Source organism: Podarcis pityusensis, assembly GCF_964106645.2.
Source record: "Podarcis pityusensis genome assembly, chromosome: 8".
Lineage (NCBI taxonomy): Eukaryota > Metazoa > Chordata > Lepidosauria > Squamata > Lacertidae > Podarcis > Podarcis pityusensis.
This window is the reverse complement of record NC_138033.1, coordinates 3,062,595-3,205,996: the sequence shown is the minus strand read 5'-3', so window position 1 is coordinate 3,205,996 and position 143,402 is coordinate 3,062,595. Positions and strand designations below refer to the sequence as shown.

At 49.0% G+C, this 143,402-nt stretch overlaps 1 protein-coding gene across 1 annotated transcript; it reads left to right on the top strand.

The window, feature by feature from the left end:
* The first annotated feature begins 63,641 nt into the window (after positions 1-63,641).
* Positions 63,642-142,547, top strand: LOC308484155 (leucine-rich repeat and fibronectin type III domain-containing protein 1-like protein). Its single transcript, XM_081018817.1, has 6 exons — positions 63,642-64,992; positions 97,770-99,183; positions 118,204-118,814; positions 132,682-132,803; positions 140,944-141,105; positions 142,222-142,547. Exons 2-4 carry the CDS (start codon positions 97,793-97,795, stop codon positions 132,747-132,749), a joined length of 2,070 nt encoding a protein of 689 aa, XP_080874943.1. The 5' UTR covers positions 63,642-64,992; positions 97,770-97,792; the 3' UTR covers positions 132,750-132,803; positions 140,944-141,105; positions 142,222-142,547.
* The last annotated feature ends 855 nt before the right edge of the window (positions 142,548-143,402 follow it).

The following is a 143,402-nucleotide window of genomic DNA, read 5'->3' as shown; positions in this document are numbered from 1 at the left end:
CAGATTAGGCTAAGGGATAGAAAAAGATTAATTATAAAGATTATTATGGATTACAATTGGTAATAAGGTTAAGAAGTATGTAGTGAAAGAAGATACTGATGTTATAAATATGAAATTGGGAACTGCTACATATGTGATATGATGAAATCCAGATTGGAGGGTGTCGAGGATGTCTTTTAGCAATGCAACTACACCAGGGAATACGAAGGAAAAATTCTTCTTTTATTTTGTGTGGTTTTATTGGTGTTAAGTTTTTACGTTGTGTCAAATGTAATGTTTTTCTTTTGCGTTTTTGTCTGTGTGTTATAAGAGAAAACCAATAATATTTTTTTTTTTGGGGGGGGAAAGGAAATAGCATCCGGGCGGAATTTGCGAATATCAGCAAAAATGTCCTGGAAAACCGGCTGTGTGGCAACTCATGTCAGAAGTGCTGATTTTTTTTGGAGGAATTTCCTTAAAAATAGTTTTAAAACTTATTAAAGCAACCCCCCCCCCCAACAGCTCATCAACTTTTGTGTCCGGTTTTTTTGCTCTTCAAAATGTGCCCCTGGTGTTCAAAGCCCCAATCCATACCCTCCAACATTCCTCAGATGGAAACAGGGACATTTCTTACTCCCTCCACAACTGACCCTCCTCCTCAACCCAATATTTTTTGGTTTCTACCTCCTGCAGAGACATCACCTTGCCAACACAGGTCCGTATAGTTCAAGCTATGGTTTTCCCAGTAGTGATGTATGGAAGTGAGAGCTGGACCATAAAGAAGGCTGATCGCCGAAGAATGGATGCTTTTGAATTCTGCTGCTGGAGGAGAGACTTGAGAGTCCCATGAACTGCAAGAAGATCAAACCTCTCCATTCTGAAGGAAATCAGCCCTGAGTGCTCCCTGGAAGGACAGATCCTGAAGCTGAGGCTCCAAGACTTTGGCCACCTCATGAGAAGAGAAGACTCCCTGGAAAAGACCCTGATGTTGGGAAAGATGGAGAGTGCAAGGAGAAGGGGACGACAGAAGACGAGATGGTGGGACAGTGTTCTCGAAGCTACCAGCATGAGTTTGACCAAACTGGGGGAGGCAGTGGAAGACAGGAGTGCCTGGCGTGCTCTGGTCCAGGGGGTCACGAAGAGGTGGACACGACTAAATGACTAAACAACAACAACAACCTCCTGCAGAGCATTTCCAATCAGAAGAAGTGCCGCCAGTGGCATAGCATTGCTTGGTGGTTCCTGGGGCACACGTGCACCCTTGCACTGGGCAGTGGGGCTGCCAGCCTCGGCTTCACTGCCAATGCCACTGGAGCGATCCTACCCTCACTGGAGCAAAGTGGGGCCACACTGAGCCGCCTGCCCGCCTGCCCATGCCAGGACAAGCCCACCCGGCTGACACAGCCCTTGGTAGGCGGAGAGGGGCACCAGGTCAGGCTGGGCTGGTTTGCACCCCCTCAAAAATTGTGTGCCCAGGACCACAGCCCCCCTGGCATGCCCCACGCTGTGCCCTTCAGTGCCAACACCACTACATTAACAGAACAAAGCACACATGCCCTCCATTGCTGTGAGAAAAACCCTGAATCCCGATTTTATTTTATTCTTTGGTAGATTTACTGTTATGTACTGAGTTGAATAGGGACGTGGGTGGCGCTGTGGGTTAAACCACAGAGCCTAGGACTTGCCGATCAGAAGGTCGGCGGTTCGAATCCCCGCGACAGGGTGAGCTCCCGTTGCTCGGTCCCAGCTCCTGCCAACCTAGCAGTTCAAAAGCACATCAAAGTGCAAGTAGATAAATAGGTACCGCTCCAGCGGGAAGGTAAACAGAGTTTCCATGCGCTGCTCTGGTTTGCCAGAAGCGGCTTAGTCATGCTGACCACATGACCTGTACGCCGGCTCCCTTGGCCAATAAAGCGAGATGAGCGCCGCAACCCCAGAGTCGGTCACGACTGGACCTAATGGCCAGGGGTCCTTTTACCTTTACTGAGTTGAATGGGATCCAAAATGCAGCAGTCAAATTGGTCCTAGAGCAATAGGATTCAGAATGCAGCAGTCTGATTGGTCTGCAGGAGCCACCCAATCCAACTCCGGGTGGAAGTGAATCTGCAACCTGATTGGCCTACAGGAGAATCCCAGAATTAGCCAATCACGTGGGGCCCATTGTATAAATAATGTATATAAAGCAGACATTTTTGGGGAACTTCTATTCCTCCTCACCACTATGAGCTGAATAAAGAGCATGGAATCCACTCTCGACTCCGAGTATATTTCATTTACAAAAAGTCACACCAATAAATTTTAGAAAAGGGCAAGATGAGCTGCAAAATGCACAAAGCATTTTTTAAAGGCAGCAGCCTCTCCTCCTCGTCGCCCGCTCTTTCACGCAGCGAGCCCCACATTGGGTGAAAGATTCCTAAATTGCTGAGGTTTCAACCAGTTGACTCTCATCCTCCTCTCCAGCTCTACAATTCTATGATTCTATATCTTGCCCAAGGGCTTTGCAGCCGACTCGGCGTTAGAACCCTGCTCTCCCAGGTCCCAGTCCGACGCTCTAACTGCTGTGCCACACTGCCTCTCCTAACTAGCTCTCTGGCGAATGCAAAAGGCATGTCATTTAACCTCCCTAGTAAGAACACCGCATCTGCCTCTCCTCTCTCCGCTGCGGCTCATGCAGATGGGCTGGGCCATTTTGTGGCTTCCAGGGGCCGGGCAGACAGGCGTCAATCAAAGTCATGCTGTCGACAAACGAGGGGGCTGGAGGGACTGTTTTATGCTCGGGTTTCATGGGCCATCAACCCTTCATCCTGACTGTCAGGGAGGGCCTGGCGAAGGGTGGCAATGGCAATAGATTATTAGCGGGCTTGACGTTTATCTGTTGGGAGAGGGATCATAGTTGCAAACGCTGTCGCTTTGCAGCTCTTAGAGGATATTGGTGCGGACAGATCCTTCGCAATGCGCTGTGTTCTGCCCTTGAGGTTAGCCCAGTGGTTCTTGCAGGGTGTGGCGCATGCCTCCCTGATGTGGCCGGAGCGGATGGCAACTGTGGCAGGAAGATTCGAGGACAGCCAATATCATATTTTGGGAAGGATCTGTGCAGCTGCATTGCGTAATAATAATAATAATTTATACCCTGCCCAACTGGCTGGGTTTCCCCAGCTACTCTGTGCGGCTCCCAACAGAATATTAAAAACACGATAAAACATCAAACATTAACAGCCGTCAACAGGTTTTCCATGCCCATTGAGTCAATCACCCATCTCCTACTACCCTTCTGAGAAAAACCCCAGCCCACCCTCCCACTATATATATAAGGATCTGGTGACTTCTGTTTCAGTGTATCTGAAGAAGTGTGCTTGCACACAAAAGCTTAAACCCAGAACAAACTTAGTTGGTCTCTAAGGTGCTACTGGACAATTTAAATTTTTATTTATTTATTTATCTCATCACACGTTAAAACCTTCCCTAAACAGGGCTGCCTTCAGATGTCTTCTAAACGTCAAGTAGTTGTTTATCTCTTTGCCATCTGGTGGGAGGGTGTTCCACAGGGTGGGCGCCACCACCGAGAAGGCCCTCTGCCTGGTTCCCTGTAACCTCACTTCTCGCAGTGAGGGAACCACCAGAAGGCCCTCGGAGCTGGACCTCAGTGTCCGGGCAGAACGATGGGGGGTGGAGACGCTCCTTCAGGTATACTGGACCGAGGCCTTTTAGGGCTTTCAAGGTCAGCACCAACACTTTGAATTGTGCTCGGAAATGTACTGGGAGCCAGTGTAGGTCTTTCAAGACTGGTGTTATGTGGTCTTGGCGGCCGCTTCCAGTTCCCAGTCTAGCTGCCGCATTCTGGATTAATTGCAGTTTCCGGGTCACCTTCAAAGGTAGCCCCATGTAGAGCGCATTGCAGTAGTCCAAGCGGGAAATAACCAGAGCATGCACCACTGGCGAGGCAGTCTACAGGCAGGGAAGGTCTCATCCTGCATACCAAATGGAGCTGGTGGACAGCTGCCCTAGACACAGAACTGACCTGCGCCTCCATGTACAGCTTTCTGGATGTCCCATGATCACATTAGAAAGCAGCCGTGTTCTATGTCAGAGAACCATAGAGTCATCTAGTCCAACCTGCCGCAATGCAGGAATCTCAGCTAAGGCATCCACGACAAGAATGATTAAAAAAAACTATTGCTTGCTGCCCAAGATTAATGTTACTGAACATTTTCGATGATGCCATTTGTAATGTACTAACCTTGGATCCTAGAACAATAGGCAAGTAGGATCCTGGAATGCAACAACCGATTGGCTTGCAGTAGAAGACCAATCAGGCTCCAGGAAGACGTTAATCAGCCTATTAGGCTGGTAGGATCCTAGAATGCAACAACTGATTGGCCTGCAGGAAAAGACCAATCAGGCTCCAGGAGGGAAGCAGAATCAGCCAATCAGATGGGACTCATTGTGTAAATAATGTATATAAAAGCCTGAGGTTTGGGGCAATTCAATCACTGTTTTACAAGCTGCGATAAAGAGCATGAAATCACTACAGAACTCTGAGTATATTTCACCATTGTAGATACAGTCATACCTCGGGTTACAGACGCTTCAGGTTGTGTTTCTTCCGGTTACGGACCCGCCAAAACCTGGAAGTACCGGAACGGGTTACATCCGGGTTTCGGCAGCCGCACATGAGCAGAAATGCCGAATCGTAATCTGCGCATGCACAGATGTGCAGCTGCAGGTTGCGAACATGCATCCCTCACGGATCACGTACGCCCTGTATATCATCGAAAGAACTGGTCTTATATATGATACTCGCAGCTTGAATAGTTAAATCTGGTGTGGCTCAAGCAAGTTTTTATTCGGGAAGTGTGGCCCAGAAAAACAGGTTGAGAACCACTGGGCTAGATCTTGAGCTGAGAGAGGTTCCCTGCCGTCTATGATCCAAATGGTGAAAACCCCCAGGGCTTCCCCTGTATAATGGATTCTGGGTGCAAAGTGAGGAGTCAGCCAGACAGCCAGACAAGCCTCCTCTCCCAGACTGACAGATATGTCTCAAGCCGTTTTCAGTGCCTGGAGCTGGAAATCCATTTGATAAGTTGGGAGCGTCGAGCTAAATAATTCAGCCGTTTCCCCTGCGTTTAAATGGCAGCCGGGAGACAGGCTGTCTCCTTGCCCCTGCCTAATGGTAGGGCCGGGTCTGTCATAGCCCACTCACCCACACCGTACGAGGCTCGCCCGCTGCGAAGAAAGGTTGCAGCATTTGGGACTTTTCCGTTTAGCAGAAAGGCGGGCGAGAGGGGACGCGATAGAAGATGCTCAAATGGCATGGGAAAGTGGATGGGGAAGGGTTTCTCTCCCGCTCTTGTGACATTAGAACTCGCCCGAGAAAAGAAAGGGCTTCTTTGTGTGGCGCAGGTTTATCATAGAGTTGTAGAGTCAGAAGGGGTCCCCACAGGTCATCTAGTCCAACCCCCTGCAATCCAGGAATCTCACATCCATCAGGTCCCACTTGCAGCTGGGTGGCCACTGTGAGAACAGTATGCTGGACTAGGTGGGACCCCTTTGGCCTGATCCAGCCAGGCTCTTCTGCTGTTATGGAACCTCCAGCTGCAGGAGCAGTCTATCTAGACCCCTAGATCCTATGAGGCATTTGGCCACTGTGAGAGCAGGAAACTGGACTAGACGGGCTGTGGGCCTGAGGCTCCTCTGATAGGCATATCCTCCAAATGAAACGCATTATGTGCTTCCCGTTAGCCTTCCACTTCCCTGGGGATGTTGTTGTGAGGGCGTGGTGGGTCTCTGCTCAATGCCAGCGCGCTTAGGATGCCCTCGTTGCCCCTTCTATTGGCAGTAAAGGTAAAGAGACCCCTGACCATTAGGTCCAGTTGCAGACGACTCTGGGGTTGCGGCGCTCATCTCGCTTTACTGGCCGAGGGAGCCGGCGTACAGCTTCTTGGTCATGTGGCGAGCATGACTAAGCCGCTTCTGGCGAACCAGAGCAGCGCACGGAAACGCCGTTCACTTTCCCGCCGGAGCGGTAACCTATTTATCTACTTGCACTTTGATGTGCTTTTGAACTGCTAGGTTGGCAGGAGCAGGGACTGAGCAACGGGAGCTCACCCTGTCGTGGGGATTCGAACCGCCGACCTTCTGCTCGGCAAGCCCTAGGCTCAGTGGTTTAACCCACAGTGCCACCCCGTGTCCCACAGTGCCAACCCATTTATTTGAAAAGGAAGAGAAAAAGAGGAACCTTTTTCCTACCTGTCGTGCCCCCAGCCAGGTATGCTGTACCTGCTCCCTACCTACCACTTCATGTTTGAGTCTAAATTATTCTGCTCCCAGGCATACAGAGTGGGGTGGGGGGGCAGCTTTTAGGGCCGGTGGCAGGCAGGTGAAGAGAAGCTGCAGGCAGAGGAGAGAGAGAGCTGGGATTTCTCTCCCCTGCTAACTAGGAGCGGGCCTGGAGGCTTCCAGAGCCCTGTTAGCGGAACAGACGCAGAGCCCTGTGGCGTCTGAAATGTGGCGTTTCACAAATGTGTCGTGGCAGGAGGCAGAAAGCCCATGCCACAGTGAATCTCTTCGTCTTTCCGGGTCACGTAACGTCTCAGCTAACCTGGAGCCCTCAGATATTTATTTGGGACTACAACTCCCGTCAGCCGCAGCCAGGACAAATGGGAGTTGTAGTCCAAAAATAGCCGCAGGGCAACAATTGTTCTCTGCCCATGGACTGTCTGGCCAGAGTGGTGCATGCTCTGGTTATCTCCCGCTTGGACTACTGCAATGCGCTCTACGTGGGGCTTCCTTTGAAGGTGACCCGGAAATTAATCCAGAATGCGGCAGCTAGACTGGTGACTGGGAGTGGCTGCTGAGACCACATAACACCGGTCTTGAAAGACCTGCATTGGCTCCCAGTACGTTTCTGAGCACAATTCAAGGTGTTGGTGCTGACCTTGAAAGCCCTAAACGGCCTCAAAGGCCCAATAGACCTGAAGGAGCATCTCCATCCCCATTGTTCAGTCCAGACACTGAGGTCCAGCTCCGAGGGCCTTCTGGTGGTTCCCTCGCTGCGAGAAGCCAAGTTACAGGGAACCAGGCAGAGGGACTTCGCGGTGGTGGCTCCCGCCCTGTGGAATGCCCTGCCACCAGATGTCAAGGCAATAAACAACTATTTTACTTTTAAAAAACAACTGAAGGTGGCCCTGTTTAGGGAAGTTTTTAATGCCTGACGCTGTATTGTTTTTAATATTCGGTTGGAAGCTGCCTAGAGTGGCTGGGGAAACCCAGCCAGATGGGTGGGGTATAAATTATTATTATTATTATTATTATTATTATTATTATTATTATTAGTATTATTTGTCCTTTTTTCTGCTTCCAGAGAAAAACTTCCATCTTCCGCAGCCCCATTCCATGACCTCGCCTCTCCCCTCAGTTTTCCCAGGCTCTCTTCCCTCCTGTAAAGGGATGAAGACGCAGTGATGAGATTAGAGCATCAGCCGGCGAGTGTTTTATTTCGTGCAAGAGAGCCGCCTGCGCTCTCTCTTGGCTCCCGTGAACTGTGCTGCTGTGCAAGCCCCACAAAGTGATTTCCCCAGGGACCATCACCTCCCCCCCCAGCCCCGAGCCGAGCGCGTGGGCTCGGATGATGACCCACTGTCAAGTCTCATCAGGTCTCCGGCGGAACGGCTCTCCGCGGCTGTGGCGCGTGGAGGATGCCAGGCGCGCAGGCAGGTCCTCCTTGACCCGTCAGGCGGCTCTCTGAGGGTCTCTGTGGGAGAAGGTCTTTGCAACAGAACAAATCTGGTGGTATTTCGGATGGGGGGCGGGGGGGTGGGGGTGAAGAGAAGCAGGGAATTGAGGGCTCCCCTGGAAGGAAAGCGGCGGAGACAGGAGAAGGTTGCAAAGGAAGCGTTGATAGGTAGGCAACCTAAGGCCCGGGGGCTGGATCCGGCCCAATCGCCTTCTAAATCCGGCTCCCGGACAGTCCGGGAATCAGCGTGTTTTTCCATGAGTAGAATGTGTCCTTTTATTTAAATGCATCTCTGGGTTATTTGTGGGGCATAGGAATTCATTCATATATTTTTTCCGGCCCCCGACAAGGTCTGAGGGACAGTGGACCGGCCCCCTGCTGAAAAAGTTTGCTGACCCCTGGTTCAGGCCGTGGCAGATTTGTTCTTTCAAACGCTGCACTTATTGTGGCATTTTTTTTTAAGAACACAGAATCATAGAATTGGGAGGGACCACCAGGGTCATCTAGTCCAACCCGCTGCAATGCAAGAATCTTTCACTCGACTCTGGATTCGAACCCACAACCTTGAGATTAAGAGTGTTGTGCTCCCTAAGGCGCCACGAGCAGAGCCTGACTGCTGTTGGTGCACCTAATGCAGCAGTGGCCAAATGCCCCAGTGGACCTAAGAATCCAGATAGACTGCCTCTGGACCTGGGGGTTCCATAAGAAGAGCGTGCAGGTTCATGCCAATGACCTACCTAGTCCAGCATCCTGTTCTTGCAGTGGCCAACAAATGCCTGTGGGAAACCAGCAAACAGGATTCAAGCACAAGAGAAATGCTCTGCCCTCCTTTAGCTATATCCTGATAAATTTCACTAAGTGAATCATTGTTGAAGTCTGTTTTTATCTCTTTTTTAAAATGAATATTTTCATACCATTTGATGTAAACTGCTTAGTCCCCCCCCCCCAAGTTAAGCAGTATATAAATCTTCCTATGTAAAATAGGCACTGAGCGGCAAAGCAGAGTATAAACCCTACTGACACAGTTATCCATTATTCTATCCAAAAATGGACCAAAGCTAAAATTAAGCCCCAAGAGCTGCCAACGTTTTTTACCAGCTCCACTCACATGTCTTTAACTGCCTGCAGGTGTGTTATTGTATTTTTAATATTTCGTTGGAAGCTGCCCAGAGTGGCTGGGGAAACCCACCCAGATGGGTGGGGTATGTATGTATGTATGTATGTATAAATAAATAAATAAATATTATTCCCTAACCTGGTGCTGTCCAAATGTTTTGGACTACAGTTCCCGAGTTTTGGACTACAGTTCCCGAGTTTTGGACTACAGTAGGGCAGATGAGCAAGGTGATGTCTCTGCTTTTTAAAAAAGCAGAGACATCACCTTGCCAACAAAGGTCCGTATAGTTAAAGCCATGGTTTTCCCGGTAGTGATGTATGGAAGTGAGAGCTGGACCATAAAGAAGGCTGATCGCCGAAGAATGGATGCTTTTGAATTCTGGTGCTGGAGGAGACCCTTGAGAGTCCCATGGACTGCAAGAAGATCAAACCTCTCCATTCGGAAGGAAATCAGCCCGGAGTGCTCACGGGAAGGACAGATCCTGAAGCTGAGGCTCCAAGACTTTGGCCACCTCATGAGAAGAGAAGACTCCCTGGAAAAGACCCTGATGCTGGGAAAGATGGAGGGCACAAGGAGAAGGGGAAGACAGTGGACGAGATGGTGGGACAGTGTTCTCGAAGCTACCAGCATGAGTTTGACCAAGCTGCGGGAGGCAGTGGAAGACAGGAGTGCCTGGCGTGCTCTGGTCCAGGGGGTCACAAAGAGGCGGACACCACTAAACGACTAAGCAACAAGGGCAGATGAGAGTTGTCATCCAAACTGCTGGGTCAACAAAGCGTATTCTTTCCCTTCAAAGAATTCTGGGCACTGTAGTTTCCTAAGGGCTGCTGGGAACTCTGCGAGGGGTGAACTACAGTTCCCAGAAGTCATTGAGGGGAGGGGATATGTTTTGAATGTGCTTGATAGGTATAGTGTCTAATCAACCAACGTCTTCACTGGGTGATACAATGTTTACTCCCCACATTATGAAAAGCTTTGCCTCCTGAATTCTGAACAACTAGATGTGGAGCCAAGAAAAAACCAGGCTATTGCTGGATCCAAAAATGGGGAGACAGAGAGGAACCCACTCAGCCGAAAGATATGAAGAGGATACAGGCAAGAATTTGTTCCAATCGCTTCTAAGTTTCTCGGGTGCTAGCACATATAAAACACAAGAATCCTGGAAGCTGTGGTTTGCTAAGGGTGCTGGGAATTTTCGCTCCACTAGGGGTGAACTACAGTTCCCTGCTTGTAAATGTGCTCTAAATGTATGGCATGGCACCCATGCATGCGTTTGTGGTGTAGTATTTTAATTAACTGTTTGTTTGTTTGTTTGTTTGTTTGTTTGTTGTTTCTATTACATTTTATTGTAATTCATATTTGGTGTTAGCCACCCTGAGCCTGACCCTGTCCCAGGAGGGCGGGGTATAAATAAAAATTTATTTATTATTTATAGTATGATTTACAAGCCGAATAAGCACTTGGGGCTTCTGATGTCAGGAAAGAAGTGAAAAAGAGAATGGGTTGGGAGGAGGGAGCAGGCAGTGTGGACAGAATAAATACAGCAATGCCCTCCCACCCAATTTTTAAAAAATGCCTCCTGGTCTATCAAGCAAGCGGAACCTGCGCCGTGATGCAGCAGAACCAATTAGCAGCAGGGCAAAGAACAGAAGGAGGAATTTATTCACACTCCAGGCAATTAACCTACAATTAACCTTCGGGATTCATTGCAGCAGGATGTTCTGCGATGGCCATTGCATCAGCTGCTCTCTTCCTTTTAAAAGGAAAAGAAAGAATTTGACAAATTCAAGGAGTGGAGTGGAGTCCTCAGGGCTGTCTTACGCATATGCGGCGCCGGGGTGCAAAGATCCGCCCAGCGTGCCCCCCCTGAGAGCCCGGTGCCCGGGTGCCCTGCACCCCTAGTGCCTATGGTTAAGACGGCCTTGGACATTCTTCCGCATTCAATTCACTTGGGCTGAGGCCTCAGAGTCCTGCACAGGATGATGCCCACAATAACTAGCTGTGCACCACTGCCAACTACAACTCCCATGAGCCTCGGCCATAAGATGCTGGAAGGGATGGGAGTTGTAATCCAAAATATCTAGAGAGCACCAGGTTGGGGGGGGGCTGGGTTTGGGCTTGGGCATCCTTCCAGTGGCAAGGAGTTCCACACGTGTGGAACTGAAGCTTGAGTGCATATCGTATATGTTTTCAACAGGCTGTCTAGCCACAAGTCCTCCTGTCTGATGTGGTGCGTTTTTTCGCTGGGAGATTCAAGATGGATGAAAGAAGTCCTTCATGCAGTCCATAGTTAAACTGTGGAACTCCCTGCCACATTGGCCAGGCTCTTCTTAGGTTCTCTTATGTTCTTATAGAACCTGCAGCTCCAGAGGCAGTCTATCCAGGTCCCTACCTTTGTAGGGCCACTGTGAGAAGAGCATGTTGCGCTAGATGGGCCATTGGCCTGATCCAGCCAGCTCTCCTTATGCCCTTAAGGGCTTCCAAAGGTGCAAATAATAATAATAATAATAATAATAATAATAATAATAATAATAATTATTCCCCAGCCACTCTGGGCGGCTTCCAACAAAGATTAAAAATACATTAAATTGTCACACATTGAAAGCTTCCCTGAACAGAGCTGCCTTCAGATGTCTTCTAATTGTCAGGTAGTTGTTTATCTCTTTGACATTTGAAGGGAAGGCATTCCACAGGGTGGGTGCCACTACCGAGAAGGCCCTCTGCCTGGTTCCCTGTAACTTGGCTTCTCGCACCTTTAAAGGTGGCACAGTGACAGCGTCCCTTCAAGCAGGATTTTGGGCGGAGGTGGGGTGGTGCGTACACACCATTCATTTAAAGCACTTTCCTCCTTCTTTTTGTTTAGGGTGCTGGGAATCGTAGCACCCTAATCATAGGTGAGGAATAAACTACAGCTCCCAGGATTGTGATTTGCTCGGTGGGAGGAAAATGCGCTTGAAATGCACACCGTCCAACATTTATCCCATGGAAATAGGGACATCCTATTCAACAACAACAACAATCATCATCATCATTTAATTATTTATATCCTGCCCAACTAACTGGGTTGCCACTTGGGCAGCTTCCAACATATATAATAGGGTTGCCATATTTCAAAAAGTGAAAATCTGGACAAAAAAATTGTTGAGCTTTTTTGGCCCAAGTTGTTGAGCTGCTTTTCGGCGTGGGGTGGGGGGTGACAGCACCAGCACCCGCCTCCTTCCTCCCTTCTGTGGGATGTGAAACACAAGAGCAGTCAAGTACAACCTTCCTAGAGGGAACATGTTTACACATGGGGAGGAATGTTCGTCCAGCCAGCAGGTAAACTTCCTGTTTCCTTCTGGGCTGGGACAGACTTCCTCTGCATGGGACTAGAGGTGGGCGTGGCCTCACCTGTGCAGGTAACGACAAAAGCACAGGGCAGGGCAGCCATCTCTCTCTCTTTGACTACATGCATCGAAGAAGCAACATCTGCTTAGCCAAAGATGCTCTCCAGCCAAGAGAGGACAGAGGGACTGTCTCCTTACGAAATAGTTTCCAGGTGTATGTTACTTTTCTAAGCAAAGTCTGCCTTCTGGGATCCAATTGTGAACAGAATGTGAGTGAGTAAACTCTTTTTATACTTTTATAGAAGACTGTGTCGTGTCTTATCTTTTACGAGGGAATAAGGGGGAAATACCAGAACAGTTATTATAGAGGCTTTAGTGAGCCTGAGCAAATGCATCCGCTGTGAGTTTAAAAAGGGGGAATGCTACTCTGCTAAAATTGTGAACTTGTTTAACACAAGCTGGAAAGGCTGTAATCAAACAATATATCCTCTCCTGCATCCCTGAACATTCCCACACTTACCCTCTCCTCATCCTTGCAGGGAGGAATCACCCTGAAAATGAAGATATCTGCAGTTGTTGGGCTTTATTCTCATCATCTGGAGTTTGGTCTGGCGTGCACAGCGCTGATTTAATTGATATTGCACAAGGCTGACCTGCCTGATGGATCCGTGCGCTCGAGCTCTTTCCCTTTCCCTCCTCCTCTGCCCCCCCCCACTTCCAAAGGAATCTGCACGTCTGCCAAGAACGCAGCTCCCTGGCTGATCTCTCTGTGAGCTCCCTGGATTTTCTAGGAAGACAACAAAGGCCTAAGACAAAGGCCTAGTAGGGGAGGGAGCAGGTTGGGGGGGGCACATCTGGCAGCTCTGCTGTTCATTGTGGGGCTCCCCAAGCAGGTGGCGATGAATTATCCATGAGCGTCTGAGACGCCAGGAGCGATTCAGCTTCCTAGAAGGGGGGGAGAGGCTGAAACGCCCCCCCTTCCTGGTTCTTCCTTTGGGGGTGCAGCAATTTCATCCTGACCCCCTCTTCCCAAACACGTCCCCACGGAGCCTCAATTTAAAGGCCTTCCCTGCCTCCTATAGATCTCCCCACCCCCACCCCATTCTTACCAAACCCCCTTTGGGCAGGATTAATTTATGCCACTGTCTCATTAACATCTAATTAATCATCCATTAGCCGCCCCCGTGGCTGCAGCGGCGGCACCGGTAAATTAATCTTACAGGCTGTACGCCGGAGCCCTGATTAAACTGTGCAGGGTGCGGGAAGGTCACCCGATCAGCAAAACTGACATGCCAGGCTGCCGGAGAGAGTCGCAGAAATGTCGAACAGTGGAGGTGGAAGGGGACCCCCAGGGTCATCTAGTCCAGCCCGCGGGAAGTGGGGAGGGATGGACATCTTGGAGACGGGAGAGGAAGGTCGAATCCGCACCGCACCAGAATGAAATCGCATTTAAAGCACACGACTCCCCCAAAGAATCTTGGGAACTGTAGTTTCCCCGACAGCGCTATAATTCCCAGCACCCACAGCAAACTAGAGTTTCCATGAGTCTCCGAGCGAAGCTGTGTGCTTTAAAATGTGATTTGGATCTGATGTAAAGGTACTATGTGGACCAGCCCAAACAGGCATGAGTGGCACATAGGAACCTCAGTAGAAGGATCAGGGCCACGGGGAACCATTTACTCCAGCACATTAGCCTCTCGAAGTAACCAAGGAGTTGTCTCTTCTGGAAAGCTGCCAAGCAAGACTTGAGTACAACAGCAGCTGTCTCCCCAGCAACTGAGATTGGCAGGTATCCTGCCTCCAAAAATGAATGGAGCGTGTGAGCGCACAGCACTCTGTCCAGACGCTTTTCCATTTGACTTGATATTGACATAGGATTGGTGAGAGGAGGGTCAGTCTGGATGATATCCAGGGGTCCCTACCAAGCCTGTGATCTTGTATCTGAGGTTTAGAATCTAGTACAGTCATACCTTGGATCCCGAACGCCCTGGAAACCCAGAAGGGATTGTTCCGGTTTGCGGACATTCTTTTGGAACTCGAACATTGGGCGGGGCTTCCACGGCTTCTGATTGGCTGCAGGAGGCTGGATAAGATCAGAGGGCAACGGAAGGGTAAGAGGGGAAAGGTGGGAGTTTGGCATCCTTCCTGTTGTGGGAGGGGCGAAGATTCAGACTGACCAACTATCATCAATGTGAGCAGGCGAGAAGCCGTGCTCTGGATGTGCTTTGTTGAAAATAAACGTACATACAGAACACTAAAATACAATAACCTATTAAACATTAAAAGCTTCCCTAAACAGGGCTGCCTTCAGATGTCTTCTAAAAGTCTGGTAATTGTTTTTCTCTTTGACATCTGGTGGGAGGGCATTCCACAGGGCGGGCGCCACCACCGAGAAGGCCCTCTGCCTGGTTCCCTGTAACATGGCTTCTCGCAGGGAGGGAGCTGCCAGAAGGCCCTTGGCGGTGGACCTCAGTGTCCGGGCAGAATGATGGAGGTGGAGATGCTCCTTCAGGTATACTGGGCCTTTGAGGCCGTTTAGGGCTTTAAAGGTCAGCACCAACACTTTGAATTGTGCTTGGAAATGTACTGGGAGCCAATGTAGGTCTTCCAAGAATGGTGTTATATGGTCTCGGCAGCTGCTTCCAGTCACCAGTCTAGCTGCCGCATTCTGGATTAGTTATACCTGGCAGCTGGCTGGGGGAAAGGCCCACCCATTTGTTCTATAGCACAGAGCAAATTATTTTGTCATGCTAAATTGTGGTACTTAACTAGCCAGCCAAAAGCATGACCTAGACCAGGCACCCCCAAACTCGGCCCTCCAGATGTTTTGGGAGTACAAGCCCCATCATCCCTTGCTAACAGGACCAGTGGTCAGGGATGATGGGAATTGTAGTCCCAAAACATATGGAGGCTGAGTTTGGGGATGCTTGACCTAGACAAAGAGACTGCCTTGGCAAGCTTGCTTTGATATCTTCTAATCCCCTCTCTCCCCAAACCAATATACAGGATCCTGAGAACTGGAAGGGGATCAGGGCATCATCCAGACTGACCCCCCACTCCAACTAACTCACAAAAATACAGTGGTACTTCGGGTTACAGACGCTTCAGGTTACAGACACTTCAGGTTACAGACTCCGCTAACCCAGAAATATTACCTCGGGTTAAGAACTTTGCTTCAGGATGAGAACAGAAATCGCGTAGCGGCAGCAGGTGGCCCCATTAGCTAAAGTGGTGTCTCAGGTTAAGAACAGTTTCAGGTTAAGAACAGACCTCCAGAACGAATTAAGTTCTTAACCCCAGGTACCACTGTATGCTTGTATGGTTCTTTTAATGAAGGGACCACAAACCCATTTTACAGGTGGGGTAAAGGGAAGCCAAGCCTTTGTTAAAAGCACCCTCCAAGCATTCCTATTTAGAGGCGTGTTTCTGGTCCTTTCCCCTGGAAAGCCACCTTCCCTGTATTTGCCCTTTTGAAGATACCTTATTAGAATTCCATCTGCGTCCCACCCTGGCCCTGTCAGCCTTCAGGGTCCAGCTCTCACACACAGTGATATCTCTCAGCAGGAAGCGGAACACATCCTGTCTTTGATGCACGTGTGTGTCAAGATGCACGCATGAGCACTGAGGCAGCGCCGTGCAATGCTCACAGCCTGTCTTTTCGGTGCCTGTCTCTCCTGAACTGCGGCTTTTTGTTGTTGTTATGTTTTTAGCCAAAAGGACAATGGCCCTTCCTGGCATTTGAGCCATCGATGGAGGAGAGATGCTTTTGCCCCTGGTAATAGTGGAGGACTCACAAATCCATCCTTGGTGTGAGAAAAAGGACATATCCAGCATCTCCCTATTTTATTTTATTTATTACATTTGTGGGTTAAACCACGGAGCCTTGGCCTTGCCGATCGGAAGGTCGGCGGTTCTAATCCCTGCGACGGAGTGAGCTCCCGTTGCTCGGTCCCTGCTCCTGCCAACCTAGCAGTTCGAAAGTACGTCAAAGTGCAAGTAGATAAATAGGTACCGCTCTGGCGGGAAGGTAAACGGCGTTTCCGTGCACTGCTCTGGTTCGCCAGAAGCGGCTTAGTCCTGCTGGCCACATGACCCGGAAGCAGTACGCCGGCTCCCTCGGTCAGTAAAGCGAGATGAGCGCTGCAACCCCAGAGTCGGTCACGTCTGTGTACCAAGTTTTCCTCCAAGGAGTTTGAGGTGGTGCACGTGGTTCTGCTCCTCCCCACAACAACCCTGCGAGGTAGGGCTGAGAGACAGGGACCGGCTCCCAAGCTCACCCGGCGAGCTTCGTGGCTGAGTGGGAATTTGAACCCAAGCCTCTCCTGAGTCCTAGCCCTCATTTCATGCCCACAATAGCCCTGCGAGGGAGGCTAAGCTGAGAGACGGCGACTGGACCCCAGCACTTCTTTAGGGGGTAGTTTCCGCTACATGCCGCTTCAAGCACGCTGAAGTCACCCACGAAACTCTGCCACGCTTCCCTTGCTCTGTCTTGCCTCAGCCGCCTTGCAGTCTGCGGTTAATTAGAAGAACCCGGCGTGTCAGTGGAAGGGTGCAGAGATCGGAAAAGCTGACATGCCTTGCGGGAAGCGTAAATGAGATCCCCAAAGATGTCGCTGACAAATTTCCAGATGTCACTCACGCTCTCTTCTGTCCTCACTGCCTGCCCGTGTCAACCTCACTTGCTTTCCTTCTTCCCATCATGCTGAGCTGCCCAGGGGGTGCTGGGAGTTGTAGTTCCAAAGATCCAGAGGGCACCAGGTTGGAGGCGGCTGGCCGGAAACCTGAGGTCTCACACAAGGCCCCCTGCCCCTCCCCAGCAAAGCAGGCTGTGGTGCTTGTTGAAGGGGGAGGAAAAGGCACTCTGCACATGCTCTGGGTTACTCTGTTGTGGCTATATACCGTATTTTTTGCTCTATAAGACTCACTTTTGCCCTCCTAAAAAGTAAGGGGAAATGTGTGTGCGTCTTATGGAGCGAATGCAGGCTGCGCAGCTATCCCAGAAGCCAGAACAGCAAGAGGGATTGCTGCTTTCACTGCGCAGCGATCCCTCTTGCTGTTCTGGCTTCTGAGATTCAGAATATTTTTTTTCTTGTTTTCCTCCTCCAAAAACTAGGTGCGTCTTGTGGTCTGGTGCGTCTTATAGAGCGGAAAATACGGTATATATTGCTCTGCAGCACCCCCTACTGCTGGTTGGGGAAGTTTATTTTATTTCATAAAATTTGCATTCCACTAGGTTGTAAAAAAACAACAATCCAACCCTCATACAGATCAAATGAGAAAATTATCGGTAAGAAAAGTGAACAACAATAAGTTAAGACATACAGACAGCTAAAATAACAGTAGACTAAAAGCAGATTAAAACTCACATCAACCTTTGAAGCATCTGGGTGGGCTTGTCTAAACAAAGATTATTATTATTCTTTTTTGCAGGGGCTGAAAAGGGGACAGTGAAGGCTTGACATCAAGAGGCAGGGAGTTCCAAAGTGCATGTGCTGCCGCCACACTAAGTGATGGAGTTCTTACAAATACAGAACGGGGATTATGGGCGATCTCGGCGTAAGGCGATCTGGGAGGTCAACCATTCCCAAGTTCTTAAGGGGTTCATATACTAATGCGCTGTGGGTTAAACCACAGAGCCTAGGACTTGCCGATCAGAAGGCGGGCGGTTCGAATCCCCGCGACGGGGTGAGCTCCCGTTGCTCGGTCCCTGCTCCTGCCCACTTAGCAGTTCGAAAGCACACCAGTGCAAGTAGATAAATAGGTACCGCTCTGGTGGGAAGGTAAACGGCGTTTCCGTGCGCTGCTCTGGTTCGCCAGAAGCTGCTTAGTCATGCTGGCCACATGACCCGGAAGCTGTACGCCAGCTCCCTCGGCCAATAAAGCGAGATGAGCGCCGCAACCCCAGAGTCGGCCACGACTGGACCTAATGGTTGGGGTCCCTTTACCTTTACCTTTAAAATCAGATTAAAACTCACAAACTCACATCAACTTTTGAAGCAATATATATATATATATTGCAGCGGCTGAAAAGGGGACAGTGAAGGCTTGACATCAAGAGGCAGGGAGTTCCAAAGTGCACGTGCTGCCGCCACACTAAGTGATTGAGTTCTTACAAAAGCAGAACGGGGATTATGGGCAATCTCGGCGTAAGGCGATTTGGGAGGCCAACCATTCCCAAGTTCTTAAGGGGTTCATTAAAGCTCTGGTTTTCCCAATAGTGATGTATGGAAGTGAGAGCTGGACCATCAAGAAGGCTGATCGCCGAAGAATGGATGCTTTTGAATTCTGGTGCTGGAGGAGACTCTTGAGAGTCCCATGGACTGCAAGAAGATCAGACCTCTCCATTCTGAAGGAAATCAGCCCCGAGTGCTCACTGGAAGGACAGATCCTGAAGCTGAGGCTCCAAGACTTTGGCCACCTCATGAGAAGAGAAGACTCCCTGGAAAAGAACCTGATGTTGGAAAAAATGGAGGGCACAAGGAGAAGGGGACGGAGGAGGACAAGATGGTTGGATAGTGTTCTCGAAGCTACCAGCATGAGTTTGACCAAACTGCGGGAGGCAGTGGAAGACAGGAGTGCCTGGCGTGCTCTGGTCCAGGGGGTCACGAAGAGGCGGACACGACTAAACGACTAAACAACAACATCCTATTAGTAATGCATTGATTGATCTTGGGTCTGGGTGACCTTGGACCAGCCGCCATCTCTCAGCCTGGCTTACCTCACAGGGATGTTGTGAGGATGAAATGGGGAGGAGCAGAACCACACACACACCACCCGGAGAGCCTCGGAAGATCAAAACCTATTAATCCCAAACAGCTTCCGGACGCAACGATGCTCTGTGGACCAAATCAGAGCTGCCTCCAGCCCCTTCCTCCTCCTGCCTTCACCCCCAGCCTGGCTCTGCCAATTCTGACTCATACTTGACCTTCCGGCTAGCTCATTAAAGGAAAAACTAAATGAACCTGGCACCCTTCCAGGCTGCCAGCTGTTTGCGGCCGAGCACCAAGGTCTCCTCTTCCTGTTCAGCCTGCTGGAACATCTGCAAATACACAGGGGTGGCAGACCCTTGGCATCAGCAGCTCCCCACACCCCCACTGCCCATGCAAGGAGCACCGCTACGAATCCTGCAGCCCGGAGGCAAGGGGAGCTGGCAGAAAGCCACTGTCGGGTTTGCTGCAACTGCCTGCCTTGCACTCACTTCTCTTGACAGGTGTGAACTCTGGTTCCCTCCCGCCCCCTTCTTCAATGCACCAACGTGGGTCGTCGAGCCAGCCAGCTGCACAGCGTGGCTGAGCCAGCTGGTAGCTCTTCCGACTCATGTCGTGCCTACATGCCCGGGGCGTAGCCCCAGAACCTCTTTGCGGCACTAGGGCGAGCGGAGGGAAACAGGAGTGGGGAGAAGAGAGGGGGCGAGGCCGCTGGCGCATGGAAAAAAGGGCTGGTCCCTGCGCCATCAAATATAGGCCTCTGCAGGGCTGGGGTGAGGGGTTGGCACTGCCAAGCGTGCCCAGGTAGGAGATCTGGCCCACTGCAAATTCATAGAATCATAGAATTGTAGAAAAACCACGCCAAGGATCATCTCAACCTGCAATGCAGGAATCTCAGCTAAAGCATCAATTCCTGGAGCCTTTTGCTAATGAAAGGCTATAAGGTCGGCGCTTCGAATCCCTGCGATGGGGTGAGCTCCCGTTGCTCGGTCCCTGCTCCTGCCAACCTAGCAGTTCAAAAGCACACCATTGCAAGTAGATAAATAGGTACCGCTCCGGCAGGAAGGTAAACGGCGTTTCCGTGCGCTGCTCTGGTTCGCCAGAAGCGGCTTAGTCATGCTGGCCACATGACCCGGAAGCTGTACGCCGGCTACCTCAGCCAGTAAAGTGAGATGAGCACCGCAACCCCAGAGTCGTCCGCGACTGGACTTAACAGTCAGGGGTCCTTTTACCTTTACTACTACTACTAATTTACTATTTATACCCCGCCCATCTGGCTGGGTTTCCCCAGACACTCTGGGCAACTCCCAACAGAATATTAAAAACACAATAAACATCAAACATTACAAATTTCCCTAAACAGGGCTGCTTTCAGATGTTTTATAAAAGCCAAGTAGTTATTTACAGTGGTTCCTTGGTTTACGAACTTAATCCGTTTCGGAAGTCTGTTCTTAAACCAAAACGGTTCGTAAACCGAGGCGCACTTTCCCTAATGAGGCCTCCCGTCGCTGGTGCCCTTCCACTGTTTGGCTTCCATTCTTAGACTGAGGTAAAGTTCTCAAATCCAGACACTACTTCCGGTTTTGCAGAGTTCGTAAACCGAATTGTTCGTAAACAGGACTGTTCTTAACCCGAGGTACCACTGTATTTCCTTAACATCTGATGGGAGGGCGTTCCCCAGGGCTGAACGATGGGGGTGGAGATGCTCCTTCAGGTATACTGGGCTGAGGCTGTTTTGGGCTTTAAAGGTCAGCACCAACACTTTGAATTGTGCTTGGAAACATCCTGGGAGCCAATATAGTGGTACCTCGGGTTAAGAACTTAATTCGTTCTGGACCTGAAACTGTTCTTAAACAGTTTCTCAAAAGGAAAACTTTCCATACCTGTGGAAACCTTTCTTACCCACGTGTAAGAAAAAGCGTTCAGCGACTCAGCCCCAAACTCTAGGGGCAAACCTGCACTTAGCAGTTGTGCTTTCATGCCTTGTTGCAACTCTATGTTCACCTTGACGCATACACTCTTGTTCCATGAAGCTTCTGAGACAGCAACCTCGTGCTCAGTCTCCTGTTCACCTAGGAAATCTTCAAACTCCTGTGAAACAAAAACCTGCTTTTCATCAGTGAAAAGACATTCAACATTAGCATCATGAACAAATTTCGCCTTATCACAAAATTCTCTGAACTTTGTTAAGGTTTGCTGCAGTCCCTGCAACATATATACCCAAACATACTGAGAAAAACAATCAAGCATTATCAGGTAGTACTTTCTGGACCAGTGTTATATGGTCTCAGTGGCCACCCCCAGTCACCAGTCCAGCTGCCGCATTCTGGATTATTTGCAGTTTCCGGGTCAACTTCAAAGCTATGGATTGCTATTAGCCAGGATGGGCTATTCTCTGCCTCTACGGTTGGAGACAGCAATTCTTCTGAATACCAGTTGCTCTCGCACTCAGGTCCTGCTTGTGGGTTTCCTGTGGGTTTCTGATTGACCACTGTGAGAACAGGATGCCGGACAAAATGGGCCATTGGCCTGATCCAGCAGCCTCTTCTTATATTCTTAATGAAACACTGGGAAAACCTCACAGAACAGCTAACAGAACCGAATGATGTCTGGACAACCGAGCATAAATCTGTGGGATGTGAAACCCAAGAGCAGTCAAGTACAACCTTCCTAGAGGGAACATGTTTACACATGGGGAGGAATGTTTGTCCAGCCAGCAGGTAAACTTCCTGTTTCCTTCTGGGCTGGGACAGACTTCCTCTGTATGGGACTAGAGGTGGGCGTGGCCTCACCTCTGCAGGTAACGACAAAAGCACAGGGCAGTGCAGCCATCGCCCTCTTTTTGACTACATGCATCGAAGGAGCAACATCTGCTTAGCCAAAGATGCTCTCCAGCCAAGAGAGGACAAAGGGACTGTCTCCTTATGAAATAGTTTCCAGGTGTATGTTACTTTTCTAAGCTAAGTCTGCCATCTGGGATCTTATTGTGAACAGAATGTGAGTAAACTCTTTTAATACTTTTATAGAAGACTGTGTCATGTCTTATCTTTTATGAGGGAATAAGGGGGAAATACCAGAACAGTTGTTATAGAGACTTTAGTGAGCCTGAGCAAACGCATCTGCTGTGAGTTTAAAAAGGGGGAATGTTACTCTGCTAAATTGTGAACTTGTTAACACAAGTTGGAAAGGCTATAATCAGACAATATATCCTCTCCTGCAACCCTGAACATTCCCACAGGAAGGGACCCTGAGGATCATCTAGTCCAGGGGTCTGCAACCTTTAAGACAAAAAGAGCCACTTGGACCCGTTTCCGAAGAAAAAAAACTGGGAGCCGCAAAACTCGTCATTATAAAAATAACTTTTTTGTCACTTTTTTATTATTTCTTTGTTTGACCCCTCAGAATTACTCCTCCTCATAGAAATAAACGTTAAATTAACAAGTTACCTTTTTGTGTGTGTGTTCTTCACTCCCCTTCAAAACAGTGACCAGCGTACATGCTCCCTTTCAATATAGCGGACGGGCGGGAAGGTGACGTCGGGACGGTGCGTGACTAACGCACGCACCGCCCCCATGCGACGTCACAGCCAGTACAGCGCCCGCCACAGTGGGGAGTGTCGGGGCGCACAATGCGCCTCCTCCCCTCGCTAGTATCCGCCCCGGAGCCGCGGCAAAAGTGTAAAAGAGCCACATGCGGCTCCGGAGCCACGGGTTGCAGACCCCTGATCTAGTCCAACCCGCTGCAATACAGGAATTTGAAGCTGCCTCATACTGTGGGAATGTTGAGGATAGTAGGAGAGGCTATATTGATTAAATATTATCCTTCCTCACTCACGCTAGTGAGCTGGTCGCAGAGTACATTCCCCTGTATATTGCAGGAAGCTAGTTGATGGATTCGTTAGAACCATTTGAGTTAAGCAAATGTTACTCTGCTAAATTGTGAACTTGTTAAGTTGGAAAGACTATAATCAGACAATATCTCCTCTCTTGCATCCCTGAATGTTCCCACAAAATCCACGACTAATTCAGTATTCTTTGTTCAATGACATGCTGCACTTTGCTCCCAAAAAGAAACTATGGAACTCACTGCCACAGGAGGCAGGAATGGCCGCAAAGCTATAACGGTTTTAAAAGAGGATTGCACCAATTCACGGAGGGGGAGACGACTACCAGCCATGATGGCTCTGCTTTCTGCCTCCACAATCTGGAAACCAGAGGAGGGGAGAGTTGCTCTTGTGCTCGTATCCCGCTTGCCAGTTTCCTACAGGTATTTGGGTGTCCAGAGGCAGCACTGCTTCTGAATCCCCGTTGCTGGAAATGGCAGGAGGGGGGAGAGAGCTGATTGTAGGTTTCCCATGACGGGCACCCAGTTGGCCACTGCGAGAACAGGTTACTGGACTACATTGGGCATTGGCCTGACTCAGTAGGTTCTTCTTATGATCTCAAGCATTGCAGGACCCGGGGTGGAGGTGATCTGCTCAGGGTGTCATCACAGAGGCGGGTGACATTTGGTGCACTGCCTGCCCACGACTGCTGCTTACCCCGAGCTGTCGAGGGAAGCAGGTTAGTTGTGCCGCTTTGCCAGTGGCCTCCCCTCTTCGTTTTGACAGCCCTGTGCCCGCGGGGTGCTGTGGGAGGCAGGCAGGGAGATGACGGGAAGGGGACTGGCGAGCAAGCAAGCCAAGGGTGCAGGGAAGGAGAGAAACAGAAACTCCCTCGAATCAGGACCCAAACCCTGCAACCCCCTCAAAAAGCTCAACAACCTACCGATGAAAGAAGAATGGCGGATGAAGTTGATGGACTACGCAGAATTGGATAAATTAACTGGAAGGGTTCAAAACCTGCGGGACCAGAGATTCTTAGAAGGCTGGAGTAAATATATGAACTATTTGAAAAGTAATAGTAATGAACAGATTATGTTACTAGGACCGCAAGACTATGAGGAGAATTATTAGTTGATAATAATTAAGAGTAATAGATGTATTAAGAAATGCAGAATAAGTGATAAAGTACAGAAAATCATCAGAGGTGTTGACGGAAGTCTAAAACAATGTGTAAGATAAGAAGTTATGCTATGTGATGGTTGGAAATGATATGTTAAACACACACACACACACATAAAAGCTCAACAAATTTGGCCCACCCTACCCTAAAAAAACAACTCAACAGCTCAACAACTCCAGGCAATGACAATGGGTAGATCACAGCCAGTACAGTTAAAGCTCTGGTTTTCCCAGTAGTGATGTATGGAAGTGAGAGCTGGACCATCAAGAAGGCTGATCACCGAAGAATGGATGCTTTTGAATTCTGGTGCTGGAGGAGACTCTTGAGAGTCCCATGGACTGCAAGAAGATCAAACCTCTCCATTCTGAAGGAAATCAGCCCTGAGTGCTCACTGGAAGGACAGATCCTGAAGCTGAGGCTCCAAGACTTTGGCCACCTCAGGAGAAGAGAAGACTCCCTGGAAAAGACCCTGATGTTGGGAAAGATGGAGGGCACAAGGAGAAGGGGACGACAGAGGACGAGATGGTTGGACAGTGTTCTCGAAGCTACCAGCATGAGTTTGACCCAACTGCAGGAGGCAGTGGAAGACAGGAGTGCCTGGCGTGCTCTGGTCCAGGGGGTCACGAAGAGTCAGACAGGACTAAACGACTAAACAACAACAAGTAGTTTGCAGTCTCTTTGGAGTCCAACGAGACTTCCATGTGTGTGTGTGTGTGGGGGGGTGACAAGAAATTTTCCGCACCGGGTGCCACCTGGCCTTCCTACTCCACTGTGCAGAACAGCCCATAGAACAGTGTGATGTGTGAATGATCCATGCTGCAAGTTTATCCCTGGAAGAAAAACAACAGCTCTGAAGGGGCCTATAGAACTCTTGATCTAGAGTAACTCAGACGTGGATTTGTAGCTGTGCTTACAGCTCTGGCAACTCATTAGGTCAGGGACTCCACTTCCCTGCCCACCTCCCCAGATTTGCACCTTGGTCTGATTAGTGGGGGCCCTGGGGTGTTTTTTTAAGGAGAAAGTGAAGTGTATCTCGCAAACCTAAAGTCTGCCCCCTCTACTTAGTGGAAGCAGTGGGAGGACTTGCCAGTGGAGCTGATGGAGATTAATGACTTCTTCTCTGGTTTCCTTACTCTAATGCTGCTGATTTGCAGACTTTGAATTAAATGGGGTTTAAAACTGAAACATATGAATATTGATGTTTCGGGTTGGTTTTTATTTATTTTTCGCCTATTGCTTGCTTAGTGATTTGGGGGAGAGTGTAATTGTATTTGTTTCCCACCATGCTATGCATTTTTGTGTTTTTATATTGCAAACCGTCCTGGGATCCTCGGAGGTCTAGAAATGTAATTAATAATAATGATAACTGGATCAACTATGGAAAGGTTTGTTAGCCAGCTGCGGATGTTATGTGCAGTGAAGGAATCTTTTCCTTTTGTTTAGGGGAATTCCAATGGCAACATTTGCTAGAGGGCTGACGTGGATTTCAAATACCTGCCTTAAGTTCGATATGTTTTGTTTTGTGCCCGTGTTATTTATTTTCTTACTTTGTAAAAAATTATACACCGCTTGATCGCAACAAATCAACAAGCCCTCAGAACGGTTTACGAAAAGGATAAAGGGATGAAACCATCCATATGGAAAAATTATACCCAAAGTTTAAAGACTTTTGAAAAGTTAAAATAACAATGAGCAAAAAACAGACTAGAATTTGCACCAACTTTATAAACATTGGGGGGCAGGGCAGTAATGTTTTTAGTAAAGGGACCCCTGACCATTAGGTCCAGTTGTGGCCGACTCTGGGGTTGCGGCGCTCATCTCGCTTTATTGGCCAAGGGAGCCGGCGTACAGCTTTCGGGTCATGTGGCCAGGATGACTAAGCCGCTCCTGGCGAACCAGAGCAGCACACGGAAACGTCGTTTACCTTCCCGCTGGAGCAGTACCTATTTATCTACTTGCACTTTGATGTGCTTTCGAACTGCTAGGTTGGCAGGAGCAGGGACTGAGCAACGGGAGCTCACCCCGTCACTGGGATTCAAACCGCTGACCTTCTGATTGGCAAGTCCTAGGCTCTGTGGTTTAACCCACAGCGCCACCCGTGTCCCGTAGTGTTTTTAGCAGGTGCCAAAAACAGTATAGTGAAGGCCCTTGCCTGATATCAAGAGGCAAGGAGTTCCAAAGTTTAGGCACTACCACACTCAACGATAGATTTTTCACAAATGCGGGACGGGAATTATGTGGCACCTGTAACTGTGCCAGAGGGGAAGGCAGGTCAATTGATCCCAGGCTGTTATGGGCTTCATATACTAATAGTGACACCTTGAACTTGTCCCGGTCCTTGATATATTTGCTGTGCTACTTTGTGTTAGGTTTCTGTTATGCCACTGTGCAGTTCTTGGAGTCACAAGACTAAGCTGGACGTCTGGAGTTTGCTACATGTACAGCCAGGGTCTATTTGGTCATGCAAGAAGCAAACAACAGTAAGCTTAAGTTCTTGTGAAGCTGAACTGAATGCACTGTCTTATTCACTTGTGGATTGTGAATGGTTGTTACAATTGTGTAAAGACATGAAAATTCCTGTTAAGTGTCCAATCCAGGTTTATCAGGACAACAAAGCATGTTTGGCTTTGCTGACTTCTGAAGGATGTAAGCAAAGCATGAAGCACTTGCAACTGAAGCTGCAGCATGCTAGAGAATGTGTTCAGAAAGGACTCGTAACGGTATCCTACATGCCAGGTAATTTCTGAAATTCCTGCTGATTTATTGTCCAAGGTTGTTCCAAGGGATCAACACTGTACCTATGTACAGAAACTGGGTTTGTACTGACACACTGCCCAGTGGTGTTCACAGAAAGGGCGAGGATGTTAGCTTTCTGTTATGCCACTGCACAGTTCTTGGAGTCACAAGACTCTGTTGACATTCCAGGCTGTTGGAAGTCTCACGGCAGACGGATGTTGAAGTTACTGGTTTCCTGTTTCTGTGTCTTGTTGTTTTCTGTCTCTCACAGAGAGCAGATGCATATTCTTTTCTGTCTTGTGTAGTTAGAAATAAAGCAACGTAGCACATATTTCTGGCTCCTTCTGCTGCTGTCTGAGTACTCTGCGCAATGGAGAGTGTGCCTGAAGTCTCATTCAAAGGCTTATGTGCTGGTCCCGAGGGTTAACTGTGTGGCAAGGTCCGAGTCCAGTCCGAGGTCGAGGGTGCGGTATGGAGGCTGTCCGTCAAGGCTGAAGCGGGGTCCAAGGCAGGGAGTCAGGTGAGGTCAGGAACTCTGGCAGAAGAGCAGGACAGGGTGCAGGCAGGAACAGGCTACCAACTATGTTGCTCCTGCAACCTGGGAATGGGGCTGACTGGCTTTTATCTGCCCCGAGGCACAGGGCGGCCCCGGTCCTCAGGTGACTCGCCTCTCCTGGCACTCCTCCTGCGGGAACTTAGTTCGCTCCGTCTCTCTGCCCTGAGCCTCTGCAGCTCAGGAGAGGCTGGAGGGTTACTGGACCCAGAGGCAACCTCACCTTCCCCTGATGGGGCTGAGAGTGGAGCACCTGCAGGCAATGGGTCCTCCATCACCTCTGGAGCCAGAGTGGATTCAGCTGGTGTCTGCTACTGAGGATCTGGCACAGGTGAGGACCCTTCAGGTTCAAGCCCCAGCCCCGGCTCAGCTGGTCCTGGAGGCAGGGACTCCTGTGCAGGCTGGGATTCCTCAGGTTCAGCCTCTGAATCCGATTCCCGGGCCATCACAGCTTAGGTCGTTAACCACTGTCGGAGGAGTAGCCATTACAGCTCGGTCGTACGGAGGCTCCGACACTTTGAGCATAATTTGGGAAAGCTGCATAGAAATAAGCTTGATGATGACGGGCAGCAGAGGGAATAATTTTCTGTTTTTGTTTTTAGGGGGCCAGGTCTGAAGACTGCTGTCGTCCGATGACTCCCCACTTGATGCCAGACTTTGAAGGGGTACGAGGAAACCCAAACTCTGGGGCAGAACTTTCTCTCCTCCAACATGACCTGTGCGCAGGTAGGGCAAAGTTCAGTGTCGCACCGTTACAAACCTTACGCCTGTGCAAGCTTTCCCACTTGGCCAATGGAGCGACACCCCCTCCACCCAAATCCAGGGCTGGGGGTTCTCCCAAACCCTTGAGAACCAATTTCTTTTTTGGGGTGTGTGCAAGGCATCTCCCGACAGCATGCACCACGCGAATCTTGCACATGGATTTCGCACCCGGAGAGAAAGGGCGAGAGGAAGCCTCTCTTATTAAGAAAGGGCCCGTTTCTCTCCCAAGCCCATTTTAATAATGGATGGAACTGTCAGTTCCGAAGTGGCTCTGCGTGGGATTGGCTGTCCTTTGAAATGCCTTTTGCTGTTTCCTCTCCTCAGATGCCCAGATGCGCGGGGACTCGGGTCGCCCCTCTCAAGAGCTGCACGTAGGCAGTGCCATTTAGAGAGACGTTCCAGAGAGGGGCACCTGTCAGATCATGTTCCCGGCCCCACACTGCGCTCACATGCAGACATATTTTGCATTAATTGAGAGCGATGGCTCATGCGATGGCACCAAGAACGCTGAGGATGCAGCGCTCCTCGGACCGCAGCCCTTCTCGCTGGCAGCCCAGGCCGCTGAGGTGCCCCTGCTTTGGGCATCAAGGTGGGCACGCTGTCCCGTTCTATTTTTGTGCCTTGGGGGAGGATCCTTTGTTAAAAGAGTATGGCAGTTGTGGATGGATGATGCCCCGGGTCCTGTAGCCAAGGAGGCTTAGAATTTAACAAGTCTCTTTGTAAGATAGCGACAGGGCCAGATCAAGACCCCAATCACTTAAAAGATTTCAGTGCCTCCATATAGAAGACCTAATTCGAATTTTTAACAATGAGAAGCTGTAAAATAAAACTGTACTTTTCAGAATGAAACAAAACCTACAGCAAAATGATGTTTACTTTGGTATGCTTCTACTTTACATTTGCAACTTTTTCTCTTCCTTTTTCTGGCTGCAAAGCCTTTGATCAGATCCTCAAAAAACCAATCTTACGCCACACATCTGCTTCTATACTTAGTAGAGTTAAGGCATCCTGCCTGCCTTGTTGCCTCGTTGTTCTGTTGGATTTTTAATAGACTTCAGCTGAGAAAAGGAACGCTCAGCTGAGCAATCTGTGACCATGAGTGTTAAAAATCTGACAATGGAAAATTTCTGTCTTGCCCCCTTTCCTTGGTGTGTGAGCTTATTTTGCTTAACAGTTAATCTAGCCCCGGACAATGACCTCAACTGAGGACATCCCCTCAAAATGAGCTCCAGTTGAGGGGGGTCTTTGCATTTCTCATGCACAACATCTCTTAAAACTTCCCGGACGCCAGCCCCTTTCTCTGTACTGGTTGATAAAACCGGGTCCCTAAAATGGTAGAGGGCTTTGGCGCGCATGCACACGCAAGCCGCCTTCCTGCGGGCAAAAAACATGAATAAGCGCAAACTCTACATTGCTTCCCCTCCTCCGCAAAGGTTAGAACCCCAGAAGGCAGAGAAAAAGAGCACACCAAGGTATTATTATACTTTAAAACCTCATTATTATTTCAAAAGAGCCTCATGATTTTTTAACCAGACCCCCGTCTCCTGGCAGCCGAGTGCGTAACATTTGCGCATGGGGGAGAACTTTGGCACGTGTGGGGAGGGAGGGGAGGTTGCTGTGGGGATAGGAAGGAAACGATGGAATCGGAAAAATCCTGGGTGTCAAGCAGTTTTTTAGGAGAGGAAGGTAGCTCGGCAATAGAGCATCTTCTGCTTTGAATGTAGAAGGCTCCAGGTTCAAATCCTGAGGGAGAGACAAACATACCCCATCTATAATAATAATAATAATAATAATAATAATAATAATAATTTATTATTTATACCCCACTCATCTGGCTGGGTCCCCCCAGCCACTCTGGGCGGCTTCCAACAAAACACTAAAATACAATAATCTATTAAACATTAAAAGCTTCCCTAAACTGGGCTGCCTTCAGATGTCTTCTAAAAGTTTGGTAGTTATTTTTCTCTTTGACATCTGGTAGGAGGGCGTTCCAGAGGGCAGGCGCCACCACCGAGAAGGCCCTCTGCCTGGTTCCCTGTAACCTCACTTCTCACAGGGAGGGAACCGCCAGAAGGTCCTCGGAAGTGGACCTCGGTGTCTGGGCAGAACGATGGGGCTGGAGACGCTCCTTCAGGTATACTGGACCGAGGCCGTTTAAGGCTATAAAGGTCAGCACCAACACTTTGAATTGTGCTCGGAAACATACTGGGAGCCAGTGTAGGTCTTTCAAGACCGGTGTTATGTGGTCTCGGCGGCCGCCCCCAGTCCCCAGTCTAGCTGCCGCATTCTGGATTAGTTGTAGTTTCCAGGTCACCTTCAAAGGTAGCCCCACGTAGAGCGCATTGCAGTAGTCCAAGTGGGAGATAACTAGAGCATGCACCACTCTGGCCAGACAGTCTGCAGGCAGGTAGGGTCTCATCCTGCGTACCAGATAGAGCTGATAAACAGCTGCCCTGAACACAGAATTGACCTGCGCCTGCATGGACAGCTGTGAGTCCAGGATGACTCCCAGGCTGCGCACCATCTATAACCCTGGAGGGCACTGCCGGCTGGTGCAGACAACATTGAGGTAGATGGTCCAGTGGTCTGCATAAGCCAGCTTCCTTTTCTTCCCAGGTTAATATTTTTGGGGAAAGGGAGAAATCGCGCCAAAAGCTGGGCTGCCCGTCCCTGCAAACACACGCATAAATAGGAAAGGGTGTCGCTGAGGACACCCAGGGATGGAAGGCTCAGGAAAACACGGGAGAGGTGGGTGAAGCTCATTTCGGAAGAGCCCCAGGTCTTCCGCAGAGACGCTAGACATGAACGGAGGTGGCAGGTTGGAAAGAATTTCAGGGGTCAGGCTCAAGTGAGAGAGTCTCCTGCAGTTCTCTCTTGTGGGTGCTGCAAGAAAACCCCTAAAGAGATTTAAAAAAACAAAATCAAAACTTTTCTAGGGCAAAGCAAAGTCCTCCCAGTCTCTCTGGACTGAAGCATCGTGCGCTGGCTTTAGAGCTAAACAGAGCTCTTCATCAGATGGGTTTGCAGAGTTCTGTGTAGCCCTCAAGCCAGCAGATTGTACTTCTGATTCCCACCCCCCTTATTTTGTATTATTTATTTACAGTGGTACCTCGGGTTACAGATGCTTCAGGTTACAGACCCCGCTAACCCAGAAATAATAATAACAATAACAATAACAACAATAATAAATTTTATTTATACCCCGCCCTCCCCGGCCAGATCCGGGCTCAGGGCGGCTAACACCAGTAAAATTACAGTAAAAACATAATAGGAAAAAACCCCAATTTAAAATACAGGTTAAAATGTAATTTAAAATGCAGCCTCATTTAAAAAGTAGCCCATAGATCAAAACCATAAGGGGAGGGAAACATAAGGGTCAGACCGAGCCCAAACCAAAGGCCAGGCAGAACAGCTCTGTCTTGCAGGCCCTGCAGAAAGATGTCAAGTCCCGCAGGGCCCTAGTCTCTTGGTACAGAGCATTCCACCAAGTCGGGGCCAGTGCTGAAAAGGCCCTGGCCCTAGTTGAGACCAGCCTAACCACCTTGCGACCTGGGACCTCCAAAATGTTGTCATTTGTGGACCTTAAGGTCCTCCGCAGGGCATACCAGGAGAGGCAGTCCATTGGTACATAGGTCCTAGTACCTCGGGTTAAGAACTTTGCTTCAGGATGAGAACAGAAATAGCGCGGTGGCAGCAGGAGGTCCCATTAACTAAAGAACAGTTTCAGGTTAAGAACGGACCTCCGGAACAAATTAAGTTCTTAACCTGAGGTACCACTGTATTGCATTTATATCCCCCTTTCCCCCCTCAAGGAGCTCAAGGTGGCATATACATGGTTCGACTCTGTCTCGTTTAATCCCACAACAACCCTATGAGCTAGGTTAGGCTAAGAGATGCCAAGTGACTTGACCAAGGTCACCCGGTGAGTTTAATGGCTGATCTGAATGCTGGTCTCCTGGGTCCTAGTCTGACCGATTGAACTGCTACACCACACTGGTTCTCTAAACATCATATTATGGAGGTTGTTGGTTTTTTTTTTAAAAAAAATACTATTTGGATTTAGGTACATTTTTAAACATAATTGACATGGACTTTGTCTAGCGGAATAAACTTGTGGAAGGTGGGTTTGCAAAACAGTCTTTCACCACAGCGAGTCCTGAGAGCTTCCCGCCTCCCAAAATGAGGGCAAAAATGTTAAAATACCCAGGAAGCGTGATTTCCCTGGAAATGTGTGAGGGCACGGACTCTGAGTTTTGCAATGCAAGATTCTAGGTGAAGTCAGGAATTCAAAGCTTCTGCTGGATGGGGCCCCAAGGTTACAGAATCATAGAATTGTAGAGTTGGGAGGGAACCCAAGTGGTCATCTAGTCCAACCCCCATCCAGTCTGGCCAACCAGATGCCTAGAACTCGGACCTGGGTGCAGCTGTCCATAGCTAGTAGCAATTGACTGTCTTGTCCTGCATTAACATCCCTTGCCCTCTTTAAAGCATTCCAAGCTGTTGGCCTTAACTGCCTCTTGTGCCAGGGAGTTCCACAGTTTAACTGTGCGCTGTGTGAAGAAGCAACTCCCTTTAAATCCTCCTATACTGAGAGCCAGCGTGGTGTAGTGGTTAAGAGCGGTAGACTCGTAATCTGGGGAACCGGGTTCGCGTCTCCGCTCCTCCACATGCAGCTGCTGGGTGACCTTGGGCTACTCACACTTCTCTGAAGTCTCTCAGCCCCACTCACCTCACAGAGTGTTTGTTGTGGAGGAGGAAGGGAAAGGAGAATGTTAGCCGCTTTGAGACTCCTTCGGGTAGTGATAAAGCGGGATATCAAATCCAAACTCTTCTTCTTCTTCTATACTGGGAGCACGTCAAAGTGCAAGTAGATAAATAGGTACCGCTCTGGCGGGAAGGTAAACGGCGTTTCCGTGCGCTGCTCTGGTTCACCAGAAGCGGCTTTGTCATGCTGGCCACATGACCCGGAAGCTGTACGCCGGCTCCCTCGACCAATAAAGCGAGATGAGCGCCGCAACCCCAGAGTCGGCCACAACTGGACCTAATGGTCAGAGGTCCCTTTATACTGGACACTGGGTCAAAAAACACCCTGGTGTTTCCTTAGGCTCCTTAACCTTTTGCTCCTCCAGAGATGCCTGTCGCTGTTTTAATTTACTGTTCGGTTGCATGCTCTATTTGTTTTACTCCGGCTGCCTGATAATCTGGTATTGAAAGGCAGGATAAAAAGGTTTTAAATAGATAAATAAATTTAAACGGCTGGCAGCCACAACAGCAGCCCAGGGGTTGGGGAGCGAAGTGGCTGCCTCTCTCATTTTGCCGTTCTGGGTGCATCCGTCTGGCACCTTCCAGACAAATTTAACCAGCAGTATCATAGGGAGCTGGGGTGGGGGGCTGCTTCTGTTTCACTGATCTTGCCCTTCCCGCAGCAAAACGGCTGCCCCCTTCCTTCTCCACCCTCACCACAAGCCTGCGAGGGAGATCAGGCCAAGTGACGTAGAATCGTAGACTTATTGCGTTATGTGCCTTTGGAATGGAGACAGTCTCTGGAGCGATGCTTCGCTGTGGCACATCAGCAACTGAACATCTGGCTGGCCACTGTGAAAAGAGGGTGCTGGACTAGGTTGGGCTTTGGCCTGATCCAGCAACAAGACTTTTCTTATGGAACCTCCAGCTCCAGAGGCAGTCTATCTAGATTCATAGGTGTAGTTGGCCACTTTGAGAACAGGATGCTGGACAAGGTGGCCCCCTGGCCTGATCCAGCAGCCTCTTCTTTTTCTCTTAGCAGAGAGCCTGCTTTATCATCCCTGTTGTTGTTGTTGTTTAGTCGTTTAGTCGTGTCCTCCTCTTCGTGACCCCCTGGACCAGAGCACGCCAGGCACTCCTGTCTTCCACTGCCTCCCGCAGTTTGGTCAAACTCATGCTGGTAGCTTCGAGAACACCGTCCAACCATCTCGTCCTCCGTCGTCCCCTTCTCCTTGTGCCCTCCATCTTTCCCAACATCAGGGTCTTTTCCAGGGAGTCGTCTCTTCTCATGAGGTGGCCAAAGTCTTGGAGCCTCAGCTTTAGGATCTGTCCTTCCAGTGAGCACTCAGGGCTGATTTCCTTCAGAATGGAGAGGTTTGATCTTCTTGCAGTCCATGGGACTCTCAAGAGTCTCCTCCAGCACCAGAATTCAAAAGCATCCCTTCTTCGGCGATCAGCCTTCTTTATGGCCCAGCTCTCACTTCCATACATCATTACTGGGAAAACCATATCTTGAACTATACGGACCTTTTATGGAGCCCAAGAAAGTAAAATCTCTCACTGCCTCCATTTCTTCCCCTTCTATTTGCCAGGAGGTGATGGGCCCAGTGGCCATGATCTTTGTTTTTTTGATGTTGAGCTTCAGACCATAATTTGCGCTCTCGTCTTTCACTCTCATTGAAAGGTTCTTTAATTCCTCCTCACTTTCTGCCGTCAAGATTGTGTCATCTGCATATCTGAGGTTGTTGATATTTCTTCCGGCGATCTTAATTCCGGCTTGGGATTCATCCAGCCCAGCCTTTTGCATGATGAATTCTGCATATAAGTTAAATAAGCAGGGGGACAATATACAGCCTGGCCGTACTCCTTTCCCAATTTTGAACCAATCAGTTGCTCCATATCCAGTTCTAACTGTAGCTCCTTGTCCCACATAGAGATTTCTCAGGAGACAGATGAGGTGATCAGGCACTCCCGTTTCTTTGGGGAAGCCTCTGCAAGCACTGCAGTTTCCTCACTGTGCTGGTAGAGCAGGGGTCAGCAAACTTTTTCAGCAGGGGGCCGGTCCACTGTCCCTCAGACCTTGGAGGGGGGCTGGACTATATTTTTTTTGGGGGGGGGGGAATGAACGAATTCCTATGCCCCACAAATAACCCAGAGATGCATTTTAAATAAAAGCACACATTCTACTCATGTAAAAACACGCTGATTCCAGGACCATCCGCCGGCCGGATTTAGAAAGCGATTGGGCCGGATCTGGCCCCCGTGGGTTAGGTTGCCTACCCATGTGGTAGACTCTCACCCTTGTAATAAACGAAAATCTGCCCTTATTCCCTTATGGGGCACACAAGAGCCCTTATAGAGTCCTTTGTAGGTTCTCCATCGGTTGGAGAAAAGAAAAAGGGCAACCAGAGAATATTGAGAAGCAAAGCAGCTAGTAAGCCTGTTCTTTATTGAAGTGTTGCAACAGGGTGCTCCCCTCTCACGCAGGAAAGGAGGAGGACCCAGAACCTCAGTGTGCCCGCCCTTATATAGACATTTTAAATTGCCCGCTTTGGAGTCCAAGACCACTCCCAGAAACATCATACCTACATCACAGAAAGGGTGGTCTACAGCAGAAATCTGAGTGCATTGTTTACCTCCTGTCTGGCAGGTTACCTGTTAATGCTTACTTGACTGGATACCCTGAGGAGCCTGGCTAGTCTTTTGTAATGATAAGTACTTAGTTCCTGAGCCAGGTCACAGGCTCACCCTATTCATACACAGATATACCCTTAAGACAGGATTTGTGAAGGAAAAGACAATGGGGAGGCTTTTCCATTTTCCTTCGACTTTGCAGAGAAAACATTTGGTCAGCTTGGGAGCCAAAATGGCCTCATGGCTGTTCTCCTGTGCTGCTTCAGACATGTGGCTTATATATATATTTATGCATGTGATTGCTTGGTACATTTATGAACATTTATTATATATATAAGACCTTATTTTTTTTATATCACCCTGCAAGTGCATTGAGGGCAGTGGGTCTGGGGAATGGGTATATGACTGGCTGGTTTGCCCTTCACTCTTCCATCCTCCGATTCTGTTCTTGTTTGTTTTGTTTTACTTTGAAATACTTTTACGCTTCTTCTCTGGGCAAAGCCAAAAAACCTCTGGAGCGCCCTGCAAAGAAATGGCCTCTTGCTATCACGGTCTGCTGTGCTGAGGTTTTGTGGTTGGGGAAGAACGCCCTCCCTGCGAAGCGGGTGGAAGACCTGTGGCCAGTAGCATCGCTGCTGAATTTCCAGGGAAGTGAGGCTCTTTCTGCTGGAGGAAAACATCTCTGGGATTTCAGAGAATGCAATTCCCCCCCAGAGGCCTTCTAAGACCATAAGACGAGTCTTCTGGATCAGGATGATAGCCTGTCTCGTCCAGCATCCTTCTGACAGTGGCCAACCAGGTGGGAAACCCAAAAGCAGGATCCGCACTCGAGCCCTCTGCTCCCTCCTGCAGTTCCCAGCAAGTGGAGTTCAGAAGCATGGCTGCTTCCAACTGCGAAGGCAGAGCCTAGCCAACATGGCTGGTAGCCAAGATTTCTTGGGGCCTCTCCTGGCTGCTCTTTGGCACGCAGACGGGCCCTGTAGCCCCTCACGCTGCTGCTGTTGTGTGCGTTGAGAAAATAACAAATAAGCGGGATGAGTAGTTTTAATTAATCTCGCATCCCTGTAGCTCTCGGCTCTAGTGAGCGATAATTGGCTGCGGCAGAATAATTTCTGGGCTGATTTAATTCTGGCCTGCCAACCGCACACTCTTCCAGCCAGGGCTGGCTCCAGGGTTGAGCTGGCTGCCATCTGGTGTAGCTGCCATCTTCGTTTTCCCAGAATTCAATGGCCCAGGAGTTTTGTCATCCTGCGGCATTGTGGGTAGACCGCATGGAGGTTGCTTTGCCTTTCCGTCGGCCAACTTGTGTCACGTGGTTTGTTTCTTTTTACCCACAATGCAGCAGTTTTCCCAGAATGCAGTGCCCCAGCAGTTCCTTCATCCCATGGCATTGTGGGTAGAAGACACAGTGCCTGATTTGCCTTCCTATTGGCCACCTTGTGTCACATGGCTTCTTTCTTTTTACCCACAATGCCTCGGGGCAGTTTCCCCTAGAATGCAATGCCCCAGCAGTTCCTTCATCCCATGGCATTGTGGGTAGAAGACACAGTGCCTGATTTGCCTTCCTATTGGCCACCTTGTGTCACATGGCTTCTTTCTTTTTACCCACAATGCCTCGGGGCAGTTTTCCCTAGAATGCAATGCCCCAGCAGTTCCTTCATCCCATGGCATTGTGGGTAGAAGACACAGTGCCTGATTTGCCTTTCTATTGGCCAACTTGTGTCACATGGTTTGTTTCTTTTCACCCACAATGCAGCAGTTTTCCCAGAATGCAGTGCCCCAGCAGTTCCTTCATCCCATGGCATTGTGGGTAGAAGACGCACTGCATGATTTGCCTTTCTATTGGCCACATTGTGTCACACGGCTTTGTTTCTTTTTACCCACAATGCCTCAGGGCAGCACTTTCCCCAGAATGCAATGCCCCAGCAGTTCCTTCATCCCATGGCATTGTGGGTAGAAGACACACTGCCCGCTTTGCCTTTCTATTGGCCACCTTGTGTCACATGGCTTCTTTCTTTTTACCCACAATGCCTCGGGGCAGCAGTTTCCCCAGAAGTTGCCTTTCGGTTGGCCATCATGCCTATGTGGTTTGTTTGTTTCTTTTCCCACAATGCCGCAGGGCAAGAGAACTGCCAGCTGGAGATGATGGGAATTGTAGTCCAAAACATCTACTTTAGATAATAAGTGCCCCAGGTTTTCCTTTGCCATCGCTGATGTGTCCAAAAGCAGCTTCCAAAATGGAACTTGTGGAAATCCTAAGTATCTGAATGTTGGAAGACTCAGAACAGACAAAAGGAAGTCTGAATAGTGCAAGATTCCAGGAGTTCCAGGCACTTACCTATGTACCCTCCAACATTTCTCTCATGAGAATAGGGGCAACCTTTTCAACAATAATAATTTTATTATTTATGCCCCAGCCACCCTGGGCAGCTTCCCAGCATATATAAAAACGTAATAAAACATTACGCATTAGCAAACTTCCCTATACAGGGCTGCCTTCAGATGTCTTGTAAAGGTTGCATAGTGACTTATTTCCTTGGCTCGCATAACTCCATACCCTCCAACATTTCTCGGATGAAAATAGGGACGTCTTAAGGGAAAGCGGGACATCCCAGAATCAAGTAAAAAACCGGGACGGCTTCTGTAAATCCAAGACTGTCCCTGGAAAATAGGGACACTTGCAGGGTTTGTACCTAGGGTTCAGTTTCCTTGAAATGGGGGCCAGTGGAGACTTTGGGGTCTTTATAATATAGGGTATATTTATGGGTTTTAGGGACACGGGTGGCGATGTGGGTTAAACCACAGAGCCTAGGACTTGCCAATCAGAAGGTCGGCGGTTCGAATCCCCACGACGGGGTGAGCTCCCGTTGCTCGGTCCCTGCTCCTGTCCAGCTAGCAGTTCGAAAGCTCGTCAAAGTGCAAGTAGATAAATAGGTACCGCTCTGACAGAAAGGTAAACGGCGTTTCCGTGCACTGCTCTGGTTCGCCAGAAGCGGCTTAGTCCTGCTGGCCACATGACCCAGAAGCTGTACGCCGGCTCCCTCGGCCAATAAAGCAAGATAAGCGCTGCAACCCCAGAGTCGGCCACGACTGGACCTAATTGTCAGGGGTCCCTTTACCTTTACCTATGGGTTTTTAGGGGAGGAGTCGTACCTCTGGTGGAGGCCACATTGTGCTCCTTTTGTGGTAGTTTGTCCACCTTTGCCCCCCCCTCACCTGTGTCTCCTGTCCCCATGAGACAAGCAGCCACATCCCAGGAAGGGCTTCAATTGGCCGGCTAAACCAGGTGAGGGAGCCAATGGGTTTCAAACCCTCAATGTGTTAGGGACCTCCTGAGTGCAAAGAGAGGCACCAGCAGAATGAGCAGATGAGACCAAGAGGGGTCTAACGGTCAAGAAGGTGGTTTCTGCATGTGCTGTAGAGGGAAGGGGGGGAGCAGATAGGGCTCATCTAGGAGATGCTGGACTAGATGTGCCTTTGGCCTGATGCAGTAGCCAGGCTCTTCTTAAGTTATTATGAGTGGGACTGTTCAGGGAGGCAGGAGAGGATATACTGTTTAATAATATCCTTCCTAACTTGCATTTTGTTGTTGTTGTTTAGTCGTGTCCGCCTCTTCGTGACCCCCTGGACCAGAGCACGCCAGGCCCTCCTGTCTTCCACTGCCTCCCAGAGTTTGGTCAAACTCATGCTGGTAGCTTCGAGAACACTGTCCCACCATCTCGTCCTCTGTCGTCCCCTTCTCCTTGTGCCCTCCATCTTTCCCAACATCAGGGTCTTTTCCAGGGAGTCTTCTCTTCTCATGAGGTGGAGCCTCAGCTTCAGGATCTGTCCCTCCAGTGAGCACTCAGGGCTGATTTCCTTCCGAATGGAGAGGTTTGATCTTCTTGCAGTCCATGGGACTCTCAAGAGTCTCCTCCAGCACCAGAATTCAAAAGAATCCATTTTTCGGCGATCAGCCTTCTTTATGGTCCAGCTCTCACTTCCATCCATCACTACTGGGAAAACCATAGCTTTAACTATACAGACCTTTGTCGGCAAGGTGATGTCTCTGCTTTTTAAGATGCTGTCTAGGTTTGTCATTTGCTTTTCTCCCAAGAAGCAGGCGTCTTTTGATTTCGTGGCTGCTGTCACCATCTGCAGTGATCATTGAGCCCAAGAAAGTAAAATCTCTCACTGCCTCCATTTCTTCCCCTTCTATTTGCCAGGAGGTGATGGGCTTCAGACCATATTTTGCACTCTCCTCTTTCACCCGCATTAAAAGGTTCTTTAATTAGCAAAGTGCATTCCCCTTTTAAACACACAGCGGTTAGCTTGCTGCAAGCTTGTTTAAGCTTCTCAATATTAGGATTCCTGGTAATCCCTTTGTCTCCCTTCATCTCCCCCTTAAAAGGAGTAGACACAACACAATCTTGTGTAAAGTATTATAAAAGACGTTTACTCACACATTCAGTTCACAGTTGGATCCCTGAAGGCAGACTTAGTTACAGAAGTATATACATGTGGAATCTATCCCAATATGGAGATAGTCCCTTAGCATCTCTGGCTAAAAAGAGCTGTTGCTCTTTTTCTGTTGACAAATTAAATTGTCAGTGGTGGTGGGTTTGTTTGTATGCATGAGTTGTTGTGGACTATGTTGTAAATAAAGTAAAAAAAATTACCGTATTTTTCGCTCTATAACACGCACCCGACCATAACACGCACGTAGTTTTTAGAGGAAGAAAATCCGTAGGCATGCCACCCGTAGGCATTCCTTCCATAACACGCACAGACATTTCCCCTTACTTTCTAGGAGGAAAAAAGTGAGTGTTATGGTGCAAAAAATACGGTATTTATTTATTTATTTTTTAAAAAGAGAGAGAACAGGTTGTTGGACTAGATAGGCCTTTGGCCTGATCCAGCGGACAGGCTCTCCTTCAGTTCTCACGAAAGTGCACGACTCTGATGGCCTGGGGACTCCCTGGAGCCAGTCATGGGACTCATTCTGCTCTGTGATTAATAGACTCTTTTACTCTGTTGCATAGCCTGGTTTCGTCTCCCCACAGCGACTCCCCCCGCAGCCCCCGCGTTGGGGTAAGCTGCCGTTAATGAGGCTGCCTGTTCTTTGCGACTTGACAAGCCCCAGTCTGGCTGGCTCTGTCGCGAGCTGGACGTCGCGGGAGGTGCAGAATTCAATCTATATGCAAATGTGTGTGCGGGAGGGAAAAATAAAGAAATAAAAAATTAGCAGAGGCTGGGGCTGATTGGATCGGTTGTAATGTAAAGAGACAGAACACGTGTACGAGACGAAAGGGCGGCGGGGGGGGGGTAGAGAGAACGGGGGTGGAAAGGCAATGTGAGCCCGGCAACCGGAACAGAAAATGGATTACGCTTGGCCGTGCTCTAACCGCTAGGCTGGGCTGCCCTCCAAAGAACCGGGATGATGCTTATTTATTGCACTTGCACCTCGCTCTTCTGTCCGGCAAAATTTGGCCCCTTCCTCAAATGTTCCAGCCCCATTAGCGGGGAACATTCATAGGATCATAGAATTGTAGAGTTTTAAGGGACCCCGAGGGTCATCTAGTCCAACTCGCCGCAATGCAGGAAGCACAGCTAAATTCACAGATAGTTTGGGGGTCTTCTGTTTTTTCTTTTTTATGATTTTTTATTCAAAGTTATAACAAGACATATTATCCGAAAACATATCCTTATTCCCCCCCCCCCATTTTTCCTCCCTCCTCCCTCCCCCCCAGAACCCATCCACCCACACCCACCCCCGACTTCCCTCAGTTCCAGTCTTTGGTTTCTCTAATATTGCTATTTTCTGCATGTTACAAAGTTGTATAGATCCTCAAACTGTTTAGCTGATTATTATCAGTAAAACAAAATTGTGGATGTTTATTCAAAACCAGCCAAGGAGTCCAGTTCGCTTTGTTGCGTCTTCAGATACTTTGTGAAAGGTTCCCATTCATCCTTAAAGTCACAGTAATCCTTGTCCCGTAGCTTATATGTCAGTTTTGCCAGTTCTGCATAGTCCATCAATTTTTCTTGCCATGATTCTCTAGTTGGGGTTTCTTCAGTCTTCCATCCTTGTGCTACCAGAACTCTCGCGGCCGTTGTCGCATACATGAAGACGGTTTTCAGCTTTTTTGGCAGGTCTTTCCCTATAATCCCCAACAAAAATGCCTCGGGTTTTTTTAACAAATGTTAAGTGGAACATTTTCTTCAATTCGTTGTATATCATTTCCCAAAATGGAGTCTTCTGTTTTTCAGGGGGTAAAGGTGAGGTCTTCATGTCAGAGGGGAAGGTAGGTGGGTCCAGGGCATCTTGCAGCAATGAGGGACGGTTGAGGCCTGGAGGAGAGGTTGAGACCTGGTTGTTTAGCCTGGAGGAGAGAAGACTCAGAGGTGATATGATGATAATAATAATAATAATTGTTATTATTACTATTATTATTATTATTATTTATTATTTCTACCCTGCCCATCTGGCTGGGCTTCCCCAGCCACTCTGGGTGGCTTCCAACCAAATATTAAAATACAGTAATACATCAAACATTAAAAGCTTCCCTAAACAGGGCTGCCTGTTTATGAGAAGCCCGGGAACAGCTTCGACTGGCCGGCTAAACCAAGTGAGGGGAGCTGATGGGTCTCAAACCCTCGATGAGTTAGTGCATGGGCCCGGGGGCCAAATCCGGCCCAATCGCCTTCTCAGTCTGGCCCACGGATGGTCTGGGAATCTGTGTGTTTACATGAGTAGAATGTGTCCTTTTACAGTGGTACTTCTGGTTAAGAACTTAATTCGTTCCAGAGGTCCGTTCATAACCTGAAACTGTTCTTAACCTGAGGTACCACTTTAGCTAATGGGGCCTCCTGCTGCCGCCGCACGATTTCTGATCTCATCCTGGGGCAAAGTTCTTAACCCGAGGCAATATTTCTGGGTTAGCGGAATCTGTAATCTGAAGCGTATGTAACCTGAAGTGTATGTAACCCAAGGTACCACTGTATTTAAAATGCATCTCTGGGTTATTTGTGGGGCATAGGAATTTGTTCATCCCCCCCAATATATAGATAGATAGATAGATAGATAGATAGATAGATAGATAGATAGATAGTCTGCCCCCCCACAAGGTCTGAGGGACAGTGGACTGGCCCCCTGCTGAAAAAGTTTGCTGACTCCTGAGTTAGTGACTTTCCCTGCATGTGAAGATGGGGAGATGGAGCAGACGAGATCAAGAGGGGGTCCAACACATAGCTGTCAACTTTTCCCTTTTCTTGTGAGGAATCCTATTCGGAATAAGGGAATTTCCCTTAAAAAAAGGGAAAAGTTGACAGCTATGGTCCAACAGTGCTATGGTGACAGCAGTCACGAAATTAAAAGACGCCTGCTTCTTGGGAGAAAAGCAACGACAAACCTAGACAGTATCTTAAAAAGCAGAGACATCACCTTGCCAACAAAGGTCCGTATAGTTCAAGCTCTGGTTTTCCCAGTAGTGATGTATGGAAGTGAGAGCTGGACCATAAAGAAGACTGATCACCGAAGAATTGATGTTTTTGAATTCTGGTGCTGGAGGAGACTCTTGAGAGTCCCATGGACTGCAAGAAGATCCAACCTCTCCATTCTGAAGGAAATCAGCCCTGAGTGCTCACTGGAAGGACAGATCCTGAAGCTGAGGCTCCAGCACTTTGGCCACCTCATGAGAAGAGAAGACTCCCTGGAAAAGACCCTGATGTTGGGAAAGATGGAGGGCCCAAGGAGAAGGGGACAGCAGAGGACGAGATGGTTGGATAGTGTTCTTGAAGCTACCAGCATGAGTTTGACCAAATTGCGGGAGGCAGTGGAAGACAGGAGTGCCTGGCGTGCTCTGGTCCAGGGGGTCACGAAGAGTCGGACACGACTAAACGACTAAACAACAACAAATGGTCCAACAGTCAAGAAGGCAGTTTCTGCACCTGCTTTAGAGGGAAGTGAGAGGCAGGTTTTGCTCATCTCTGATCTAGGAGAAGGAAGACTCTAACCCTAAACCTCTGTTGCCCTTTAGGACATCTTTGGGAGAAGAAAAGGGTCAGAAGTAAACCCTACACAAATCCAGAGCGGAGTCCCTAAGGTGGTTGGATAGCGCCTTGTACGCCTCCTTCCAGCAGCTCCAGACCCTCCAAGTCTCCCTATTTTCCAGAGACAACCCTGGATTTACAGAAGTTGTTCCAGTTTCTGATTTGATCCCAGAATGTCACGCTTTTCCTTAGGATGTCCCTATTTCCATCATAGAAATGTTGGAGGGTGTGGAATTATGTGACCGCTATAGAAGGCAACTGAAGGCAGCCTTGTATAGGGAAATTTCTTAATGTTTAATGCTTTATTATATTTTTATAAATTTCTTAATGTTTAATGTTTTATTATGTTTTTATATATGTTGGAAGCTGGCCAGAATGACTGGGACCAACCCAATCAATGAGTGGCGTATTATTATTATTATTATTATTATTAACAGAATGTTTATTATTATTATTATTATTAACAGAATGTTCCCCTTTTCATTGGAGAAATGTTGGAGGGTGTGGAATTATGTGACCCGCCAAGGAGATAAGTAATTATACAACCTTTAGAAGGCAACTTAAGGTAGCCTAGCATAGGGAAATTTCTTAATGTTTAATGTTTTATTATGTTTTTATATATGTTGGAAGCTGGCCAGAGTGACTGGGACCAAACCAGTCAAAGAGTGGGGTATTAATAATAATAATAATAATAATAATAATAGAATATTTTCATTGCTGGAGGGCATCCAATTCCTGCAGCCTAGCTGGCTCCCAACGTCTCTCTTTGCTTTCCTTAGGACCACCTCAGCAAAGCCGAGAGGGGGGCGGGTCTTGTCGTCTGGGCAGCCCGGGACCCCCAGACACACTGCCCAGGCTTGCGCCCCGCAAAGGAGTCACCCTCCATTGTCTCTCTGCTCCCCTCCATCCCGACTCCCCGCTTTGCCTCCTGCCCCAGCCCTGTTTTCCATTTTGCAGCACGCCTTCGCCTCCCCTGATTTATTTGCTTTTCAATATTGTCTGCTGCTTTTGGCATTTCTTTAAAGTGGAAACCCGGTATATAAATGAACAGACGAACAGATCTGATGCCTCGCTAGCTATTAAAGAAACTGGGCTTGCAAGACGAGGCCTGGTTTCTCTCGTCGCATTTCCGTAAAATATATGTAAACGCGGCACATCCAGTGAGTAACAGTAGATTATTCCTTGTTTTAGTGAAACCGGCAGCAGTAAACTTAATTCTGAGACAGCGTTCCCTTGGGGAGGGGGGGGGCTTTCTTTCCCACCCCCAAACTCTTGCCACCCACACAGACCACAATTTTTACCGATGTGTATATGATTTGTAGCTGGTGCTTCTTTTAAAAAATTTATCGCAAAGCGTCTCCGTTGAGGAGGCACCAATGTCTTTTGTGGGCTCTAGTATAAAAGTAGTAGCTGAGAAAAGATTCCCAAGCCGTTTAGCAAACATGCCGGCCTAGGACATGAGAACTGATGGACCTCCAATGAAGCTGAATGCTGGAAGAGAAAAGGAGGTCCTTGACCAAGCAGTGCTTGTTAAACTATGGAACTCATTGCCACAGGAGGAAAGTGATGGTCACTCTCTTGGATGGTTTTAAAGGGGGATTGGACAAATTCATGGAGGAGGAGAGAGATATCAATGGCTACCAGTCATGATGGCTATGCGCTGCCCTCCACAGTTGGAATAGCAGTTCCTGGAAATCAGGGGAAGGGGGACAGAGCTCTTGTGTTTGAGTCCCGATTGTGGGTTTCCCACAGACATCAGGTTGGTCGCTGTGAGAAGAGGATGCTGGACTAGTCGAGCTCTCTCTGCCCTGACCCTGCAAACACTGCTTATGTTTTTTTTGAAGGCGTTTACTATTCCCCCATCAGCTTTATTAAAGACTATTAAAAATGTGGGAATGTTCAGGGGTGCAGGAGAGGATATATTGTTTATAGCCTTTCCAACTTGTGTTAACAAGTTCACAATTTAGCAGAGTAACATTCCCCTCTTTAAACTCGCAGCGGATGCGTTTGCTCAGGCTTGCTAAAGCCTCTATAATAACTCTTCTGGTATTTCCCCCTTAAAGGTAAAGGGACCCCTGACCATTAGGTCCAGTCGTGGCCGACTCTGGGGTTGCGGCGCTCATCTCGCTTTATTGGCTGAGGGAGCCGGCATACAGCTTCCGGGTCATGTGGCCAGCATGACTAAGCCGCTTCTGGTGAACCAGAGCAGTGCACGGAAATGCCGTTTACCTTCCCACCAGGAAGCTATTTATCTACTTGCACTTGATGTGCTTTCAAACTGCTATGTTGGCAGGAGCAGGGACTGAGAAACGGGAGCTCACCCCGTTGCGGGGATTCGAACCGCCGACCTTCCGATCGGCAAGTCCTATGCTCTGTGGTTTAACCCACAGCGCCACCCGCGTCCCTTTTATTTCCCCCTTATTTCCTCATAAAAATTAAGACACGACACAGTCTTCTATAAAAGTATAAAAAGGTTTACTCACACAACATTCTGTTCACAAACGCGGATGCGTTTGCTCAGGCTCGCTAAAGCCTCTAGAATAACTGTTCTGGTATTTCCCCCTTATTCCCTCATAAAAGATAAGACACGACACAGTCTTCTATAAAAGTATAATAAGAGTTTACTCATATTCTGTTCACAGTTGGATCCCAGAAGGCAGACTTAACTTAGAAAAATAACATATACCTAGAAGCTATCTCATAAGGAGACAGTCCCTTTGTCCTCTCCTGGCTGGAGGCCAAGAGAGCATCTTTGGCTAAGCAGATGTTGCTTCTTCAATGCATGTAGTCAAAGAGAGAGAGATGGCTGCCCTGCCCTGTGCTTTTGTCGTTACCTGCACAGGTGAGGCCACGCCCACCTCTGGTCTCATGCAGAGGAAGTCTGTCCCAGCCCAGAAGGAAACAGGAAGTTGACCTGCTGGCTGGACAAACATTCCTCCCCATTTGTAAACATTTTCACTCTAGGAATGTTGTACTTGACTGCTCTTGTGTTTCACATCCCACAAAAAACCCAAACAAACTTCCAGAAGTATAGGGGCAAAACATCCCAATTCTATAAACACTGACAACTGGGGAACACTGGCCTGCGAGCACTCCAGTTGGAGAACAGCCTTGACCAAAGGTGTCCTGGGCTTTGAAGACGCTCAAACTCAGGACGAAAGAGAGAAATATGCTTAGAGGAAGGCACGCTTGGCAAACCCTCACCGGGATCAGCTCCCGCCTAGAAATCAATGTCCCCACTGTGGAAGGACGTGTGGATCCAGAATTGGCCTCCACAGTCACTTACGGACTCACTGTTAAGACCGCGTTCATGGAAGACAATCCTACTCAGCTACAAAGGATCGGCAAAGTCAATTTGGGGAGTGAAGTTTCTGTAAAACTCCTTGCTCTTTGCAACACCCCCCTTCTTCGCATCTTTTAAGTCTTTCTGGCACAAGGGATGGAGACTCAGAAACTCCAAAGGGGTTAATCTTCTTTCAAATTTGCTGAAGCGGTAATGAACCTTTCATCTCCTCTTCCCTATCAGGCTGAGATCAAGGAGCAGAGCCCTGTCAGGATTCCTCCTCGCCTCCCCTCCTCTTAGGAAACCCAGAGAGAGAGATGCTTCTTGCAGGTTTCTAGGGCAACTTGTGCTTGGGAAGAGACTCGGGGACTTGGCAGCTGTTGACAGCTGTCTCTTCCGCCTAACCTCCTTCTTGAGTGGCGTGGAGCGAAAGTTTTTCTGATCTGCTCCCCTGCCAGGTATGCCTTCCAAACGCCTCGGGCTTCCTCAGGCATTTTCAGATCTGTCAGCAAAACCAGCAGGAGAAGGTGTCTGCAAATCGCACACATTCCCCGATTTGTCTTGGCTCTGTCAGGTTCAGCCATTCTCGCCGGGCAGGAGAAGAAGAGGATCTGTGTCCAGATTCCTTCCTTCCTTCCTTGCCTGCTTGCTTGCATGCTTTATTTATTTATTTATTTATTTATTTATTTATTTATTTAGTATCCCACTACTGACACCACTGTTGTTTTTAATTCATTTAATCATTTTTTCAATGCAATCAACAACCACAAGAAACACATGCAACAAAAACCACAATAACGCAATTTAACATTTCAGATTTGAGTGCTGATATACCTATAGGTAAAGGGAAAGGGACCCCTGACCATTAGGTCCAGTCGTGGCCGACTCTGGGGTTGCAGCGCTCATCTCGCTTTATTGGCCGAGGGAGCCGGCGTACAGCTTCCAGGTCATGTGGCCAGCATGACTAAACCGCTTCTGGAGAACCAGAGCAGCGCACGGAAATGCCGTTTACCTTCCCGCCGGATTGGTACCTATTTATCTACTTGCACTTTGACGTGCTTTTGAACTGCTAGGTGGGCAGGAGCAGGGACCGAGCAACGGGAGCTCACCCCGTCGTGGGGATTCGAACCGCTGACCTTCTGATTGGCAAGTCCTAGGCTCTGTGGTTTAACCCACAGCGCCACCCGCGTCCCGATATACCTATGACTACACCTTTTTAACAATATTTCCCCACCTCTCCTCCCCCTACTTCCCACCACTGTCCGCCTTATCGCTTAAATATTCCTTCCAGATTTCTTCATATTTATCCATTCTTAATTTGTGTCCTGACACCATTGTTTGCATTTAACAATAGGCTGGGTTGGCACACTTGATTTAATTTTTGCTCTCCCCCCCCCCCCGAACAGGAGAGAATCTGCAAACTTACATTTTCTGAAAAACAGATGTTAGATGCATGCAACTGATCCTTTACACAGCTCCTGGCTATGTGGCAGAGATGCAAAGACCCACAACACCCCCTGTAAGGGGCAGAGAGCACCAGCAGTTTGCCCCCCACATACCCCATTCTGTCATTTGTTTTCTGGGTGCTGCTTCCCTTCCCCCACCCTTCCTGTACTGTGCTCTCAAAAAGTCTTGTAAGACCTTTGCAGGAGAAGCTTTTAAAAACCGCAGGTAATTTCAATTATTCTAAAAGACAGGATTTTTTATCTTTTATCAGGTAGTTTTATGGATGCTCAACAGCCAACCTCTTGTTCAGCTGATAGTCCTGAATGGTTGCTTGATGTTTCATTATAAGAATATAAGTGTGGAAATGTTTAGGAAAGTAAAGGTAAAGGTAAAGGGACCCCTGACCATTAGGTCCAGTCGTGACTGACTCTGGGGTTGCGGCGCTCATCTCACTTTATTGGCTGAGGGAGCCGGCGTACAGCTTCCGGGTAATGTGGCCAGCATGACTAAGCCGCTTCTGGAGAACCAGAGCAGCGCACCGAAACGCCGTTTACCTTCTCGCCGGAGTGGTACCTATTTATCTTCTTGCACTTGGTGTGCTTTCAAACTTCTAGGTTGACAGGAGCAGGGACCGAGCAACGGGAGCTCACCTGTCGCGGGGATTCGAACTGCCGACCTTCTGATCGGCAAGTCCTAGGCTCTGTGGTTTAAATGTAGGAGAGGATATACAGTGGTACCTTGGGTTAAGAACTTAAATTGTTCTGGAGGTCCGTTCTTAACCTGAAACTGTTCTTAACCTGAAGCACCACTTCAACGCATGAGTGTTGGATTTGTGCTGGAGCATCCACGCATCATTCCACTTTGCTTCTGATGCACCATCAATGTTTCTTTCTAGTGGAGATAATTGCGTTATAGCAGGCAGAAAAGTGAGACTTTGGTGGTATGCAAAGTAACAGGATTCTAGTAGAGAAAATCCTCCTGGAAGAAGAGCTATCCAGGTTTTAATTAGCGTCGAGGGCTTGGCAGCTGGAACGGCAGGGCTTGATTGCTAGAAAATGTAAAGCAGTAAGAAATGAAAGGGCTTTTGAGCAGCACGTGTGCTCGAATTTCTTTCTGCACTGCAGGGGGTTGGACTAGATGACCCTTGGGGTCCCTTCCAATTCTACAGTTCTATGATTCTAGGGTTCCTTCTCATTCTATAGCTAGTGTCTCTGTGAGAGAGGGCCATAGCTCATTTGTGGGCAGTGCCAGATTTACGTATAAGCTAAACAAGCTTTAGTTTCGGGCCCCACTTTCTTGGCTCCCCCCCCCCAAAAAAAAAAATTAAAGGGGAAAAAAACCCTGGATGTACATTTCCAAAATATAAGATAAAAAACAAATAAAAACCTACGTACAGCAACAGTGTTTAGTGTTGCGTAAGCTCTTATTTTGTGATGTGCAAATGGCTTGAGACACCTATGAGGTCCATAAATTACCATATAGCATATATTCAACAACAAAAAACAGTGACAATTTGTTGTTGACAAAGGACAGCTGGACATAGAAAGGGGCCTCATTACCTTCAGTAGCTGAGGGCCTCATCATACAACAACAACAACAACAACAACATATTATTTATACCCTGCCCATCTGGCTGGGTTTCCCCAGCCACTCGGGGTGGCTTCCAACAAAATATTAAAGTACAGTGGTCTGTTAAACATTAAAAGCTTCTCCAAACAGGGCTGCCTTCAGATGTCGTTTAATAGTTGTTTATTTCCTTGAGATCTGATGGGAGGGCGTTCCACAGGGTGGGCGCCACCACCGTGAAGGCCCTCTGCCTGGTTCCCTGTAACTTGGCTTCTCGCAGGGAGGGAACCGCCAGAAGGCCCTCGGAGCTGGACCTCAGTGTCCGGGCAGAACGATGGGGTGGAGACACTCCTTCAGGTATACTGGACCGAGGCTGTTTAGGGCTTTCAAGGTCAGCACCAACACTTTGAATTGTGCTCGGAAACGTCGTGTGAGCCAATGTAGATCTTTCACGACCGGTGTTATGTGGTCTTGCCGGCCACTCCCAGTCACCAGTCTAGTCTATTCTGGATTAGTTGTAGTTTCATCAAACCTATATCTGCCCCTGCCCATATGCCTGAAATCCTGGGGAACCCCTGCTTAGCCAGTATTAAGCTTAGCTGGAGTTCCTCTGCACATCTTGGATTTGGAAGGGAGGGGGTGTCTTCTGAAGCAGAAACCTTGACTTTCCCGGAGCGTTGAGCAGCGGAGATTGGCACATCCCACACCCTCCTCCTCAAATAATGAATCTGAGGCTCTGGTGGAATGGAAATGACACTGTCATTTCTTCTCTCCTCATAGAATCATAGAATCCTAGAGTTGGAAGAGACCACAAGGGCCATCGAGTCCAACCCCCTGCCAAGCAGGAAACACCATCAGAGCACTCCTGACATATGGTTGTCAAGCCTCTGCTTAAAGACCTCCAAAGAAGGAGACTCCACCACACTCCTTGGCAGCAAATTCCACTGTCAAACAGCTCTTACTGTCAGGAAGTTCTTCCTGATGTTTAGGTGGAATCTTCTTTCTTGTAGTTTGGATCCATTGCTCCGTGTCCGCTTCTCTGGAGCAGCAGAAAACAACCTTTCTCCCTCCTCTATGTGACATCCTTTTATATATTTGAACATGGCTATCATATCACCCCTTAACCTCCTCTTCTCCAGGCTAAACATGCCCAGCTCCCTTAGCCGTTCCTCATAAGGCATCGTTTCCAGGCCTTTGACCATTTTGGTTGCCCTCCTCTGGACACGTTCCAGTTTGTCAGTGTCCTTCTTGAACTGTGGTGCCCAGAACTGGGCACAGTACTCCAGGTGAGGTCTGACCAGAGCAGAATACAGTGGCACTATTACTTCCCTTGATCTAGATGCTATACTCCTATTGATGCAGCCCAGAATTGCATTGGCTTTTTTAGCTGCCGCATCACACTGTTGGCTCATGTCAAGTTTGTGGTCAACCAAGACTCCTAGATCCTTTTCACATGTACTGCTCTCAAGCCAGGTGTCACCCATCTTGTATTTGTGCCTCTCATTTTTTTTGCCCAAGTGCAATACTTTACATTTCTCCCTGTTAAAATTCATCTTGTTTGTTTTGGCCCAGTTCTCATGCATTTGCAATGTGCCAGTCCTTGCGACTTCAACAGTTAAGCAGCTAACTTAGCCATTCTTGCACCCTGCCTCAACAGTGGCTGTGCTGTGGTGGAACCCCTGGCTGTGGAGATGACTGGCGCCCGATTCCCTGGGAACTACAAAGCTTCTGGATTTGAAAAAGAAGTGTCTTGGACACCGTCACAATACACTTGGAACGTCTCTGCGCGCGCCTGTCTCTCTCTGTGCGCAGAAATATCCCCTTTAATCCTTGCCATTTACAGGACGGCCCTGGTGTTAAATCTGCATCTTGAAGCCATCATTGAATTTATTTGTGTAATCTCCTGTTCACACATTTGCATGATGTGAGTGTACACATCTTTTAAAAATGCATTTAATTTATAACTCGACGGAAAGCGCCCGGGGTTGGGCGGCGCTTTTTTTTATTATAAAGCATAAGACAACACGAAGGGGGAAGAATAATTCTCCATATTTTAATTTGTTATATCGAGCAAAAACATGCGTATGCCTGCCAGCCCCAAAACGTTATCCCGTATTAAGAGGGTTCGTCGTCTTCCTTGTCAGTTGGCCCCAAAGGCAGCGCTGCCAAGTCACGGTCTTCGAAATTCAAGGCTTGAAGAAACCCTCACTACAAGGATCCAGTCTGCTGGAGGGAGCCCCGGAAGGGAAAATAGGATGTTGCAGAATATGTTGAGCATATGAAGCAAGGTGCGTTATATTAACGTATTTTTCGCCCCATAGGACGCACTTTTCCCCCTCCAAAAATGAAGGGGAAATGTGTGTGTGTCCTATGGGGCGAATGCAGGCTTTCGCTGAAGCCTGGAGAGCGAGAGGCATCGGTGAGCACGGACCCCTCTCGCTGTCCAGGCTTCAGGAAGCTATCCGCAAGCCTTGCAAGCCCGGCGGGAGTTCCCGCGGGCTCACAAGGCTTGCGGGCAGCAGCCTGCAGCCCCGGCGAGTGTCCGCAAGCCTTGCGCGCCCGGCAGGAGGTCCTGCGAGCGTGCGAGGCTTGGGGCGGCAGCCTGTCGCCCGAAGCACGGGGAGCCCTCCGGAGGGTGCCCTGTGCTTCGGGCAGGGGTGCGCAAGGCTTGGGGCGGCAGCCGCGGTGGGGGGGGGAATATATTTTTTTTATTCATTTCCCCCCCCAAAAAAACGAGGTGCGTCCTATGGACCGGTGCGCCCTATAGGACGAAAAATACGGTAACTCAGACCAGAATCTGCCCCAGCACCTTCTACCCTGAATGGTGGTGACTCAGGAAGGTCACAGGCAGGGGTCATAGGGTACAAGGCTGGGAGCCCACCAGTAGATGGCGCCATAGTAAATGACGGTATCCACATACAGTCATACCTCTTGTTACGTTTGCTTCAGATTAAATCTTTTCAGGTTGCATCCTGCAGCGACCTGGAAGTACGGGAAAGGGTTACTTCCGGGTTTCGCCGCTCGCGCATGCGCAGACGCTCAAAATGACGTCACGCGCATGCGCAGAAGCGGGTTGCGTTCTGCTCATGTTGCGAATGGGGCTCCGGAACAGATCCCGTTCGCAACCAGAGGTACCACTGTACACCCAAGTACAGTGGTCCCTTGGTTCTCAAACGCCTTGGCACTCAAACAACTTGGAACCCAAACACTGCAAATTCGGAAGTAAGTGTTCCGGTTTGTGAACGTTTTTTCGGAAGCCGAACGTGCTCTGTTTTGAGTGTTACACTTCCGACTTGAGTGCCACACTACTGTTTTGAGTGTTACTCTGAGGTCTCTATGTTTTTGCTATTTATTTTGCGTTTTTGTGGCTCTTTTTGTTTTGTGTTTGTGTGGAACCCAGTTCAGCTACTGATGGATTGATTGTGTGACTGCAGTACATTGTTTGTTGCTTTCATTTTATGGATCAATGGTCTCGTTAGATCGTAAAAAATCATGTTTAGTTGCTGTTTTAGGGGTTGTTTTTTAAAGTCTGGAACGGATTAATCCATTTTGCATTACTTTCTATGGGAAAGCGTGGCTTGGTTTTGGAACGCTTTGGTTTTGGAACGGACTTCTGGAATGGATTAAGTTTGAGAACCAAGGTACAGTACCACTGTAATGGCACCACTCTGGCCAGACCCTATCTGGAGTCCTGTGGACACCACAGTTTAAGAAGGGCATTGACAAACTGAAACGTGGGCAGAGGAGGGCAACCGAAGTGACCGCGGGTCTGGAAGCCAAGATGCCAACAAAAGAAGAATGGCAAGAAAAACTGATGGAATATGCTGAAATGGCGAAGTTAACTGCAAAATTTAAGAGACAAGGATAATAGACTTTTTTTAAAAAAAAAAAAAGACTGGGAACCATTTATGTTGCACCTACAGAAAAACTGTAAAGATGTGGACTCAGTAAACATTTACAATTAACAGCATAGAAATTAAAATGGGAAAATGGGAAAATAGGAAAGTGCAAGAGGAAATATGAAAATAAGTAGGGTATAAAAATGCTAAGAATATAATAATACTTAAGTTAAAGACTGCATATTAAGAATAAAACAAGGAGGGGAAGCAAATATTCAAAGAACCAGAAAATGAAGTTGAGGGAAGTCGTGGAGAGGGGAAAGAGGGTTGGGGATTTATATCCTGTTTTGTTTTTGAGATAATGTTGACTGTGTTTGATTAAATAATTTTTTATTGAATCATAGAATCCTAGAGTTGGAAGAGACCACAAGGGCCATCGAGTCCAACCCCCTGCCAAGCAGGAAACACCATCAGAGCACTCCTGACATATGGTTGTCAAGCCTCCCTCCTCTATGTGACATCCTTTTATATATTTGAACATGGCTATCATATCACCCCTTAACCTACTCTTCTCCAGGCTAAACATTGAGTTTTACAGATTTTAACAAAAACAAATAAAGCACAGATCTGGAAGCCAAGATGGGCTGGAATAGATTGAGGACTCTTCCGACTCTACAATCCTGTGGTTCTATGAGTCCAGCATTCAACAGAGGCATCGCCCCAGAATCTGCCTCCAGTGCAAAGGCATGTAATGCAGTAATGTTAACGGGAAAATCCGAGGGCTCCCTTGGACCCAAAAAAGACACCAACCAGGATCACTTGGAGCAAAACAGCAGCCTGTAGGCTTGGCCTTTACTGAATACTGTCGCGACAGGACTCCCACCCGCAACAAGATGAAGCAAAATGGAAGTCCAGAACAAAAGAAGACCCCAACACATAGAGGAGGGAGAAAGGTTGTTTTCTGCTGCTCCAGAGAAGCGGACATGGAGCAATGGATCCAAACTACAAGAAAGAAGATTCCACCTAAACATTAGGAAGAACTTCCTGACAGTAAGAGCTGTTTGACAGTGGAATTTGCTGCCCAGGAGTGTGGTGGAGTCTCCTTCTTTGGAGGTCTTTAAGCAGAGGCTTGACAACCATATGTCAGGAGTGCTCTGATGGTGTTTCCTGCTTGGCAGGGGGTTGGACTCGATGGCCCTTGTGGTCTCTTCCAACTCTATGATTCTATGATTCTAGAATTTTATTATTTATTCTATGATTTTATTACTTACTAATCCCCCAAACTACACCCCTAAGACTACATCACAACTACATCACAAAAAGGAGGGGTTGGGGGTGGAGTTGTGGTGGTAACCTGAGTCTCCTGTCACCTGGCTGGTTCCCCCTTTCCCCCTCCCCATGAGTACTTTCCAGGTGACAAAGGGGAGTTTGCAGTTTCCTGCCCCCAGAGGGAAGAGCTGATCATTGTCCCTTGTTCCAGTCCCTGTGCTGAATCCACTCCCATATGCAGGTCCTTTGTGACCTTGATGGTCTTCTGTCCAGGACCATCAGGGTTGGCATAGCAACTGGGCAGGGCTCCTGTGGATGTGCTGGGATGTTCAAGGGATTATGGCTGCCCTGTATCAAACCTTCCCCATTTTGTAGTCCTTCCTTCATGGAATAAAATAAAAGTGGAACAGTGCAGATCCAATGTATGGTTGGTTTTCTATGAATTTATAACAGAAGCGTAGCGTATGTAGTGTGTGTGTGTGTGTGTGTGTGTGTGTGTGTGTGTGTGTGGTTTGTACAAACTGAATGATTGGGGGGGTTTCCTGCAACAGTAACAAAGATGACGGTGCATCTGAGCATGAACAAAGCGCATGAGCAGAATGGAGCGGAGGAGCTTGTGAGGCAGAAAGTGTGTCAGCCTGGGACGCCGGCAGAACCTCGCTTGCGAAGTTAAACCTCTCAAATGCCCCAGGACTAACTAGCCAGAAACTTGCGCAGATCAGGCACATTTCGCCCGCAGAGTACCTGTTTTATTAAGAGCAACTGACAAGCCTATTATTCCCATCTCCCTGAGCTTCCTAATCAGACATGCTTTATACAGGATTATTTGGGTCTCGTGGAGCCAGCCTCTGTTTCTCTCTCTCTCTCTCCCCCCCCCTTGCCCCCAATGCACCACATTTCCCAGACAACCCATCTCATGCGCCTTGCTATGGACGCTGGGTTATGAATCCCACTCACGGCCTCTTCTCCCAGAGGCCAGCTTGGTGCAGCTGCCGATATTAAATTGGGAGGGAGGGAGGGCAAGGGGAAGAGGAGGGAGATCTCTTTAGAACTTAGCAATTATTTCCCTGGCTAGGAAAAGGGAGGGGAGGAGGGAGAAGAGGAGGAGGCTGGGAAGCAGAAAGGAGGGGTGTCCCAGGGCTGATGGGAGTTGTATGTATTTATCTATTACATTTCTCTTTTTTTATTCATTTTATAACACAAATTAAAAAAACAAACAGAAAAGACAAACAGTACAAACAAATTCTTGACATATCCTTATTTTTCTAAACATTAAGTGGGCTTCCCCAAGTCCCACCTATCTGATTTTCATTTTCATCTTTTAGCAGTTTAAAAAAGGTAAAGGGACCCCTGACCATTAGAAGTCCAGTCGTGGCCGACTCTGGGGTTGCGGTGCTCATCTCGCTTTATTGGCCGAGGGAGCCGGCGTACAGCTTCCGGGTCATGTGGCCAGCATGACTAAGCCGCTTCTGGCGAACCAGAGCAGCGCACGGAAACGCCGTTTAGCTTCCCGCCAGAGCGGTACCTGTTTATCTACTTGCACTTGACGTGCTTTTGAACTGCTAGGTTGGCAGGAGCAGGGACAAAGCAACGGGAGCTCACCCCGTCACAGGGATTCGAACCGCTGACCTTCTGATCGGCAAGTCCTAGGCTCTGTGGTTTAACCCACAGCGCCACCCGCGTCCCCTTCAGCAGTTTACATATACAGTGGTACCTCCGGTTAAGTACTTAATTCGTTCCGGAGGTCCGTTCTTAACCTGAAACTGTTCTTAACCTGAAGCACCACTTTAGCTAATGGGGCCTCCCGCTGCTGCCACTGTGCTGCCGGAGCACAATTTCTGTTCTCATCCTGAAGCAAAGTTATTAGCCTAAGGTAATATTTCTGGGTTAGCGGAGTCTGTAACTTGAAGTGTATGTAACCTGAAGCGTATGTAACCCGAGGTACCACTGTATCATAATTTCTTTTTTTTTTATATATATAATATTTATTAAAGTTTCAAAAAGATACATGAACATACAAAATAAAGAAAAAAGTATAAAGAGAAACATACAAAATAAAACAATTAAAAACACATTAATTTTCCATAACCTATCTTCCTTGCACTTATTTCCCCGAACCTCCTCATACTTCCCTTCTTTGTATTCCAGTTCAGTTTGTTAGTTCAGCAAATCCTTACCATTAAACTTTTACCCAATTGTTAACTTTTTTTTTTCATATCTCTTAAGGCATTACAGCTAAAAACCTCTTAGTTTCTATCCAACATCCTTCTAAGATTCCTTAATTTTGTAATATTTCTGTAAATAGTCTTTAAATTTCTTCCAGTCTTCTTCCCCCGACTCTTCTCCCTGGTCTCGGATTCTGCCAGTCATTTCCGCCAATTCCATGTAGTCAATCACCTTCATCTGCCATTCTTCCAAAGTGGGTAGATCTTGTGTCTTCCAATACTTTGCGATGAGTATTCTTGCTGCTGTTGTGGCATACATAAAAAAGGTTCTATCCTTCTTTGGCACCAATTGGCCGACAATGCCCAAAAGAAAGGCCTCTGGTTTCTTCAGAAAGGTATATTTAAATACCTTTTTCAGTTCATTATATATCATTTCCCAGAAAGCCTTGATCTTTGGGCACGTCCACCAAAGGTGAAAGAATGTGCCTTCAGTTTCTTTACATTTCCAACATTTATTATCGGGCAAATGATAAATTTTTGCAAGCTTGACTGGGGTCATGTACCACCTGTATATCATTTTCATAATATTCTCTCTTAAGGCATTACATGCCGTAAACTTCATACCTGTGGTCCATAACTGTTCCCAGTCAGCAAACATAATATTATGTCCAACATCTTGTGCCCATTTAATCATAGCAGATTTCACCGTTTCATCCTGAGTATTCCATTTCAACAGCAAGTTATACATTCTTGACAGATTTTTAGTTTTGGGTTCTAGCAATTCTGTTTCTAATTTTGACTTTTCCACCTGGAAGCTAATTTTCTTATCCAAATTATATGCCTCCATTATCTGATAATAATGAAGCCAATCTCTCACTTTATTTTTTAGTTTCTCGAAACTCTGCAATTTCAATTTGTCTCCTTCTTGCTCCAAAATTTCCCAATGATGTCGGCCATTTGGCCTCCATATTGAGCCTTTTCAGAGCTTTTGCTTCCATTGGTGACAGCCACCTTGGGGTTTTATTTTCCAATAAATCTTTATATCTTATCCAAACATTAAACAATGCTTTCCTAACAATATGGTTTTTGAATGCTTTGTGTGCTTTGACCTTATCATACCATAAGTATGCATGCCATCCAACACTGTATCATAATTTCTAACCATCTTTTTTTAATCACACTTAAAAAATAACTTCACGTTTTATCACTTACAAATAATACTATTTTAAAATACCCTATCTTCTACTTCTAACCCTACAGCCTATATCCACTTCCAAAGCTATTCTCAGATTTTAATATTAACATATTTTTTCAAACATTCCTTAAACTTCTCCCAGTCTTCTTCCACCGTCTCTTCTCTCTGGTCTCGGAGTCTCCTGGTCAGTTTGGCAAGTTCCATATAGTCTATCTATTACATTTCTCAAAGAGGAACTCACTGGCACACAGTCCTCTCCCTGCCCATTTGAGCTTCGCAACATCCCTGTGAGGTAGGTTTGGCTAACCGGCCCAAGGTGAGCTTTACGGGTGAGTGGGGATTCAGAGTCTGCTGTCTCCTGGGTCTCCAGTCCAGAGCTCTAACCACTATGCCACACAGTCAGTGAATGGCAAAGGCTGCTTTTATCTGCCGCTTTTTCTTCTCTGTAAAATTCCACACTCACCAGGGCGGCAGCTTTTGTTTTGAGTGGTGGAGGGTGTGTGTGTGTGTGTGTGTGTGTGTGTGTGTGTGAAAGAGCAATTTTCTGTTAAAGTGTGGATGGCGGCTAACAGATTGGGTTTGAATCCTGACAAGACAGAAGTACTGTTTTTGGGGGACAGGAGGCGGGCGGGTGTAGAGGATTCCCTGGTCCTGAATGGGGCAACTGTGCCCCTGAAGGACCAGGTGTGCAGCCTGGGAGTCATTTTGGACTCACAGCCATCCATGGAGGTACAGGTCAAATCCTTGTCCAGGGCAGCTGTCTCCCAGCTCCATCTGGTACGCAGGATGAGACCCTACCTGCCTACAGACTGTCTCACCAGAGTGGTGCATGCTCTGGTTATCTCCCGCTTGGACTACTGCAATGCGCTCTACGTGGGGCTACCTTTGAAGGTGACCCGGAAACTACAACTAATCCAGAACGCGGCAGCCAGACTGGTGACTGGGAGCGGCCGCCGAGACCATATAACACTGGTCTTGAAAGACCTACATTGGCTCCCAGTACGTTTCCGAGCACAATTCAAAGTGTTGCTGCTGACCTTTCAAGCCCTAAACGGCCTCAAAGGCCCAGTATACCCAAAAAAGCGTCTCCACCCCCCATCGTTCTGCCCGGACACTGAGGTCCAGCGCCAAGGGCCTTCTGGCGGTTCCCTCGCTGCGAGAAGCCAAGTTACAGGGAACCAGGCAGAGGGCCTTCTCGGTAGTGGCGCCCTCTCTGTGGAACACCCTCCTACCAGATGTCAAAGAGAACAACTACCAGACTTTTAGAAGACATCTGAAGACAGCCCTGTTTAGGGAAGCTTTTAATGTTTGATGTATTACAGTATTTTAATATTTTTTTGGAAGTCACCCAGAGTGGCTGGGTATAAATAATAAATTATTATTATTATTATTATTATTATTATTATTATTATTATTATATGACACAGGTCAAAGCAGCGCTGGAGGTGTCCCCAACTGGCAGCAGCTTCAGACCAAACACATTCACTACTGGCCCAATCGCCTTGCAGTTACCATCACTTTGCTGTGCATAACGCTGTGCAATCTTTTTTTTCCCCCATTGCAAAAATTAGACAAAACTTTATTTGCAGCTTTGAGTGGGAGTGCGTCCATATGCAAACTCTCCTCCACTTCCTGTTCCTTGAGATGGCAGGGAAAATTCACTAACACAGAGACAAGATGAAGGATGCTGGTATATGGTCCCCAGATCTGAATAGCAAGGTGGATAAGAACCTAAATCCACTTAGTCCAGCATCCGAGTCCATCACAGTCTCCTGTGGGAGGAAATCCCTCACTTTAGCTATCCACTGCGTGAATAAATCCTATCGTTTATCTGTCCTGGATATACAGAATTTGGCTTCTTTACAATAAGAGAGCTTGATAAAAAAATAGATTTTTTTTCTTTGTTTCCCAATATACATGCAGAGCGTATTGGAAGCAAAGAAGCCTTCTTGCAGCAGATTTCCCAGGGAGCAATATACCGAAACACCCCCCTGCCCAGTTCCTGCTAACTTTCCTGCAAGAACTTCTCTGCTCAGCTTCTCCCATTCAGCTCAGATGCAAATTGCCTTCCTCTCATCTGGAGAAGCAATCTGCGCTGGGGATCTCATTTCAAGCAACAGAGAGAGGTCCTCAGCTATCAGGAGACCGGCTCTCCTGTCGTTAATTCCCAGTACTTCTTCACACAGAACATAGTTAAACTATGGAACTCACTGCCACAGTGCTGGTTGGCCATGAACTTGGATGGCTTTCATGGAGGAGGAGAAAAAATCACGGATTGGAAGGCTGTCGATGGCTCCTAGCCAGGATGGCTCTGTTCTGCCTCCACGGTCAGAGGCAGCGATGCTTCTGAATTCTGGCTGCAGGAAATCGCAGGAGAGCAGAGTTGCTCTTGGGCTCAAATCCTGCTTTCTGGTTCCCCGCAGCCACAGTGATAAGAGGATGCTAGACTAGGTGGGTCTTGGTCTAATCCAGGGGTCAGCAAACTTTTTCAGCTGGGGGCCACTCCACTGTCCCTCACACCTTGTGGGGGGCCGGACTACATTTTTTTTGGGGGGGGGAAGAATGAATTCCTATGCCCACAAATAACCCAGAGACGCATTTTAAATAAAAGGGCACATTCTACTCTTGTAAAAACATGCTGATTCCTGGACCGTCCACGGGCCAGATTGAGAAGGCAATTGGGCCAGATCCAGCCCCCGGGCCTTAGTTTGCCTAAGGTAAAGGTAAAGGGACCCGTGACCATTAGGTCCAGTCGTGACCGACTCTGGGGTTGCGGCACTCATCTTGCTTTATTGGCCGAGGGAGCCGGCGTACAGCTTCCGGGTCATGTGGCCAGCATGACTAAGCCGCTTCTGGCGAACCAGAGCAGTGCACGGAAACGCCGTTTACCTTCCCGCCGGAGCGGTACCTATTTATCTACTTGCACTTTGACGTGCTTTTGAACTGCTAGGTTGGCAGGAGCAGGGACCGAGGAATGGGAGCTCACCCCGTCGCGGGGATTCGAACCACCGACCTTCTGATCGGCAAGTCCTAGGCTCAGTGGTTTAACCCACAGCACCACCCGCGTCCCATTAGTTTGCCTACCTATGGTCTAATCCATCGTGCTCTTTTTATTTTCTTATGAGCTCCCACCCCAGAGATCCTTTCCACGATTAAGGAATATTCCTGGGACTTTCTGCAAACGAAGTCTGCTTCCCTGCTGAGCTAAGCTATGCCGATCCCTGATTCTGATGAATATTCCCGCGCAGGGGGAGGCAGAAGACAGACACCCCCCCATAGCGGTGCTTATGAGAGCACTCAACATTTTGCAATTTCTTCATCCCCACGTGACACTGCCATTAGGACGTTGCAGGTTTCAATGCCCAAATAAAATTGGATGCTTCAGATCGGACCCACTGTGTTTATGCTAGCAAGCTTCTGAGCTACACAGAACCACCACCCTCTTTCCCACTTCTGTGCCACATACAGGTTTCGGCCAGGAGCTGGGGGGGGGGGAGGGAGAGGAACTATTAATATCTTCGCTGAGCCAGCTGGCCAGGCTTAATCCTGGCATGAAGTGCTGACTCCCCCAAACCTACCCAAAAACTGGGTTACTGCCATGGCTGAGTTCCTTCACATTGGGAAGAAAAGCAGGAGGGCGGACAGAAGAGGCCTCATCCTGCATTTCTGGAAGGAGATGCTGGAGAAACTACGCTGCTTATAAATCTGTTGCCGTAGAGCAGCGGGCAGGGAGAGGACACCTCAGATCTCAGGGCTGAAAGTTAGAATCATAGAATTGTAGATTTGGAAAGCTGTTGAGTTTTTTTCCCCTTTTATTTTAGGAAACCACCAAAATTTTGAGCTTTTTGGGGAGACCTCCACTGAAAATTGTGATTTTAAGCCATGGGTAGGCAAACTAAGGCCCGGGGGGCCAGATCCGGCCCAATTGCCTTCCAAATCCGGCCTGTGGATGGTCCAGGAATCAGCGTGTTTTTACATGAGTAGAATGTGTCATTTTATTTGGGTTATTTGTGAGGCATAGGAATTCGTTCTCCCCCCCCCCAAAAAAATATTGTCCGGCCCCCCACAGGGTCTGAGGGACAGTGGACGGCCCCCTGCTGAAAAAGTTTGCTGACCCCTGTTTTAAGCTGTTTCCGGTGCTTCTTCCATTGCATTGACATACATCCGGGGACATTTTGCCAATTTGGCAAAATCTTCCTGATGCCATTTTTACACAGAAAAGCAAGACATGTCAGGAATGGCAAGCCTAGCCTGGGTGAATTTTTGCATAGAATGAGCCAGTGTAGTGGTTCAAGTGTTGGACTAGGGTCTGGGTGAGGCCAGAGTTCAAATCCCGACACTCGACCATGAAACTCTCCGGAGGTGACCTTGAAGGTTAGAAGAGGGTCATTGTGGGGATTAAATAAGGAGACCCATGGCTGCTACCTTGAGCTCTTTGGAGAAAAAGGTGAGATATTTCCATGGCTGCAGGTTCTTGTGCTCATGTTCTGCTCAAAGGTATCTCTGTCCGGTTGGCTGCTGTGAGACCAGGATGCCCATCTATCTACTTATATCATGTTCTTATGTAAGTTAAATTGTTCCTTATGGTCCTAATGCTAGCACATTTGCAAAGCTAAGCAGGGTCCGCTCTGGTTTCACGTTGGATGGGAGACCATGTGTTAAGATTCTTGCATTGCAGGGGGTTGGGTCCCTCCCATTCTATTATTCTAACATTGCTTTTCAATAACCCGCTCTGGGACCTTTGTTGTTGTTTAGTCGTGTCCGACTCTTCGTGACCCCATGGACCAGAGCACACCAGGCACTCCTGTCTTCCACTGCCTCCCGCAGTTTGGTCAAACTCATGTTCATAGCTTTGAGAACACTGTCCCACCATCTCGTCCTCTGTCGTCCCCTTCTCCTTGTGCCCTCCATCTTTCCCAACATCAGGGTCTTTCCCAGGGAGTCTTCCCTTCTCATGAGGTAGCCAAAGTCTTGGAGCCTCAGCTTCAGGATCTGTCCTTCCAGTGAGCACTCAGGGCTTGATTTCCTTCAGAATGGATACGTTTGATCTCCTTGCAGTCCATGGGACTCTCAAGAGTCTCCTCCAGCACCAGAATTCAAAAGCATCCATTCTTCGGCGATCAGCCTTCTTTATGGTCCAGCTCTCACTTCCATACATCACTACTGGGAAAACCATAGCTTGAACTATATGGACCTTATTGTCCATGGAATTTTCTTGGCAGGGATACTGGTGGATCACGTTTGGTCAAAACTCTGCACTATGACCTGTCCATCTTGGGTGGCCCTGCACGGCAGAGCTCATAGCTTCTCTGAGTTATTCAAGCCCCTTCCCCAGGGCAAGGCAGTGATCCATGAAGGGGTATGGGACCTTAGGGAGAAGAAACGCGGCAACCAGCCTGCCCTGGGTGCCAATGATGGGTGCGTGTGAGCGTGCAAGCCAGCTAGCCCCCTAACCAGGGTGGGGCTTCTGCTGCGCCTTTAAGAGCCGGCGGGGCGGGGCGCCCGGTGCCTGGTCCGGAGCCCAGAAGCCGCCCTGCTTGCTCGCCGGCGCAAGCCAGAAGGAGGCGCTCCCTGAAGGCGTGGCTGCTGGCGCCGGGCATCCTGGGCCAGGGAGCCCGCGCCGGGTCTTGCAGGCTGCCGGCTCCGGCACTCTCCATCTGCCCTCGGCGGGGCCATCCTGCCGGCGCGCTCCCTGCATCCCTCTCTCCATCCCCCGCATCTGGTACCCATCGCCTGGCAACCTGCATCCTCCATCCTCTGCGGATGCTCCGCTCTTGCCCCGCCGACCTCGAGCCCTAGAACCGCCGGGCTTTTTTTCCTCTTCCCTCCTGGGGGGCTTTCTTCACATGCAGCGCCCGGCTGAGAGGGGCTCGCCGCTGTATCCCCCCACCCCGCTCCAAGCTGCGATGCCTACGGTGGGCGTGGGCCGCCCATCCCCCAGCGGAGCAGCCTCGCTGCCCGGCAGCGCCCAAGCCGCCCTCTTTGGCTTCTAGAGAGATCTGCAAGGGCGATAGAGGAGCGGCGCTGGGGGGGGGGGGGCAGAGGACAGGAGGGCCCCCCGGGGGACGCGCATCCCGTGCAACATTAACTCTTTGTCCGCCGCCGCCGCGGAGGGATTGCAGACGGGAGAGATGGTGGTCGCCGCTGGTTGATTTTATTATACATTAAATGTGCGACTATATCTTCTCTGCTATCCGGGGCTGCTAACCTAACGAGAGAGAAAAAGGTGTTTTCTGGGGTCCCCTGGATGGCCGCTGCCTTTGCGAAGAGAAACCTCTGGGCAGTTTTGCAAGCTCCACGCCCTGGTGGAGAGAGAGAGATCGAGAGAAAGAGATCCCTTCCCCCATCTCCATCTTCCTCATTGGAGACCAGCTGAAGGAAAGCAGAAGGAATCCCTCCGTCGGATGGCTCCCAGGGCTTGAGGATCGCTTCCGAAAGGTGCACCTAGGAAGACCTTGCAGGAAGGAGATGGGCTTTCCTCTTTGTTCTGGACAGCAACGTTTCAGGATGTGAAGCGGCGGGCACCTCTCCTGGCGCAGCGGCGGCGGCGAGAAGACTGCTGCCTGGGGACCTCCAGCCCATCTTTTGCACCGAGAGCCTGGCAGAAGGCAGCGAGGCTGGCGCGGTGGGCTTCGAACTCCCCTCTCCCCGCTCTGTAGCTCCACAGATCTTATTTCATCTCAGGGCATTTTGGCCAACCGGGGTGCTAATGGGCGCGCTGCCTGGCATCCCTGGCGGTGCAGCGCTCTCCTCCGAACGGGCACATCGGTTTCCCCGATGGGAGCCGGGCTGCCAGTTCTAGGGACTTGGAGGAACTGGGATGGATGGTGGAGCAGCTGCCCTAGGAACCGGCCGCCGTGGGGAGTGAACCCCAACGCCTATGGGTCCCTGGAGCTGCAGAGCAAGGTACGTTGCTGGCCTGTCGGGTCTTCTTGGCACCCAGAGACTCCCCCGGAGATTTGGGGCGCAAGCCGACTTGTCTGGGATACCGAGGCAGCTGGGTGGGGGTACTGGCTCTGGAGATACGGTTGTAAAAAAATAATATATATATCTATTTGTAGCATGCTCTGCCTTGTGGGTCTTACAAAACCTTGCCCAAATAGAAATCTATGTTGCTAAAGAGCTCTCAGTTGCATCCATCGGCTAGAAACAGTTTTTTTGGGGGGGTGGATTTGTGATAGATTTGGTTTTTATTTTTTGAGGAGTTGGAGGAAGAACTAGGATTTTAACCAGATAAAGGTGGTTTTTCTGAGCATGTGCAGAGTGCATTTGCTTTGCCACTGAATTTTTGTGCCCACTGAGGCCTCGCTCGACTTTGGCCATTTTTTAAAAAATTCAGGAAGGTGAGGAAGAAGAAATAGAGCATGTGCAGAGTGCCTTTCCCCACCACTGCTCAGTTATCCTTGCAAGGGCCATGGGAAGTGATGGGGAAGTCCTATACCAGCTCATCCCTTCCTGTCGCCTTGATTTTCTTTTTGCAGTCCACCCTCCCTTCCTGCCCTGTTCATTAAAAACAGAATTATTCTAATCTGCTCTTTCACGATGGGTGTGTGTGTCACACACTAAGGAGACGGATCAGTGGAGATTAAAAGAAAAGAAAATTAGACACAAATAGGAACTCTCCAAATGGCCATCAAACCCTTGGCTCCCGAGGACGATATTGCTATCGATTACTATGGGATGTAATTTGCATGCCCAAGTGCTTTACAGCGACTGTCTTCTTAACAAAGAGGAGTGATTAAGATGCTTTAGAGACCACCACCACCCCCGCCGTAAAATGGGGGGTTTTAATTATTGAACTCTTGGGTTTTGTTGTGAGATCATTCCTTCAAAGCCCTTTGAGCGAGGAGATGGGAGCGCACAGTGATTCATAATAATATGATCTCCCCTTTTTGTGGCTGCCTCGCCCAGCGTGCACTCACAGAGAGAAGTTGCTTTGCCCCCTTTTAAAACAAGCTAGAAGGAAAAACATCGCTTCCTCCGGACTGTGAAATTGCACTCCCCCCCCCACTGCGTGGGGTGAACCCCAAAACCCCTTGCAGTGTGGGAGTGACGTGTGTGTGTTTTTGCGCCTTGCCCTTCCTGGCACCCCGAAATTCGCTGCCCACTCTTGCCGGAGTTGCTAGGAGAGCTGAGCCAATGAAGCGAGATTTAGGAAATTTACGAGATTTCAGGATCGGGCTGTCTCTATATCTGTGTGATATAAGGTGTGGCAAGTGACTGAAAGGGTTTTTCCCCTTGTTCCTGAGCCCAGGTTTCCATCTCGCAGCTTCGTTTGGACGGCTCCAACTCTAATTCTCCCACAAACACTGATTTTTTAAAAAATTTCAGCCATTTGGGACCTGGTGACTTTTGCATTATTATTATTAATTTACCCACCCTTCATCCTAAAGTCTCAGGATGGGTTGCAACGATAAAACACAATATTTAAAACAGTTTAAAACAGTGGGGTGTAGTGGTTAGCGTGTTGGAATAGGAGCTGGGAGACCAGGGTTCAAATCTCCCACTAGACTGTGAGTGACTGTGACTCTGTGTGTGTGTGTGTGTGTGTGTGTGTGTGTGTGTGCAATCACTGCCTCTCAGCTGACCCTCGTGCACAGGGTTGTTAAATAAAGAGGAGAACCATATATTACATCCCATCAACTCATGGGAGAAAAAGGATATAAATGCAACCAACAAATAAATAATAAAAAAACTTGCAATCACAAAAATCAGCCCCAAGTGTCTAAAGCCAGGGCAAAGGGGCTTGCAATTCCCAACCCCCACCCGAAATTTGCTGCAAGCAGAGGGCAAGAATCTTGGGCTGTAAGTATTTTGAGAATGTACTTTGTTGAGCAGCTAGTTTAAGGCAGACTTTGCTAATCTGTTGCTATCCAGATGTTCTGGGTAACAACTCCTATAAACTGCTGGGAGTTGTAGCGTACAACATCCGGAGGGTGCCAGGTTGGCAAATGATGGGTTCAGGGAAGAGGCTGCCTGGTTCTTTCCTCTGACAGGGACAAGAGGGTATAGGGCAGAGTTTCCCAAACTTGGTTTCTCCAGCTGTTTGGGGACTACAGTTCCCTTCATCCCTGACCGCTGCTCTTGCTAGCTAGGGATGATGGGAGTTGTAGTCCAAAAACAGCCGGAGGCCCAAGTATGAGAAGCACTTGTATAGGGACACAATCCAAACATCTTCGTTCTGGGCTGCAGCACACCACGAGTTGGGAATCTGGGGTATCCAGCAGCGATCCTCTCCAGATGTTTTGGGGGGCTCCCATCACCCTGACAATCACAGGCTGATGGGAATTGTAGTCCAGAATATCCAAAGGGTTGGCTACCCATGGAGTGGATAGGGAATATCCATTTGTTTCTCTTTCCTTTCTCAAGTCTCTAGTCCTCAAGAAAGGCAGAAAGAAGTTTAGGGGTCTGCACTGAGCAGGGACTTGGGACTTTTTTGGCAGAACATGTGAACTTTTCCCCAAAGTGTTTGTGTGTCGTCGTCCCGTCCCCCCCCCCCATTTTGACTCTGAACCAGAAATAGTCCATCTGCAAGAGGCAGGCAGAAACATTCAAGTGGTAAAGGGGTGGGATGTTTTGAACCCTTCCCTGACCCTCTTTTTTTGGGGGGGGGGTGTTTGCTTCTCCTGCCTCCCCCCCCTTGTCCCATGCCCTTGTTTCACTTGCTAATGTGAGCTAAATAAATTCTGCAACAAACAAACAAACAAGCCCAAAGCCTTGCAATATTAATACGTCATGTAAATTAAGGCTGTTCTGCATAAATTAGTTGGAGCGGAGCGAATCTGGACTTCCTCCGAGCAGAAATCCGAGTGTAGCGTGTGCGTTATGGATTCAGAAACCCGCAAGTTGTTTTCCTCAGCGGAGCCCTGAAGAACCTCTGTGCCTCATTTTGCGCAACAGACCCAAAGAGAGAGTCGTTCTTTATTCCCCCCCCGCCTTGCAGTTTGGCTTACTTGCTCGAGTTACCACATCAAAGAAAGACAAAAAATGCAGAGAGAATACAGAACTCTTTATTGCAGGAGAATAAATATCATATATTTATTCAAGCATCCTATTAACAGATCTGATATAGGCCACATTTTACGCAAGGTGTTTCAGCGTGAGCCAAACCAGCTTCCTTTGGCATGAGGTCTTCATCAGTTGCTTAATGCAACGTTAGAAAACACAGCAAACCTGTACAAATAAAATAAAAATAAATGAAGGGCACGTTAAGGTCAGCGTTTCTGAAGTTATCAGCCAACAGTACATCAAAAGTGGCAAACTAAATATTCACCAACAGGCCTTGACATCTGGCGCATAAAATTTTAAAGGAGGCAGGCAAAACGATTCGCTTCAAATCTACGTTCTCAACAGCTGCCCTGGGTAGATAAACTGACAATTGTCAGTAATAACCAATTAAATTCGCATCTACTCTCTGAAGCCCCCAAAGAGTTTTGGGGAGAGAGGGAGGTTGGATTAGATAGGGCACGGTGAACTTTTGGCCCTGTGGATGTCGCTGAACTACAACTCCCATGGCGATTGGCCGTGCATGCTGGGGCTGATGGGAATTGTAGTTCAGCCGCCGCCGGAGGATGCCAGCTAGATTCGACCTCGGAGCCCCAACCTTCAACTCAGTTATCCATTTGGTAACCCCTCTGCCCTGTGGAACTCCCTCCCACCAGATGTCAAGGAAACAAACAACTATCTGACTTTTAGAAGAAATCTGAAGGCAGCCCTGTTTAGGGAAGCTTTTAATATTGGATGTTTTATTCTGTTTTTAATCTGTTGGGAGCCGCCCAGAGTGGCTGGGGAAATCCAGCCAGATGGGATGATGATGATGATGATTATCCCGATTAAACATTAGGAGTGACTTTCTGAGAGCAAGAGCCGTCTGAGAGGGGAACAGATCCCTTAGGAAGTTGGTGTAATCTCTTTCATTGGAGACTAGATAGCCGCTTGCCAGGGATGCATTCGCTGTGATTCCTGCATTGCAGGGTGTTGGACTAGATGATCCCCAGGAGACCCTTCCACCTCTTCAATTATATGATTAAATTAGAACAAACAAGTCACAAAGGCTGGACGTGGTAGAAGGAAATCAGGATGAATGCTCAATAAACTGGTCATCCAGAGGAGCCCCTGCTCCAAATGCCCCAGCCAAACGCCCCCTGCATTGCAGCGGGTTGGGCTAGATGACCTTTGGGTGTTTTTTCTGTTAATGGAGAAATCTGAGGGTGCCCTTGGACAAAAAACAAGGTCACCAGCCAGGAACACCAGAGCAAAACAGCAGCCAGTAGGCTTGGTCTTTATTGAAGACTGTCACGACAGGACTCCCACCTGCCACAAGGTGGAACAAGATGGAAGCCCCGAACAAAAGAGAACCCAAACTTTTATTAGCTGCTAATCCCCATGTTACACCCCCCCCCAAACTACATCATGGTTACAGCATGAAAGGGGAGGTCTGGTGGCAGTAATCTGAGCATTCTGGACCCTGCCCCATGGTTTCCCTTGCCCTCCACCAAACACCCATCAAGTGTAACAAAAAAGATATTTACATTTCCCTGTTTCCCAGCCAAGTTCATCACACCCTTTGGTCTTCATCTGGGTTTGGTATTACTGCAATGGGTACCTGTCTGGCACTCAGGTATCAGAAGGCCAGGGATTATCACTCAGGCAGAGGGGCTGCTGAGTAGCTGAGCTCACGTGTCTATATGAATTTCTGAAGTTTCCCCAGTGGGCCAGTACATAGATACATCTATCAGTGAATTCTTACATTTGGTACTCTGCAGCAGAGGCCCTTTGAATTAGATAGGAAGAAACTGTGATGGAGTGTTTTGTGGGGACATGTCACAAAAGTGATTGTGCTGGTTTTGGTAGTGGGCTGCATGTGCATGATATCTGCTGGAGGGGCAACCCCCCCCCAACCTATACATAAATTCCTGCAGCATTTCCAAGTCTAGAATTCTATGATTGGTCAGGTGGCCTTTAATCCCTCACAGCTCCCAAATAGGAGGAGGAGGAGGCCTAAAGTGCAAAAAAAAAAAAAAAAAAAGCAAGGAGGGGTGTGCCCTAATTCTGAACCTAATTGTGTGTCATCCCCCCCTTCAGCCTCCCCTCATCTCGCTTTTGCCCGCAAGGCTCGAGTCATCAGAACAGGCCGTCTGTAGCTGGAGGCATTGCTCATAAGGATGCCTATTGGCTCTGAAATTAATGACAGCAGGTGGGGGTGCGGGCGGGGGAAAGGGCAGGCATCCAGCCTCCCAAACGAAGCGCCGGGATCCTGGCAAAAGCAATTTGCTACCAGGGGAGGAGGAGGAGGAGACCAGTGGGCCTTAATGCCAGTTGACTCAGCTCTCTCACTCCACGACGAGCCCCAGCCTTGGCCTGGCTCAATGGGGTGCACACGACGTGGGTTGGCGTTTGGTCCCAGATGCGCCAAAGCGCCACATTCATAGGGCTTGCCCCCTGCCTGCCCGCCCACCCGAGCAGATGTTGGATCTGGCCATGGTGACGCATGCCTTAGTTACCTCCCGGTTGGGCTACTACAACACGCTCGGAGGTGGGCTGTCTTTGAAAAGTGTTCAGGAGCTCCAGCTCCTCCAGAAAGCAGCAGCCAGACCTCCGAATGGGATCGGTTACAGGGGGCATGAAGAAAGGGAGGCAGTGAGAGATTTTACTTTCTTGGGCTCCACGATCACTGCAGATGGTGACAGCACTCACGAAATTAAAAGACGCCTGCTTCTTGGGAGAAAAGAGATGACAAACCTAGACAGCATCTTGTCCTCTGTCGTCCCCTTCTCCGTGTGCCTTCCATCTTTCCCAACATCAGGGTCTTTTCCAGGGAGTCTTCTTTTCTCTTCTCCATATAGTTAAAGCTCTGGTTTTCCCAGTAGTGATGTATGGAAGTGGGAGCTGGACCATAAAGAAGGCTGATCGCTGAAGAATGGATGCTTTTGAATTCTGGTGCTGGAGGAGACTCTTGAGAGTCCCATGGACTGCAAGAAGAACAAACGCATCCATTCTTAAGGAAATCAGCCCTGAGTGCTCACTGGAAGGACAGATCCTGAAGCTGAGGCTCCAAGACTTTGGCCACCTCATGAGAAGAGAAAACTCCCTGGAAAAGACCCTGATGTTGGGAAAGATGGAGGGCGCAAGGAGAAGGGGATGACAGAGGACGAGATGGTGGGACAGTGTTCTCGAAGCTACCAGCATGAGTTTGACCAAACTGCGGGAGGCAGTGGAAGACAGGAGTGCCTGGCATGCTCTGGTCCAGGGGGTCAAGAAGAGTCGGACACAACTAAATGACAACAACAGGAGGCATGTTGAATAAAGACATAAGAAGAGCTTATCAGGAAAGAAGCCCACCTAGTCCAGCATTGCATTCTCTCCTCTCTCCCCAGCTGTTTCCAGCTGCTGAACTTAAGAAGTATTTCTGCCTCTGACAGTAGAGGCAGGGTGTAGTCATGGTTGGTAGCCATCAATAGTCCTCTCCTCCTCCCTGAATTTGTCTTATTCCCTTTTAAAGCCATCTAGGTTCAGCTGTGTGGAGGATTTCCCTTTATCGGGCTCAAATCTTCCAGTATTCAGCTTCCTTGGGTAGCTACGCATTCCTGTCTTAAGAAAGACTTTCTCCATGCTATTGGTTACTACCAAGCTACTTTAAGTGAATTCAAATCACCAGGGTCTGATGAGCTGCACCCATGGGTAATAAAGAAGCTTGCGGATATAATCTCGGAGCCTCTATGTATAATATTTGAGAATTCTTGGGGAATACACGAGGTCCCTGCAGACTGGAGGCAGGTAAATGTTGTCGCCATCTTCAAAAGGGGGAAAAAAGGAGACCCAGGTAACTACTGACTTGTCAGCTTGGTGTCGATACCAGAAAAGGTCCTTTTTGTTGTTGTTGTTTAGTCGTTTAGTCGTGTCCGACTCTTCGTGACCCCCTGGACCAGAGCACGCAAGGCACTCCTGTCTTCCACTGCCTCCCGCAGTTTGGTCAAACTCATGCTGGTCTCTTCGAGAACACTGTCCCACCATCTCGTCCTCTGTCGCCCCCTTCTCCTTGTGCCCTCCATCTTTCCCAGCATCAGGGTCTTTCCCAGGGAGTCTTCTCTTCTCCTGAGGTGGCCAAAGTCTTGGAGCCTCGGCTTCAGGATCTGTCCTTCCAGTGAGCACGCAGGGCTGATTTCCTTCACAATGGAGAGGTTTGATCTTCTTGCAGTCCATGGGACTCTCAAGAGTCTCCTCCAGCACCATAAAAGGTCCTGGAATGGATAATTAAACAGTGAGTCTTTGAACATTTCAGAAAGCAGCTGTGATTATTAAGACCCAGCATGGGTTTTTATCGAAAACAAGTCATGCTAGACGAATCTCATTTCTTTTATTTTGATAGTCACAAGCTTGGTGGATCAGGGAAATGCTGTGGACATAGTGTATCTTGATTTCAGTAAGGCTTTTGACAAAGTGCCCCATGATTTTCTCACGAGGAAGCTGGTAAAATATGGGTTGAATGAGGTAACTGTTAGGTGGTTTTGTAGCTGGTTGACTGGCCAAACCCAAAGAATACTCATTAACAGTTTCTTGTTTTCCTGGGGAAAGTGACCAGTGGGGAGCTGCAGGGTTCTGTCCTGGGCCTGTTGTTGTTCAATGTCTTTATAAATGACTTGGATGAAGGAATTGAGGGGATGCTCATCAAATTTGCAGGTGACACAAAACTGTGAAGGGTAGCTAATGCCACAGAAGACAGAATCACTCTTCAAAATGACCTTAACAGATTGAAGAACTGGCCCAAACCGATAGAATGAATTTCAATAGGGACAAATGTCAGGTTCTGAACTTAGGCAGGAAGAACCAGCTGCACCAGTATAAGATGGGGGACACCTGGTTTCCCAGTAGTACATGTGAAAAGGATCTAGGGGTCTTAGGAGACAACAAGCTTAACATGTGTCAAGAGTGTGATGCAGCAGCAGCAATAATAATAATAATAATAATAATAATAATACAGATAATGCTATTTTAGGCTACATCAAGCAAAGTCTAGTGTCCAGGTCAAGGGAAGTAATAGTCCCACTCTATTCTGCCTTGGTCAGACCACACATGGAGTTCTGTGTCTGATTCTGGGCACCACAATATAAGGATGTTGATAAGCTGGAACGTGTGCAGAGGAGAGAAACTAAGATGATCAAGGGTCCAGAAACCAAGCCTTATGAGGAGCGGTTGAAGGAGATGGGTATGTTTAGCCTGGGAAAGAGCAGACTGAGGCTTTTGGGATCCCTTCCTATGATTCTATAAAACAGCTTCACTGGCTGCTGGTCTGTTTCCGGGTACAATTCAAAGTGCTGATTATGACCTATAAAGCCTCTGTATGAATTGGGCCCAGAATACCTGAAATATCACCTCTGCCTATACGTCTGGGTGCTAGCAACCTCAGGTGAGTCCCTGTAATAGTAAGAATAATAATAGTAATAGTAAGAATAATAATGGCTGCTGCAGTTGGGGTTTGGATAGTCATCCGTCATGTAGTCCTTTCCTGTGATTCTTGCATTGCAGGGGGTTGGTCTGGATGACCTTTGGGGTTCCCTTCGAACTCTACAATTCTGTGGTTCTCTTCTATCTCAGGGTTGTCTCCTGCATCCCTCGCAGCTGCCTTGCACCATCTGGAACTTGTTCCTCGCTTGCGAGAGAGCCAGGGTGCGGCTGCTCCTCCCAGAGCACTGTGTGACTGTTGCCCCACACGACCCCTTTTGCCATGGGGCGGGGAGCGACTGTGCTTCCAACCCTCCCCCAAAGTCCACTCTAGAAACAACTCCTAATAATGGTTTGCATGCACGGATGCGGCAAATGGGTTTGCAAAATTGCTGCGCCTTGCAAAAACACGCTAGCAGCAAGCAGAACTGGCCACGGTTCTGTGTTAGGATAATAGAGTCTTGGAACTGTAGGGCTGGAAGATGCAATGTTGCTGATGGCGAACTCATGTCCTCCCTGGGTTTTTGTTCTGTGAAAAGGAGCTCCCCGCCCCCAGAAATCTAGCTCCTCCAGGTGATGCATCTTGGGACACAGGAGAAGGTGGGGAAAGTTTGTGTTACTGCATGAAAATACAAGCCAGTGTGCCCCCATAGTGTGGAACCTCAACCCCTTTGTCTCAGGTTCAGGGGGTGATGGGACAGAGAGCTCAAGGCAAAATCCAACCTCTCTGCCTTTTCCTTCCACTGAAGTTCCTAGTCCTCATGAACTGTGATGAAAACACTCTCTCTTAACTCCTTAGTAAAGGTAAAGGGACCCCTGACCATTAGGTCCAGTCGTGGCCGACTCTGGGGTTGTGGCGCTCATCTCGCTTTACCGGCCGGTCATGTGGCCAGAACGACTAAGCCGCTTCTGGTGAACCAGAGCAGCGCATGGAAACGCCATTTACCTTCCCGCCGGAGTGGTACCTATTTATCTACTTGCACTTTGTGCTTTCGAACTGCTAGGTGGGGAGCAGGGACAGAGCAATGGGAGCTCACCCCGTCGCGGGGATTCGAATCACCGACCTTCTGATCGGCAAGTCCTAGGCTCTGTGGTTTAACCCACAGCACCACCCACGTCCCCTTAACTCCTTAGCCTCTGCAAAATTTCATACTGGATTTTGATGGGTATGTGTGTGTATGTGTCAGGGCTGGATTTAGGTTTGACGAGGCCCTAAACTACTGAAGGTAATGGGGCCCTTTATATGTCCAGCTGTCCTTTGTCAACAACAAATTGTCGCTGTTTTTTGTGTTGAACATATGTTATATGGTAATTGATGGACCCAATAAAGCCATTTGCGCATCACAAAATAGGAGCCTACACAACACAAAACACGGTTGCTGTATGTAGGTTTTATTTTATTTGTTTTTTATCTTATATTTTGGAAATGTGCATCCAGTTTTTTCCTTTTAATTTTTTTGGGGCCCCCCAAGAAAGTGGGGCCCCAAGCTATAGCTTGTTTAGCTTATATGTAAATCCGGCACTGGTGTTTGTTAGAGATAGAAAGACACACCGAGGGACCATCTTTGTACAATAAAGGTCATTCACACAGCCACTCACAGACTTCCTTTTTTGGACATGGGCCAGAACCAAGAAGGTATACTTGAACCCTGGTTTAAGATCTCCTGATATTCTTCCCCCAGACTGCTTGGCGGTTTTCCCAGAGTTGAAATCTCAACTTTTTTTTTTATGTGACCATAATTATCCTTTTCCCCAGTGGTCTTGAATTCCATCAGTTTAGAAAACGTTTGCGTGTGTAGGCTGGAGCAAATCGACTTAACAAAGGGAGAAATCTGCCTCTTTGCTTGAACTTCTATTGAACTTTTTGATTCCCAGGCTGTCAGCGAAAGCAAAATAGCTCCTAATTATGCTCTTCATTTATTAATTAGCTGGTGATGGCTGGAGGTAGCTTGCCATCCACCCCCAGATTTAATTCCCTACCTCGTTGCTCTTAATTGTAACAAACTATGCGGAAGAGCAGCACCAAAGTAATTTTCCCTTCTGGAAATATCTCTCTCTGCTTTGGTCACTCAGATGGGAAGATCTATTAACCGCTGCATGTCTGGACCAGATAAGATTGCGGCTTTGACCTCTGCACTCTTAGTGCCCCTTATTTTAACAGAGTCAGCTTTGCAGATTGCAGCAAGGAGTTCAACTGCAAAGAGCAGACTCAAGATGAGACAGGGACAGCTCAGAGGTGCTCCATCTCAATTATCTTTCTCTTCCTGGTGTGTGTTGGGAATAATAATAATAATAATAATAATAATAATTTATTTATACTCCACCCATCTGGCTGGGCTTCCCCAGCCACTCTGGGCGACTTCCAACAAAATATTAAAATATCATAATACATCAAACATTAAAAGCTTCCCTGAACAGGGCTGCCTTCAGATGTCTTCTAAAAGTCTGGTAGTTGTTGTTCTCTTTGACATCTGGTGGGAGGGCGTTCCACAGGGCGGGTGCCACTACCGAGAAAGCCCTCTGCCTGGTTCCCTGTAACGTGGCTTCTCGCAGGGAGGGAACCGCCAGAAGGCCCTCGGAGCTGGACCTCAGTGTCCGGGCAGAACGATGGGGGTGGAGACGCTCCTTCAGGTATATTGGGCCTTTGAGGCTGTTTAGGGCTTTAAAGGTCAGCACCAACACTTTGAATTGTGCTCGGAAATGTACTGGGAGCCAATGTAGGTCTTTCAAGACTGGTGTTATGTGGTCTCGGCGGCCACTCCCAGTCCCCAGTCTAGCTGCCGCATTCTGGATTAGTTGTAGTTTCTGGGTCACCTTCAAAGGTAGCCCCACGTGGAGCGCATTGCAGTAGTCCAAGCAGGAGATAACCAGAGCATGCACCACTCTGGCGAGGCAGTCCACAGGCAGATAGGGTCTCATCCTGCGTACCAGATGGAGCTGGTAGACAGCCGCCCTGGACACAGAATTGACCTGCGCCTCCATGGACAGCTGCGAGTCCAGAATGACTCCCAGGCTGCGCACCTGGTCCTTCAGGGGCACAGTTGCCCCATTCAGGACCAGGGAGTGCTCCACATCCGCCCGCCTCCTGTCCCCCCAAAACAGTCCTTCTGTCTTGTCAGGATTCAACCTCAATCTGTTAGCCGCCATCCATCCCCCAACCGCCTCCAGAAACTCAGCGTTCAGCCAGGAGCCTAACCCAAGGCTTATTCTGACTCCCATATTATCGTTTCGTTTCAGGCGAGAAGGAACCACAGGATCACAGAACCACAGAACTGTAGAGTTGGAGGTGTGTTTGTGTGTGTGGAGGTTACGGTCATTTTGCAAAAGCTTTTTGCACATGCTCAGAGGCTCCCACATACTACAAAGCCAGGGCAGAAACCCTGGGTTTTCATGCCTCGCCAGCTATTAAATCTTTCGGCAGCTTTAGGCAAGCAATCCATTTTTTTTTCCTTTGCTTTCCCGCCCGCCCAAAGTGGACCTCGAGGCTGACCTACTCTGCAGGCTTGTTGTTATATGCTTGCTCATATAATATCTTTGCAAAGCGGCTTGAGCATGTGAGAACACTGCTTATCGACATAACACATTGGGGAGCAGCCTCTAATCGATAGGCTGTCATTTCCAGCGAAGACAGATGTTAATTTGTGGAGCTTTAATTCCCTCCGAATTTTTCCTCCATTACTCTAATGCGGTGTGCGGGGAGTGGTGGCTTTCGAGGGGGTGTTTTGTGTGAGGTTGCTGGATCAGGCCAAGCAGTTGGAAAGGACCCCCAAAGGCCATCTAGTCCAACCCGCCTACAATGCGGGAATTCTAGTGCTGCAGAAATCTGCATAGTCGACGCAGGAATCATAGTCCAGCAACCTGTTCTTACAGTGACCACCCAGATGCCCCAAAGTCTGAAAGCAGGATTCGAACACAGAGCCCTCTCCCTTCCAGTGGTTTCCAGCAGCTCACTTTCAGAAGCATTGCCGCTTTCAAATGTGGATCCTGGCTACTAGCCGTTAATAGCCCTCCGTGAATTTGTCTAATCCTTTTCTACGGCTGTGCAAGTTGGTGTGCAAGCTGCACGAAAAAGGGCTTTATTTTCTCCGCCCTGAATCTTTCAGCGATCCTGGGCCCCTCAGGATAAGCTTGCATCCCTCCTTAAATATATCTCGTGCGTGCAAGTTCCTGATGTCCTTGACGTCAAAATTCCAGCCTGAATTCATCCTTTTTAAATCTAAATTTGCCCCTTTCTGGGGGAAATCGAAATGCTGCTCTCTTTTCCCCCCTTCCCCTGCTTCATCTGGAAGCCCCCATGGAATAACGAAAGAGGCTATTTAAAAACAAAGTAGGTTTTTTGTTTCGGAAGGATATTGCTTTTTCAGTCAACACTTCACATTAGCTAGATTGAGCTTTGGTAATGCGCCAAAATATGAAATATTGGGCGATTGCGCGGAAGAATCTCGACATGAATCTGCTGGAAATTATTTAATCGGCTGACAGCCTTTATTGCTCTGGCGGCTTCATCCGTTCTGGGGTTCAGCCCTCTGGCTGAAACAGGTTCAGGGGCTAAAAAGCCCAGATGGATGCCCCTTTTGGCTGCGTGATCGGCCTCGTGGGTACAGGGTCCCAGCCGCTGGCTACTCCTAGCAGCCTCCGGGTGACATTTCCCCCATCTCCGCAGGCCATCTCCAGTGTTTCCTCAGCCCCTCTGGGGAACTAGTCCTCATTAAATATGTCACGTCAGATAGCAGTGGCGCCAAAAGCAGATGCTTGTGTCATTGATATCTGCAAGGATTTCAACGCACAGCCTCCCCCAAGCACTCAGGAGGGTTTGCTAAGTTTATTTCTGCCAGCGCTCTCACAATATGATCTATAAATCCTGTGCCTTACTCCCAGACATTGCAGTTATTTTCTGGTGAGGTTCTCCGCATGTGCCCTTGCGCTGTTGGTTGAGGAATTCAGAAACTTGAGAATCTCTTGTTCTACTTTGTTTTAAAAAGATCCAGCTGGATAGCTCAGCTGGTTAGAGCGTGCTGCTAACGCCAAGGTCACAGGTTCGATTCCCATAAAGAACAGCTGCATATTCCTGCTATTGCAGGGGGTTGGACTAGATCAGGCACGTCCAACAGGTAGATCGTGATCTACCGGTAGATCACTGGACGTCTGTGGTAGATCACTGGTACATCACTGGGCATCCCCAAGAGGCTCAACAAGTTTGGCTCCCCCCTGTTACGGAAAAATCTAGGTGCAAGGCTCCTCAGTTTGATCTTCTTGCAGTCCATGGGACTCTCAAGAGTCTCCTCCAGCTCCATAATTCAAAAGCATCCATTCTTCGGCAATCAGCCTTCTTTATGGTCCAGCTCTCACTTCCATACATCACTACTGGGAAAACCATAGCTAACAATGAGCTCAGCAATTGTCACCTCTGGGAACTTCCTGGAGTCCTTTTTCAAGGGGAAAATAGCTTTGGAATGGAGGAAACTGGCAAAGGGGTTGATTTTATATTATTTTTAAAGCTAGGTAACTTCCCTGAGCTGTCATAATATTTGTAACATTTAACTTTAAAGATGTGCCCCCCCCGTAATTTCCATAACACCCCCAAAAAGCTCAATATTTTTGCCCTGGACCCCTAAAAAACGTGGCTTTCGCCTCCCTAAAAAGAAGCTCAACGGCTTCAACCTGACCCCCCCCCCATGGGCCTTCCTCCTTCCTAAAAAAAGCAAAAAAAGCTCATCAACTTTGACCTGACCCCCCCCCCAGGGGGTAGATCACTGCCAGTTTTTAACTCTGTGAGTAGATCTCTGTCTCTTGGAAGTTGGCCACCAATGGACTAGACATAGCTGCCAATGTTTCCCTTTATTTAAGGGAAATTCCCTTATTCCAAATAGGATTCCGCATGAAAAAAGGGAAAAGTTGACAGCTATGGGACTAGATGATCCACAGGGTCCCTTTCAGCTCTCCAGTTCTATGATTCTAGTCCTTATGATTGCCAAAATAAGCTTGGGACCTGTCTCAAATAGCTGGCAGAGGGGTCTAACAGGAATTCCAGCAGCTAGCGGCTTGCCCACCTTGAGATGATTAAATTGCGCAAAAATAGGCAGGAGGATGTAAGTTCATTTAACCTGCATAAGAAGTGTCCGCTGGATCAGGCCAAAGGGGGCCTATTTAGTCCAGCATCCTGTTTTCACAGCGGCCAACTAGATGCCTTTGGGGAAACCAGCAAGCAGGATTCAGAAACATCAGTGAGAGCAGAGCATAACCTTTGATAGCTCTCCATAAATGTGTCAAATCCCCTTTTTAAGAGGTCCAAGCTTTTGGCCATCCCTGTCTCCTGTGGGAGGGAGTTCCTCAGTTTAATTACATGCTACGTAAAGAATTCCTTCCTTCCTTGTATGGGATGTGAAACACAAGAGCAGTCAAGTACAACATTCCTAGAGTGAACATGTTTGCCCATGGGGAGGAATGTTTGTCCAGCCAGCAGGTCAACTTCCTGTTTCCTTCTGGGCTGGGACAGACTTTCTCTGCATGTGACTAGAGGTGGGCGTGGCCTCACCTGTGCAGGTAACGACAAGAGCACAGGGCAGGGCAGCCATCTCTCTCTCTTTGACTACATGCATTGAAGAAGCAACATCTGCTTAGCCAAAGATGCTCTCTTGGCAAGAGAGGACAAAGGGACTGTCTCCTTATGAGATAGTTTCCAGGTGTATGTTACTTTTCTAAGCTAAGTCTGCCTTCTGGGATCCGATTGTGAACAGAATGTGAGTGAGTAAACTCTTTTTATACTTGTATAGAAGACTGTGCCGTGTCTTATCTTTTATGAGGGAATAAGGGGGAAATACCAGAACAGTTATTCTAGAGGCTTTAGCGAGCCTGAGCAAACGCATCCGCTGTGAGTTTAAAAAGGGGAATGTTACTCTGCTAAATTGTGAACTTGTTAACACAAGTTGGAAAGGCTATCAGACAGTATATCCTCTCCTGCATCCCTGAACATTCCCACACCTTCAGCTTCATTGCATCGCTGGATCCAGATTTTCTGGGGCTTGTGCAGTTCACCTGCCGGGACCTCCTAGCCCAGGGTCTCGGTGCGGTTGTGCGATTGACGGCGGCCTTGGCATGCGAATGCCTGTGCCTTTTGTTCCAGATGCTCTTCTCACGTGGCTCCCTGCCCTCTTTTTCTTTCTTTTGCATCCTTGTGGTGCGTTGCATCGCCAGTGGCGACGGCGAAGGAGGGAGGCCAAGGCAGGAAGGGGGAGGCCTCTTCGCGAAGAGAGCTGGTGACTCAGCCCCCGCTGTGGCGGGGGGAGAGATGAGGGTGCCACTCACTGTTGGGCATCACCTGCCCACAGGCAGATTCAAGCCTTCCCCTCCTTTCTGCGAAAACCTTGGCCTATCGTCCTCGTTGCAGGTAACAAAAGCAAGATAGATACTTGCAGCAGCTTCCACTGTTGTCTCTTTCATGTTCTCCTCCTCAGTCTAAACCGGGAGTTTGGAGTGCCACCATCCCCTCGGTCTATTATTATTATTATTAAAATAATAATTTATTATTTATACCTTGCGCATCTGGCTGAGTCTCCCCACTGAGAGCCAGTGTGGTGTAGTGGTTAAGAGCGATAGAGTCGTAATCTGGTGAACCGGGTCCGCTTCCCTGCTCCTCCACATGCAGCTGCTGGGTGACCTTGGGCTAGTCACACTTCTCTGAAGTCTCTCAGCCCCACTCACCTCACAGAGTGTTTGTTGTGGGGGAGGAAGGGAAAGGAGATTGTGAGCTGCTTTGAGACTCCTTCGGGCACTGATAAAGCGGGATATCAAATCCAAACTCTTCTTATTCTTCTCCTCTTCCCCAGCCACTCTGGGCGGCTCCCAATCGAGTGTTAGAACCAATAGAGCATCAAACATTAAAAACTTCCCTAAACAGGACTGCCTTTAGATGTCTTTTAAAAATAAGGTAGCTGCTTATTTCCTTGACATCCGATGGGAGGGCGTTCCACAGGGCGGGTGCCACCACTGAGAAGGCCCTCTGCCTGGTTCCCTGTAACTTGGCTTCTTGCAGGGAGGGAACCGTCAGAAGGCCCTCGGATCTGGACCTCAGTGTCCGGGCAGAACGATGGAGGTGGAGACGCTCCTTCAGGTACCGGTATACAGGACCAAGGCCGTTTAGGGCTTTCAAGGCCGGCACCAACACTTTGAATTGTGCTCGGAAACGTACTGGGAGCCAGTGTAGGTCTTTCAAGATGTGGATTTTGGGGAGTGTGACTGGTTTGCCCTCACCAGATGCCAAGTCAAGAGGGTGCTGTGGGGGCCTCCCAGACCCCTCAAAGCTCCTGATTTATTCGGGACATCACCTGGCTTCTGTTCCCGATCCCAAACATCCCGATTTTGCTTCCCTACGCTGGTCGCTCCAGAGCGAGGGACCGAAAGATGGGAGGCGTCGCAGGTTGGGCGTTGCACGCTGCTGAAACTTCAAAGCCCAAAGTCTGCCACTGCCCAGATCCTCAGATTTCAGCGACCAAACCTGAGACCTAGGTGGGCAGCCCCTGGTGATGTCATGAGGACCCCCCAGCGGTGATGGAAATTAATTGGGAGAGGGTAGTAGAGAAGGGCAGACCTTCAGAGTCTATGCTGTAATTTGCAGCTAGCTCCCACTGAGCGAAATCTTGTAAGCTGTGTGGAATCATTCTTTCATGTATATATATATATATTTGCTCATCCGTAAATTCAAGCGCTCTGGGTCAGGCTTGGAAGTTTGGCAACCCTATTGGTGCATGGAGTGTGCACTTCCTTCCTTCTGTAGAAAATGTCTCCTGCGTTGGAGACCTGAGTAGGGAGTAGCCATAGTTGTTCGGAGATCTGGGAGTATGTTTGGAAAAGGGCGTAATTTTTCATCGCAGGCCAGGCTACCGAAAAAAGCCGTCTCGAAGTGCTAATGGTACATGACACCGGAGAGTCTCCACATGATTCATATGAATTTAGACGATGGATGCCGGGGCCGTGAATGTGAATCAATCTTGCTCTTATTGACTCGTGCAAAGATGGCATCTGTGCATTGCGAGATAACTAATATTGTCTGGGACCGTTGCCACCTGACTCTTGTTACGCGAAATATTGGAGAGAGCCTGGCACATAGCTGTCAACTTACAGATTTGAAAATAAGGGACCAGCAGCCTCGAAAATAAGCTGTCAACTTACAGATTTGAAAATAAGGGACCAGCAGCCTCGAAAATAAGGGATCAGCAGCCAAAATAAGGGATTTTCCAAGGGGCACAGGTATGTTCAACTTCTGAGCCCCTCTGAGCCAAAGGCAGAAAGCCCAGCCAGCAGCCAAACAAAGCCTCAAGCGGTGGTTCCCACAGCGCAGCAACCCGGCAAAGGGGATGCAGCAAGGAAAACCACCGTCACCTCTCCGCTGGGAAGCGCTGAGCAAAGGCGAGTCCCCAGGCAACGCGGCCGATTTGATTGGCACAAGGCATGCAAGCTCCACCCCCCAGTCGTTCTTAGACTCCTTATTGGGTGAGCAACGCAGCCAAGCAACACAGTTGGAGCCTCCCTCCTCCCTGGCCGGCAGGGAGGGAGAGGAGCTGCTTCCTTTGAAACCCGGGAAATTTAAGGGACATCATCAATAAGTGACAGCAGTGGGACATGGCCCTGGGATAAGGGACTTTCCCGCCAAATAAGGGACAGTTGACAGCTATGGCCTGGCATCCCTGTTGGGCCGGAATCAGAGTTGGGGAAAACCTGTATCTCCCATCCACCTTAGTAAACGTCCAGGAGGATGGGAATTGTAATCTGGGGTGGTGGTGAGGGCTGTAGAGCACTTGGCTTGCATGCAAAATGTCCTGCGTTCAACCCCAGACTTCTCCAGGTAGAGTTGGGAGAGACCCCTGCCTGCGACCAGCTGCTACCAGTCAGTGTAGACAGTACTGAGTGAGATGGACCAGTGGTCTTCCTCTGTGTAAGGCTGTTCCCTGTCCAGGGGCCCAGTGGCTGCCCATCCTTGGAGAATCCCATTCTGGCAAATCTGTACAGGCTGGATAAGAGGCTTGGAAGAAGGCATGATAAAGTAACAGAGAGAGAGAGCCAGTGTGGTGCAGTGGTTAGAGTGTTCCTGGGAGAGACTGGCTGGATGCAGAGGAGCGGTGGGAGAGCTGGGGACCCCCAGGGGAAGAAGGCTCAGAGCCAGGGGGTTGGTGGTGGGATGTCGATGAAGGATCAGAGGGAGAAGAGGGAGCAGGAGGTGTTGGAAGCCAAAGGGGCAGTAGGGTTCAGTGAGCAGGAAGAGGCTGAGGGGCCAGGAGACAGATGAAGCATCTCTGCTGAAGAATCCAGGGCATAGCTGTCAGCTTACAGATTTGAAAATAAGGGACCAGCAGCCTTGAAAATAAGGGATCAGCAGCCAAAATAAGGGATTTTCAGGGCACAGGTATGTTAGACTTCTGAGCCCCTCCGAGTCAAAGGCAGAAAGCCCAGCCAGCAGCCCAACGAAGCCTCAAGCGGTGGTTCCCACAGCGCAGCAACCCGGCAAAGGGGATGCAGCAAGGAAAACCACCGTCACCTCTCCGCTGGGAAGCGCTGAGCAAAGGCGAGTCCCCAGGCAACGCGGCCGATTTGATTGGCACTAGGCATGCAAGCTCCACCACCCAGTCGTTCTTAGACTCCGTATTGGGTGAGCAACGCAGCCAAGCAACACAGTTGGAACCTCCCTCCTCCCTGGCCGGCAGGGAGGGAGGGAGAGGAGCTGCTTCCTTTGAAACCCGGGAAATTTAAGGGACATCATCAATAAGGGACAGCAGCGGGACACGGCGCTGGGATAAGGGAGTTTCCCGCCAAATAAGGGACGGTTGACAGCTATGATCCAGGGAGTCTCTCCCTCTTGCTGCGACCGGCTCCCATCCCCGCTGGTCACCCAGAGCCAGAAGAGATATGAAGAGGGTGGAGCATAGGCAGACAAGGCAAAGAAGTCTCAGATTGGGAAGGACCCAAGGCAGGAGGAATCTTAATGTACAGTGGGAAGGCAAGGACCTCCAGTCCCCCCAACTGCCTCATTGCGGCAAAGGCCACTGGGAAGGGCTGCTGTGACCACTAGGACCGAGCTGTTCAGTTGCTTTGAATAAAGAGTTAACTTCATGGACATTGGGCGTTTTATTGCTCTGTTGCTGACCCACGCCTGACTCCACCTCCGGACACTAGGGTTCAAGTTGCCCCACTCGGCCATGAAGTCGCTGCCTCTCCGCCTAGCCTTCCTCACAGGGTCGTTGTGGGATTATATGAGGGGTGCGGAGAGGGAGGACCATGTCCCCTTGAGCTCTTTGGAGATAGGATCTAATTGCAATAAATAAAAATAAATATGGTTAATTCTTGGCATACTAGAACGGCTTCTTCAAAAGACACAGAGTGCAGAATACAGTGGTACCTCAGGTTAAGTACTTAATTCGTTCTGGAGGTCTGTTCTTAACCTGAAACTGTTCTTAACCTGAGGTACCACTTTAGCTAATGGGGCCTCCTGCTGCCGCTGTGCCGCCAGAGCACGACTTCTGTTCTCATCCTGAAGCAAAGTTCTTAACCCGAGGTAATATTTCTGGGTTAGCGGAGTCTGTAACCTGAAGCGTATGTAACCTGAAGAATCTGTAACCCGGGGTACCACTGTATGAATGAATTCCTATGCCCCACAAAGAACCCAGAGATGCATTTTAAATAAAAGTACAGTGGTACCTCAGATTAAGTACTTAATTCATTCTGGAGGTCCGTACTTAACCTGAAACTGTTCTTAACCTGAAGCACCACTTTAGCTAATGGGGCCTCCTGCTGCCACCGCGTGATTTCTGTTCTCATCCTGAAGCAAAGCTCTTAACCTGAAGCACTATTTCTGGGTAAGCGGAGTCTGTAACCTGAAGCGTATGTAACCTGAAGCGTATGTAACCTGAGGTACCACTGTACGTATTTATGAAAAGTGTGTGTAACCATACAGCTGATGATCTCGGATACAGGGGATGGGTAGGACTTCCAAAGGAACGAGGGGGTGGAACAAACCTTTCTCTGTAATTGCATTTTTGAAGAAAATCAAACGAGGCGTAAATAAATAAAACTTTGACTAGGAGGAGAATGCAGAGGGAAAGGCAGTCAAGTGTCACCGAGCCTGCAAATGCTGTTCTGTGTACTTAGACAACGTCGGGGAGCAGAGTTTGATCTTTAAAAATAAATAAATAAATATTTGATATTGGGTAATTTGAGATTAATTAAATCGATAATGGGTATTTGCTAGATTCTTCCTCTTCTGTTTGTTCTCTGCCTGTTTGGTCATGAAATAGTAATCTCGCTGGATGTTTGCTGGCTTGGTGTTTCTTGTTCCGCGATGTCGGATATTTTTAATGATGTTGTGGCTTGGGAGAGACTTTCAAGGCCTGCTTAGATGCTGGGAACTGGATCTGGAAACAACAACAACTAATATTTATTTATACCCCGCCCGTTCTGGGTGGCTCTCAACAGAATACAGTGGTACCTTGGTTCTCAAACTCAATCCGTTCCGGAAGTCCGTTCCAAAACCAAAGTGTTCCAAAACCAAGCCGCACTTTCCCATAGAAAGTAATGCAAAATGGATTAATCCGTTCCAGGCTTTTAAAAACAACCCCTAAAACAGCAATTTAACATGAATTTTACTATCTAGCGAGACCACTGATCCATAAAATGAAAGCAATAAACAATGTACTGCAGTCACACAATCAATCAATTAATCAATCAATCAGTAGCTGAACTTGGTTCCACACAATCACAAAAACAAAACAAAAAACCACAAAAACGCAAAACAGACAGACCACAAAAATGCAAAATAAATTGCAAAAACAGACAGACCTCAGCGTAACCCTCAAAACAGAAGGGTGGTAATCAAATCGGAAGCATAACTCTCCAAACAGAGCAGGTTTGGCTTCCAAAAAATGTTCACAAACTGGAACACTTACTTCCGGGTTTGCAGTGTTTGGGTTCCAAGTTGTTCGAGTACCAAGGCATTTGAGAACCAAGGTGAAGATAAAGGTAAAGGGACTCCTGACCGTTAGGTCCAGTTGCGAATGACTCTGGGGTTGCGGCGCTCATCTCGCTTTACTGGCCGAGGGAGCTGGCGTACAGCTTCCGGGTCATGTGGCCAGCATGACTGAGCCGCTTCTGGCGAACCAGAGCAGCGCACAGAAATGCCGTTTACCTTCCCGCCAGAGCGGCACCTATTTATCTACTTGCACTTTGACATGCTTTTGAACTGCTGGGTTGGCAGGAGCAGGGACCGAGCAACGGGAGCTCACCCCGTCGCGGGGATTCGAACCGCCGACCTTCTGATTGGCAAGTCCTAGGCTCTGTGGTTTAACCCACATCGCCACCCGCGTCCCTTGCATTCAGCGTTAGGCTCCTGCTAAAACCGACTCTCACCAGTTTTGTGGCCAGGCAGGGTAGCCTTCTGTATGTGAAACGTGGATGTTTCAGAATTTCTACCTCACTTGCTGTGACGGCTATATTATTCCTCCACCGTCCGAAACTGTATGCCTCCGAAGGGTAGTTGCTGGGAATCGCAACTGAGGAGAGCTGCTCTCGCACTCGGGTCCTGGTTGCAGGTTTCCCATAAGGGGCATCTGGGTTGGCCCCTGTGAGGACAGAATACTGTCCTAGATGGGCCCCCTTGGGTCTGATCCAGCAGCCAGGCCCTTCCTGCGTCCTTACCCACAACTATTCCAGCAGCTGGGATAAAGACGCTGTGAGCTTGGGCGTCCTTTAAATTTCCTTGGGGTTATTTATATACCTATTTGCGAAGTCGGAGCCGCTTTTGGATAATCTGTTTTTGTTATCGTGGAAAGAGACAAATGGGTTATCCAATTAAGGCGCGGGAACGCGTAGATTTGCAGGGAAATTGCGCTTTGCCAATTTGCGACCAAATCAGATAAAACCCGAAAAGAAAAGAAATGAACTTGAGGTACGTTCAGGCAAGCAGCCTTCTTAGAAACTGCTGCTGGTTCGCCAGGACCCTTGGCTTTGATATCCACTTTCAGCGGCGCAGTGGCTCAGTGTGTCTGGCTATTAACCAGGAGGTTGGTGGTTCGAGTCCACCCAGGGATCGCCATAGCTGTCAACTTACAGATTTGAAAATAAGGGACCAGCAGCCTCGAAAATAAGGGATCAGCAGCCAAAATAAGGGATTTTCCAAGCACAGGTATGTTCGACTTCTGAGCCCCTCCGAGCCAAAGGCAGAAAGCCCAGCCAGCAGCCAAACGAAGCCTCAAGCGGTGGTTCCCACAGCGCAGCAACCCGGCATAGGGGATGTGGCAAGGAAAACCACCGTCACCTCTCCGCTGGGAAGCGCTGAGCAAAGGCGAGTCCCCAGGCAATGCGGCTGATTTGATCGGCACAAGGCATGCAAGCTCCACCCCCCAGTCGTTCTTAGACTCCTTATTGGGTGAGCAACGCAGCCAAGCAACACAGTTGGAGCCTCCCTCCTCCCTGGCCGGCAGGGAGGGAGGGAGAGGAGCTGCTTCCTTTGAAACCCGGGAAATTTAAGGGACATCATCAATAAGGGACAGCAGTGGGACATGGCGCTGGGATAAGGGACTTTCCCGCCAAATAAGGGACGGTTGACATCTATGAGGATGGCTGTGGGCAGGAATTTGGCATTGCAGGGGTGGGTGGACTAAATGAGCCCTGGGAGTCCCTCATGACTCTACCATTCTATGATTCTTGTATGTTGAAACAGGTTTCCCTTCTGGGCTGACCACTGGCCCTGCCCTTACCTTCTAGCCGCTGGATCTAGATGCTCGAGAGGGTGGGTTCCTCCTCTGGGCCTGCCTGGCCCTTTACTCAGCAAGGTTCAGGATTCGAACGGGGTGCCAGAGCGGGAGGAGAGCCAGCAGGACTGGGCCTGCCCTGCTTCTGTGTAGCAGGGCCGACTCCTCTCTGTCTGGGTCTACGCTCCCACTTGTCAGGAGTTCAGCCTACACTCGAGTAGGACCCTGGCAGAGACACATGCCCGACTGGCATGTTCTCTCCCTCCTGGTCAATCGTTCGGGAGCTTCAAAAGCTTTCTTCGGCCCGAACATCACAGCGACCGATGCCAACAGACACCTGCGCACTTAGGGATCAATAGAGTCTGCGCACCATGTGCATGACAGACCTCAGCAACTCAGCATTTTGGCTAATCTACTTTGTTGTTGTTGTTGTTTAGTTGTTTAGTTGTGTCCGACTCTTTGTGACCCCCTGGACCAGAGCACACCAGGCACTCCTGTCTTCCACTGCCTCCCGCAGTTTGGTCAAACTCATGCTGGTAGCTTCGAGAACACTGTCCCACCATCTGGTCCTCTGTCATCCCCTTCTCCTTGTGCCCTCCATCTTTCCCAACATCAGGGACTTTTCCAGGGAGTCTTCTCTTCTCATGAAAGTCTTGGAGCCTCAGCTTCAGGATCTGTCCTTCCAGTGAGCACTCAGGGCTGATTTCCTTCAGAATGGAGAGGTTTGATCTTCTTGCAGTCCATGGGACTCTCAAGAGTCTCCTCCAGCAGCAGAATTCAAAAGCATCAATATAAACACCCCCGGAGCACTGCAACACGGCTCCCTCTCTAGCATCAGACAGCAAAGAGAGAAAGAACAAAGGACAATTGTCCCACTTCACGGAACACAGGATCACAAACATCCTGTCTCCGTCACTTCCCACTCAGTGGAGTCAAAACATACACTGTCATGTGATAGACAGCAATCCCATGACTGCAATCACGGAGCAGGAATTCTAACACCGCTGTGACTCTCAGCCTCTAGCCCTGTCCTGGAAGACTCTTCTTCTCCTGAACCATCACTCAATCCTGCTTTTAGCACCTCCCAGCTGTTTGGTAGTGGAATGGACTCTCTTGGGAAGTTGGGGACTCTCCTTCCTTGGAGATTTTAAAGCAGAGATCGGATGGCCATCAGTCATGGATGCGTTAGCTGAGATTCCTGCATTGCAGGGGGTTGGACTAGATGACCCCAGGGGTCCCTTCTAACTCTACGATTTATGATCCTAGCTCATTCCTTCCCCAGACTGCTCCTCCATGTCCCCACCACCATGATCTAAGTCATCATCTTCTGTGTCCTCCCTCCTGTCTTCTTCATCTAGCCAGTCCCTGACATTAGGGGTATTTCGCCACCCCGAGAACAGGACGCCGGACTTGATGGTATGCCCCGCGGAGGACCTTAAGGTCCACAAATGACAACATTTTGGAGGTCCCAAGTTGCAAGGTGGTTAGGTTGGTCTCAACTAGGGCCAGGGCCTTTTCAGCACCGGCCCCAATTTGGTGGAATGCTCTGTCCCAAGAGACCAGGGTCCTGTGGGACTTTTCCGCAGGGCCTGCAAGACAGAGCTGTTCCGCCTGGCCTTTGGTTTGGACTCAGTCTGACCCTTATGTTTCCCTCCCCTTAGGGTTTTGGTTTATGGGCTACTTTTAAAATGAGGCTGCATTTTAAATTGCATTTTAACCTGTATTTTAAATTGGTTTTTCACCCTATTATGTTTTTTACTGTAATTTTACTGATGTTAGCCGCCCTGAGCCCATCTCTGGCCAGGGAGGGTGGGGTATAAATAAAATTTATTATTATTATTTATTATGGAGCCTTGGCTGTAATGTTAATAATAATAATAATAATATTTATTATTTATACCCCGCCCACCTGGCTGAGTTTCCCCAGCCACTCTGGCCGGCTTCCAGTCAAGTTCTAAAACAATACAGCATTAAATATTAAAAACTTCCCTAAACAGGGCTGCCTTCAGATGTCTTTTAAAGATAAGATAGCTGCTTATTTCCTTCACATCTGATGGGAGGGTGTTCCACAGGACGGGCGCCACCACCGAGAAGGCCCTGTGTCTGGTTCCCTGTAACCTCACTTCTCGCAGTGAGGGAACCGCCAGAAGGCCCTTGGAGCTGGACCTCAGCGTCCAGGCAGAACAATGGGGCTCTTCCACTCATTGGCTCTGGCTCCCCCTGATGTCAGCCTCCTGCCTCACACCTTCCCAGGCCTAAGGAGCATCATCTCCCATTGATTTGAGCTGCTTAGAAATTGGAGCAGTGAATTGGGGAGCTCCACGAAGGAGTTAGCGGGCGGGGAAGGCAGCCGAACAATTGCACTGGGTGTTGCGGGAGGGGTGTGTCGGGGAATTGATCGGTGAAGGTCACACCTGGCGATTGTTCCGTTCCGCTGTTTGCCGGTTTGAAAAGCGTTGCCAATGATGTCAAGGCCCCGCAGATGGGATGAGAGGAATGAGCGTTGTGGGATAAACAAACGTTTTGAATGGAGAGCCGTGTCAATAGGAGTGAATCTTGAAATCCAATTTAGCAATTCAGAAAAGCAGGCTAGAGGAAGCGTCAGGTTTGTGTGTGTGTGGAAAGATATAAAAAGCCGGAGATGAGAGCTTTGTCGAATTGTAAATGATGTGGAGTAGAAGGAATTTTCCTCTCTCCCTCTTTGATAATGGTAGACCTCAGGGTTGCGCGGCAGAGCTGAAGTAACGGCGGGTTCAGGACAGGCATAAAGAAGAATTTCTCCACCCGACACATAATTAAGTTACGGGATTCCATTATGACAAGATGTGTTGATGGTCTCTGGCTCCCATGGCTTTAGAAAAGGATTACGCAGATTCTTGGGAAAAAGAAATAGAGAGCTGCTAAATGGATGTCTGGGATGAAAGTGCAGGAACGCCTTCCCGCCCCTTCTCTGCCTTTCTCCACGGCGGAGCTCCTGCTTGGCATGTAGAATGCTCCAGGGTGCGGCTGGGACAGAAGATGGCTGGGATAGATAAAGGGACCCCTGACCATAGCTGTCAACCGTCCCTTATTTGGCAGGAAACTCCCTTATCCCAGTGCCCTGTCCTGCTGCTGTCCCTTATTGATGATGTCCCTTAAATTTCCCGGGTTTCAAAGGAAGCAGCTCCTCTCCCTCCCTCCTTGCTGGCCAGGGAGGAGGGAGGCTCCAACTGTATTGCTCACCCAATAAGGAGTCTAAGAACGACTGGGGGGTGGAGCTTGCATGCCTTGTGCCGATCAAATCGGCCGCATTGCCTGGGGACTCACCTTTGCTCAGCGCTTCCCAGCGGAGAGGTGACGGTGGTTTTCCTTGCTGCATCCCCTTTGCCGGGTTGCTGCGCTGTGGGAACCACCGCTTGAGGCTTCGTTTGGCCTCTAGCTGGGCTTTCTGCCTTTGGCTCGGAGGGGCTCAGAAGTTGTACATACCTGTACTTGGAAAATCCCTTATTTTGGCTGCTGATTCCTTATTTTCGAGGCTGCTGGTCCCTTATTTTCAAATCTGTAAGTTGACAGCTATGCCCCTGACCATTAGGTCCAGTCGTGACTGACTCTGGGGTTGCAGCGCTCATCTCGCTTTACTGGCACAGGGAGCCGACGTTTGTCTGTAGACAGTTTATCTGGGTCATGTGGCCAGCATGACTAAGCTGCTTCTGGCAAACCAGAGCAGTGCACGGAAACGCTGTTTACCTTCCCACCGGAGCGGTACCTATTTATCTACTTGCACTTTGAGGTGCTTTCGAACTGCTAGGTTGGCAGGAGCAGGGACCGAGCAACGGGAGCTCACCCCGTCACGGGGATTCGAACCACTGACCTTCTGATCGGCAAGTCCTAGGCTCTGTGGTTTAACCCACAGCGCCACCCACGTCCAGCTGCCTTCAAATATCTGAAGGGCTGCCACATGGAAGGTACAGTAAGAAACGAGATTCCGACTACAGCGGTACCTTGGTTCTCAAACCCAATCCGTGCCAGAAGTCCGTTCCGAAACCAAAACATTCCAAAACCAAGGCACGCTTTCCCATAGAAAGTAATGCAAAACGGATTAATCTGTTCCAGACTTTTAAAAACAACCCCTAAAACAACAATTTAACATGAATTTTACTATCTAACAAGACCCTTGATCCATAAAACGAAAGCAATAAAACGGGGTTCCACACAATCACAAAAACAAAACAAAAAGAGCTGCGAAAACAAAACTGCAAAATAAATAGCAAAAACAGAGAGAGCTCAGCGTAACACTCAAAACCGAAGTGTGGCACTGAAATTAGAAATGTAACACTCAAAACAGAAGCGTGGCACTCAAAACGGAGCATGTTCAGCTTCCGAAAGAAGTTCGCAAACCGGAACACTTACTTCCGGGTTTGCAATGTTTGAGTACCGAGGCGTTTGAGAACCAAGGGACCACTGTAAATATCAGGAAGAACTTTCCCTACCGTATGGATAGGAGTTCGCCTGCTCTTGATGGGGTTACAGGTGCTTGGGGGTCCTCCTGGACCAGGGGTCTCCAAACTAAGGCTCGCGGGCCGGATAAAGCCCGAGGGACTCGTTTATCCAGCCTGCAGCAACCTCCATCGCCCTATCTTACCGGCGCTGCACTGCGCGGCTGCCCACTTCCAGGTCAGAGGAGCACCAGAAATAGCTTGTGCACATGTGAAAGCGTTATTTGCGCATGCGCAAGCATTATTTCCGGTGCACATCCGGGTCGGAGGAGGCCCTTACACATGCGCACACGCTATTTCAGTGCTCCTCCGACCCGAAAGTGCGCTGGAAATAGCGTGTGCGCACGCGTATGGGCACACGCTCCCCCAGCCTCTGGCCCGCCGCACAATCGGCGCTGGAGACATCGGCCCGCGGCGCAGTAAGTTTGTTGACCCCTGTCCTGGACCCTTTCCTGTCACTTGAGGCTCAGATGGCCTCAGTGGCCTTCCATCAGCTTTGGCTGGTGTCCCAGGTGCGCCCTTATCTGGACAAGGATAGTTTAACTTCTGTTGTCCATGCTCTGGTTAGATTACTGCAATGTGTTATACATGGGGCTGCCCCTGAAGACAGTTCGGAAACTTCAGCTGGTGCAGAATTCAGCGGCCAGGTTGCTCACCGGGTCAAGACGGTCTGAGCATATCACACCGATCCTGACCTGACCGCAGTGGCTGCCGATTAGTTTCTGGACCCAATTCAAAGTGCTGTTTTCGAAACTGATTCTGTATTTTGTGTTTTTATCTTGTATTTTTATGCTACTGCGAAGGCCCCTGAGATCTGTGGGTGAAGGCTGGAATACAAATAATAATAAACAGAAACAAATAATAAATGAAAATGACCCTTTGAATCCCTTTCAACTCTATGAACCATCTCGACTCTTCTCTCTTTTAAAACGTTTTTGGTAAAGTTTTGAAGTTTCATTTTGTAACGTGTATAAAACAGAGAGAAGGGTTATAACAACAGATGAAAACTTTGAAAATGAAAAGCAAAGCTGTCAAACAGGGATGTAGGATGAGTACAGTTGCTCATGAGTTAAAATAACAAAGGACAAGTGGGGAATATTTTTGCCAGGCTGTGATGAGGGTTGGCTCGAAAATCAGGGCCTCACTGTATATTCAATTGTATAAAAAGTGCATGCATTTTCTAGTCCCTGCTGAAACCTCAAATTATCCCTTATAGCTAAATTCCAGGGTGAGTGATAACAAGCACCCAGTGTAAGATTTGGGGCTATTTTCCACTGAGAGGCTCCCAGTTTTTGGCCTGACTGTGATTAGCTGTGCTGCTTGCTTTGCAGTGGGTTGAATAGATGGCCTTTGGGTCCCTTTCAGCTGTGCAATTCTATGATTAGTTGGAGGTTTTTAAGCAGAGCTTGGCTGGATAATAATAATAATAATAATAATAATAATAATAATAATAATAGTCAGGGAACTGCCATTGGAACCAGAGGGAGAGGGAGGGCTCCAGAGGAGTTCCAGAGAGCGTCCCGGGAGGGAGAGAAGCAGCACATCTTCTGGGGAAGGGAATCAGCGTAACACCAGTGGAGAAGGGGGGGCAGATGGGGGAATCGGCGAGGTGGCTCCAAGACTCTTCGCCGGGAACCAGTGGGGAGAGCTCGGGTCCTCCGATGCCCACGCCCTCCCTGCGCAGAAGGCTTCCGCGCAGGGAGGCTAGGCGGAGACTAAGCGTCAAAGAGCTTCTTTGCTGGAAGAGGTTCAAGAAACGCCCACTAACGGATTCTGCCAGCGATTGAGACAGTCACGGGCGCATGGCTGTCCAGACAGGAAGGGTTCACTCAGGCAACCAGCCAAGGGTGGCGTTGGTTTACACACAAGCAACCCCTAGAACCATTACAGCAATCCGTTAGTCATGGAAACGTTCCCCTCTCATTTTCCCGCTTCTCCTGAGCCTGCGCTTCTTGGCATACGCCTATCGCGAGCACCGCCTTTGTGAGCTCATCCATCGACCGCTCGGGACAACTCGTCTTTCACTTCGGGGGAAAGACCCGCCTCAAACAACATTTGTATCGGTTCAGAGTCCAGATCCCACCCGAGCCGGTGTACTAACATTGCAAAACGCAACCAGTAGCTTCTGACGGACTGGCTCCCCTGCTTGCACCCCATCAGTTCCCGCTGTGTCACGCTTTGCCCCACCTCGCTGGAGAACATCGCGTCCATTCCCTGAAAGAATTTCTTAAGGTCCTTCAAGGCATCATTTTGCGTCGCCATTAGGGGCCTGATCCATTCTCTCGCCTCATCCTGCAGATGCCCCACAATGTAAGCCACCCTCTCCCCATCATGAGCAAAGTCAGTTTTCTGCAGCTCCAAAGCGTACTGCACTTCCGTTCGGAAAGCATTGTAGTCTTGCGGCTTCCCCCCAAATTTGTGTACCAGCCCCGGTACCTTCCTTGCGATGGGGGTGGCTCTGACCTGTGCATCCTGAGCCCGTCTTTCCTCCAGCCGCGCCGTCAGGATAGCTACGTGCGTCTCCAAGTCTCGGTTCCTCTCTACCAGACTCCGCACCGCAGCTGGCTGCTCCGTCTCTTCGGCTGCTCCTGTTTGGCTCATCTTGCTGCCTCTCCGGGGCTACGCACAAGCAACGTCAGGGACTAACGGATTGCTGTAGAATTTGGAACCACAGACGACGAAGGGGACTTTGTGGGTTTTCCTGCCTCCGAAGAGGAGGGAGGTGGCGTGTCAGAGGGAGAAGAATCAGACTAGGAGGCCCACTCTGCGGGGAGAGATTGGAGCGGGTGGGAGGCTGGTTTTGAATCCTCAGAGGATGGTTACAGCTCCTTCAGGGGATTCCCCGCGTCGTCGGCAGAGGAAAAAGACGAGGTTGTATCGGAAAATCGCGCTGGGGGTGGAGGGGGTCCTGGGGAGGAGGTGGATGTCAGGGAACTGCCATCGGAGCCAGAGGGAGAGGGAGGGCTCCAGAGGGGTTCCGGAGAGCGTCCCGGGAGGGAGAGAAGCAGCACATCTTCTGGGGAAGGGAATCAGCGTAACACCAGTGGAGAACGGGGCGCAGATGGGGGAATCGGCGAGGTGGCTCCAAGACTCTTCGCCGGGAACCAGTGGGGAGAGCTCGGGCCCTCCGATGCCCACGCCCTCCCTGCGCAGAAGGCTTCCGCGCAGGGAGGCTAGGCGGAGACTAAGCGTCAAAGAGCTTCTTTGCTGGAAGAGGTTCAAGAAACGCCCACTAACGGATTCTGCCAGTGATTGAGACAGTCACGGGCGCGTGGCTGTCCAGACAGAAAGGGTTCACTCAGGCAACCAGCCAAGGGTGGCGTTGGTTTACACACAAGCAACCCCTAGAACCATTACAATAATAATAATTATTATTTATGCCCCGCCCTTCCCAGTTCAGAAAACTGGGCTCAGGGCAGCTAACAACAAATTTAAAACACTTAATTGATGCAAGGAAAAACAGCATAAAATACAGTATAAAAGGTGAATAACAATAAATTCAGAATTCAAAAATCAATTTAGGGGGGAAATCCATCCAATAAACATTAGATGATCACCAGGGCTAGGTGGCTAAATTAGTCCTATTTGGGTCAGTGAGGAGACCAGGGGAGAATTAGCTGTGAGATCCCAGAGCGGGTAATCTTCATAAAAAGGGGAGGGGGAGGGAAGGAAAGGGAATAAAAGATCAAGCTAAGTTCAAGTTGAAAGCCAGGCGGAATAGCTCTGTCTTACAGGCCTGGCAGAAGGAGGTTAAATCCTGAAGGGCTCTAGTCTCATGGGACAGAGCATTCCACCAGGTCGGAGCCACCACTGAGAAGGCCCTGGCCCTGGTGGAGGATAGTCTGAGTTCCTTAGGGCCCGGGACCTCTAAACTATGATTATTCATGGATTCATGGACCTTAAGGTCCTCTGCGGGGCAGACCAGGAGAGGCAGTCCTGTAAATACGAGGATTCTTTGGCTTTGATTCACACATTACAAAGAGTCCGACTAGATGACGCTTGGGGTCCCTTCCAACCACACGATTCTACAAATCATTGGAGGTTGTTAAGCAGAGGTTGAGTGCCATCTATAAGGGAACCTATAGCTGTGATTCATGCATTGCAGGAGGTTGGACTAGACTCTTGGCAGACCCTACCACCCCTAAAACTCTGGAAGACTGAAGGAGCGTCTCCATCCCCATCGTTCAGCCCGGACACTGAGGTCCAGCTCTGAGGGCCTTCTGGCGGTTCCTTCCCTGTGGAACGCCCTCCGATCAGATGTCAAGGAAATAAACAACTATCTGACTTTTAGAAGACGTCTGAAGGCAGCCCTGTTTAGGGAAGTTTTTATAACACCGTTATATATAAGATTGGTCTTGGCTCTCAGTCCGTTTCCGAGCACAATTCAAAGTGTTGGTGCTGACCTTGAAAGCCCTAAACGGCCTCAAAGGCCCAGTATACCTAAAGGAGCATCTCCACCCCATTGTCCAGCCTGGACACTGAGATCCAGCGCTGAGGGCCTTCTGGCGGTTCCCTCGCTGCAAGAAGCCAAGTTACAGGGAACCAGGCAGAGGGCCTTCTCTGTAGTGGCACCCACTCTGTGGAACGCCCTCCCACCAGATGTCAAAGAGAAGAACAACTACCAGACTTTTAGAACTCATCTGAAGGCAGCTCTGTTTAGGGAAGCTTTTAATGTTTAATAGATTATTCTATTTTAGTTTTCTGTTGGAAGTCGCCCAGAGTGGCTGGGGAAACCCAGCCAGATGGGCGGTGTATAAATAATAATAAATTATTATTATTATTATTGTTATTATTTAATGTCTGATGTTTTATCGTTTTTAATATTCTGTTGGGAACTGCCCAGAGTGGCTGGGGAAACACAGCCAAATGGACAGGGTATAAATAATAATAAATTATTATTATTATTATTATTATTATTATTATTAATTATGCGACCCAGCTGAGCTCCCTGCCTTCTAAAGTCCTGTGAGCTGCCATGGTGACGACCCCTTCTAACTTCTCCCCTCTCCCCCCCCCTCTGTTTTCTCCGCAGTTCCTCCCTCTGACGGCAGCACCATGGAGCGGCTCCTGCTCTGCGTCCTGGTGGTGCTCAGCACCAGCCTGTCCCGTGCCCAGGTGTGCCCCAAGCGCTGCATGTGCCAGAACCTCTCTCCCTCCCTGGCCATCCTCTGCACCCGGACCGGCCTCCTCTTTGTGCCCACCGTCATCGACCGGCGGACGGTGGAGCTGCGCCTGACGGACAACTTCATCACCGTCGTCCGCCGCAAGGACTTCTCCAACATGACCAGCTTGGTCCACCTCACCCTCTCCCGCAACACCATCAGCCAGATCCTGCCCTACGCCTTCGCTGACCTCCGCAGCCTCCGCGCGCTACACCTGGACAACAACCGCCTGCTGTTGATCGGCGCCGAGCAGCTGAAGGGGCTGCCCAACCTGCGCCACCTCATCCTCAGCAACAACCAACTCCAGGACATCTCTCCTGGGGCCTTTGACGACTTTGCCGGCACCCTGGAAGACCTCGACCTCTCCTACAACAACCTGGTGCAGGTCCCTTGGGACACCATCCGCCGGCTCAACAACGTCAACTCCCTCAACTTGGACCACAACTTGATCGACTACGTCCCTGAAGGGGTTTTCACCAACCTCCTCAAGCTGGCCCGATTGGACATGACGTCCAACAAGCTCAAGAAGATCCCCCCGGACCCTCTTTTCCTCCGCATCCCCGTCTATGCCAAATCCAAGGGGTCTCCTCTGTCCTCGCTGGTCCTCAGCTTCGGCGGCAACCCCTTGCACTGCAACTGCGAGCTGCTGTGGCTGCGGAGGCTCACCCGCGAGGACGACTTGGAGACCTGCGCCTCTCCGACGGACCTGCTGGGGAAATACTTCTGGACCATCCCGGAGGAGGAGTTCATCTGCGAGCCGCCGGTCATCACCCGCTACACCGGCCGGCTGGTGGTGACGGAAGGCGAGGAGGCGGTTCTGCGGTGCCGCGGTGTGGGCGACCCTGAGCCTTCCATCCACTGGGTCTCGCCGGAAGGCAAAGTGGTGGCCAACACCTCCCGGACGACCTCCTACGAGAACGGCACGCTCGAGGTGCTCATCGCCACCGTCCAGGACAACGGGGCCTTCACCTGCATCGCCTCCAACGCCGCCGGCGAGGCCACCACGTCCATCGAGCTGGTGGTCAACCCTTTGCCGCACCTCGCCAACGGCACAGGCCCCAAGCTCCCCGAGGCGGCAGGGCCCTCGGATATCTTGACTCCGGCTAAGGGCGCCCTCCCCGCCGGTGCCAACGAAACGGGGGCCTCTCAGGACAAGGGGGTGGCAGCCTCGGAGGTGTCTGCCTCCTCGGTGCTGATCCGCTGGTACCCGCAGTGGCACGTGCCCGGGATTCGGATGTACCAGATCCAATACAACAGCTCCTCGGATGATACCTTAGTGTACAGGTGAGCATCGCGGGGTCTCCAAAAGCGGCCGTTCTTGTTGAGAGTCGGGGAAAATCTCTGGCAGTTAAATGAGGAGAGGCGGCGTATGAGTGAGAGGATTTAGACATTAGGAGAGGATATATATTTGTGTGTGTGTGTGTGTATGCTTTTACCGAAAGATTTTCATGGATAACAAAGGTACCTATATAGCATCTCTGTTTTTCATTCATAGAGTCGCATTTGATGTGAGACTCTGTTCACATAGTCGAAATAAATAAATAAATAAATAAATAGTCTAGTAGCACCTTAGAGACCGACTACCTGACTAAGAGACGCGGGTGGCACTGTGGGTTAAACCACAGAGCCTAGGACTTGCCGATCAGAAGGTCGGTGGTTCAAATCGCAGCGAAAATTGTCTTGGCTTCTTTGCTCTTTGGGGCTGGGGTGGGGGGAACCCGGGCTTCCCCCGGCAGCCCCAGCAGCTCTGGGAGAAGCGGATTTTTTCCCTTGATTTCCCCCTCTAAAAACTAGGTGTGCCCTATGGTCCGGTGCGCCTTATGGAGCGAAAAATATGGTACATTTTTGGGCTGTGACCATTACACATCTTCCAGTCCCGAGATTGTGGGGTGGTACAAAGTTATTTTGGCATCTGTTTCCACTGCGTCATTTCCCCCTTGCACAGGTGAAAGGTCTCAGAGACAAGGGTCACAGACAGGAAATGGCAGACTATTTAGACCGCAAAAGGTTAGACAGAGGGCAAGATGTTCAGACAGCTGTGGCCTTATCTGTGAGGGGGAGTGTGTGCCACACCCCAAGGTCACATGTGCAGACCATAGCTGTCAACTTACAGATTTGGAAATATGGGACCAGCAGCCTCAAAAATAAGGGATCAGCAGCCAAAATAAGGGATTTTCAGGGCACAGGTATGTTCCACATCTGAGCCCCTCCGAGCCAAAGGCAGAAAGCCCAGCCAGCAGCCCAACGAAGCCTCAAGCGGTGGTTCCCACAGCGCAGCAACCCAGCAAAGGGGATGCAGCAAGGAAAACCACCGTCACCTCTCTGCTGGGAAGCGCTGAGCAAAGGCGAGTCCCCAGGCAACGCGGCTGATTTGATCGGCACAAGGCATGCAAGCTCCACCCCCCAGTCGTTCTGAGACTCCTTACTGGGTGAGCAACGCAGCCAAGCAACACAGTTGGAGCCTCCCTCCTCCCTGGCCGGCAGGGAGGGAGGGAGAGGAGCTGCTTCCTTTGAAACCCGGGAAATTTAAGGGACATCATCAATAAGGGACAGCAGCGGGACACGGCACTGGGATAAGGGAGTTTCCCGCCAAATAAGGGACGGTTGACAGCTATGGTGCATACAGCTGAGGCTGCCTGCGGGCGGGAGTGTGCTCCGCAACCCAGCGATCATTCCTACACTGCGTCCTGTGGCAGTGAGTTCCACGGTTTAACTCTGCACTGCATGAACAGGTTGCTTCTTTTACCTGTCCCAAATCTTATTCGAGGTGACACTTTTTGCAACATAGAGGAAAGCCCTTGCCCCTTCTTGCCATCAGCAGAAGGTCAGGTGTTTTTCTGCTTAGAGGCACAGAAGCCGTTGCTGGCGAAAAAACTGTCGTGCAGTCAGAACCTGTGGGTGCCCCACGCTGGCTGAGTTTCCCCGAAACACGGCTTTCCCCTTTCTGCCGTGCGCGATTTCACCTTGGCTCCGCCAACCGCGGCAGCCTGCGAATGAGAGCAGCGAGTACCCGTCATGCTTTGGGTGCCCAGCTCCTGCCTTTTGAAGTCGGCCTCAGATAAAGTTGCTGTTTTACCTTCTGAAATCCTCCCCTCTGGAGGCTGAAGGAGAATAATTCATAAGCTGCCGGAGCAGGGGAACCACGCTGCGATCAGTGGAAATCCGGTAGCAGAGGAGCTCCGGGGGCCTTTTCATCTCAAAGACATCTCCGTGTTTGTGATGGTTTATCCTTGCCGGAGGGGAAGGGCAGGTTGTGCGGTCAGCGAGTTGGATTTTTGGCTTCGGTCAGCTCTGAAAGGATCCAGCAAATGCCAAGAACTGTGGACAGGACTATGCTGTGTGATGCTTCTGAATTGCGGGAGAGGAGAGTGTTCCTGTGCTCGTATCCTGCTTCCCTTTGGGGAATCAATTTGGCCCCTGTGAGAACAGCCACTGGCCTGATCCAGCAGCCAGGCTTTTGAAAATTTCCTTACGGAACCTGCAGGTCAAGAGGCAGTCTCTCTAGACCCCCAGGTTCTTTGGGGTATTTGGCCACTGAAATAATCATATAGAATAATAGAATTGTAGAGTTGGAAGTGTGGGGTGTGAAACACAAGAGCAGTCAAGTACAACCTTCCTAGAGTGAACATGTTTACACATGGGGAGGAATGTTTGTCCAGCCAGCAGGTAAACTTCCTGTTTCCTTCTGGGCTGGGACAGACTTCCTCTGCATGTGACTAGAGGTGGGTGTGGCCTCACCTGTGCAGGTAACAAAAGCATAGGACTGGCCACCATCTCTCTCTCTCTGACGACATGCATCGAAGAAGCAACATCTGCTTAGCCAGAGATGCTGTCTTGGCTTCCAGCCCAGAGAGGACAAAGGGACTGTCTCCTTATGAGATAGTTTCCAGGTGTACAGTGGTACCTCGGGATGCGAACGGGATCTGTTCCAGAGCCCCGTTCGCATCCTGAACAGAACGTAAGACACAACTGCGCTTCCGCGCATGCGCGTGGCGTCATTTTGACCGTCTGCAAATGCGCGAGCAGCGAAACCTGGAAGTAACGTGCTCCGTTACTTCCGGGTTGCTGCGGAGCGCAACCTGAAAATACTTATCCTGAAGCGTATTTATCCCTGACCCTGTACTCCACCGGGAGCCAGTGCAGCTGGTAAAGCACTGGATGAATGTGCTCCTGTGGCGAGAACCCCATGAGGAGTCTCGCTGCAGCATTCTGCACCCACTGGAGTTTCTGGGTCAGTCTCAAATAGAGCCCCACATAGAGCGAATTACAGTAATCAAGCCTGGAGGTGACTGTCGCATGGATCACTGTGGCCAGGTCAGGGCAGGAAAGGTAAGAGCCAGCACACAGCAAAGGCATCAAGAGGAGATGTAAGCTTTCAGAATATTTAGAATTAACCAAATTGACAGATATAATAAGACAAACACCAAAAAGTGAAGTGAAAAAGGAATGGGAGTGCCTAAATGAATACCTTAAAAGCCAAGGTTCGAGGACAGAAATCTGGCTGAGTCTGGAATAACCTTGTGAAGTGAAAGGAGAAGAAAGAGGGATTTATATCGGGATGCTAGGATAGAGATGATCAGGAAAACAGGAAGACACAATGAGAGGTAAAGGAGGTGCTGTGGGATTGGTGGAAGTCAATATTTCTTTTTCTTTTTAGTGTTTATATTACTAACTTATAAGATTTGGATTTGTGTGTTTTTTTTGCATGCTTGTTTTTGTGTTTTGTGTATTGTTATTTTCTGTTATTTTGTTGTTGTGTGGAAAATACTAATAAAATTTATTATTCAAAAACAAAAAACAACAAGAGATGGGCTCAAGAAAGAAAGATGGTTCCATGACTAGCTCCTTTATGGGGTCTCCCAGGTCACACCCATCTACCTGGTCACATAATAATAATAATAATAATAATAATAATAATAATAATAATAATATTTCATTTATATCCTGCCCTCCCCAACCGAAGCTGGGCTCAGAGCGGCTAACAACAGTAAAATGATACAACATTCTAAAATCGTTCCAGTATAGGACTTCCGGGGTGGCGCCATCGTCAATGGCGGATTCCCTCTGAACTGGAGGGACCAGCTCCACGGGAAAGGGGTCTTTACCGCTACGGCGGAGTGGGGACCCATTCAAAAATCACAGGCGGATGAAGCCTGTGACCATGGGACTCGGCGGGCACCTTTAGCGCCCCCCCAACCCGCAAAGGAACCCACTAACGGGCTCTGGAGCGAAGAGGGGGAAGTGGCGCGGTGCTGAGAGTCAACTGCTTCTTCCGTGGAGCGAAGCCGCACAGCCGTTGCCGGAGAGCGCTGCCTTTTTCCTGGGACAATTTGGCTTTTAAAATAATCACCCGTGAGTACCTAAACTCGGACAATTGGACTTTAAGGATCTGTGAGCAGAAAGGAAAATTGGACTTAAAAGTTTACCTCAATTTGGCACTGAAACGGGAAGGTCTAAACAGGAAGTCAGCCTTCCGTTTCTTTGTAGATAGATTAAAGCAAAGACATGGCAAACTAGAGCTAAGAAAATCGCCTGTAAAAGATTAACTTTCATCATTTAAAATTGTTGAACCCCCTTCGGAAGCAGGAGAAGAGGGGGGATTTTTTCGGACTGTTTAAACCTGCAGAAGTAAGTCTAAAGCAAAGTAACTTTCCACCGTCCTGATCCTGGAGCGGGGTGTCAGGACTGACGTCTTTTGAAGCTCATTGACCAGAGACAACATTTTTGACAGATAGCTATAAGAAGAGAAACATTGATTCCATTGTCCCCCTTCACTTTTTAAAGGAACAAATATTGACAAAATATCTGAAAAAGGAAACTTTGTTGCTAGACTTGTCTTTAAAAGAAAGAACAAATAGAAGTTTTCCCCCTAGAGGGAGACTGTGAAACTGTAACCAACTCCGGGGAGCTTGCAGCTGTTACAGATTACAATCGTGGGAATAGACTTCTGACCTTGCAGGACAATGTACAGTGGTGCCCCGCGAGACGAATGCCTCGCAAGACGGAAAACCCGCTAGACGAAAGGGTTTTCCGTTTTGGAGGTGCTTCGCAAAACGAATTTCCTATGTGCTTGCTTCGCAAGACGAAAATGTCTTGCGAGTTCCTGCGGGGTTTTTTCCCTCCCCCCCCCCTTTTTCCCAAGCCGCTAAACCGCTTATCAGCTGATGGCTAAGCCGCTTAACAGCTGATCGCTAAGCCGCTTATCAGCTGATCCGCTAAGCCCGCTAAGCCACTAATACTGTAGCGCTAATCCGCTAAACCGCTAATGGGCTTGCTTCGCAAGACGAAAAAACCCGCAAGACGAAGAGACTCGTGGAACGGATTCTTTTCGTCTTGCGAGGCACCACTGTATTCAGAAGCTCTGTTGTGTGCTTTCTATAAAACAAATGCCCTACTGGAACAGTTACATGAGAAGACGGATTTGATGACTGATTCGATCAGAAATTTTAAACAGGCAGTGGGAAATTTTGAACAGGCAGTGGGAAAATATATGGAGCCCACCCAGGAATTAAATCAGGAGTGTGCCCTGACAGAACAGGTGAGGGAAGAGGATGTTGCTGAATCTTGGGCGCCAGAGATGGAGGGAGCTGTGGCCCAACAGGAACATGAGCTTTTGGATTTGACAAATGAACTTGGAAAAAGCCAGATTTGGAAAGAAAAAGTTTGGTTTGGTTTGGAAATGGGGGGCTGGATAGACCCCCCTATGCAGGGATGTTTGGACTTTTCAAGTCTGGCAATGGGCCGTGAGATGTTTGGGGTTGTGGGGGCTCCTAATTTTGGAGGGATTTTGAAACATGTTCTTAAATACCACATGGAGTTTAGTGTGGATTATGGAAAAGGGGCTGATCTGTTGAGAAGGGTCAAAAACACTGTTAAGCTGGAGTTCCCACGAGTGAAACGAGCAGGAGACAAGGGAAAATACAGTTATAAATATGAAGAAGAGCCGCGGAAGGGACATGGAAGAGACTTAAGGGCCTCGGATACAAGGTTACCAGGTTAATGCGCTAGATCGATGGGATAATAAGGACTGACAAAACCCGGGACCAGGAGGAAGGGACACTGGATGAAGATTGGATTGTTTTTTATTTCTTTTTTACTATTAGGATTGTTTTATAAAATTGATGAATGTTAGAAAAATGTTGGAATGAAATTACTTGGCTTTAGTAAAAATGTGTAAAGAATTACGTAAGAATATTATGGTTATGAGAAGTTGGTAAAAATAAGATTTAAGTTTTAAATTTTAAGGTTTTTTATAGTAAGATAAGATTAAAATAGTTTAAGGTAATGTAATGACAGAATATTATGAAATATGGAAAGGATTTGCTGCGACAATTAACAACTAGGATACAAAAAAAGGGAGGAGGAGGAGGTCAAAGAAAGAAGGTAATGACAGTTGAGGATTTGAGAATAATGGATTTGTTTTTAAATGTTTGTGGTGTATTTTTTGTTTTTTTGAATTTGTATTGCTGGATGTGGTTTGTTTTTTTCTTTGCTTTTTCTTTTTTCTTTTTCTACCTTGTTCTCTTTTGTAATTAAAAAAAAAAAATTCCAATAAATATCATTAAAAAAAAATAAATAAAAAATCGTTCCATTATAAAATCAGTTCAAATCAGATTAATGGCGACCATTGGGCTAGAGTTGTGTGAGGATTGCCAAAGGAGGGGGTCAGACTGTGCCTTGGCCAAAGGCCTGGTGGAACAGCTCTGTCTTGCAGGCCCTGCGGAAAGATGTCAAGTCCCGCAGGGCCCTAGTCTCTTGTGACAGAGCGTTCCACCAGATCGGGGCTAGTACTGAAAAGGCCCTGGCTCTGGTCAAGGCCAGCCTAACCTCCCTATGGCCTGGGACCTCCAAGATGTTTTTGTTTGAAGACCGTAAGGTCCTCTGTGGAGCATACCAGGAGAGGCGGTCCCGTAGGTACGAGGGTCCTAGGCCGTATAGGGTTATAAAGGTTCAAACCAGCACCTTGAACCTGACCCTGTACTCCACCGGGAGCCAGTGCAGTTGGTATAGCACCGGGTGAATGTGATCCCGTGGCGAGGACCCCGTAAGGAGTCTTGCTGCGGCATTCTGCACCCGCTGGAGTTTCTGGGTCAGTCTTAAGGGCAGCCCCACGTAGAGCGAGTTACATGCAGAGGAAGGATACTCCCCACCAGGTGTGGCAGGAAGCCCTTCAGCAACATTCCCCTGCATGTCCACCCTGGGCAAACAGGAAATGTTGTATTTGACTGCTTCGGTGATATTACATCCCTCACATACAGGGAGTGAACCTGCAACCTTGGCGTTATGAGCTCCATGCTCTAACCAACGCTGCCACTGGAAAAGGACGTTGGACTAGATGCGCCCTTGGCCTGAGCTAGCAATCAGACTCTTCTTAGGTTCTTATGGAGCCTCCAGGCAGTCTATCCGGATCTCTTGGTTCTTAGGGGTATTTGGCCACTGCGAGAGCAGGATGCTGGATGAGATGGGCCATTGGCCTGATCCAGTATACAGGCTCTTGTTGTTGTTGTTGTTTAGTCGTTTAGTCGTGTCCGACTCTTCGTGACCCCCTGGAGCAGAGCACGCCAGGCACTCCTGTCTTCCACTGCCTCCTGCAGTTTGGTCAAACTCATGCTGGTAGCTTCGAGAACACTGACCCACCATCTCGTCCTCTGGCGTCCCCTTCTCCTTGTGCCCTCCATCTTTCCCAACATCAGGGTCTTTTCCAGGGAGTCTTCTCTTCTCCTGAGGTGGCCAAAGTCTTGGAGCCTCAGCTTCAGGATCTGTCCTTCCAGTGAGCACTCAGGGCTGATTTCCTTCAGAATGGAGAGGTTGGATCTTCTTGCAGTCCATGGGACTCTCAAGAGTCTCCTCCAGCTCCAGAATTCAAAAGCATCCATTCTTCGGCGACCGGCCTTCTTTATGGTCCAGCTCTCACTACTGGGAAAACCATAGCTTGAACTATATGGACCATACAGGCTGTACCCATTTTCTTTCTTTTTTTTTTTTTAAATGATATTTATTAAGGTTTCCAATAAAAAGAACACATCAATAAAAAAAAATTTAAAAAGAAAAAAGAAAAATACACAATTCAAAAATACACAATACATAATCAAAAAAAAAAAAAAAACAAGAAACAAAAGACAAAAAAGAAAACAGTTAAAAACAATACCACCTTTTCATCACCATTTTTAAATTTACTTATTTTCTGGACCTCCTCATACCTCCCTCTTTTGTATTCCATTTCAATTTGTTTGTCCAGCAGTTTCTTTCCCTCTTTTTTAATCCCAATCCTTAATCTTAATATAATATAACATTAAATTTTTACCTCTTAAAAACCAAATTTCCATTTCCTTTAACTTTTTTAATCCTAATCCTTAATCTTGATCTATATATAACTTTAAAGCCTTTATAGCTAGGAGCCGCTTATTTTCAATCCAACATCACTCTAACATTCTTTAATTTTGCAATGTTTCTGCAGATAGTCTTTGAATTTCCTCCAATCTTCCTCCACCGACTCTTCTCCCTGGTCACGGATTCTGCCAGTCATTTCCGCCAGTTCCATATAGTCCATCAGTTTCATCTGCCATTCCTCCAGTGTGGGAAGCTCTTGTGTCTTCCAATACTTTGCGATGAGTATTCTTGCTGCTGTTGTTGCGTACATAAAGAAAGTTCTATCCTTTTTTAACACCGTTTGGCCGACTATGCCCAGGAGAAAGGCCTCTGGTTTCTTCAAGAAGGTATATTTAAATACCTTTTTTAATTCATTATATATCATTTCCCAGAAAGCCTTAATCTTTGGGCACGTCCACCACAGGTGAAAAAATGTACCTTCAGTTTCTTTACATTTCCAACATTTATTATCGGGCAAATGATAGATTTTTGCAAGCTTGACTGGGGTTATGTACCACCTGTATATCATTTTCATAATATTCTCTCTTAGGGCATTACATGCCGTAAATTTGATACCTGTGGTCCATAACTGTTCCCAGTCAGCAAACATAATGTTGTGTCCAACATCTTGTGCCCATTTAATCATAGCAGATTTTACCGTTTCATCCTGAGTGTTCCATTTCAGCAGCAAGTTATACATTCTTGACAAATTCTTAGTTTTGGGTTCTAACAGTTCAGTTTCTAATTTTGATTTTTCCACCTGGAAGCCAATTTTCTTGTCCAATTTAAATGCCTCCATTATCTGAAAATAATGAAGCCAGTCTCGCACTTTGTTTTTTAGTTTTTCAAAGCTCTGCAGTTTCAGTCTATCTCCATCTTGTTCCAAAATTTCCCAATATTTCGGCCATTTGACCTCCATATTGAGCTTTTTCAAGGCTTTCGCTTCCATTGGTGACAGCCACCTTGGAGTTTTGTTTTCTAATAAATCCTTATATCTTATCCAAACATTAAACAGCGCTTTCCTGACAATGTGGTTTTTAAATGCTTTATGTGCTTTGACCTTATCATACCACAGATATGCATGCCATCCAAATACATTGTTGAAACCTTCTAGATCCAAAATGTCAGTGTTTTCAAGAAGCAGCCATTCTTTCAACCAGCAAAAAGCTGCTGATTCATAATAAAGTTTGAGGTCTGGCAGGGCAAATCCACCTCTTTCCTTTGCGTCCGTTAGTATTTTAAATCTTATTCTGGGCTTCTTGCCCTGCCAGACAAATCTAGAAATATCTTTCTGCCACCTCTTGAAACAATCCATTTTGTCCACAATTTGCAAAGTTTGAAACAAAAACAACATTCTAGGCAATACATTCATTTTTATCGCAGCAATACGGCCCAGCAGTGAAAGCTTCAAATTTGACCAAATTTCTAAATCTTTTTTCACTTCAGCCCAACATTTTTCATAATTATCTTTAAATAAATTCCCATTTTTTGCTGTCATGTTGATCCCCAGGTATTTCACTTTCTTAACCACTGTTAAACCTGTCATATTCTGAAAGGCTGTACCCATTTTCTTATGCTGTTGGCATATGCCAAGATTTGAGGGGCAAACGCAGCAGTTCGGTTTCCGAAGGATCTCTGTCCCTTAAAAAAAGAAAACACGAAGCTTCTAGTCCTTCTAGTCTAGTGCAGAAGCAGGCTTTGAATCTGAAGCCCTGAGGAGGAGCTGTTTATGTAAGCTTCCTGGTTGGGGGTCAGGAGACTGCGGTTCTCCTTCTCCTGGCGCTTCAGAGGCAGAATGAATTATGCAAAGAAGCCAAGAAGAAAAGGAAGGATAATTCATGCAAAGGCAATCAGGGCCTTGATTTGCACGATTTTAATGCAGGTCACCGTATCAAGCTTCATCACGGTGCTGGATTTAGGCATGGAATTTGATCGCGGCTTCTGGAAAATTGCTGAACACACACGCACAATCACACACAGGGCACCGGTGGCTCAGTGGCAGAGAATCTGTCTTGCAAGAAGGACGGTTCCAAGTTCAATTCCTGCTGGAATCTCCAGGTAACGATGGCAGAGGCTCCTTCCTGAATCCTGGACAGCTTCTGCCAGTCCGTGTTGGCAGTATTGGGCTTTGTGGACCAGTGTTCCTAGCCAACCAAGGTCCGTATAGTAAAAGCTATGGTTTTCCCAGTAGTGATGTTTGGAAGTGAGAGCTGGACCACAAAGAAGGCTGATCGCCGAAGAATGGATGCTTTTGAATTCTGGTGCTGGAGGAGACTCTTGAGAGTCCCATGGACTGCAAGAAGATCAAACCTCTCCATTCTGAAGGAAATCAGCCCTGAGTGCTCACTGGAAGGACAGATCCTGAAGCTGAGGCTCCAAGACTTTGGCCACCTCATGAGAAGAGAAGACTCCCTGGAAAAGACCCTGATGTTGGGAAAGATGGAGGGCACAAGGAGAAGGGGACAACAGAGGACGAGATGGTGGGTCAGTGTTCTCGAAGCTACCAGCTTGAGTTTGACCAAACTGCGGGAAGCAGTGGAGGACAGGAGTGCCTGGCGTGCTCTGGTCCAGGGGGTCACGAAGAGGCGGACACAAGTAAAGGACTAAACAACAACAACAAGTTCTGATTCAGCATGAAGGATCTCCCTAGCTTCCTGCGTTGACTCTCCCAAAGGCGCTTTCCTCCTAGCCAAGTTGTGGAGCCTGCTCCCCTTACTTCTGACGGCGTGCAAAAAAGTCTTCAAGGTGACTTAGAGAGACGGCTGGGGGAAAAACAATAGGACGCTAAACATTAGAAGAGGAATAAGCATAAATAAAACAGATGCCCTGCAAAAAAAAAGCAGATTTCAGCAGCCGAGAGAGAGAAGAGCGTATCAGAGACAAGCTGCTGCTGCGATCGGTCCTGATAATAGCCCGGCTCTTAAATAAACTAATTGGAACAGGGTCTCCTTGCTCCTTCCGAGAGAAGGCGGCATTGATCGGGGCAGGCAGGGAGCACACGGTGGAGGCTTATTAAATTATGAAGGCAGCTCTGCAGGAACAGAGAAAATGTATAGTGGGAGCTTAGGATAAGATAAGAAGATAAGAAAAGCCGGTTGGATCACGCCAAGGACTCATCTGGTCCAGCATCCAGTGGCCTAATACATCTAAGAATCTAGGAATGTTGATAGACTGCCATTGGACGTGGAGGTTCCATAAGAAGAGCCTGGGTACTTGATTGAGTCAATGGCCCATCTAGTGGGAAACCTTTATACCAGATTTGAGCACAAGAGCCCTTCCTGTGGGAATGTTCAGGGATGCAGGAGAGGATATATTGTTTGATTATAGCCTTTCCCACTTGTGTTATCAAGTTCACAATTTAGCAGAGTAACATTCCCCTTTTTAAACTCACAGCGGATGTGAGTCCATCCATCATGTGAATCTAACAAATCCATCAACTAGCTTCCTGCAATATACAGGGGAATTTACTCTGCTACCAGCTCACTAGCGTGAGTGAGGAAGGATAATATTCAATCAATATATCCTCTCCTACTATCCGCAACTTTCCCACAGTATGAGGCAGCTTCAAATTCCTGCATTGCAGCGGGTTGGACTAGATGATCCTCAGGGTCCCTTCCTGTGGGAATGTTCAGGGATGTAGGAGAGGATATATTGTCTGATTATAGCCTTTCCAACTTGTGTAAACAAGTTCACAATTTAGCAGAGTAACATTCCCCTTTTTAAACGCACGGTGGATGCGTTTGCTCAGGCTCGCTAAAGCCTCTAGAATAACTGTTCTGGTATTTCCCCCTTATTCCCTCATAACAGATAAGACACGACACAGTCTTCTATATAAGTATAAAAAGAGTTTACTCACTCACATTCTGTTCACAATCGGATCCCAGAAGGCAGGCTTTGCTTAGAAAAGTAATATATACCTGGAAAGTATCTCATAAGGAGACAGTCACTTTGTCCTCTCTTGGCTGGAAGAGAGCATCTTTGGCTAAGCAGATGTTGCTTCTTCGATGCATGTAGTCAAAGAGAGAGAGATGGCTGCCCTGCCCTGTGCTTTTGTCCTTATCTGCACAGGTGAGGCCACGCCCACCTCTAGTCACATGCAGAGGAAGTCTGTCCCAGCCCAGAAGGAAACAGGAAGTTTACCTGCTGGCTGGACAAACATTCCTCCCCATGTGTAAATATGTTCACTCTAGGATTGTTGTACTTGACTGCTCTTGTGTTTCACATCCCACACTCTCCTCTTCGGTTTCCAGCACCTCATGTTCAGAAGCAGAGCTGCCTCCTCTATGAACATGTCTAATTCTCTTCTAAAGCTATCCAGGTCAGTGGCCATCACTGCCTCAAGTGGCAGTGAGTTCCATAGTCCCCCGTGAAGAATTCCTTTGTGCTACCTGTCCTGAATATTTCAGCCTTCAGCTTCATTGCACCTCCTGTATTGGAGAGAGGGAGAAAAACGCCTCTCTTTCTCTGCTCCAGCCATGATTTAATAAACTTCCATCTTCTCGCCCCTTTCTCCTTTTATCTAAACTGAAAAGTCCCAAATACTACAACTCTTCTTCAGAGAGGAATCGCTCCATCCCCTCCATCATTTCTGAAACTTTCCCAACTCTAGAATATCCTTTCTGAGGGGAGGCGACCAGAATTATGAGCAAAGTTCTCCAAATGCACTCGCACCGGATATTTGTATTATTATTATTATTATTATTATTATTATTATTATTATTATTTATACCCTGCCCTTCCCGGTTCAAAAACCAGGCTCAGGGCGGCTAACAACAAATTTATTGTAAAAGCAGCATAAAATACAGTATAAAAACACGAATAACAATAAAATTCAAAGTTCAGAAATCAATATAGGGGAAATCCATCTAATAAGCATTAGATAATCACCAGAGTTAGCTGGCTGAATTAGTCATTATGTTATTGGTAGTTTTATTTTCAGATCCCCAGCATGGAATCATTTCAGGTAGCTTTCCCTGAACTTCAGATAGCGGTGTTGGGATTGATCTACCCTGCGTCGAAATTATCAGTCCTTCGTCACCCTTAAAACCTGAAATTGGTTGCTTCTGAAGTGTGGTGAGGACGAAAACAACTTCTCCCCAGAGCATCCCACCCCCTCTGTCTGTGTGAGTCACCTGTCTGGATGTGCCTCCTGACAGGAACAGTGACTCAGTCAGGGACCCAACAGGTGGCTCATTCCGTCTCCTTTGAGAGCGATGGAGCGATTCCGTGACGCCGACAACTCAGTCGTTTCTCAGCTGGAGATATGCCTGGAATGGAAAAAAGAGCCCTTTTTCTCCCTCTCTCGTGACACCAGAACTCCTGGATTTTACGTTGCAAGATTCAGGTCAGAGAAAAGGAAGGTTAACGTTTAGTTAACCTGCGGAACTCTCTGCCACAGGAGGCAGGGATGGCCAGCAAATATGGATGGCTTTAAAGAGAGCTGGGCAAATTCATGGAGGCAGAGGTGCCGGGTTGTCCCCAAGATTGGGGGGCCAGCGCATGTTAAACGGATCAGGACTGCAATACCTCAAGGACCGCCTCTTTACATATGAACCTACCCGGATCCTGAAATCATCTTCCTTTTTTTCCTTCCAAAATTTTTATTAATTTTCCAAATTTATAGCTAACGTATCAACAAATATAAAAAGAAAACATCAACAAACAAACAAACATAGATCCTGACTGCAATAATTCCTCTTTTGTTAACAATGTTAGGTGACTTCCTCAAATCCCCCTGGCTGAGTTTCCATATATATCATTGCAGCGGTTTTCCAAAACTATTTTCACATAAAATTTACTTAGTCAATTAACGTCTTTCTTTCTTTTCATTTTAACTTTGAACATATTATTCTATAACATCCCATATTTAAATCCTAGGCCAATCTGATACTTGCAAGCAATTCTATTTAGATTATCTTAGCATATTTAGATAAATACCATATTTTTTTGCTATATAAGACTCACTTTTTCCCTCCTAAAAAGTAAGGGGAAATGTGTGTGCGTCTTATGGAGTGAATGCAGGCTGCACAGCTATCCCAGAAGCCAGAACAGCAAGAGGGATTGCTGCTTTCACTGCGCAGCGATCCCTCTTGCTGTTCTGGCTTCCGAGATTCAGAATATTTTTTTTCTTGTTTTCCTCCTCCAAAAACTAGGTGCGTCTTGTGGTCTGGTGCGTCTTATAGTGCGAAAAATACGGTAGTCTTTAAATTTCTTCCATTCCTCCTGGTCCTCTTCCTCCTTCTGGTCGCGGACTCTTCCTGTCAGGTCGGCTAGCTCCCAAAAGTCCACCATCTTCATCTGCCATTCCTCCACAATTGGTACGTCTTGTAATTTCCAATTTTTGGCCAACAAAATTCTAGCCGCCGTTGTGGCATACAAAAACAATCTGACATCTTTCTTGGGCAATTCCAAATCTGTTATTCCAAGTGGAAAGGCTTCTGGTTTCTTGATAAATGTATATTTCAACATTTTTTCCAATTCATTATAAATCTTTTCCCAGAAGTCTTTCACCTTGGGACAGGAGCCACCTTCTTTTTCTTTGCATTTCCAACATAGATTATCACTCTTATGGTAGATCTTTGCTAGTTTTACAGGGGTTAAGTACCATCTATACATCATTTTCATAACGTTTTCCTTTAACACCATGCATGCAGTGAACTTGACCCCTCCTGGCCTCCTGATACCTGAGTGCCAGACAGGTATCCATTCCAGAAATAACAAACCCAGATGAAGACCAAAGGGTGTGATTAACTTGGCTGGGAAACAGGGAAATGTAAATATCTCTTTTGTTACACTTGTTTGGTTTTTGGTGGAGGGCAAGGGGAACCATGGGGCAGGGTCCAGGATGCTCAGATTACTGCCACCAGACCTCCCCCTTCATGATGTAACCATGATATATGAGTGATGTAGTTTGGGGGGGTGTAACATGGGGATTAGGTAAAGGTAAAGGGACCCCTGACCATTAGGTCCAGTTGTGACCGACTCTGGGGTTACGGCGCTCATCTTGCTTTATTGGCCGAGGGAGCCGGCGTCCAGCTTCCGGGTCATGTGGCCAGCATGACTAAGCCACTTCTGGCAAACCAGAGCAGTGCATGGAAACGCCATTTACCTTCCCGCCAGAGCAGTACCTATTTATCTACTTGCACTTTGAGGTGCTTTCGAACTGCTAGGTTGGCAGGAGCAGGGACTGAGCAACGGGAGCTCACCCCGTCGTGGGTATTCGAACCGCCGACCTTCTGATCGGCAAGCCCTAGGCTCTGTGGTTTAACCCACAGTGCCACCCAGCTAATAAAAGTTTGGGTTCTCTTTTGTTCGGGGCTTCCACCTTGTTCCACCTTGTGGCAGGTGGGAGTCCTGTCACGACAGTCTTCAATAAAGACCAAGCCTACTGGCTGCTGTTTTGCTCTGGTATTCCTGGCTGATGTCCTTGTTTTTTGTCCAACGGAGTCCTCAGATTTCTCCGTTAACAGTTGAGAGGAACAGGGGACGCCACCTTAGAGCATGCCACTCTGTTGTTCCAGTAGCGACTGCAGGAACTGAGAGAGAATTGCCTAGGATTTCAGACCAGGAGCTAGAGGCTGCCAGCGGGGTTTGGACCCTGGGCATTCTACATGCAAGGCAGGTGCGCTCTCCAGCCGAGAAAACAGGGTGCCTCTGCCCAGACTTTCGTGGAATATTCCACCCCACCTCCCTGCACCGTCCTCCTCTTCTGTTTTTCCTCCTTCCTGCACGCATCCCCCCTCGAAGCTGCTGAGTTGCTCCTCTTATTTGCAAGGAGGCAGAGAGGCTGGCAGAACCTGTCCCCTGGGTAGCTATGCCTCCCCTTCCCCCTGCGCCCTGGCAGATGGCCCAGAACTAGCCTGTCTGCCTGGCTGGCCGGAAAGAAACGGCTAATGTTAAGTGACCTACTTACGATGCGGAACGCAGCCATGTTGCCCGCGCGCCTCTCCAGATCCCGGTTGTATGTTGCAGGCGTGGGAACGCAGAACTCCGGAGGCTGTCTTGATGCGAGGCGGTGGGGAGGGAGGCAGGCCAGGAATGGGGGAGACCCGGTCGCCCGGCCTCAGAGAAGGGCATTGTGGAGTTGGAAAAGGTCCAGGGAGAAGTCATTCCCCTCCTCTCTTGTGATGCGAGACACCAACGCGGGCATCCAGGCAGGAGAGTCGAAAGGGAACTCTCCCTTTGAGCAGGGCACAATGGATTTGTGGATCTCTCTGCCACAAGATGGGACGCAGGTGGCGCTGTGGGTTAAACCACAGAGCCTAGGACTTGCCGATCGGAAGGTCGGCGGTTCGAATCCCCATGACGGGGTGAGCTCCCGTTGCTCGGTCCCTGCTCCTGCCAACCTAGCAGTTCGAAAGCATGTCAAAGTGCAAGTAGATAAATAGGTACCGCTCCAGTGGGAAGGTAAACAGCGTTTCCGTGCGCTGCTCTGGTTCGCCAGAAGCGGCTTAGTCAATCTGGCCATATGACCTAGAAGCTGTACACCAGCTCCCTTGGCCAGTAAAGCGAGATGAACGCCGCAACCCCAAAGTCGGCCACGACTGGACCTAATGGTCAGGGGTCCCTTTACCTTTACCTGCCACAAGATGCATGAGGCTTATAATAATAATATAATAACAATAAAAATTTTTATTTATACCCCGCCCTCCCCAGCCAAGACCTGGCTCAGGGCGGCTAACAACCGATATAAAAACAAATTGATTGAAATACAACTTGGAAAACCAGATTAAAATATAACTTTAAAACATTAAAACTTCGAGAGATGTTGATGGCTATAGCTTGTCTCACCCCCGGTACAGGTTCATGAAGGGGTGGCTAAACTGATCAAGGGTTATGGAGAGACTCTGCAAGGAGGAAACGTTGTAGCACTTGGGAATTCTGTAGCTAAGAGAAAAAGCGTCTTCTTCTGCCATCCCTTGTAGCTGAGCAAGACTGTCTTCCATAAACAGGGTTTTAACAGTGTGTCCATAAGTGACTGTGGAGGCCAATTCTGGACCCACACGTCCTTCCACAGTGGGGACATTGGTTTCCTGGCGGGAGTTGATCACAGTGAGGGTTTGCCAAGCATGCCTTCCTCTTAGGGCAGGCACGGCCAAACTTGGCCCTCCAAATATATAACAATATACTGAGATTTCTCTGAATCTCAGGACTCCCCCCCACCCCACCCCTGGAGTCCCATTTTAAACATTTAAAACCGCATCTTCTTCCAAACTCTTAACTTTTATATCAATCTATATTATCCATGGTAATTGTTACACTGCAAGTGAAATCAAAATCCTGCCAATGTTTCCATCTGCTTACAGTGGTCTCTTAGATAAGTTATAAATATTTCCCATTCTTTTGTAAAGTTTTTGTCCTCTTAGTTCCTGAGTTTTCGAGTCAGCCGCTCTTGAACTCTCTCGGCAACCTGCAGAAAAACTTGCATTGCCTTTTGCTCCAATTCAGCATTAAAGAGCAGGTTTTCCTGGGGAAAGTGATGGTGTAACAAGAAGAAGAAGAAGAAGAAGAAGAAGAAGAAGAAGAAGAAGAAGAAGAAGAAGAAGAAGAAGAAAAGAAAGGGTTATTTTGTATGCAATAGCTGCAGCTAGACTTGTATAGTGGTACCTCAGGTTAAGTACTTAATTCGTTCAGGAGGTCCGTACTTAACCTGAAACTGTTCTTAACCTGAAACACCACTTTAGCTAATGGGGCCTCCTGCTGCCGCTGCCGCCGCCGCCGTGCAATTTCTGATCATCCTGAAGCAAAGTTCTTAACCTGAAGCACTATTTCTGGGTTAGCGGAGTCTGTAACCTCAAGCGTATGTAACCTGAAGCGTATATAACCCGAGGTACCACTGTACTTGCAAAGAATTGAAATGGAAACACCATACCCACAAAAGAGGACTGGATTTGTAAATTATCTTAATTTATTGATATGGCAAGACTAACAGCAGCCATAAGGTACCAGACAAATCAGAAACTGAAGGCAGAATGGAAATGCTATGTAGAGTACATGACTAAACACTGGTCTAAGGACAAAATGTTGGTATGTGTGGATTAAGCTTGTAAAGGAAAATAAGAAAAATTTAACTATACAGTCATACCTTGGGTTAAAGTTGCTTCAGGTTGTGTGTTTTCAGGTTGCGTCTTGCGGCAACCCGGAAGTAACAGAATGCATTACTTCCAGGTTTTGCCTTTTGCGGATGCGCAGACGCTCAAAATGACATCACGCGCATGTGCAGAAGTAGCAAATCGCAACACGTGCATGCGCAGACGCGGGTTATGCTCTCCTCATGTTGTGAATGGAGCTCCAGAACGGATCCCTTTCGCAACCAGAGGTACCACTGTATTAAGAACATGAACGTTAAGATATATAAGATGCAATATACAATAAGAGCTCTAAGTTTAAGAGACTACGAGCTGTGGGAGAGGGAAGAAGAAGAAGAAGAAGAAGAAGAAGAAGAAGAAGAAGAAGGGAAGTTTGGATTTGATATCCCGCTTTATCACTACCCGAAGGAGTCTCAAAGCGGCTAACATTCTCCTTTCCCTTCCTCCCCCACAACAAACACTCTGTGAGGTTGTGAGGTGAGTGAGGCTGAGAGACTTCAGAGAAGTGTGACTGGCCCAAGGTCACCCAGCAGCTGCATGTGGAGGAGCAGGGAAGCGAACCCGGTTCCCCAGATTACGAGTCTATCGCTCTTAACCACTACACCACACTGGCTCAGGAGTGTATTATTTTCTTTTTTCCTCATTTGTGTTTATGTATGTGAGATTGTCAAATGTCTGTTTGTTTGTCTATTTTTGAAAATAATTTTAATAATAATAATAATACAACAACAACAACGCTTGGCCACAAACCAGGAAGGTGCGGACCTGTGCCTAGATGGCGTGGGGTAAAAGGTAAGTTTGGATGAGCCCTGATAACTCCTTTTCTCTCTCTCTCCCCCTATCTCAGAATGATCCCTTCGTCCAGCAAAGCCTTCCTGGTGAAGGACCTGGCCTCCGGGCGGGACTACAACTTGTGTGTTTTGGCGGTCTACAATGACGGGGTGACGTCTCTGACGGCCACCCGCAGCCTGGGCTGCGTGCAGTTCAGCACCCCACAGGACGCCCCCCAGTGCCACTCACTGCACACCCAGTTCCTGGGGGGCACCATGATCATCATCATCGGGGGCATCATCGTGGCCTCCGTCCTGGTCTTCATCATCATCCTCATGATCCGGTACAAAGTGTACAGCGGGCAGGAGGAGCACAAGAAAGCCAAAGTCAGCAACGTCTACTCGCAGACCAACGGGAACCAGCCCCACGGAGCTGGCCTGCCCTGCTCGGCCTCCAGACCTGAGGGGTGGGGGGTCGCGGACGGCTCGGGGGCCGCCCGGGTGCGGAGGGACTGCAGCGTGGTGCCTTTGGGCAAGGACAGCGAGAAAGGCCCCAGGAGCCACCCCTCAGAGACGGGAGCCGAGGAGGTGCCGTCTCCCCGGAGAAGGAGGTGGTCACGGACTAATGTGGACCTCCATAGCAACCCCTCTGGGCCTGGGGGAGAGGTGTCCAGAGCAGAAGAGCAAGGTAAGTGAGTCGGGAATGTGGAGAGGATATGTTGTTTATTAATATTCTTCCTAACTTGCTCTAGCAAGTTCCTTTACTTAGCAGAGTTTACATTCCCTTTTTTACACGCACAGCAGATAGCTGGTCGCAGGCTCGTGTGAGCCTCTCACTATTATACAATCCAGTCTGTCTCAGATTGAATTGTACGTTTCTGGCAAGTTCCCTTGAATCCCTCTTAAAAGAATAAAGACACCACAGTCTTATTCATATACAATAAAAAGAAAGTTTACTCAGTGTGATCCCTGAAGGCAGGCTTTAGGCTTAAAGTTTGTTGTTTAGTCATTTAGTCATGTCCGCCTCTTCATGGCCCCCTGGACCAGAGCACGCCAGGCACTCCTGTCTTCCACTGCCTCCCGCAGTTTGGTCAAACTCATGTTTGTGGCTTCGAGAACACTGTCCAACCATCTCGTCCTCTGTCGTCCCCTTCTCCATGTGCCCTTCATCTTTCCCAACATCAGGGTCTTTTCCAGGGAGTCTTCTCTTCTCATGAGGTGGCCAAAGTCTTGGAGCCTCAGCTTCACAATCTGTCCTTCCAGTGAGCACTCAGGGCTGATTTCCTTAGGAATGGATAGGTTTGCCTAAAGTTACAAATGTATAAAAGCAGGTTTACCCCGTAAGGGTAAACCCCAGAGGGACTGCTTGGCTGGCAGCCAGCAGTACATCCCAGGAAGTTCGCAGAACGAAAAGGAGATGGAAAAAAGAGAGAGGGGTGCTGCAAATGTGCAAATGTAGATAGATAAAACTTTATTTGCATTAGCCAATGGCCATAGCAACAGTAAAACATTACAGTATACACAGAAAAGGGAATTTGGTATAAGAGCACAATTTAAAGTCCTGAATCAGCCGTCAGTTAGTGGCTCTTATTCTGATTGCCTCTGCTATGAACCTAGCAACCTTTGCTGTTATCTGCTCATTTTGATCTGATAGAAGAAAGGAGATTGTGGCAGTGGTTGAGCGCCCTGGGATGGTTAGTACAAGTGGGGTGATAATCTCGTTCCTCAGGTCTTCGTAGAGAGCGCAAGACAGGAGGACGTGTGCCGCTGTTTCGGTGCTGCCGTCTCCACAGGGGCAAAGACGCTTCTCAGGCGGGATCTTTTGGAATCAACCCTCAAGTACCGCAGGAGAGGGGTGCTGTGTGACTCGTCCTTTTGTTACCTGGACAGGTTAGGTCACGCCCACCTTCTATCACATGCAAAAGGAAGGATGCTCCAGCCAGGAGGAACAGGAAGTTTCGACTGGCTGGACCAAACATTCCCTCGCATGTCTTCTCTAGCATTACAAGGAATGTTGTACTTGTCTGCCTCTCATGGATCACATCCCACAGGGAAGAGGGTTGCAGGTTTGGGGCAGGCCCCGAGTCGTCGGCCTTTCTGAGCAAGGAGCAGGCAGTGGGGGGTGTTATCTGTATCAGCGGTGACATTAAGGCAGCAAGACATTCCTCACGGTCTTGTTAGACGTGTAGGGATGTGAATAGGTGCCAGGAAAGGATCTATTTCTTAGATAATTATCCTTCCTTCCTTGCGCTTGTAAGTTCAGCAGGGTGCATCGCTTTTCAGCTTAAAAGGGAAGCTTGCATAGGATAGTTTTAGCCTTTTAGTCTGTGAAAACCAGGATGCTATGTTTGCCATGTGGGAATGTTGCAGATAGTAGGATTATCCTTCCTCACTCACTACATTGAGCTGGTAGCAGAGTACATTCCCCTGTATATTGCTGGAAGCTAGTTGGTAGATTCGTTTGAATCTCTCTTGTCCAGATTGGATTATTCCTGGTAAATTCCCCTTTATTCCCTCTTAAAAACAATAAGGACACAACCGTCTTCTTTAAAAGTAATGATGAGAAGTTTACTTACATTCAGTTCACAGTATGATCCTGAAGGCAGGCTTTAGCTTGTAGTTACCTCTCCATTCTTAAGGAAATCAGCCCTGAGTGCTCCCTGGAAGGACAGATCCTGAAGCTGAGGCTCCAAGACTTTGGCCACCTCATGAGAAGAGAAGACTCCCTGGAAAAGACCCTGATGTTGGGAAAGATGGAGGGCACAAGGAGAAGGGGGCGACAGAGGACGAGATGGTGGGACAGTGTTCTCGAAGCTACCAGCACGAGTTTGACCAAACTGCGGGAGGCAGTGGAAGACAGGAGGGCCTGGCGTGCTCTGGTCCAGGGGGTCACGAAGAGTCAAACTAAACGACTAAACAACAACAACACAGAGTGTGAATTTATCCCATATGGGGATTGAGCCCGTGTACTGCTGGCTGAGAGCCAGCAGACAGCAAAAGAACACCTGGAGAAGAAATCAAGAGCTTCAAGAGAAGGCAGATGGCTGTGTGACCAGTCCTTTTATGGGGTCTCCCAGGGTCACACGCCCATCTACCTGGTCACAGGCAGGGGACGGATGCTCCAGACCAGGTGTGACAGGAAGTCCTCCTGGCTGCAGTAACATCCCCCTGTGTGTCCACTCTGGGCAAACAGGAAATGTTGTACTTGATTGCTACAGTGATGTGACATCCCACATGCCATACACCAAATTCCCCAGACATGTCTGGGATTCTAATGACGGAATTAGCATCGGGGGGGGGGGGGGGATTTCTGGAAATCAGCAAAACGTCCAGGGTTTTTTTTGAAACTTTCCCAAGAAAAGCGCAACAATTTCCCCCAAAAAAGCTGAATAACTTTTTGTGTCCAGATTTTTTTACTTCTTGAAATATGGCAACCCTAAGGCAGGCTGGATTTTCCTGGTCTCTCTCCCCCCCTCCCCACCTTTCCGCCCCCTTAGAACAACAATTGCACCAACAGCCGTGTAAAAGGTAAAAATAACCTTTGCTCACTCAGAATACTTGTTGGAGAGTAACAGATGCAGCAGCTCATTTCGGGTAAGCTTAAAATGGTAATTCAGTTACAAAGAAATGCTTTAATCTTGCTTAAGATGGAGGCCAAGCCTTAACATTTGTTCTCACGTGTCTGGCTTGATGATTTGGTGAAGAGTAGAAGGACGCGGGTGGCGCTGTGGATTAAACCACAGAGCCTAGGGCTTGCCGATCAGAAGGTTGGCGGTTTGAATCCCCGCGATGGGGTGAGCTCCCGTTGCTCGGTCCCTGCTCCTGCCAACCTAGCAGTTTGAAAGCACGTCAAAGTGCAAGTAGATAAATAGGTACCCCTCCGGCGGGAAGGTAAACGGCGTTTCCGTGTGCTGCTCTGGTTCACTAGAAGCAGCTTAGTCCTGCTGGCCACACGACCCGGAAGCTGTATGCCGGCTCCCTCGGCCAATAAAGCGAGATGAGCGCCGCAACCCCAGAGTCGGCCACGACTGGACCTAATGGTCAGGGGTCCCTTTACCTTTACCTTTAAGAGAAGAAAAGACAGGTAAGAAAATATAGATAGCTATGCCCTCCTCCTGTCAGGGACATTCTCACAGAATTCCCTCTACCAAACTTACAGGAAAAACCTGTGAGCTTCAGCTCCTGTCATGTGCCTATCTAGCAAATGTGCATTGTTGGTTTGACTGCATTGTAAATGCCAAAAGGACGCGGGTGACGCTGTGGTCTAAACCACTGAGCCTCGTGGGCTTGCCAATCAGAAGGTTGGCGGTTCAAATCCGCACAACAGGGTGAGCTCCCATTGCTCGGTCCCTGCTCCTGCCAACCTAGCAGTTCGAAAGCACACCAGTTCAAGTAGATAAATAGGTACTGCTGTGGCGGGAAGATAAACGGCGTTTCCGTGCACTCTGGTTTCCGTCACAGTGTCCTGTTGCGCCAGAAGCGGTTTGGTCCTGCTGGCCACATGACCCGGAAAGCTGTCTGCGGACAAATGCTGGCTCCCTCGGCCTGAAAAGTGAGCTGAGGGCCGCACCCCATAGTCGCCTTGGACTGGACTTAACCATCCAGGGGTCCTTTACCTTATTGTATACCGTATTTTTCGCTCCATAAGAAACACTTTTTTCTTCCTAAAAAGTAAGGGAAAATGTCTGTGCGTCTTATGGAGCAAATGTGTGGTCCCTGGAGCCAAATTGCCCAGGAGCAAAAAGCAGATCGTGCTTTTTTCTTTTTTCTTTTTGAAAGAGGGAAGTGGGTGTTGAAACAAAGCCGCTGATCATTTGCCGATCGGGGAGAGAGATAAGGGACGCTAGAGATAAAGGAGGCTGCCTGGGAGGGGAGAGGTAAAGACAGCAAACTTGCAAGGAGAGGAGACAGGAAGACTAAAGCAATGAGGAGAGAAATTAGAAGAAAAGGAGGAGCAAAAAACTGCTCCAGCTAAGGAAAAGACACTAAGGCAAACAAGAGGGAAGGGAATATTGAAAGGAAACAGCTGATCGGTGGGATCGGGAGGGAGATAAGGGAGCTAGCGAGGCTGCCTGGGAGAGGGAAGGTAAAAGCCCATGGATCCTCAGGATTTTTACATTGGGTCACCCCAAATTCACCATCACATCACATAGCATGTCCATGGCTACAGCCTGCACCAAAAAAATCACGCATCCACTGTTTCCTGGGGCCGCAATGGTGCAAAAACGTGGTTACAAAGCACGGATCCACATGGATCCTCAGGATTTTTGCATTGGGCTACCCCAAACTCACCGTCATATCACATGTCTGTGGCCACAGCATGAACCACAAAAATCATACATCCACTGTTTCGTTCAGAATATTTTTTTTCTTGTTTTCCCCCTCTTAAAACTGGGTGCGTCTTATGGTCAGGTGCATCTTATGGAGTGAAAAATACGGTATATAGATGCCCACAGGATGCAGAGGAATGGTGGGATGAACCAGCTGGGGAACCCCCAAAGGGAGAAGGCTCAGAGCCCGGAGAGTGGTGGTGGGATGAAAATGAGTGGTAAGAGGGAGAAAACGGTGAGGAGGACGTGTTGGAAGATGAAAGGGCAACAGGACTTGGTGAGCGGGGAGAGTCTGTGGCAGAGAGAAGTTCAGAATCCGAGGCAGAAGCAGAGGCTGGAGAGGAGAGAGGCCAAGAGGCAAGGAGGAGTCTGGCTGGGGAAGAGTCAAAGGTGTCTCCCCCTCCTGCTGCAACAAGCTCCCCTCCCCTCTTGTCTCCCAGAACCAGGAGAGGCATGAAAAGGGTGGAGGAGAGGTTGGCTGCACGCAGGCGCAGTCTCCGCTTGTTTGGGGAAAGCCCTGGATAGGAGGGGACTTAGATGGCTGTGGAGAGGCTAGGCCTTTCAGTATCGGCAACTGATTTTCATGGAGGAATGTGCTGCTCTGCTCATTAGGCCTGACACTCAACCAAGTCTGTGGATATATATATATAAATTTATTTTGCTAATAAAGAATTTGAACTATGTGCTTGCTGACCGGCACTCTCTTGTGACAGGAGAGGAGTCGCACTGTCTCTCACACGATTCTTTCTTGGTTCAGGGGGTTGGCAACAGGAAACTCTGCCCAAAATTTGGCCCTCTTTGAATGGCTCTCTTTCCCTGGTCCCAAGGCAAGTGGTTTTGAACGGCTGGCTGCAATTGGAGATGTGGAATATGGCTGCTCCCTTTCCTTTTACACTTTCCTTCTCCTCCTTTCCCCGTTCTTCAGACCTTCCACGCACTGTTGTGGGAAAGGCATTCACTCAGTTTTTGATGGCTGCATTCGACCTGCAGTGATATTGGGTTTCTTTCTCTTTTTTTTGATGACTGACATGCAACAGCATCCGGAATTTGAGCACCCGACCGCGTGCAAGGTTTTATACGTGAATCCTGCCCAAACTATTCACGAGAGGCCTGCAAGTCGAAGCCTCTCAAACATTTGCAGTTGAACATTTCCATTTGGGGGAAAATCAGGTTCAAAATCCGAACGTTTTTGCTTTTCCGTTGTGATTTTAAATACCTGCTGCTGGCTTGAGCATTTCACAGAACTGAATTTCTAGAAGCAATGCAGTTCTGCTTGTGGAGAGGGAAAGCCACACCAAAAGTAATAATAATAATAATAATAATTGTCAGGGGTTCAGGAGCAGAGGCAAGGGCAAGGGAGGAAACAGAGAGCGAGGGAGAGGAGGCAGAAGAAAAGATGAGCGATGACGACGACCCGAGATCTCCGAGTCTTTCCAGTGAATCAGAAGATTCACAGAAAGGAGCACCAGTGGCCAGGGCAAGGGGGGAGCCTAGGGGGACACCCCAGGAAGATAGAGCCAGAGGGGACTCAGAGGGGAGCAGTTGGAAATCAGGACCAGCGTCACCGCCAGAGAGCAGGGAAGAGGAAGGGCGCCAGGGATCAAGCGCTGGCAGCTCACAACAGGGGGGAGGGCACGAGTCAGGAGTGGCCACACCTCCATCGGGGAGCGAAGAAACGGTCAGACGGAAGGTGGAAGGTTGGGCGCGCGTGCCAAGTTCAAATGCACAGGAAGGTGGCGCAGTAGGCAGCCCGGAAAGGGAGCCAGGTCCTAAAGCCCGCCGAAAGGAGGGAGAAGAGTCAGGGGGGTCAGCGTCAGCGTCAGAGGAATCCCGGAAGGTAGAGACCCCGGGGGGCAGAGGGACCCAGAGAAGAACAGTCAGGCGGAAAAGGTGGAGCAAGGCTAGGATATTAAGTTGGTGTACAAGGGGCGGAGACTCAGATGGAGCTTCGCCGATCTAACCATGAGACGTAGAGTTGCACGCAGCAGCTTGAGAATGGAAACTGTAACTCAATAAAGACTTTTATTTAATGATCGCTGGCTAGCGTGATCCTCTGTGAGCTAGGATCTGGAAGCAGCTCTGACAGTAAGCTCCATCCCTGAATTGTGGGCATCTACGTCCTCGCGGAGAGGAGAGAAAGCGGGTGCCTACTAGCGAGCTCACGAACGGCAGACAACATGACGGCCGAACAGCAGATAGCGGAACTCAGAGAAGCAGTGACACGACTGAATGCCGAGGCTCTTGCATCCAGGAAGAGAGAGGAGGACGCAGCTGCCGCCTACAGGGATCTCCAGGTCAGGTTGGAAGTGCTTACGAAGCAAGGGCAACTGACACCCAAACCGGAGGGGATTGGGTTGGGGAGACGAACAGGCGGTCTGGTCTCTCACTTCGATGGGAATTTGCAACAGTACCCCAACTTTAGAGCAGATGTAATGTGTGCACTGCAACTGCTGAACAAAGACTTTAGAGATGAGCAAGAGAAGGTGGGATTCATCATGTCCCATTTGCGTGGAGATGCTAAAGCATGGCTGCGCAATTTGTGGAGAGATAAGGATCCGGCGCTCCAGAATGCGGATGCCTTTATTAAAGCGATGGATGGGTGCTTTTTATCAAGCATTGACGTGGATCTTGCTCGGCAGCAGATACATGGACTGAAGCAAGGGAGGGCCAGCGTAAGGCAGTACCATGCCCGCTTTTTCGCTTTGGTCAGTGCCCTGGAATGGGACAGAGATTCGGCTCCTGTAAGAGACCTGTTTTGGGAGGGATTGCACGGCTCGGTTAAAGATGAAATTGCGAGGGGGGAGAGACCCCGGACCACGCAGGAGATCGTTCAGAGGGCGCTGGCGGTGGGGGTGCGGCTGGAAGGACGTCCGTGGAGCAGGGACGAAGGGCGTGGAGGGCGCGAACCAGCCAGGGGCTCCTCCTTCCTTCCCAGAGAAGCAGCGCGTGCGCAATCCACGCCTCCGCCAGGAGGAGGAGCGGAACCTATGGAGGTTGGAGGTGCAAGGGCTCAGTCAGCAGCCAGAGCCCTAGCACCGGCAGCAGTGAAAGCGAAGCCTCCTAGAGGGAACAGGAAGTGTTACATCTGCGATGATCCACAGCATATGGCGAAAGAGTGTCCCCAGAGGCTCCACAAGCACACTGCAGCCTCAGCAATGGTAACTGCAGCAACGCAGCAAGGACAACCACAGCAGGGAAACGACGGAGTCTGGTTGGAGGAAGAGGCACTGGGGCCCAACCAGACGTGTCAGTGAAGCAGTCCCCAGAGATTGTACAGCCCATGGACCCCCTCCCGCCCAAACCGGTAGTGAGGCTCACCGCGTCGCTCCAGCTGCCCAATGGAATCACCATGGACGTGCCAATCACCATTGACTCCGGAAGCAATGCGGACTTTATAGGGCAGGACTTTGTCGACCGGCACGCTATACAGTTGCTGCCTGCCACGCTGCCCCTGCAGGTTGTCACGGTGGATGGCAGGGAGCTGCTAGGGGGGCAAGTGGTGAAGCAGACGCCACCAATGGTGATGCGACTTGGGAATCACAGGGAAATCATCAGCTTCAATGTCACTCAACTATCGGACACGCCCATTGTATTGGGCATGAGTTGGCTGGACAAGCACAGCCCGACGCTGGCTTGGTACCAGAGGCAGCTGACCTTCGGCTCTTCCTTTTGCGCTGAACACTGCATCGTGCCCAGGCAGGAAGGAGGGGAAGAGGAGTCGCAGCTGCAGCTAGGCACGCTGCAAGCGGTTCCCCACAAGTACGCAGAATTTTTGGAGGTTTTCTGCGAGAAGGAGGCAGACAGGCTACCCCCCCACAGACCATATGACTGCAAAATTGACCTGCTGCCGGGGGCGGCGCTGCCCAAAGGGAAGCTGTATTCCATGTCTGAGGACGAACTGCAGGAACTCAAAGAGTTCATAGATCATAATTTGGAGCGCGGTTTCATCCGAGAGTCCAAGGCAGCGGGGGGCAGTCCGGTATTCTTTGTTAAGAAGCGGGACACGCCCCAAAAAAGACTTGTAGTGGACTTTCGCATCTTGAACAGTGTGACCAAGCCATCGGACTTCCCCATGCCCCGAATCGACGACCTCCTCGCAAAGGTACGGAAGGGCAGAGTGTTCACCAAGTTGGACCTGCGAGGGGCATACAACCTCATTCGCATGCGGGAGGGAGATGAGTGGAAGACAGCCATGTTCACGCCCCTGGGCACCTACGAATATAGAGTTATGCCTTTTGGATTGCAAAATGGCTCCCACGTTTTTCAAGCTTTCATGCATCACGTGTTGGCGGGGCTCCTCTACAAGACGTGCGTCTGTTTCTTGGATGACATCCTGATCTTTTCGGAATCGCAGCAGGAGCATGACAGACACGTCAAGGAAGTGCTGAGCAGGCTACAGCAACATAGGCTTTACGCCAAGCTGGAGAAGTGCCAATTCGACGTGACGGAGGTGGATTTCCTGGGCTACAAGTTGTCTGATAACGGGCTCGCCATGGACAGCGCCAAGGTCCGAGCAGTGTTGGATTGGAAAAGCCCACGCAACCGGAAGGAGGTCCAACGGTTTGTCGGCTTCGCGAACTTCTATCGCAAGTTTATCAAAGGCTTTGCGATGGAGACAGCGGCCATCACGGACACACTCAGCTCCAAGAAAAAGAAGTTCATCTGGACAGAGCAGGCGGAGCAGTCCTTTCAGGCACTCAAGCGTCTCTTCGCGTCGGAAGAGCAGCTGCTTCATGTCAACCCCAGCAGGCCGATGAGGGTGGAGACAGACGCTTCGGACAGAGCCGTGGGAGCAGTCCTGCTGCAGAAAGACCCGCAGGGGGTTTGGAGGCCGGGAGCGTTTTACTCAAGGAAGCTCAGCAAGTCCGAACAGAACTACACCATCTGGGACAGGGAGTTGCTGGCCATTCATGCAGCGTTCAAAGCGTGGAGGCACTTCCTGATCGGCGCCAAGCACACGGTGCAGGTCTGCACGGACCACAAGAATCTAGAGCACTGGCGCACGGCACAGTTCCTGAACCAGAGGCAGATACGTTGGGCTGAGTTCTTTGCGAATTTCGACTTCCGAATAGAGTATGTCCCGGGGGACACCAACATCATGGCGGATGCTCTCTCCCGTAAGCCACAGTATCTAGAGGAGGCAACGCCAGCGGCCGCCATGCACATCTTCGCACCGACAGTGTGGGCGTGCGCGGCGGCGACAGTTGACCTGGATGCGGTGCGACGAGCGTTGCAGGATGACTCCTTCGCGCAAGCAAAGATGGCAGAGGTGCACAGGGGCACGGCAGCGACCGACGAGTTCCAGCTGCGAGATGGTTTGCTCATCCGTAAAGGGGCCATCTACGTGCCGGGAGACGAACTTCGCGCCAAGGTACTGCAGCAGCTGCACGACGCGCCCACTGCCGGGCACTTTGGCAAGGAGAAGACGGTGGAATTAGTAGCCAGAGACTTCTGGTGGCCCGGAATGAGAGGGGAAGTCGCGGACTACGTGGCGAGGTGTGACACCTGCCAGAGGGCCAAACCAGTGCACAGACCGCCGGCCGGACTGCTGGAACCGCTGCAAACTCCGTTCGAACCATGGGAGAGAGTGGCCCTGGACTTTGTCACGGATCTGCCCAGCTCGAGGGGAAAGACGGCTGTGCTGGTGGTGGTGGACTTGTTCTCCAAGATGGCACATTTCATTCCGTGTGCGAAGGTGGCCACGGCGGAACAAACCGCCAAACTGTTCATAGACCACGTGTTCAAGGTTCACGGTCTGCCGCGGTCTATTCTGTCCGACCGAGGGCGACAGTTCATCTCGAACTTCTGGCAGAGGCTGATGGGCTTCCTGAACGTCAAGATCAACCTGGCGTCGGCTAGACACCCGCAGACCAACGGGCAAGCGGAGCGGGTCAATGCCATCATGCAGCAGTACCTGAGATGTTATGCGAATCAACAGCCTGCGACGTGGGTGGATTACCTGCCTCTCGCCGAGTTCGCCTACAACAACACGAAGCACGTGTCCACGGGGGTCACGCCGTTCTTCGCCAACAACGGGAGGCACCCCAGAACCTTCCCGGGACTGGAAAGAATGGGGGAGGGGGAGCCGCAGACAGCAGATGCGTTCGCGTCGGAGTTGCAGGAGGTCCACGATCAGCTGCGGCGGCACTTGGAGCTGGCTAAACACGCATACAAGGTACAAGCGGACAAACACAGAAGGGTTGGCGAAGAGATCCATGTGGGAGACTGGGTCTGGTTAGCAGCCCACGCAGTGCCGGCCAGGTCGTTGGCGAAGAAGAAACTAGGGCATAAACAACTGGGGCCCTACCAAGTCGACGAACGGGTCAACCCGGTGGCTTTCAGGCTGGCTCTTCCGGAGGGTTCCAGAATGCATCCGGTGTTCCACAGATCGGTGCTCACTCCCTACAAGGCACCTCACAGGTTTCAGGAACCAGGAACGGCACCGGGTCCGCTCCGAGAGAGAACCGGGCAAGGGGGAGTGGCACAGGAGGAGCGCTTCAACGAAGTCACGGAGATTTTGGACTCCAGATGGGGGGAAGAGGGGGTAGAATACCTTCTCGCCAAGGAGGGCACCCCGGCCAGTGCCAACAGCTGGGTGCCGGGCTACGCTTTAGACGAACCTCTGCTCAAAGAAGAGTTTCATGCCCTCTTCCCACATAGGCCAACGCCAGCAGACTTTTTCGACGACTGGCTTTTCACGCCCACGCTTTCAGCCAGCACGTTCCGGGGGTTCGACTCGGACGAGGAACCGACACGAGACGCCCGTTCCCCGGAGGGGTCACCCTCGGGATCTGCTTCAGAACCCTCGTATTGGTGGGATGATCGACCAGAGGAGCAGTTCCGCAGAAGGTGGCTGGAGGGTCCAGGACGAGCAACGTCTCCAGAAGGCAACGAGGGAGAGACGGACATGGACGTTTTCGGGGACGACCCGGGTTTCGAGCACGGCGGCACAGAGATGGAAGCGGAGGTGACCGTCGTCAACGAGAGCAGGGAGGAAGAACCGGAAGACTTCGGATGGCGGCCCGCCACGGGAAGCGAACTGTATCCGACATTTGTCCCCCTGACACGGCAGCACCCAGATCCCGCACCGGAAGGAGGGGAGGGGGGAAGAGGGGGCTTAGAGGGGGGGATGGATGTCAGGGGTTCAGGAGCAGAGGCAAGGGCAAGGGAGGAAACAGAGAGCGAGGGAGAGGAGGCAGAAGAAAAGATGAGCGATGACGACGACCCGAGATCTCCGAGTCTTTCCAGTGAATCAGAAGATTCACAGAAAGGAGCACCAGTGGCCAGGGCAAGGGGGGAGCCTAGGGGGACACCCCAGGAAGATAGAGCCAGAGGGGACTCAGAGGGGAGCAGTTGGAAATCAGGACCAGCGTCACCGCCAGAGAGCAGGGAAGAGGAAGGGCGCCAGGGATCAAGCGCTGGCAGCTCACAACAGGGGGGAGGGCACGAGTCAGGAGTGGCCACACCTCCATCGGGGAGCGAAGAAACGGTCAGACGGAAGGTGGAAGGTTGGGCGCGCGTGCCAAGTTCAAATGCACAGGAAGGTGGCGCAGTAGGCAGCCCGGAAAGGGAGCCAGGTCCTAAAGCCCGCCGAAAGGAGGGAGAAGAGTCAGGGGGGTCAGCGTCAGCGTCAGAGGAATCCCGGAAGGTAGAGACCCCGGGGGGCAGAGGGACCCAGAGAAGAACAGTCAGGCGGAAAAGGTGGAGCAAGGCTAGGATATTAAGTTGGTGTACAAGGGGCGGAGACTCAGATGGAGCTTCGCCGATCTAACCATGAGACGTAGAGTTGCACGCAGCAGCTTGAGAATGGAAACTGTAACTCAATAAAGACTTTTATTTAATGATCGCTGGCTAGCGTGATCCTCTGTGAGCTAGGATCTGGAAGCAGCTCTGACAATAATAATAATAATAATAATAATAATAATAATAATAATAATAATAAATTTATATCCCGCCCTCCCCAGCCGAAGCCAGAATCAGGGCGGCTAACAACAATAAAATAGTACAACATAGCAAAATCATTCATTATAAAATTAACTCAAATCAAACTGATGGTAACCACTGGGCCAGAGCTCTGCAAAGATTGCCAAAGGAGGGGGGTTAGGCTGTGCCCTGACCAAAGGCCTGGTGGAACAGCTCTGTCTTGCAGGCCCTGCGGAAAGATGTCAAGTCCCACAGGGCCCTGGTCTCTTGAGACAAGTGTTCCACCAGGTCGGAGCCACAGCTGAAAAAGCCCTGGCTCTAGTTGAGGCCAGCCTAACCTCCCTGTGGCCTGGGACCTCCAAGGTGTTTTTGTTTGAAGACCGTAAGGTGCTCCGTGGGACATACCAGGAGAGGCGGTCCCATAGGTACGAGGGTCCTAGGCCATATAGGGCTTTAAAGGTTAAAACCAACACCTTAAATCTGATCCTGTACTCCACCGGGAGCCAATGCAGCTGGTATAGCACCGGGTGAATGTGCTCCCATGGCAGGGACCCTGTGAGGAGTCTCGCCGCGGCATTCTGCACCCGCTGGAGTTTCTGGGTCAGTCTCAAGGGCAGCCCCACGTAGAGCGAGTTACAATAATCCAGTCTGGAGGTGACCGTCACGTGGATCACAGTGGCTAGGTCAGGGCGAGAGAGGTAAGGAGCCAACTGCTTAGCTTGGCGGAGATGAAAAAATGCCGCCTTTGTTATAGCTGCAATCTGCGCCTCCATAGAGAGGGAGGTGTCGAAGATTACACCCAGACTCTTAACGGACAGTGCTGGCACTAATTGCGCCCCTGCAAGAGATGGGAGTTGCCCCCCCAATCCCATATCGTCCCATCCCAGCCAAGGCAGCTTAATGAAAATTGGAGCTGATTGGAGCTGATTGAAATTGTTGCAAAGTGTAGAATTGGGGTGGGGGCAGAGAGAAAATGGGATGTGATTCTTTGGCTGGGGATGGAAGAAGTGAGAAGGATAGACGAGGGGGAAGAGATCCCCGGGACTTATGGACCAGAAACTTGATGTTTGCGTGGCTTTCTGGCTTGAAGAGCTCTCTTGAATCTTTAATGGCTGTAAGGCAGGCAGAAGTTCATCAGGTGCTGTTTCTTTTACCGTGCAAAGGGGGAGAAGCTGCAAGTCCAGCATGCAGACCTGCCTGGCGCCCATCAGAGGAGCGGGTGTACCCTTCAAAGTGGGGGGGGCACCCAAGGCTTCTCCACTAACACGCCCCCCCCCCCCCGGTTGTCTCTGTTCTCTGCAGATCCCCAGCTGATTCCACCTGCTGGCGAGAGGAAGAATGGCGGCGAATGGACGGATGTCAAGATCTGAGCTCTGTTTGGGGGCCCCCAGTGGGAACAAGGCATGGCCAGACCGGAGCCTGAGGTGGGAAGTTCTTTCTTCTCTCTTTACCCACATCCCATCCGCCACTGCAGAGGAATATTGCAGAGCGTAGTTGAACTGCGGAACTCATTGCCACAGGAGACAGCTATAGCCACCAACCTGGGCGGCTTAAAAAGAGGATCAAACAAATCCATGGAGGAAGAGAGGCTACTATCAAAGGCTAAGCAGGGTGGATTTGATTTAAATCAAATCGATTTAAATCAAATTGATTTAAATCACGTTTTAAATCACTAGTCAGTAAGGCTTGATTTAAATCTTTTTTCTTTTTCTTTACAGACTCATTCTTGCTGGTATAATCTTAATATTTACAACCAGATGAAGGAACAATAAATTTTCAGAGTAATTTTTACGGCTCTATCAAAAATTACTGATTCGGTTATACGATTAGAAATACGTAGACCAGATAATTAGGAAATTATGGCGAGATTTAATAAGTTAACTGTTTCTATTTGGAAAACTTTAGTGCTGTACTTTATCGGAAGGAGAAAAACAACCATTTCCTTAATAACTTAAACATTTAACTAAAGCAATAGCATTATAGTGTATGTATCCATGTTTGTTAACTGAGGTGGTTTTAAAAACACACACCTTAGACTGAGTTTTAAGCACACAAGGAAAACTTAAAACAAATCCTGATTTCCTGATGAATAGCCTTTGGACTACAATGGAACTTAAATAGAAAACGATCTTTAGAAAGATTTTTTCCTCCAAAAGCCTTTTATTTTAAAAATCCGTGTTTTTTTTTAAAAAAAAACACGGATAAAAAAAATCGGATTAAAATTAAAAAATACTTTTAAAATTTTTTTAAAATCTGATTAATTTTTGTTAAAAATACAATGTTTTATTTTTTTTAAAAAATGATTTTTATCCACCCTGCTTGCCAGGACGGCTGTTCTCTGCTTCCATGGTCAGAAGCAGCGATGCTTCTGCATCCCTGTTGCCAGAAGCCACAGGAGGGGAAGAGGGTCTTGTGTTCGAATCCTGTGGGTTTCCCATTGGGGCATCTGGTTGGCCACTGTGGGAACAGGAGGCTGGACTAGGTGGGCCTTTGGCCTGCGCTTGCAAGCAGACTCTTCTTAGTTTCGTATGGAACCTCCAGGTCTCGACACAGTCTATCTGGATCCCTCGGTTCTTAGGGGTATTTGGCCACTGTGAGAACAGGAGGCTTGACTAGATGGTCCATTCATCTGATCCCATAGTGTAGACTCTTCCTCTATGTTCTAATGATGTTCCCCATGGCTGGGGTGGTCTTTTTCTTCCACGGGCCCAAATCCTATTTCTGCTTCCTATGTCCATCCATTTTCGCAGTAGCCTGAGCCCATAGCTGTCAACTGTCCATTATTTGGCAGGAAACTCCCTTATCCCAGCGCCGTGTCCCGCTGCTGTCCCTTATTAGAATCATAGAATCATAGAATCCTAGAGTTGGAAGAGACCACAAGGGCCATCGAGTCCAACCCCCTGCCAAGCAGGAAACACCATCAGAGCACTCCTGACATATGGTTGTCAAGCCTCTGCTTAAAGACCTCCAAAGAAGGAGACTCCACCACACTCCTTGGCAGCAAATTCCACTGTCGAACAGTTCTCACTGTCAGGAAGTTCTTCCTAATGTTTAGGTGGAATCTTCTTTCTTGTAGTTTGGATCCATTGCTCCATGTCCGCTTCTCTGGAGCAGCAGAAAACTACCTTTCTCCCTCCTCTATGTGACATCCTTTTATATATTTGAACATGGCTATCATATCACCCCTTAACCTCCTCTTCTCCAGGCTAAACATGCCCAGCTCCCTTAGCCGTTCCTCATAAGGCATCGTTTCCAGGCCTTTGACCATTTTGGTTGCCCTCCTCTGGATACGTTCCAGTTTGTCAGTGTCCTTCTTGAACTGTGGTGCCCAGAACTGGACACAGTACTCCAGGTGAGGTCTGACCAGAGCAGAATACAGTGGCACTATTACTTCCCTTGATCTAGATGCTATACTCCTATTGATGCAGCCCAGAATTGCATTGGCTTTTTTAGCTGCCGCGTCACACTGTTGGCTCATGTCAAGTTTGTGGTCAACCAAGACTCCTAGATCCTTTTCACATGTACTGCTCTCAAGCCAGGTGTCACCCATCTTGTATTTGTGCCTCTCATTTTTTTTGCCCAAGTGCAATACTTTACATTTCTCCCTGTTAAAATTCATCTTGTTTGTTTTGGCCCAGGTGATCATATTGATGATGTCCCTTAAATTTCCCGGGTTTCAAAGGAAGCAGCTCCTCTCCCTCCCTCCCTGCCGGCCAGGGAGGAGGGAGGCTCCAACTGTGTTGCTTGACTGTGTTGCTCACCCAATAAGGAGTCTAAGAACGACTGGGGGGTGGAGCTTGCATGCCTTGTGCCGATCAAATCGGCCATGTTGCCTGGGGACTCGCCTTTGCTCAGCGCTTCCCAGCGGAGAGGTGATGGTGGTTTTCCTTGCTGCATCCCCTTTGCCGGGTTGCTGCGCTGTGGGAACCACCGCTTGAGGCTTCGTTTGGCCTCTAGCTGGGCTTTCTGCCTTTGGCTCGGAGGGGCTCAGAAGTTGAACGTACCTGTGCTCTGAAAATCCCTTATTTTGGCTGCTGATCCCTTATTTTTGAGGCTGCTGGTCCCTTATTTTCAAATCTGTAAGTTGACAGCTATGCCTGAGCCTCATAAATTTAACAATAGAAGCTGTCCCCCCAAGCCTTATTCCGTCCATCTTCCAAATGCATTTATTAGGAACAGTCCATGTTTCCCCCCCAGTAAATGTGTCTATTTTTAGTAATGCCATAGAATCACAGAATCGTAGAGTTGGAAGGAACCCAAAGGGTTGTTTTGTCTAACCCCATTTGTTGGGGTGAGTTGCATTTGTCCTGGGGAGGGGGGTAAATTCTCTACAGATGAGTTTTTTTAATTTTTAATGGGATGGATATTCCCCAAGTGCGCAAGGGTTTTGCTATTCTGGGCAACAAAAAAACCGCCTCTGTGTTGCAGTGGTCAGATCGTTGGACTAGGACAGGGGTTTGCAATGTGTGGCCCATGGACCAGATGCGGCCCACGAAGACCATTTTACTGGCCCCCGAGCCACCCCCGAACCGAGTCGCCCGCTCGGCAAGTCCCCCGCGCACTGCGCTAAACCGGCCCAGTGTGGTGTGGGGACTCACCGAGCGGCGCTGGAAATCGCATCTGCGCATGTCCAGACGCCGAAACTCGCTTCTGTGCAGGTGCGATTTTCACAGTCTGGGCATGCGCAGAAGCGATTTCCGGCACCATCAACATGCGCAGACGCGATTTCCGGCGTCGCGCTGCACCGGTCCGGCCCATGAACGATTGCCATGGGAGTGATCCAGCCCATGGCCAATAAACCTTGCTGAACTAGGACATGGGTAGGCAAACTAAGGCCCGGGGGCCGGATCTGGCCCAATCGCCTTCTAAATCCAGCCCACGGACAGTCCAGGAATCAGCGTGTTTTTACATGAGTAGAATGTGTCCTTTTCTTTAAAATGCATCTCTGGGTTATTTGTGGGGCATAGGAATTCGTTCATTTTTTCTCTCCAAAATATAGTCCAGCCCACCACATGGTCTGAGGGTCGGTGGACTGGCCCACAGCTGAAAACGGTTGCTGACCCCTGTTATAAACAGCCACAGTATCCTAGGCACCTAAGCAAAGGCTGATGAATTAGGCCAGCGGCCCATCTAGGAACAGAATCACAGATTTGAAGAGTTCTTAGGGACCCCCAAAAGCCATCCAGACCAACCCCTGGCAATGCAGGAATCTCAACTAGATCGTACCAAACCCACCACGTGTCCCTATTTTCCAGGGACAGTTCCAGATTTGCAGATGCCTTCCTGGTTTCTGATTTGATCCGGGAATACCCCGCTTTCCATTAGGATGTCCCTATTTTCATCGGAGAAATGTTGGAGGGTATGGTACTGGAATCCTACGCTAGAATGTGCCACACAAACCTGCAACATCTGTCTGCCAGAGGAACATCAATATCTACAGATATCTTAAAATAAAAGGTAAAGGTAAAGGACCCCTGGATGGTTAAGTCCAGTCAAAGGTGAAATTCGTTCATCCCCCCCCCCAAAAAAAATATAGTCTGGCCCCCCACAAGCTCTGAGGGACAGTGGACTGAAAAAGTTTGCTGACCCCTGGACTAGGACATGGGAGGCCAGGATTCAAATCCCACCCTCTCAGCCATGAAATTCACCACCTTGGTCCAGCTGATGCCTCTCAGTCCAGTCTACCTCGCAGGGGTGTTGTGGGGATAAAATGAGGAGAGGGAGAACCACGTTAAACCACCTTGAGCTACTCGGAAAAAAAGTTGGGACAGAAATGCAATAAAACAATAATAATAGACAATGCTGCTTCTTTCCCTCTCCGCCAATTTAATCTGGATTTACCCATAGCTGGGGGAAATCCAATAAAGTTCTTTGGAACAACAGCATCCACAACCCAAATCGAGTTGCCGACGTTTCCATTTGCAATATCTCAGCGCTTCTCTTAACAATATCAAGTCCCCTGGAGCCTGCCGAAGTTGAATTTCAGAGTGGGGCATGTCTGTGCATGCAGACTAAAGGGTCGTGCAGTCTGCAGCTGCTGCTGCTGCTGCTGATAATGCATTTTGGAATCCTAGAACTGCCGAGTTGGGGGGGCCCGAGGGTCATCTAGTCCAGCCCCCCTGCGACGCAGGAATCGGAGCTAAATAATCCCTGGCAGTCGGACATGAAACCTCTTGTTTAAAAATCTCCAGGGAAAGAGAGTCTTCCACTTTCCGAGGGTGTTTGAGCGTCGAGCGGATGGCAGAAAGTCATTCCTATAGCGTAGTCAGAATCTCCTTTCTCATCTGAATCCATTGGTTTGTGTCTGTTTTCCATGTGACAGTCCTTCGGGTATTTTGAGATACAGCGGTACCTCAGGTTAAGAACTTAATTCGTTCTGGAGGTCCGTCCTTAACCTGAAACTGTTCTTAACCTGAAGCACTACTTCAGCTAATGGGGCCTCCTGCTGCTGCGCCGCTGCCGGAGCACAATTTCTGTTCTCATCCTGAAGCAAAGTGCTTATCCTGAAGCACTATTTCTGGGTTAGCGGTGTCCTGTAACCTGAAGCGTATGTAACCCGAGGTACCACTGTAGAGGGACACGGGTGGCGCTGTGGTCTAAACCACTGAGCCTCTTGGGCAGGGGTCAGAAAACTTTTTCAGCAGGGGGCCGGTCCACTGTCCCTGAGACCTTGTGGAGGGCCATACTAAATTTTGGAGAGAAAAAGAACGAATTCCTATGCCCCACAAATAACCCAGAGATGCATTTTAAATAAAAGGACACATTCTTCACATGTAAAAACATGCCGATTCCCGGACCTTCCACGGCCTGGATTGAGAAGGCGATTGGGCCACATCTGGTTCCCAGGCCTTAGTTTGCTTACCCCTAATTTATAGGGTCTCCCCACCCCCCAGTTTCCTCCCTCTAAAATATGCTTTTCTAACAACAACAACAACAACAACAACAACAACAATAATAATTTATTTATACCCTGCCCATCTGGCTGAGTTTCCCCAGCCACTCTGGGCGGCTCCCAATCAAGTTTTAAAACAATACAGCATTAAATATTAAAAACTTCCCTAAACAGGGCTGCCTTCAGATGTCTTTTAAAGGTAAGATAGCTGCTTATTTCCTTCACATCTGAAGGGCGGATGTTCCACAGGGCGGGCGCCACCACCGAGAAGGCCCTCTGCCTGGTTCCCTGTAACCTCACTTCTCGCAGGGAGGGAACCGCCAGAAGGCCCTCGGCGCTGGACCTCAGTGTCTGGGCAGAACGATGGGGATGGAGACGCTCCTTCAGGTATACTGGACCGAGGCCGTTTAGGGCTTTAAAGGTCAGCACCAACACTTTGAATTGTGCTCGGAAACGTCCTGGGAGCCAATGCAGATCTCTCAGAACCGGTGTTATGTGGTCCCGGTGGCCGCTCCCAGTCACCAGTCTAGCTGCCACATTCTGGATTAGTTGCAGTTTCCGGGTCACCCTCTAAGGTAGCCCCATGTAGAGTGCATTGCAGTAGTCCAAGCGGGAGATAACTAGAGCATGCACCACTCTGGCGAGACATTCTGCGAGCAGGGAGAGTCTCATTCTGTGCTCCAGATGGAGCTGGGAGACAGCTGCCCTTGACACAGAATTGACCTGCGCCTCCATGGACAGCTGTGAGTCCAGAATGACTCCCAGGCTGCGCACCTGGTCCTTCAGGGCCACAGTTGCCCCATTCAGGACCAGGGAGTCCTCCACACCAGCCCGCCCCCTGCCCCCCCAAAACAGTACTTCTGTCTTGTCAGGATTCAACCTCAATCTGTTAGCTGCCATCCATCCATTGTACTTCTGCAAGCTTCAGGGTTTCTTTTCCCCTAGCAGGCTGCTGCTGCTGCTGACACCCCCCCCCCCCCCGTTGTGCATCGGTGACATCATTTTGTCCACATGAAGAAGAGTACGTGGAGAATTGTGCTCGCTGCTCATATATATATGAGTTTTAGTGCCCAGACCAACCCTGCTCTTGGCTTCTAAATCAATAGCGGACGGGTTATTGCAGGGTAATTGAATATAGCAGGCATGGAAAAGGTTTCAGCCATCTGTATTCGCAGAGGGATGGAAGACCAGGGCTGGTTTCAAGCTTGCCTCCAGGCAGCTCTTTTCCTGCTCCTGCCTTTGGGCCTTTAAAAGGAAAAGGAAAAAAGTATTTTTTATTAAATCTTACCCATATAACCCAAATAACAGAAGAGAGCCTCGTGAGAGAAGAACACGTTAAAAGCTAAACTGCATTGAGGCTGGCATGGGATGGCTTTTAAAGCATATCGTTTTTCCTTCCAAGAATCCTGGGAATTCTAGTTTTGTTAAGGGTGGGAACCATAGCGCTGTGGGGGGTAAACTGCAGTTCCCAGAATCCTTTGCGGGGAAACGATTTTGTAAAAATATATCCATTGATTTTTCAAAGATTTTGTTGAAGCAAATCAAACAAATCACAGAACAGTAGAATTCAACGAGTTGTCAGGAAATCTTCAACTGCGATTGCTGAACGGCAAAGGGTTGGTCTAGATGACTTTGGGGGTCCCGTCCGACTCTACATTTCTAAGGCAACTCCGGACATGTGCCAAGTGCCTTTCCCTAACCGAGGAGTAACAGATTGAGGTTGAGTCCTGACAAGTCAGAAGTACTGTTTTTGGGGGACAGGGGGCAGGCAGGTGTGGGGGACTCCCTGGTCCTGAATGGGGCAACTGTGTCCCTGAAGGACCAGGTGCGCAGCCTGGGAGTCATTTTGGACTCACAGCTGTCCATGGAGGTGCAGGTCAATTCTGTGTCCAGGGCAGCTGTTTATCAGCTCCATCTGGTATGCAGGATTAGACCCTCCCTGCCTGTGGACTGTCTGGCCAGAGTGGTGCATGCTCTGGTAATCTCCTGCTTGGACTACTGCAATGTGCTCTATGTGGGGCTACCTTTGAAGGTGACCTGGAAACTGCAACTAATCCAGAATGTGGCAGCTAGACTGGTGACTGGGAGTGGCCACCGAGACCACATAAAACCAGTCCTGAAAGACCTACATTGGCTCCCAGGACGTTTCCAAGCACAATTCAAAGTGTTGGTGCTGACCTTGAAAGCCCTAAATGGCCTCAAAAGCCCAGTATACCTGAAGGAGTGTCTCCACCCCCATCGTTTTGCCTGGACATTGAGGTCCAGCTCCAAGGGCCTTCTGGCGGTTCCCTCGTGAGAAGCAAAGCTACAGGGAACCAGGCAGAGGGCCTTCTCGGTGGTGGCACCCACCCTGTGGAACGCCCTCCCACAAGATGTCAAAGAGAAGAACAACTACCAAACTTTTAGAAGACATCTGAAGGCAGCCCTGTTTAGGGAAGCTTTTAATGTTTGATGTATTACTGTATTTTAATATTTGGTTGGAAGCCACCCAGAGTGGCTGGGGAAGCCCAGCCAGATGGGCGGGGTACAAATAATAAATGATGATGATGATGATGATGATGATGATGTAGCTAGTTCTGGGCACATGGCTTTCGAGGAACGGTCTCCCAGGGGGACTTAAACCACCCCACTCCCAGATTTAAAACAACCACTCTCTCTTTTTCTTTCCTCAGATCGGAGCTGGGACTTGCAGCTCACCCCTCCTGCGCGTCCCTCCAACCTCCCGGCCTCTCGCCAGGCAGCGAATCAGCAGCAGGAGCAAAGTCCTGCCTTCGTGGACCGGATCGGGGGCTGAGCTGGGGCTGCCAGGGGGGGCCACGCAAAGAGGCTGGGAGGTGAGTTCAGGTCCCGTTTTCAGCCCCATCGGTTTGCCTGGGTTCTCTGTGATTCTGCAGCCGTGCAACACAGAATGGTAATTTGGGTGCCGAGTGCGAAGCCTGCCCCGAACTCAATGCCCCAGGAGTTCCATCACCCCATGGCATTGTGGGTAGAAAGCACGGGGGCTGCTTTGACAATTCTGTCGGCCATCTTGTGCTACGTGGCATGTTTCTTTTCCCACAATGCCTCGGGGGCTGGTGATTGCCCAAAATAATACAGAGGGCAACGTTCTGGTCGCCTCATCTCAAAAAGGATATTGTGGAGTTGGCAAAGGTTCAGAAAAGGGTGACCGAAACAAAAAAGGGAGTGGAACGGCTCCCTTATGAACAAACTTGTTATTTAACTTTTTAATGGTTTCATTGCATGGTTTTGTGCGATGTGAAACACAAGAGCAGGCAAGTACAACCTTCCTAGAGTATAAGCAAGTTCACAATTTAGCAGAGTAACATTCCCCTTTTTAAACTGACAGCGGATGCGTTAGCTCAGGCTCGCTAAAGCCTCTAGAATAACTGTTCTGGTATTTTCCCCTTATTCCCTCATAAAAGATAAGACACGACACAGTCTTCTATAAAAGTATAAAAAAGAATTTACTCACATTCTGTTCACAATCAGATGGCAGACTTTGCTTAGAAAAGTAACATACACCTGGAAACCATCTCATAAAGAGACAGTCCCTTTGTCCTCTCTTGGCTGTACTTGACTGCTCTTGTGTTTCACATCCCACACATCCCACACTCTCCCACAACTCGTGTTCAGAAGCATAGCTGCCTCCTCTATGAACATGTCTAATTCTCTTCTAAAGCTATCCAGGCCGGTGGCCGTCACTGCCTCCGGTGGCAATGAGTTCCATAGTTCAACTATGTGCTCCGCAAAGAATTCCTTTGTGCTATCTGTCCTGAATATTTCAGCATTCAGCTTCATTGCATCTCCTCTATAGGAGAGAGGGAGAGCCCAGATTCTTATAGGGGAAGATTTTCATCTTGCCTCCCAAAAATTGCTTTCCGTGACTTTTGCCCGCATTTCAGAGCGTCGCGGGATCTAAAGGCCTTTTCCTATTTTCTCTCCCTCCCCAGGTTGAATTTCCGGACTGCACATCACTCCTCCGCTCTCTCTCCCATCACAATGGTGCTGCCCATCACAATTTGAGGGGTGGGGACAGCAGCCCCTGCCCCGGACCCTCCTTCACGCCTCCCGCGGCGTGGGAGAGTTGCGCTCCATGCTTGCCAAGGTCTCACCCATGTGCTGTTTCTACTGGATTCTCACTCGTGGACCCCCGCTTTTCTTTTCTATGAAGCTCGCTCCCGTTTTTCTAAACCGTGTTCTGCAATTTTCTAATAAACAGAGTTGGAAACCAGCGACGGACGGGGTGGCACCGGGAAGCTCCCTAAAAAGGGGTGTCTGTCTGTGTCTGTGTGGCTTCTTTCCATAGCTGTCAACTGTCCCTTATTTGGCGGGAAAGTCCCTTATCCCAGCGCTGTGTCCAGCTGCTGTCCCTTATTGATTATGTCCCTTAAATTTCCCGGGTTTCAAAGGAAGCAGCTCCTCTCCCTCCCTCTCTGCCGGCCAGGGAGGAGGGAGGCTCCAACTGTGTTGCTTGGCTGCGTTGCTCACCCAATAAGGAGTCTAAGAACGACTGGGGGTGGAGCTTGCATGCCTTGTGCCGATCAAATCGGCCGCGTTGCCTGGGGACTCGCCTTTGCTCAGCACTTCCCAGCGGAGAGGTGACGGTGGTTTTCCTTGCTGCATCCCCTTTGCCGGGTTGCTGCGCTGTGGGAACCACCGCTTGAGGCTTCGTTTGGCTGCTGGCTGGGCTTTCTGCCTTTGGCTCGGAGGGGCTCAGAAGTTGAACATACCTGTGCCCCTTGGAAAATCCCTTATTTTGGCTGCTGATCCCTTATTTTCGAGGCTGCTGGTCCCTTATTTTCAAATCTGTAAGTTGACAGCTATACTTCTTTCCAGAATGAGTAAAGGATAACATGAACTGAACTGTTTCTTAATAATGACCCCCCCAAACTCCGTTGGCTCAAGCCTGGCAATAAAAGGAGAACCAAATCAGCAAAAAGTTTGCACTGCCCACAAAAATGGCATCCTCCGTCCCTGCCTCCTAAGTTTCCCAAACACTGCAGCCCTGTGCATGTAACTAAAATGGGGGCGGGTTCATTGCAGGAGGCCACACCCCCATTTGGCCATGTGACAAAGCACGCTGTATACGTCTGTACAGTGGTACCTTGGTTCTCAAACTTAATCCGTTCCA

Excerpts from the sequence above, each read along its gene's own strand:
- LOC308484155 (XM_081018817.1), top strand. The coding sequence starts at position 97,793 with ATGGAGCGGCTCCTGCTCTGCGTCCTGGTGGTGCTCAGCACCAGCCTG. Across the intron at positions 99,184-118,203 it reads GATGATACCTTAGTGTACAG|AATGATCCCTTCGTCCAGCA; the intron begins GTGAGCATCGCG and ends CCCCTATCTCAG. Across the intron at positions 118,815-132,681 it reads GTCCAGAGCAGAAGAGCAAG|ATCCCCAGCTGATTCCACCT; the intron begins GTAAGTGAGTCG and ends TGTTCTCTGCAG.